The following is a 139,034-nucleotide window of genomic DNA, read 5'->3' on the forward strand; positions in this document are numbered from 1 at the left end:
CTATAGCTTCTCTACATAGCCACAGCCGTACTGCTCACTCTGATCGTCCTTTTCCCACCCGCACTGTGCCTCCTCCCTGAGTTTTCTCTTCCTCCTCCTCCTCCAAGGTTGCCCCTTTCCATCTGACCATGTTCCTTTATCTGAAGACTCAGCCTCCTGTTATCATGTGATCTAGAGCAAGTTACTTAGCCTTATCAGACTCATTTTTCTCAGAAATAATACACAGCTGCCATGGTAGCTGTAAAGACTAGAACTAATGTGCTTAAGGTGCTTAGACAGGGTCTCAAACACAGGCTCTCAGGTCTACATCACAAAAACCAGTGTGAAAGCTGAAACTCAGATTATAATTCCATTGGTGTAAGTGTCTTATAAAAGTGTTCAGGTTAGGGGCTGGGGATATGGCCTAGTGGCAAGAGTGCTTGCCTCGTATACATGAGGCCCTGGGTTCCATTCCCCAGCACCACATATACAGAAAACGGCCAGAAGTGGCGCTGTGGCTCAAGTGGCAGAGTGCTAGCCTTGAGCAAAAGGAAGCCAGGGACAGTGCTCAGGCCCTGAGTCCAAGGCCCAGGACTGGCAAAAAAAAAAAAAAAAAAAAGTGTTCAGGTTAAAATAATTTTATTACCATCAAGTTCACAAAAATGATCCTGCGAATCATCGTGGCGTGCCCAGTCAATGAAGGCCTCTTTGCTCTGGTTACTGTGGGAAAGAGGAGTGAAAACGATACGATTTACATTTGGGATTGAGACTGTCAACAGGGCATTCGAGTGTAATTAAAATAGACAACCTAAGGTCACATCCTTACTAAATAATGGTCCAAGTTCTATTGTTACATGAAGGAATCATATAAAAACTACTAATTTCCAGCCAGGCTCTACTGGGTCACATCTGTAAACTATTCGGGAAGCTGAGATCTGAGGATCACAGTTCAAAGCCAGCCTGGGCAGAAAAGGCCATTGAGACTCTTATCTCCGATTAACCACCAAAAAATCAGAGTGGCACTGTGGCTCAAAGTGGTAGAGCACTAACCTGGAACAAAAAAGCTCTTGCCTTGAGCAAAAGAGCTCAGGGATAGCGCCTCAGCCCTGAGGTCAAGCCCCACTACCGACAAACAATAAACATAATTTCTATTAAGATTTATATTTCTTAACTAAATTGATTAACCCTGGGTGGGTAATTATTTTTACACCTTTAAACACAAAAATCAAGCTTATCTTTTTTCAAATGACTTAGATATTATGTTTATATTCTTCCTGAAGGAGGAATTCAATTGATTTTGAGAATTAAATTGCTTCTATTATTATAGGACCCTAGATAGACAGCAAGAATTGCCTTAAAAAAATAGTACTAGGAACCAAACCCAGGCAGGCATACTACCACTGCACCTCATACGCAGTTCGTGTGTGTGTGTGTGTGTGTGTGTGTGTGTGTGTGTGTGTGTGTGTTACTAGGTTTGAACTCAGAGCCTGGGCATTGTCTTTCAGCTCTACCACTTGAGCCACATCTCTAATTCCAGATTTTTTTTTCCTGGGTGATATACTGGAGATAAGAGTCTCATGGACTTTTCTGCCCAGGCTGGCTTTGAACCACAATCTGAGTAGTGAGGATTACTGGTGGCCTGAGCCACCAGTGCCTGAGTTTGTTTTGATAGTCTCACTTCCTGTCCAGGTGTGTACCTGGACTTCCACCTTTCTACTGTAGTCTCCATGTGGTTGGTTATCAGGATAAGAGGCACTGCCAGCTTCTCTGTTAGGATGGACTCATGGATGGCTGGCCTGGAACTGCAATCTCTACCTCCTGTGTAGCCTCAGGTGAGACCACACCCAACTGCAGGCTGGGAATGTGTCTTGCAAATTTTTCTACCTGGACTGGCCTTGAACCAGTCTTCCTATTCTCAGCCTCCCAAGTAGTTAGGGTTATAGGCATGAGCCATAGGCACATGGCTTCAAACTCAAAATCTCACTGTTCCTTCTTGAGTACTGGGATTATAGGCATGAGCCCCAAACCTGACGAGAACTGCATTTCTGGAGCACAGTCAGGATGAAATACTCATTAAAACTGTGATTCTGTGAACTCCCAATCATATTTACTGGTCACACCAATGTCAATTTCATCATAGAGGACCGCTTACTATCACACTTGACAAAATCTCTGACCAAGATCTCTAACTGGAGGAATTGATAACAACTACATTCATGTGCTCTATATTCAGGCCTTATAGGATGCATGTTATTACTGGGGCCCAAACTCGGGGCCTTGCTCTCATTTGGCTTTTTTGCTCACAGCTCTCACTGTCACTTGAGAGCCCCACCTCCTCTTCTGCCTTCCCCCCCCCTGGTTAACTAGAGATAAAGTCTTGAGGATTTGTCTGCCTCCCCTGGCTTCAAACCTCAATTCTCAGGTCTCGGCCTCCGGAACCAGCTAGAACTAAAAGCATGAGCCACCCATGCCCAGTGTCTAGCTAGGTCTTGTATCTTTATTGATTTGTTTTTGCTGGTTTGAATTCTGGGGCTGGGCGCGGTCCCTGAGCTTTTGTACTTCAGGCTAGCTAGCATTTTACCATTCGAGCCACAGCTCCATTTCTGACACTTTTTTGGTAGTTTATTAGAGATGACAGTCTCAAGGTCTTTTCTGTCCAGGCTGACTTTGAACCGCAATCCTCAGATCTCAGCCTCCTGAGTAGCTAAGATTACAGGTGTGAGCCACAACCACCCAGCTTCATGCCTCTTTTTGTTAAAAAAAAACAAAACAACAAGAATTAGGAAGAATGAAGCCATAAGCCCTGTCATCATGAAATCTTCCAAATCTGTACTTTTCAAACAGATTTACAACTGATGATACATGCTAGAAATAAAAGAACAAATCAGGCAAAGGGGTCAAACTATTACAGAATTTTGGATAAATAACTTAAAAACTGAGTAGTTGAAAATAATGGTTACCAAAATCACAAGAAAAACATTTTTATATAAACTAAGAACATACGTTCTTATACTACTAAAATAAAACTTGCCTTAATGTGCTGTTAACTGCTCCCAGTTTAGTTGCTTGCTCACAATCTTGTAATTCTTTGGTATTGTTTACCACTTTCAAGTACTGCAAAGTAGTTCATAACAAGCAAGTTTAGTAGTATGATCTTTCTCTTCCAGCATCTACTAGCAGAAAATCTGCCAATAATAACTAAATATAGATGATACATCTATTATTAAAAATCCCTTGATATGTTTTTACATGACAAATACCTAACACCTGGCAGCCCTGGCTCTCCTGAATCATATTAACTGCCGACAGGTAGAGAAAACAGCTCACAGGTGATAAAAAAAAAATGTGCTTTCAATTTCAAATAAAAAACTGTATCATTACAACTCTAAGCTTTTTTTTGTTTTGTTTTGTTTTGTTTTTTGGCCAGTCCTGGGCCTTGGACTCAGGGCCTGAGCACCGTCCCTGGCTTCTTCCCGCTCAAGGCTAGCACTCTGCCACTTGAGCCACAGCGCCGCTTCTGGCCATTTTCCATATATGTGGTGCTGGGGAATCGAACCAAGAGCTTCATGTGTAGGAGGCAAGCACTCTTGCCACTAGGCCATATTCCCAGCCCTACAACTCTAAGTTTTACACAAGATAATCATACATGGATTTACTATAGGTACACCTGTGATAAAAGTACATTATACTACTTACTGACAAATACACATGCAGTAAGAATAAAACCAAGTAAAGACAACATAAAGTGGGTGGTGGAAGTAGAATTTGGGAGGCTTTTGGTGGGGGATGTTTGACTCTCTACCTTGATTTGCTATAGATATGAAATAAGAAATACGAGAACGTGGACTGGGAATATGGCCTAGTGGCAAGAGTGCTTGACTCGTATACATGAAGCCCTGGGTTCAATTCCTCAGCACCACATATATAGAAAACAGCCAGAAGTGGCGCTGTGGCTCAAGTGGCAGAGTGCTAGCCTTGAGCAAAGAGAAGCCAGGGACAGGGCTCAGGCCCCGAGTCCAAGCCCAGCACTGGCCAAAAAAAAAAAAAAAACGAGACCATGAGGAGGTAACAAATTGTACAAGAAATGTACTCACTACCTTACATACGAAACTGTAACCACTCTGTACCTCACATTGACAATAAATAATTATTAAAAAATAAAATAAATAATTGAATGTATGGCAAAAAAAAATACGAGAACGTGAGCAGACATAATATACATGCCAGAGAGAGAACTAGAATACGCAGAGCACCACCAGAGGAAGGCAGAAAGAGTGTGTGGCCTGCATGGTGTTCAAACAATTGTGAAACACTAGCAGTAAGCTGTCAGCTGAAAGAAGTATGGGTAGTGGCTCATATGAATAAGAAGGTAATCTTTAATTCAGAAAGCTTAACTCCACTTCAAAGCATTTTGCTTAAAACATTATTGATAATTAGTTTCAGTACACAATAGAATCCTGAATCTAACAGGAAGGCAAGTTCAAACAGAAGGCTAAAAATACTTTTGTGGGCCTGGGAATATGGCCTAGTGGCAAGAGTGCTTGCCTCATATACATGAAGCCCTGGGTTCGATTCCTCAGCACCACATATACAGAAAAACGGCTAGAAGTGGCGCTGTGGCTCAAGTGGCAGAGTGCTAGCCTTGAGCAAAAAGAAGCCAGGGACAGTGCTCAGGCCCTGAGTTTAAGGCCCAGGACTGACAAAAACCACAAACTTTTGTGCTAAAGTATCTCAGCAGGTGATTTGATACTTTTATAGTTACAGTTACAGTTATCTAGGGGTTCCACAAGCCCAAGTCATTTCACAAGAAATTAGGAATACAAATACACCTTTACTTGCTTCAAAACTGAGGGATTTAAAATTTTGAGGCCAAATGTCTATTATCCCAAATAACCATGTTTGGTTTTCTACTGCAAGCACTGTTGGGCATTATAAACAAGTCTGGCTACATAAAGCAGAAGCACTCAAAATTAAAAAGAAGAAGAAGAAGAAGAAGAAGAAGAAGAAGAAGAAGAAGAAGAAGAAGCAGCGACTCACCTTATTAGCATGTCCAGCTTTAATTCCAACTGGAATTTTACTCTAAAAAAAATAACAAAAATACAAAAAGTGATCTAGAGTATTTTAGTAAGGGGCAGGGGGAGATACATTCATTTAAATTGTGTTTTCATAGTGTTAAGGTAAAAGCAAAGAGGTATTTCAATTTGTAGACTTGTATAGAAAACTGGATGACAAATACAGAATCAAAATCAACTCTAAGAAATATCAACAGGATATATATATATCTTTGTTTGTTTGTTTTTTGTATTTTTGGGGGGGGTGGTGGACTGTAGGGCTTTGAACTCAAGGCCTAGGCATTGTCCCTGAGCTTTTACACTCAAGACAAGTGCTCTATGACTTTGAGCCACAGCACCACTTCTAGCTTTCTAGTGGTTAATTGGAAATAAGAGTCTCACAGACTTTCCTGCCTGGGCTGGCTTTGAATGATGATCCCCAAGATCTCAGCCTCCTGAGTAGCTAGGATTACAGGCGTGAGCCACTGGTGCCCAGCTAAGCCTTGCTGCTGCTTGGCCTTTTCCACTCACTGCTGGTACTGTACCACTTGGGCCAGGGCCAGGGCCATAGCCCCACTCTCAGCTTTTTGCTGGTTATTTGGAGATAAAGAGTATCAAGGACATCCTGACCAACCTGACCACTGGTGCTTGGATAGTTTTATGTTTTGTTTTTTTTTTTAACTATTGTTAATGGTAACAAACACAATTAAGTTAAAAAAGAAAAAAGTAAAATAAAGTGTCACAACTAATTACTGTTAAGGGAAAAGAACATAATTATGCTACAGGTCAAAGTCTAAAGGCTGGAAGTACAGCTCAGTAGTGTAAGAGTTCCTGATTTACATGAAAATAAAATCAAATTCTAAAATGAAGCATACTTTTGGAAGCCTATTCTTTAATAAACAGCAACAAGACCACTCTGGTGTTTAGTATAAGCCTTCAATGATCTGGTCTGTAACCACAGAAAGACAGCATATGAATTTGTTGACAAGGCCAAATCTGTTGATATTAGCCTTATATGCAGAGTATGTTTACCTACAAGTCCGAGTGAGGCTGGACGCAGTGGCACATCCCTGTAATCTCATGTACTCAGGAGGAAGAGATAGGAAGATTTCAGTTTGAGACCAGCCTCAACATATGTGTGAGACCCTCTCTAAAAGACTACTAAAAGCAAAAGAACGGAGGGCCTGGCTCAAGTGATAAAGCATGAGGCCCTGAGTTCAGTATCAGTATCATTAAAACAAAAAAAAGTCCAAAAGCAAGCAAGCTCCCCCTTGTTGCTGCATTATACCTCTGGACACGGCTCCACATGGCAGTCTTTTATTGAACAATGGCCATCTTCTGCCCAGAAAGGACATGGTCGCTTCAAATTAACCTTGAGAAAGAACAAATTATTGTGAGGAAAATAGATTCTAATTACAGCGTATCTGCAGGCAGCCCTGCTGTGCACCAGCAACCTGAGAGGGAAAAGCTTCTCATCCTTGTGGGGCCTACCCACTTCTGACTTAAATGACCGTGCCTTTTCATGTAGCTGAAGGAAATACTGATTTTTTTTTTTTAAGTAGATCGTATTGGTCCTCTGGCATGTGAAAAAAGGAGTCACGTTTGCATTCACTGCTCACCTGCTGCATCCCTGTCACTGGACAATCACCTCAGGATGACTTAAGGACCCCAACCCCTTCCTGCACTCTACAGCAGAGCTCTGGGGCAGAGGCCTTGGGCAGGCTGCTCGCTGTGAACCTGGGGAGATAGCTGCTGACTGTGGGAGGCAACTCAGCCTCTCTGCAAGGAAAGAAGGAGCTAGAATATGCCTCTAAGACGACAGCTTCTGAGCTGCTCCCTGGCTTCCACCGCATTCTCTCCAGGGAACAGTATGACTTGACGCTAATTTCCTGGGTACCACTAAAACAGACAGGGAAAAGAGAGTTTAAAGGCATCTGAGTTATCTAGCCTCACTGACTGGAAACATCCGCAGTGTAACAGAGCTGGGGAGAGGGTTTGTCTCTAATGCATCAGCAACAGAGCCAAGGAAAAGGAAGAAACAGAAACATGGCAGAAAAGAAATCCAGATCTACGAAACTCAGCAGACAGCTAATAGGATGACTCTTAGAGACTTGTACAAGAACACATTACAGCTGACATTTCTCCTGAGGCTTCAATTTCCCTTTTGTTCCACACCATTTTCATGGCTTCCTTTCCCTTCTCTAAATTGTCTGTCCCAAGAGTAATCTGTAATTAGCCACTTGCACACCAATCACTGTCTCAGTCTGCTTCCAAGGAACCTAACCTGTGACAACTTGTCTGGCTCCATGAAAAGAAAGACCGAAAACTTACTGTGTTTGTGTGTGTGCATGCATGCGTGCCTGTGCACGTGCTGATCCTCAGGCTTGAACTCAGGGCCTGGATGCCATCCCTAGGCTTCTTTGTGCTCAAGGCTAGCACTCTAATCTGCTTCAGGGTTTTTTTGGTGGTTAATTGGAGTCCCATGGACTTCCCTGTTTGAGCTGGCTTCCAACCTGATCCTCAGATCTCAGCCTCGATTAGCTAGGATTGATTACATGTGTGAGCCACCAGTGCTAGGCTCACTAGCAGTTTTATTAGGATAATAAACCTGTTAACTTGGGGAGAATTAGTATCTTCATGCTACAAAAGACTTGTTTTTATTTGGGTAAACCTACTTTTATGTCTTTCAGGAATGTCTGAAGCCTACCTTCTTTAGGTCTTGCCCATTTCTTTTTCTGGCAGGACTGGGCCCTGAACTCCAGGCTTGGCATGCAGGTGCCCTACCACTTGAGCCAGATCTCCACAGGTTTTGCATTTCCTAATACATTTATTCCTATAGATTGTATATTTCCATTGCTAATGTGAATGGAGGTTTTTTGTTGTTGTTGTTGTTGTTTTTAACCTTTTTTTTTTTCTCTTTTTGGTTGGTTATGGGGCTTGAACCCAGGGCCTGGGCACTGTCCCTGAGCTTTTTCACTCAAGGCTAACACTAATGACTTTGAGCCATAGAGCCACTTCTGGTTTTCTGGTTGCCAATTGAAGATAAGAGTATCAATGGACTTTCCTGCCTGGGCTGGCTTTGAACCACAATGTTCAGATCTCAGCCTCCTGAGTAGCTAGGATTAGAGGCATGAGCCATAGGCCCCCAACCATTTTTTAACTGGTTATTATTTATATTAACAAAAAAACTGATTTTTGCTTTTGCATATAAACTATATAGCCCATATTGTAATGCAGTTTTTTTATTCCACTTCATTTCATTACTGATTCAAGTTTTCAAGCTTTGGCTGTATCACTAATAAATGAGAATTATAGCTAGGAACCAGTGGCTCATATCTGTAATACTACCTACTCTGGAAGGTACGATGTGAGGATTGTGGTTGGAAGCTAGTCTGAGCAGGAAAAAAAAATCCATGAGATTCTTATCTCCCATACAGCACCAAAAAAAAAAATGGAAGTGGCACTATGGCTCAAGTGGTAGAATGCTAGCCTTGAACAAAAAAGCTAAGGGATAGAACCTAGGCCCTGAGTTCAGGTCCCAAGACCAGCAAAAACAAACAAACAAACAAAAAACAGAAAATCGTTTTACTATTCTTTTATAGTTTTTTTTCTGCACTGGATGATATACTCAATGGTAATAAAGATAGCAAGCATACTTGTCTTGGCTTCTGACTTAACTGAGAATGAATACCTCTAGTGGTATCCCACAAATGAGATGCTAGCTACAATGATGTCAGGATTCAAACAACCATGTTAAAAAGGCATTCAACACTCTTACTTCTTAAAAAATAATGGAGGCATATGTTTCATTTGGCCAAACATCTAAAAAGAATGCTCCTTGTACTCTTGGATAAAATCCACTTGATTATGACTTTTTTTTACAGTGTTTTTGAAATTTAGACATTCTTACTTTTACCATCACATTTCACATTCAACTGATCGAAGAAGCTTGCTGCCTTTTATAAACTGTCATTCAACCATTTTCTACTTCTCCCAACTCTAGAGCTCTTTTTTTTTTTTTTTTTTGCCAGTCCTGGAGCTTGGGCTCAGGGCCTGAGCACTGTCCCTGGCTTCTTCTTGCTCTGCCACTTGACCCACAGCGCCACTTCTGGCCATTTTCTGTATATGTGGTGCTGGGGAATCAAACCCAGGGCCTCGTGTATATGAGGCAGGCACTCTTGCCACTAGGCCATATTCCCAGGCCATAGAGCTCTTTTTTTTTTTTTGTACTGGCGATCAAACCCAGGATGTTGCACTTGCTAGGCAAGTGCTTTGCCACTGAGCTACATCCCAGCCCACTCTAGAGCTCTTATCCAAGTCACTACCATTCATTTGGACTATGGCAGTAAGCTTCCTACTGCTTCTGTCTCCTGTTTCAATGCCCTTGTAGTCTATTTTGTGTAAAATCTCTGCAATAGTTTCTTATCCTGCTTAGAATAAAATCCAACTTCCATCTATGGCCAAGAAAGTCCTACTTTTTAAAAAAAGACAGTGTTTGTATATATGAGTGGTTTGTGTAAATCAACACAATGATAGAAATAATGCAAAGGGAAGAATAGAAAATATTCAAAATGTGATACGTAAGTGCAACATGACACGAGCAAAGTGTTTACCGTAACAAAGAAAAGCCACTTTGAACAGCAATGTGATAGGACATCTACCATTTCATCTACCCGTTTCTATATTTAATTTTAAAATGTTTAAATAGATCTGGATACTTTCTGATGCTTTAAATATGGCTCCTATCACATATAACTCCCCCTTTCTCATTCATTCACTTTCCTCCAGCAAAGTCAGCTTTCTCCCGAGTCCTCAAACACAGCAAGCCTAAAGCTTTCGAATCTGCTATTCTGCCACCCTTTTACTGCCATGTTTTCCTAGATCTTGTCTTGGCTTTTTTTTTAAGTCAGGCAGCAGGACTCAACTCAGCATCGGAGGCTCTCGCTCACTGGCTGGCACTCTCCACCAGGTCAAGCTCCTAACCACTTAGCTTTCCTTTTTGCAGTTAGGTCTTTGATCAAATGTAACATTAGGGGCTTGGAGGTATAGCTCAGGCCAGAGAGCACCAGCCAACAAGGGAAAGCAAGCTTCAGCTCTAGTCCAGGTCTCCGACCAAAAAAATTAACATCAGCCTTAGATCACGTCATTACAATACAGCTCTCTACCTCCTTATCCTCTACTCCTACCACTCTGCCTCCTACTTTTTCTCACAGCTTCCTTATAATGATCTAGAAATATATTTTGTTGTTTCTTCAGAACACAAGCTTTGTTTACTACTGTAGCCACTTTACCTAGACTGGAGGCTAACACAAATTCAATAAATATTTGGTGAATAAAGGAACAGACAGTACAAAACAGAAGTTACCATACCAGTTACAGCAACTAATGCCCAGCTTACCCTTTATTTCTTTGTTCACTGAGCATATAAAAATGGATGTGTTCCTTTTATTGTCATTATAAAATGGAGAATACACTGTAAGTGGTTAAATTATTATTTCATTGGTTTTGACAGAACTGAAAGAGTAGCTCTCACCCAACCACGTAGATTTGGGCTGCATGTATCACCTTCTTTTAGAGGAGACAGGGTTTGGTTCTATAGGAAACAATTTAACTGTGTTAACTGGAATGTTTTTTACACTGCACATATAGAAGATGCCTTGAATGTTGGGCAGCCAAAGGCCACATGGTTATTTCTGTCTATTTAACTTTGACTTTTCTTTCTTTTCTTAACAGTCTTCCCATTTCCCTTTGAGAAACAATGACTCTTCTTATAGTCATGTGGCTGGAACTGCCAACCAAGATGTCCTTCCCTCTTTTGGCCAAGGGGTCATATGACTACCTGGAATAATAAAGACTCTCTTCTCCAGAAACTGCAAAAATATGGGGAAAGTAAATGAGATATTTACTTATCCAAAGAACTAGAAAGAAATCACCCAGAGAGAGGCAGTCAGTGGAGCGAGGGCTCCCAGAAAGGTCTGGTATCCAATAGAATCCATACTTCCTCCACCGCACTAGACCCAACCATAAGAAAATGCCACCTACAGAACCACTTCAGTCACACATGCCTGGTATCCAGCCTAATAGGAAGGAGGCATGAAGTAGTGAGAATTATTAGAAGCACTGTCCTATTTGTATGTAAAATGCCTTGATTACAAGTCACTCAACAATTTTAGGAATAAATTCATGGAATCTGTATCTTTTTTTTTTTTTTTTTTGACCAGTCCTGGGCCTTGGACTCTGGGCCTGAGCACTGTCCCTGGCTTCTTTTTTGCTCAAGGCTAGCACTCTGCCACTTGAGCCACAGCGCCGCTTCTGGCCGTTTTCTGTATATGTGGTGCTGGGGAATCGAACCTAGGGCCTCGTGTATCCGAGGCAGGCACTCTTGCCACTAGGCTATCTCCCCAGCCCGGAATCTGTATCTTAACAGTGTGTATAGAGAATAAATATTCTACCTTTTTTTGGTATTCTTAGTGCTGACAAGAAAAGAAATGGGGGTGCTGGGGATATGGCCTAGTGGCAAGAGTGCTTGCCTTGTATACATGAGGCCCTGGGTTCGATTCCCCAGCACCACATATACAGAAAACAGCCAGAAGTGGCGCTGTGGCTCAAGTGGCAGAGTGCTAGCCTTGAGCAAGAAGAAGCCAGGGACAGTGCTCAGGCCCTGAGTCCAAGGCCCAGGACTGGCCAAAAAAGAAAAAAAGAAATGGGTCCCAAAGTTTTAAATTTTCTAACATATTTTCCTGCATCAGATAAAAAATTAAAAATATTTAAGACATAGTCTTTTGGGGCTGGGAATATGGCCTAGTGGCAAGAGTGCTTGCCTCACATACATGAAGCCCTGAGTTCGATTCCCCAGCACCACATATATAGAAAACGGCCAGAAGTGGCGCTGTGGCTCAAGTGGCCTTGAGCAAAAAGAAGCCAGGGACAGTGCTCAGGCCCTGAGTCCAAGCCCAGGACTAGCAAAAAAAAAAAAGACAGTCTTTTATTGTACTCAAAATTAGGATAAAAAGATAGTCATTCTTAATTTGTAGAATAAATTAAAAATGAAAATCTAAGAAATATAAACCAACTGAATCTTGTAAAGCCCCAATGCAGATTTTAAAATAGTGCTCTATAATTTAAAATAATGGTTGATTTTGTCTACGGCCACATTTAAAGACTGCTGCTACCTCTACCTATTGTTGGTATTTTGTAAGGTGTGTGGTAGATGACTGCTGAATTAGGCAGCGATTCTGCAGTATTGCGAGGGTGGGCTGGGCGTTTTACTACATCCTTGGCCTGTGTGCCAGCCCTCTCGGCACAGGGCCACCTCCAAACCCCGGTGGGATGTCCAGTAGGGCAGAACCTATGTTAAAGCAATGCTCAACCTATATTAAAGACTCCTAAGTCCCTGGCATTTTCAGCTTTTGTAACAGGAGGAGTCTCAGCCTCAAAACCAAAACTGAAAGATGAGGAAGTACCCAAACACAGGAAGAGGGTTGAGTCTCAATGTTTACAAAACCGACAGTGGTTCACTGTGATACTTTGGTACTTCAAGTGATATAAAAGTAACATCTGCAGACAACTAAATGAAAATATCTGCTACCAACAGAACTTAAGCATTTTAATCTTACCTTGTAATAACGAAAGTAGTCTCTCTCTTGTAACTTTTTTATTTTGGGGAAGATTTTGTAGGTGTTGAAGTTATCAATGCTGTCAATATCACACAAGCAGTCATCCAGAACGCCAGCCACCTGGAATTGTATAGAAAGCATGAATGTCCCTATGCTTTGACATTAACAAATCTATGTTTTATAAGAAGCTAATAACTCATTCAAATTAGCCAATATTTGCTAATTAAGATTTATAACATCAAAGCAGACACTTCTTTTTTTTTTTGGCCAGTCGTTAGCCTTGAAGTTGGAAACTGAGCACTGTCCCTGATTTTTGTTTAAGGCTAGCACACTACCACTTGAGCCACTTTGGGGGGGGGGGACGAGAGTAACTGATTGGAGATAAGAGTCTCACAGACTCCCCTGCCCCAGCTGGCTTTGAACTGTGATCCTCAGATCTCAGCATTCTGAGTAGCTACGATGACAGACGACGGGTGTGAGCCACCAGCACTCTGCAGACACTTTTTTTTGCAATGATAAAAAGAAAATAATGAAAAAAGATTAGATCTCTATTCTGAAATACAAAACAGCTTGGTAAGTGCTCAGAATGAAAGACAGTGAGCTCTCTTCCTTCCCTTGCCTACACACAGAAAACACAGGAGCCACTGGGATACTCCATCCGCATCTGCCCCGACTAACGCAGGGATCAGGCTGGAATAACAGCAACCCATACCCTTCTTTGTAGAAGTCTCAGGACAGGCACAGCTATGTCCTTCCTGTCACTCCATTCACTCTTAAAAGTTACCTTCTACATATGCTATTACTATCCCCATTGCACGTATAAGAAATTAAGGTTTAGCAAGTTTAAAGTAATATTTCTACAGTAGAAATGGAACTTATTTCCAAACCTATTGAGTGTTAAAATTCTTGTATAAAAATGAATCAAGAGCCCCAAACGTCCATAAAATTCTTCAGGCTAACTTCAATTAAAAATGGGACTTGAGCCTGTCCCTGGTGCTTATGTCTATAATCATAGTAGCTCGGGTGGCTGCCACCAGAAAGATGGCAACTGGAGGCCAGTCTGGGCAGGAAAGTTTGCCAGACTCTTATCTCCAGGGCAACCCACAAAAAGCAGAGCTGGAGTTGTGGGTCAAGTAGTAGAGCTCCAGTCTAAAAAATACAAGGCCCTGAATTCAAACCCCACAGCGCGCACATACACTCACAAAAGGCCTTGATGGGTACAATTTGAATGGATCTTTTAAAAAGCCAACTCTAAAAGTCATCCATGGGACTTTTTTTTTTACATTAAAACAATCTCAGAAATGGAGAAAGGATTATTGGTTGCAGAGTTTAGGAACTGTGGCAGGGATGGGAGCTAGAGTGGAAAATTTTTCTATCAGGTAATCTTTTCCATGCTGCTCTTCTTTCTTATTGTATTCTTCTTGAACCCCAATTTTCTCACTGCATTCTACATGTCTCTCAAGTTCTCTTTAATATTTATTATCCTATTGTCTGTCTCAATTTCCCTCTGAATAATTTACTTGCATCTATCTTCTATTTATTTACTCATTAATTCAACATACTTATTGAGGTCTAACATAAGCCCTGTTTTACCTGCAGGGACTGTACGGTCAGAAGAGACAAACAAAAATCTGTCTTCAAGGAACTTACCTTATCATTGGAGGGGAATGAATGGTCAGAACAGAGGCTGGCAGATGATAAAGTAGGGAGATGGAATAAAAGCTAAGGGATGGAAATAGAGATTGCAGAAGGGGGTATGTGTACTCATTTTAAATGGGGATCTGAAAGGACTCAAGATCTTGAAGGGAATTGAGAAAGAATGCAGATCATCTGGGAGGACATATTCTAATTAAGTATAGTAAGTGCAAAGGCCCTGAGGCAGTAAGTTTTTCCCAACTTTTTTTTTTTGGCCAGTCCTGGGCCTTGGACTCAGGGCCTGAGCACTGTCCCTGGCTTCTTCCCGCTCAAGGCTAGCACTCTGCCACTTGAGCCACAGCGCCGCTTCTGGCCGTTTTCTGTATATGTGGTGCTGGGGAATCGAACCTAGGGCCTCGTGTATCCGAGGCAGGCACTCTTGCCACTAGGCTATATCCCCAGCCAACTTTTTTTTTTTAATAAGGGAATAAGAAGGACTATGCAATGGGCCCAAGAGAATTAAGCCATTGTAAGATTTTACTTTTTACAGAGTCTAGAGTTACTTTCTCACACTAATCGATTCTTCAACTCTCAGACACCAACTTGGAAATCTACAATTCAGTTCTGAAACTCACCATCCTGAATTAGTGCATACCCAACAAGGTAAAGACAAGCCCCACAAGACAGCCCACTTTAGACATTCTTCTCATTGATGGGCAAGAAATTGGGAGGATCCCTAGACTCCCCTTTCCCAGGTTGAGCTTTGTTAGAATCACTTACAGAACTCAGAAAACAACAACAACAACGTCTTACAAAGGACTCAGGAACCAAAGGGAAGAAGCCTATGTGTGTGTGTGTGTGTGTGTGTGTGTGTGTACACACACATATATACATACATATATGTATACATATAGTGCAAGCTACAAATATAGCTTAGTGGTAGATACTTGCATAGCACACATGAAGCCCTGGGTTCAATTCCTCAGTACCACATTGACAGTAAAAGCCAGAAGTGGTGCTGTGGCTCAAGTGGTAGAGTGCTAGCCTTGAGCAAAAGAAGCTCATGAGGGTCTGGGGATATGGCCTAATGGCAAGAGTGCTTGCCTCGTATACATGAAGCCCTGGGTTCGATTCCTCAGCACCACATATATAAAAAACAGCCAGAAGTGGCGCTGTGGCTCAAGTGGCAGAGTACTAGCTTTGAGCAAAAAGAAGCCAGGGACAGTACTCAAGCCCTGAGTTCAAGACCCACAACTGGCCAAAAAAAAAAAAAAATCAACATGTTTTGGGCTGGGGATATGGCCAAGTGGCAAGAGTGCTTGTCTCGTATACATGAGGCCCTGGGTTCAATTCCCCAGCACCACATATATAGAAAATGGCCAGAAATGGTGCTGTGGCTCAAGTGGTAGAGTGCTAGCCTTGAGCAAAAGGAAGCCAAGGACAGTGCTCAGGCCCTGAGTCCAAGGCCCAAGACTAGGGGAAAAAAAAAAAAAAAGAAGCTCATGGGCAGTACCTGAGTTCAAGGCCCAGGACTGGAAAAAAAAATAGGGTGCATATATAGAAGCATATGTATATACATACATATATATATATATATATATAGTGAAAGAGATACTTAGAGCATCCACATTCTCTCCCAGCAAAGTTCCTCTTAATATGCTCACAAACCCAGCAGCTCATTCAATGGTTAGTTGTTGAAGAGTTCAATCTTTTGGTTCTCTTGGTGATCAGACTCGTCTGTATAGGAACATCATTCTAAATCATGGCATGAGGAAACTCAGGTGTGACTTTAAAGAGGTTCATTACAGAAAACACAAGACACAATTATCACTTATCTCTATTAGCATTTAAAGAGCTCTGGGCCAGGAAACAAAGACCAAATGTATTTTTCTACAAAATACTCCTGAGACAGAAAGCCACTAGAAAGTTGCAAACAAAGCATGAAAGGAATATGGAGTACCAGGCAAAAGAGGGTTTCTCCTTACATTGTATGTGGGACAGGGAAATTGTAGCTAAGAAGACAAGTCAGAAAAAGTGACACTTTGCCAGAAACAGAAGAGAATGTGGACAGAGGGAACTCAGAAGAGTACGTACTGGACAGAGGAAACTCAGAAGAGAGTGTACTGGACAGAGGAAACTCAGAAGAGAGTGTGCTGGACAGAGGAAACTCAGAAGAGAGTATGCTGGACAGAGGAAACTTCTAGTGTGAAGGCCTCAGGACAAGAGCAAGAAGGTGGCCAGTTTGGCTAAAGTCCATGCATAAAAGAGAGATTTTGGGAAGAGTTCTGGGAGGAAATATTAAGAATTTGGGTCCTGGTGTTAAAGATGGAGTTATTTACTAGCTATTCAACTGGAGACGATGAAAAAAGTTGGACAACACAGCCATAGGGCTGAGGATTGTAGTCTAGAGAGCTGTGTGCAGGTGTATGGACAGCATTTGAAGTCAAAGCACTAGATTAACGACCAAGATCAGAGCTCAGAAGCACACAGCACATAGCAGAATTCGAGTCACTTCATCTTAGAATGGCATAACTCACGGAGAGATACAGCTTACTGCCTGCCCAGTATCCTGAGTATACAGGGGAAAAGATCAAAATTCATTATGACAAGAGTTTTCTGTGGGAGTATAGCTCTCTCATGAAAGTGGGAAAATTACAAATTGAAGCCCAGCCACTACCAGCGGCTCATGTCTGTAATCCCAGCTACTCAGGAAGCTGCAATCTGACGATCGAGGTTCGAAGTCAACCCAGGTAAGAAAGTCCATGAGACTTTAATCTTCATTTAACCACAAAAAAGCTGGAAGGAGAACTATGGCTCAAATGGTGGAGCATCACCCTTAAGCAAAACAAGCTCAGAGATAGCGCTCATGCCCCAAATTCAAGCCCCAGGACCAGCGCACGCACACATACAAACACAACAAAGTAAAACATGAACCAACCCACAGTAAGCCAGGGATTATTAATACCTAATTCATGGTACTTACTTTGTGGTTTTGTGATTTTTTTTTTTCCCAGTCCTGGGGCTGAACTCAGGGCATGAACACCATCCCTGGCTTTGTTTTGCTCAAGGCTAGCACTTTGCCACTTAAGCCACAGCGCCACTTCTGGCTTTTTTCTACACATGTGGTGCTGAGGAATCAAACCCATGTATGAAAGGCAAGCACTCTATCAATAGGCCATATTCCCAGCCCTTGTGATATTTTTAATTTGTAGTCTTTTACTATTACCTGTTTATTCTTCTTGGATACTTTATTTTGGAATTCATTAGGGCTTGAACTGAAAATAATTCTTCTGAGAGAATGGACATTTACTTTTCTTGGTAAGCCAGGGGATACAAGCCAGAGAACACAATCTGGGACTGCTATAAATCACATTTTCTACTCGAAGTGTATCTTAGCACAAAGTCAGCAGGCAAAGCTGGGTAAGGGCTAGCTCCAGGTTAGAAGCTCTCAAAGGCTTTTTGTTGACCCTGTTCCGGCAAGTTCTTTTTTCAGGGGATTTATTTTTCCTTCATTCTTACATCAAGGATGTCTGTGGAGTCCAGCTGTCTCCCAGTTTCCTAACAGACACAAGTGTTATTTCCCCCCACTGTCAGGCAGCCTTTTCTGGCAGAAGCTCAAAGCCTTCAGGGTTTGGGAGAAACCCTCAAGGTGATAGACTGGTACTGTGAGTCCCAAGTCTTTGGATTTCATTTGGTAGGAGCTCTGTGAATTCTTTGATTCCACGCTACCTCAGAAGGCAGTGAGTACTTCTTCAAATAAACTAGACTGAGATTTCTTTCAAAATGAAAGCTGCTCTAGGCTCTGTGCCTTTAGTTCCTGCTGTTTCACCACACTACAAAGATACATGTGTTTCATCTGTAAGAAAAGAGGCACAAATATGCAAACGAATATCCTTTTATGTGTTCAAAAGTGTTTTCCTACTTTCAATCCAAGAAAAGCGAATTAACTATGTTAAATGATTGACTTCTTATGGATAGAGATGATTTTCAAAAGTGAAAGAACTCAGTTCCTCAGTTTGATTTTCCTGGTCACTCTGCAGAATGCAGAGAAGTCACTATGGTGGATCGTGTATTGAGCAGAAAGGGGCCTGAGTCAGGGCTCCAGTTTAATGTCGTTCACTTTCTCCGCATTTAAGCTCTCTGAACTTCAGTTACCATAGGCCTCACACCTGAGACATGTATCAAATAAAATGAGGTAATGTGTAATTCAGCTTGTTACAGGTTTGAGTACTGTATTAAATATGACCATAGTATACAGTACCACTGAAACAAAAATATAGACATATGTGCTTTTGAAGACTGTTTGGCACAGTGCTACTTGAATATGCATGAAGTACGTTTATCTAACTATGCATATAGTTATTTGATGTATGAAAACCAGATGTACAGGTGCAATTACAGAGCGTTAATTATGCATGATTAGTGGTATAGGAAGAAACCAAAAGCAAAGCTTCTAGATTGGTGGTAATGTATACAACTAATATATACTGTCTACAAAGAGAAAATGAGAAATCTCATTTTAGAAAAAGTAATTCTGCTCATAAACAGCCCAGTATCTAGAAAACAATTCTGCCAAAGACAGCTTGGGGAATTTCTTTCTCCTAAGCCTCAGGTGTCGGCTCAGAATTTCATGGCTTGTCAGTGTTTTCCAAAAGTAAGAGCATTTGCGGCCACTTGCAAGGCTGGCCTAAAAAAAGTGCTGATACCTGGGTAGGGTCCAAGGCCACGCCACCAGTACATCTGCAGGTCTTGGCAAACCTGGCCAGAAAAAAAATCTTCATTTTTAACATGCCTCCCATACTCAAAAGCGTGCGCCCCTGTTATTTATTATTTATGGAATCAAACCATTCGCTTGCTAAGTACTCAAGTTTGGGCACAAAACTAGTATTCAGGCATCCTGGGATTTCACGCCATGCACCGTCAAGAGCACGAGAGAAGCCAACAAGGTCGGAAAGGAAGAAGAAAAGGCGCACACGGCCCGGCGTGTTTCGCGGGGCGGGACGCGCGCAGCGAGCCGTCCGTTTTCCTCCAGCAGCGCGGCCCCGCGCGGCCGGGACGGGTCGCCCGTCCGGGTCGCCCGTTTCCCGGCCTCTGGCTCCGAGCGAGCGGCGCCGCCGGCCCGCAGCAGGTGCACCGGGAGGGCGCGCGGCGCCCGGCGGGCTGCTCAACTTTCCCAGGATCAGGCTGCGGTAAACACCGTTCCGTGAGGCGGACCGGGGCGCGGGGCGATCGGCCGCCCCCCCCCCCCACCGCCGGGTTTCCAGAACCTCCGAGAACGTTCCCCCCGGGCGCGCGCGGGGCTCGGCCCCCCCCCCCGCCCGCTCCCCGCCCCGGTCCACTTGGCGGACGGACGCACGCAGGGCCGGGCGGCGAGGGCAGGCGCGCGGCGCCGGGCGCGGGCAGGGCCGCGGGGTGCGTGGCGCCCGCACAGCCCGCGAGGGCCCCCCGACGCGGCCCGGACCCGCGCACGCCGGGGGCGCGGACGTTTCCCGCACCCGCCCGCGCGGTCGCGCCCTCTCTCCCCGCCCCCCCCCCCCCCAGCCCCGCCGCCCTCCCCGGCGGACCCTCCGCCGGCGCCGCCGCGGCCCCGCGGGCTCCGCACCGAGCCCCGGGCTCACCTGGGCCTCGACGACGCTCGGGAGGCAGCTCAGGGCGAGCAGCAGCTGCGCGGCGGCCGCCGCCGCCCCCCGCCCGGCGCCGGCCCGCGGGCGCCCGCCGCCCATGCTGCCCTCCCCGGCCGCGGCTCGCCGGGCGACGACCCCAGGGGCCAGCGCCCCGCGTCGGAGCGCCTCCCGCAGCCGGGGTCCGTCGGCGCGCCGGCCGGAGGAAGAGGACGCTCTCCCGCGCCCGGCAGCCGCGTCTGAGGCGGCCGCGCCGCGCGCCCCCGCTTCATCCCGAGCGGCCCCGCCCCCGGCAGCCTCGGGCCGGGCCCCGCCCCCTGGCGCGCGGCCTTCTGGGGCTTGTAGTCTCGGCCGCCCCCGCGGCGCCGCGACCCGGCCCGGGGAGAACTACCGTGGCGGGGAGCGCTCCGCCTTCCCGGGGTCGGGCTCCGCGGCGGCCAATGAGGCGGGACCACGCGGGCTCCAAAACACCGGGGAGCGAGCGGCGGGTGGCGCTCGGAGCGCCCGGGCCGGGGCGGGGGGGGGGGGCGGCGCGGGAGGGGGGGGGACGGGAGAGGGGCGGCCGGCCGGCCGAGGCCGCGCCCCCTCCGCCGGCCGTGCGGACCGGCCCGGGGCCTCCGGCGGCCGCGCGTCGGGCCTCGCTCGGGTCCCCGCGCTTCGGGCCGGCCCAGCCGGGCGCGAGGGCTTTGTCTCGGCGCCCCTCCCGATCCCTCCCGCAGCCGCCGGCGCCCGCGGCCCCGGGGGAGCCGGCCGCGCCCCGCCGCCGTGGGGACGCCCGCCCGCCCGCGCCGCGTGCCGGAGGACGTTCCGGTGACCACCCGGGACGCACGCGAGCGAGCGGGCGGGCGAGCGAGCGGGGACGCGGCGGCGGCCACCGGGCGCCAGGTAACTCCCGGAGCGCGCCGGGGGGGCGGGCGCGGAGGTGACACGCGGGCCGGGGAGGGGGGGTGAGGGGTGGGGGTGGGGTGAAGGGTGTGGGGGGGGTCCCCGACCCAGCTCCTCCCGCACACGCGGAGGTGACACGCGGGCCGGGGAGGGGGGGGGTGAGGGGTGGGGGTGGGGTGAAGGGTGTCGGGGGGTCCCCGACCCAGCTCCTCCCGCACACGCGGAGGTGACACGCGGGCCGGGGAGGGGGGGGTGAGGGGTGGGGGTGGGGTGAAGGGTGTGGGGGGGGTCCCCGACCCAGCTCCTCCCGCACACGCGGAGGTGACACGCGGGCCGGGGAGGGGGGGGGTGAGGGGTGGGGGTGGGGTGAAGGGTGTGGGGGGGGGTCCCCGACCCAGCTCCTCCCGCACACGCGGAGGTGACACGCGGGCCGGGGTCCCCGACCCAGCTCCTCCCGCACACTGCTGTGTTGATTGGCTGATGGGTGTCGAGTACCGTCACCGCTCAGCTCACAGGATACCCCTCCCCGAATCTTCCCGAATCCGAGGCGTCGGGACGCCGTCGGTGGCGAGCTGGGAAGTGGCTCCGTTGGAAGGGACTGTTCCCGGAGATTGCAGTCGAAGGAAGCCGGCAGTCTGTCACTAAGACGCTTGCATTTCCAAGGAATCATTAAGCATGTGGTGTGTTTTCCTCTGCAGCTTTCTGACTTGGTTAACTTGTGACTTCTAGGGAAGGAGGACATCATTGATGAATGGCTCCAGATAAAAGTCAAGGTAATGGGGTGGAAATTTAGTAACACCAGTAATTTTCTCTTCTGATAGCAAGCTGAATTGTGATTAATGAACCTGTGAGTAATGGCAATCTGTGTTGTGTTTAAACAACTGTGTTTGTGGACTTTCCTGTGTCCACAACCAACTAGATACAATTATCTTAAAACTGGATTTCTATCTGTGACGGTTAGAAAGGGAATTTTTGCTTAGAAGATCACCTTTCTGAAATTTTCTGGGGATTTTTTTTTTCCTTTTGACAAGTATCAAGCATTAAAGTAATTACAGAACCTGGCTGGCTTATGGCTTTGTATCAGTTATTGTACCTCTAGAATTCCTTGTTTGTCTTCAATATTTACTCAGCTGTGACACACAGTATTTTTACTTAATAGCATTAAAGGTGATATACTTGAGTTGGAAATTATTGCCATTTTCAAAGGCATTTACAAGGTGATATGTGCAATTTGGATAAAACCTTTTATCTAAATAACATTATGGGACTATGCTAAAAGGTAATTTATGATTTGATGGGGAAGCCAAGTAATTAGGAAAACTAGAATTGGTGTTCTGCCAATTTATGCTCCTACTTAACTTCTGTAATACAAAAGCCTGTGTGTGTATGTGTGTGTGTTATTATTAAGGTGTTGTACAGATGGGCTACCATTTCCTAAGTCAGGTAGAGAGTACAATCCTTTTTGGACAAAGTTACCCCATCCTTTGCTTTCTCCCAGTTTCCCCTCCCATCCCTGCCCACAAGTTGCATGGTTCATTTCCCACAGTGTATGCTGAATACCATGACTTAATTTGCTTGAACATTTTTAATAACGAAACAGACCCTTAAAAAAACAAATCTGGGGCTGGAAATGTGGCTTAGTGGTGGAGTGCTCACCCAGCATGCACGAAGCCCTGGGTTTGATTCCCCAGCACCACATATGTGGAAAAAGCCAGAAGTGGCCCTGTGGCTCAAGTGGCAGAGTGCTAGCCTTGAGCAAAAAGAAGCCATGGACAGTGCTCAAGCCCTGAGTTCAAGCCCAAGGACTGGTATAGGTATGTGTATATATATATATATATATATATATATAATGTATATCATATATATCATGATATATATATCATACATTCTGCAGTTCACAAGCATGTTTATATTGGAAAGCTGTGAAATCATGTTTAAACAGTCTTCCTCTTTCATAGCAGTTTCAAGTTTACTGCAAACGGAGTTAGAAAGTACTGAGCCATTCTGTGCCCCCCACGGCCTGTCCACTGTACACATCACTGCCAGAGGGTCCATTTGTTACCGTCATTTAACCAACACTGATGCACCATTAGTAGCCAAAGTGCGTAGTTTACATGAACAGTTCCCTCTTTGTGTTGCACACTCCGCAGTTTTGACAAGTAAGCAATGATGTATGTCTGCGTTTTTCAGAATCATTTAGAAAGCCTCATTGCCTAAAAGCCCCGTGTGCTCTATTTGAAGTTTATGTCACAAACAGAAAAGTCCAAACCAGCTGACATTACTTCTAACCATGTAAATAAAACCAGAATAAAACATCAAATCTATTAGCCCTAAGTGGTTTCTCTTTGTTCTTTCTGCATCATGTAATTTCAAGAGAAAACAACTTGATGATTGTGCACAGTTATCTTATTCAATATTAATGTTCAATCTTTCTGATCTGAGTCAGAGGGAAGACAACCGTGTGTAGCACTGACCACTGAGAGCACATTGGACCTAGTGGCTGCTTTTGCTGAAGGCTATATCCCCACTCCCAATTTATTCATTCTAATGGAATGGTATTTGGAGTCAACAAGTCATGAGGGTAGAATCCTCATTCATGGGACTAGAACCTCACCAAAGGGACTTCCAGTTGCCTGGGTGCCGGTGGCTCACCTCTCGCTACCCAGGAGGCCGAGATCTGAGAAGTGCAGTTCAAAGCCAGTCCAGGCAGGAAAGGCTATGAGACTCATCTCCAATGAACCACCAGAAAACCAGAAGTGGCGCTGTGGCTCATAGTGGCAGAGCACTATCCTGGAACAAAAGATCACAGGGACAGCACCCAGGCCCTGAGTTCAAGCCCACGGCTGGCAGAAACAAAAAGGGGGGAGGAGGGGTACTTCCAAGAGCTCCTTTGCCCCTTCCGCCATGGAAAGGCTGTATTCACCGTGAGAAGACAGTAGCCTGCCCTCACCAGACTTGGTTCAGACATCTGTTAACCTTTCTGTGCCACACCAACGGGAGCCTCACTTGTCTGATTTGTCCTGCCATGTCCTTCGGCGCCTGACACCTGAGAGTAACTCAGTAACTGCTTGTTGAGTGAACAAATAACAGCATGGACTTTCTGCCAAACACTTCCCAACCCCCTGATGCATAAGTGCGGTGTCATCCCCAGCTATAAAAATAACCTCGCGTGCGGTGAGGGGGTGAGGCCCACACGCCCGGCCGCTGCCCGGGACGAGACCCGGTTTGCACGGCTGAGCCAGTGGATCTGAATGGCGAGGGAACTCGGGCATCGGGAGACACTGTGCAAAGTGCTCCCCAGACAGCTGTGTCTCCCTTGGGTCACACTCGAGAAGCAAAATGTGGCAGCACACACTCACACACACACACATCATTAGCCCAGAGCTGATACTCAGTCACATGGGGAGCCGGCACGGGAGCGCTTCCTGTGTGCCTAGCTTTGTGGCAAGCACTTCTGGTGGATCGCGGACTCAGAAGACCCGTGTTCTTTCTGAGCTTTCCGGTACTGTGAAGCCCCGCCACTAGGAATAACCTGCCCGCTGGCGCCCGGGGCTGGCAGAGTGGCAGGGACACCTCGGACGGTCTCCCATCCATGCATTCAAACTTCTCTGCAGTGCGATATAAATAAACGTGGTGGTCATGCCAGGGACATCGTGGGGATGGGGGGACAGTGTCATGCGTGCGTTTCAAAGCCAGAATTCCGAGTCCTGGTGTCCTTCTATGGCAGCAGTGTTTCTCAGCCTCGGCCCTGTCGTCATTTCTGAGCAGAGAGTGCTGGGCTCGCCCTGCCCAGGTCATCGCGCTTCCCAGTTATTCCTGTCACGGAACAGAAGTGCCCTTTGGCCCGTGTTCTCACTAGCGCGCCCACAGACAGTGAGAGACATCACTGGATGTGACAATAGGCAAACCGAACGCCCCCTGGCCAGAGCAGAATCTCTCCTCTGAAGTCCAACGATGACAGCAAACGGTTCACGATATTCACTTGCCGCCCACATTAGCTGCTCTGCTGTTTTGTAGTGTGTGTGTGTGTGTGTGTGTGTGTGTGTGAGAGAGAGAGAGAGAGAGAGAGAGAGAGAGAGAGAGAGAGAGAGTTATAAGAACCTCTCCAGAGAGGGTTTCTCATTCCTGTTTTAGCTCCCTATCTATCACAACTCCCACCCACCGTTGGCAAAACACATGCTCTGTGGAATCAGATACTATTTGAAATTTCTATTTGATCCCACAGGACAAGCACCCATGAACTGGTGTCTTTTGAAGAAAGAGAAAATGAAAAATCCTGGGTCTTTCCGCCTTAGCCGTTAGTGAGTTGGAGGCCCAGGGAGTCTGGGTGGTGTTTCCCTGTGAGGCTCCGGTCCGTGGGGCTCGGCTTCCTGAGAACAGCAGCTCAGCTCAGTGTGTCTTCACCCCTGGGCAGAGAAGAGGGAGAAACTGAAAAATATTTACTTATCAGTCACCATGGCAACACAGAAGCAACGCGGACTTGCCAAACGAGATAAAGTTGTCCACCATCTAGATGCTTAGCATCGTGCAGTTGAGTTGGGGAGTAACTGTTTTGTCCTTATGAAGGGTGAGTATTGCTGGTAAAAATCTGTTTTCTGTCTTTTCTTTGTTGTTGTTGTTTGTTTTTGACTGGGGTTTGAGCTCAGGATCGTGTACTTGGTAGGCTGGCAGTTTATCACTTGAACCACGCCTCCGAGCTCTTTCTGCTTTAGTTATTTTTAAAAAACAGTCTTGTCTTTGTGCCTGGGAGGGCCTCGCGTAGACCACGAGTCTCTTCTTTATCTTTGCGGTGTACCTAAGAAGACAGGTGTGTAACACCGCCCAGCTTTGTATTGGTTGAGATGGGATCTCAGGGGCTTTTTCCCCAGGCTGGCCCAGAACTCTGTCCTAATCTTGGTCCCCAAAGTACCTAGGATTCAGAAGTGTGAGCCCCACTCTTGGCTGTAACCGTCTGTGGCCATTTCTGCCAGGCTCCTTGGTAGAGAGTGACAGAGAGGAAGAGACAAGACTTGTCCGGCTGAGCACAGTCCTGAAGCTCCCGTCACCCTGTGCCCGGGAGGCCTAGAGCACAACTCCAGGTGTGAGAACGAGACATCACCCGGAAGCACTGGCTAATGAGGAGAGGTCGCTGCCCGCCGCTTGCTGCTCTACCTTCTCCAGCTCTCAGCATACAGAGCCACCAAAGGGCCCCCTTGGGTGGTCCCACCCTGCGCTCCAAGCACCGGCGCTTTTCTCTCCCTTTTATTCTCCCTACTTGGTTGTGTTTTGCTAGAGTAAATCCTTGCTAAGGTGTGCCTCTTAGTCGTGAGGCGCCTTAAAATGCCTTTTGTGTGTGGATTTCAAGCCCCTGTGATTTGCATGGCCACCCAGAGGCTGAAGGACCCCTGCTCCCAGCCAGCCAGCCAGCCACCTTCGGCGTCTAAATCTGAACACCCATCCCATCGGTTGGCCCAGCACGTGGGCTGCTGACAGCTCACGCTTTTCTCTGAAACATGGTGTTAGGTGGGAATTATTTTTCATTCTGTAACAAAGGTTTCGGGGTTGCTCATTATTTGCATCAAATGCATTGCCGTTTCCCCAGGACTGTATCTCGGTTGACTTGTCATGGTAATGAACACAGAAAGACTTGATGAACAAACAGTTCTATTTGGGCATAAAGGCACCGCATGGAAAACACAGTGAAAATAATTTGTATGTAATAGCAAGACGCACACTAGGAAAGAACTAGCAGAATCTTGGCGCGTGGATGGTCTGTATATTACAAAGATTAGACATCTATCCGTGACTTAAATGACTGAGTTTGTGCTTGAAATCAAGTTTTCCAATCTCATTGGGGGAGGACGCACATGTTTTTAATTAATTGATGTACGGGGGGGTTACAGTCACATAAATCAGATAAAGAGTACATTTCTTTTTAAACGATGTCACCCCTTCCATTGCTCTCTCCCAGTTAGTTTTCTGATCTCTTTCTCTTCTGAGAACACTTCTCTCTTAAAAAAAATTAATAATAAAAAGTTACCAAAACAAAAGAGACCCTTCCCCAAAAAAATATTTCTTAAGTGTACAGCATAGAAAACAAATGTTTTGGTCATTGAAAACTAATGCAGCTGGGTGGCAGTGGTTCAGGCCTGTCGTCCTAGCTGCTCAGGAGGCTGAAGTGTGAGGATCACAATTCAAAACCAGCCCAGGCAGGAAAGTCTGTGAGACTCTTCTCTCCAATTAAATCACAGAAAAAGCTGGAAGCAGTGCTCTGGTTCAAGTGGTAGAGCACTGGCCTTGAGCAAAAGGAGCTCAGGGACAGCGCCCAGGCCCTGAGATCAAGCCCCAGGACCAAAGAGTTGAGTCAAGGCCAGCTGTGAGCCAAAAATTAAAATTAAATTAAAAAGCTTAGGGACAGTGCCCAAACCTTGAGTTCAAGCCACTAGACCTGCACGCACACATGCACATGCATGTGTGTATGCACACACACACACACACACTCCTCCCATGTTCATACATTGAAGAACTTAATGTAAGATCTGAAACTACCACTGAAAAATACTGGAGAAACACTGAAAGATTTTGGCATAGTCAGTGACTCTCTGAATGGACTTGAGGAGCTCAGGAAATAAGAATCGATAAATGTGATAAATAAAATATATACTATATATATGCTTTACATATAACACATACCTATATATATATATAGGTACAGAACACATCCATAACCTACATATAAATGATCTAAGAAAAATGAACACCAAGGTAATAAGTAGTCCAGGCCATAAGTGGGTACAAGAATTACTTTTTGAAATGAAGCACAAATGGCCAATAGATAGATGAAGAAAAACGTTCAGCTTCTTTAGTCGTCAGGGAAATGCAAATCAAAATGACATTGAGATCCTGTCAGCCCCGGTCAGAAAGGCTGTCCTCAAGAAGCAAACAATGAGATGCCGATGGGAATGCAAATGAGTGTAGCCACTACGGAAATCAGCCAGGTGTGGAATAAGCCAGGTGTGGTACCTCCTGTCGGTAACCCTAGCTACTCAGGATCCTGAGATCAGGAAGATCAGAGTTGTTTTTTTTTTGTTGTTGTTGTTGTTGTTATTGCCAGTCCTGGGCCTTGGACTCCGGGCCTGAGCACTGTCCCTGGCTTCTTTTTGCTCAAGGCTAGCACTCTGCCACTTGAGCCACAGCGCCCCTTCTGGACATTTTCTATATATGTGGTGCTGGGGAATTGAACCCAGGGCTTCATGTATACCAGGCAAGCTCTCTACCACTAGGCCATATTCCCAGCCCAAGATCAGAGTTTTTAAGACCAGCTAGCGCAAAGGACCCTACCTCAGCAGACAAAGCTAGGTATGATAGAGCTCACCTATCTCTCCAACTGTGAGGGGAGGAAGCACAAAGAAAAGACTCACAATGTATACCAGCCTAGGCAAAAATTGAGACACTCTTTCAAAAATAGCCAGAAGACAAAGGGCTGGTGGCCTGGCCCAAGTGACCTAGCACCTGGTCTGAAGTCTGCTTTGCCACCTCGTAATCACAATGCCCACTTCATAATCACATTGTGCAGCTGGGCCCCAGGTGCCGGGTTCCCATGGCGTTCAGCCTGTGGCTCAGTGTCCCACGTGACAACTCTGCTTCAATGCGCTGTCCACAGGAGAACCAATCCATACTGGGTCCAAAGTGCACTGATTACTTATCACCAGGTCAGGGGACATTTGTTCTCTACCAAGTGTTAGTGCTCTGTGTATGTGTGTGTGTGTGTGTGTGCGCGCACGCGCGCACACTAAGAATTGTGACAACATTTTTTTTGTGTGTGCTAGTCCTGGGGCTTGAACTCAGGACCTCGCTGTCCCTGAGCTTCTTTTGCTCAAGGCTAGTGCTCTACCACTTGAGCCACAGCTCCACTTTCAACGTGTGTGTGTGTGTGTGTGTGTGTGTGTGTGTTTCTTTACATATAAGAGTCTTAGACTTTTCCTGCCCAGATCTCGATCTCCTGAGTAACTCGGGTTATAATCAAGAGCCACTGGTGCCTGGCTCCTGGCAAGATTTCAAACATTTAAAAGTCAAATCCTTTGATACTGTTTTCCCCAGCTCCTAATTCATGAAGCAAAGAATTTGTCAACCATGATCCTCAAACTCAGCTTCTCGAGGAGCAAGGGTACAGATAGGAGCCACCAGTGCCCGGGACACTTTTTGGTTTTGGTTTTTACTTCCTTTTGATCCTTTCCTGTCTATATAACCAACCTCTTCCGCTTGGCTCATTGGAACCCTCATTCTACTTCGTGAAACGAAGAGTTACCTGGTTTCAAAATAAAAATTAAAGCCTTCAAATGATTATAATTATGCCCTCTGATGATAGCCTGTTAATTGGGAGCTTCCTTAAAGAAAGCAATAACGTGAAAGGTGACCAAAATAAATCCAGAAATAAAAAAGATTTCAGAGCCTGTCACCCAGGTGTGCTACCAGCTGTCAAAACTGAGATCTGAGGACTGTGGTTCAAATCCAGCCCCAGCAGAAAATTCTATGAGACCTTTCCTGTCTGGGCTGGCAGGAAAAGATTTCCCATTAACTATAAAAAAAAAAAAAGTCAGAGCTGTGGCTCAAGTGATAGAGCACAAGCCTTGAGCAAAAAGAAGCTCAGGGACAGGACCCAAGCATCGAGTTCAAGCCCCAGAACTGGCCAAAAAAAAAAGTCCACCAGGCTTCCAAACACACATGGTCAAGGTCAATGGAGTGGGCAACCTGTCAGCCCAGGGGCCTTCACCAGAGCAAAGGGAAATTCCTGCAGTAATGACTCTACTTGACAGGCTCTGTTACCTGCAGTTATTTATTACTGTAATGGCTAGCGAGTAGGTAATGAAGACAATGGCACCAGGCACTTACATGTCCTAATACCAGCAAGAGCGTTGTTACTGCTAAAATTTTGTGGGTTCCTGACTTAGGAATCATCTAATTCTCTAATAGTATCATGAGAAGGGAATTTAGATGTGAGACAATTTATCTGTACTTGTGGGAGGGTGCTCAATTATGATTAATAAGGCATCTAGGGTCTGGAAACTAGTTTGTATGGCATAATAAAGATATTGCACACTGGGTTAAAGATTTTCCAAGCAGTTGGGAGACTTGTATGCTGAATTATATCTTGATGTAGGCATAAATTGCAATTTATATTTGGTGATGAGATTTCTTGTATTTCCTTTCTCCTGCCTTTGCCAAGTTCACAGGATGGAAAACAACTAGAACAAGCCCGCTGTTTTCCTGATGTAGAGCTATAAAGATTAAGCTTTCTTTACTAGAGAGCTGAGAAAGATAAATCTGGGAAAAAGTTAAAATGACAGGCATGTCTGAAAGATCCTAAATAAGAACTGCTGTCCATTTGTGAAAAGCTCCTTTGTGTAAGGGGCTTATTGTGCAGGCTGGAGGTGACTGAGTCTGCTTCTAGGATCGACAATAAAGTCAATGACTGGAAAAACGTGTTCTATCTTCTCCCCTTGCCTCCAAACATAATCATTTCACAGAATTCCCTCCACTCCCCGCCCCCCACCCCGGAGGTGGCTCCAGCCTCAAAGTTGTGCAAGGTGCTGTCAGCTTGGGTCTCTAGCACTTATATCCCACCTGGACTTCAGAGCTAATCTGCTTCGTGTTGTTGCCAGTACTGGGGCTTGAACTCAAGGTCTCTCACTCTTCCTTGGACTTTTTTTGTTTAAGCTAGTGCTCTACCACTTGAGTCACACTTCCACTATTTTTTTTGGGGGGGGGCTGGTTAATTAGAGATAAGAGTTTTGGGGATTTGTCTGCCTGGACTGGCTTTCAAGCCTGATCTTTAGATCTTAACTTCTTGGGATTAAGGTGTGAGTCATTGGTACCCAGTCAAGGCTAACCTTTTCAGACTCATCAGCTTTTGTGTGTGTGTGTGTGTGTGTGTGTGTGTGTGTGTGTGTGTGTGTGTGTGTGTGCCAGTCCTGGGGCTTGAGCTCTGGGCCTGGGCACTGTCCCTGAGCTTCTGTGACCCCAGGTTAGTGCTCTACCACTTGAGCCACAGCGCCACTTCTGGCTTTTTCCTAAAGCAGTTTATTGGAGATAAGAGTCTCTTGAGCTTTCCTGCCCAGGCTGGCTTTGAACCTCAGTCCTCAGATCTTAGCCTTCTGGATTGCTAGGATGACAGGCATGAGTGTCAGGACTAAAGATTCAATGAGATCATAAGCGTGAGGCTCCAAACCTGCCAAGAAGATACTGAAAATTATTTTTAATTGTATTTATACCGGTAATGTACAAAGGGATTCCAGTTCCGTAAGTTAGGTAATGAGGACGTTTCTTTTGGGACCGTGTCACCTCTCCCCCTCTCTCCATTTTCCCCTCCCCCGCCCACCCACAAGTTGGGCAGTTCATTTTCCACAGCGTCTGGTGAGTACCGCTGCTGCCTTTGTTCACCCTTTGCCCCTCCATTTCTGTGCTCCCCCTTCCCCTTCCCCCAACATAAATGAACGGACAACACAAAAATAAAATAAAAACCTCTTGTTTCCATTTTCTGCTTGGTAGTTCCATTTTCAATAGCACTTTTTTTTTTTTTTGGCCAGTCCTGGGCCTTGAACTCAGGGCCTGAGCACTGTCCCTGGCTTCTTCCCGCTCAAGGCTAGCACTCTGCCACTTGAGCCACAGCACCCCTTCTGGCCGTTTTCCATATATGTGGTGCTGGGGAATCGAACCGAAAGCTTCGTGTGTAGGAGGTAAGCACTCTTGCCACTAGGCCATATCCCCAGTCCCTAGCACTTTTTTTTTTTTAACAGTAAAAAGTGACCACAACACTCGCAGATCATGTCTTCTAATCTTTAGAAGAGGAGGAAAATGCACGGGAGGACTGACTTTCCCTCCTTCTCTTCCCCTCTCCCCTTTCCCCTCTTCCCTTCCTCCTTCTCCTCCCTTTACCCCTCCTCTCCCTCCTCTCCTCCTCCCCGCTCCTCCTCCCCCGCCCCCTCCTCTCCCTCCTCTTCCTCCCCCCTCTCTTCCCATCCCTTCTTCCGCTTCCCCTCTAAAGAGAAGAGGCCATGGAAGAGCAGAGCAAAAAGACAGATGTCTCCAAGACCAGGAAGAGAGATCTCACCAGAAGCCAAGCATGCTGCTACCCTGATCTTCAAGCTTCCAGGAACTGTGGGGACGGGGCCTTTCCGCTGTTCAAGCCTCCCATCACTGGTGCTTGATACAGCAACCTGAGCGGACTACTACAGGAAGCCAGCCTCCTTCAGACCCGAGAGCCCCAAGCTGTATCCCAGGCGTGGACTTCCCGCCCTGCCTCTCTGCAGCAGTCTCTTGTCCTTTGCCAGGTAAGTCACAGACACTAGGAGTGTTGACCTTGAGTGGCATCTCCGTGATCACCAACTGCACATCCTCTCCTTTGAGGAAGGAATGAGAAACTGGCCCCAGGGTGCGGGGGGGGGGGGGAGAGAGAGAGAGTGAGAGAGAGAGAGCAAGAGAGAGCAAGAGAGAGCGCACACATGCAGACACAGGACCAACCCCCCACCCCCGAACTGAAAACATGATTGCTTAGCTGGACAGCACTGATGGTTTCCGGATTTCCCTCCATATAATGTGCGCTCCAATGCCAACTGTGTTTTGTATCGCCTGTGCAGGAAACAAACCCTGGATTAGGTCCGAAGGACTCACACACATGAAAGCCTAGAACACAGGAAGTCAGAAATATCAGGGATCGAGTCTCATATTCTCACTGTTGGGAGGTGTGACCTTTTTGGCACATCAATCAATCTGAGCCTCAGTTTCCCCATCTGCAAAATGACAGAACTACCACATAGGATTCTCTCAGGAAAGTAACCGTGCAACATGACACTCATTGAGTGTGCCTGAATACAGAGGCGTAGCTGATGGCAGCTGTTAATAAAATCGTTTAAGGCCAGGCCACATCACATGAATTTCTTTTTTTTTGGCCAGTCCTGGGGCTTGGACTCTGGGCCTGAGCACTGTCCCTGGCTTCTTCCCGCTCAAGGCTAGCACTCTGCCACTTGAGCCACAGCGCCCCTTCTGGCCGTTTTCCATATATGTGGTGCTGGGGAATCGAACTGAGAGCTTCATGTGTAGGAGGCAAGCGCTCTTGCCACTAGGCCATATTCCCAGCCCCACATGAATTTCTTAACAAAGTTCTGGAGTTGTTTTTTCTCAGGCGGAGCCTCCAGAATCCACTCAGGGGAGCTCTGAGACCAGCTTTTCTAGAATGGACATGCGCACAAGAAGTTAGCCAGATGGACAATGACCTTTGGAACAGAACCTAACCCTCCCGCAGAGGACACATGGGGGAGGGGGGAGGAGAGGAGGCCCACACTGCCAGACCTGTGCAACGGAGCCCTAAAATGTCCCCTTCTCCTCAGCCAGTTCATCAGCCGGCAGCTCCCACCACGCCCCTCCCGGTGAGCTGAGCAGGGAGGCAGATCTGAGCTCTCCCTCCCAGTTTCTCACTTCTTTGTAGGCTGACTGTGCCATAAAACACTTCCTTTTTCTACAACACACGAAAAGGTCAATGGGCGTTTCTAAATGCAAGTCCTCAACAATCACTAGAAGAGAGCCAAGTAATTGGCTAACTTGAAAAAAAGAATTAGATTCCTCCATATGCAGATCCCGCTTCTGATACAGACCAGTAAACTCCGGACAGTGTCTCCTTCCTTGGTACCAGAGATCTGGCTGGGTCGGCGCCTCTGAGGTGTGCTTGCCTTTGTCGCCTCCTACCGGCTCTCGGTGCAATTCCGTCTCCTTGTTCCCCTTCCCCTTCGTTCCTCCCTGAATTCCCTCCAGGAAACCTGGCTAGCTACAGATTAGTTGTTAAAACATGATTAGTAAGAGCCTAAGTCTACTTGCATTGTAGAGGGGCCAAAAACAGTGTGGCAGAAAGAAAAATGCTGTTAAAGGTGTAAGTTCATATTAGAGAAAATTCTCAAATCTACTAACCAGAATTAATTCTGTAAAGCAGCAGGAAGGGGTGGGTGGGGTTAGCCAATTACTACTTCCATTCCCATTTGAATAATTCCTAGCTCGGAAAGTGAGAAGAATGAAGGAATCTTTTGCAAGTACTGTAGGTCACTGTGGGAAGCACCCTGAAAAAGCGAGGAGAGGAAACTGTAGAATTACACTTTAACATAGGTTCTGAGATAATGTGCCTCTGACAGCGACAGCCAAAGAAGCAGAATAGAGAATAGTATATTGTGGCTGTGTTGTTTTGGAGTACTTACTTCCTTTTTAGATCATTTGTGCATATATGCAATCCTACACAGCAATCCACTAGTGTCGATAGATAGATGGGTGCTAGATGGATAGATGGATGATAGATAGATGGACAGATAGATGGATAGATGGATCGATAGGTGATAGATAGATGGATGGATAGATAGATGGATGGATAGATAGGTGATAGATAGTTGCATAGATGATCAATAGATGGATGGATAGATAGATGATAGATGGATAGATAGATGGATAGGTAGATAGATGGATAGGTGATGGATGGATAGATGATAGATAGATGGATAGATAGATGGATAGATGATAGATAGAGGGATAGGTAGATGGATGGATGGATGATAGATAGATGGATAGGTAGATGGATAGATAGATAGATGGATAGATGGATGTATGGATAGATGGATAAATAGATAGACGGATAGATAGATGGTTAGAGAGATGGATGGATAGATGGATAGATGATAAATGGATGGATAAATGAGATAGATGGATAGGTAGATAGATGGATGGATAGATGGATGGATAGATGATAGATAGATGGATAGGTAGATGGATAGATAGATGGATGTATGGATAGATGGATAGATAGATGGTTAGAGAGATAGATGGATGGATAGATGGATCCTCCAGAGATCCCTGCAAAATCTAAGTAGCCTGTCACCTTCCCCTCGTGGACTCAGGGTTCAGAAGTTAAGATACAGCAGGGAAATCGCGTCCCCGCGGCTCCTGCCCCGCATCCCGCGTGGAAGACGCGCGTCTCGGGCGAGGGGGGGTGGAGCGAGGAGACCGAGGGGCCAGAGGGGGGAGAGGGGCGGGCGGGGCGGGCGGGGAGGGCGGGGCGGGGGGGGGGAGGCGGGAGGGCGGGGCGGGGGCGGGAGGGCGGGGAGGGCGGACGGGGAGGGAGGAGCCGCGCGGCCGCCGCCGCCGCCGCCGCCGCCGCGGGGCGCACCGTGCGCCCAGGTCTGGAGCCCCGCGTCGGAGCCGCAGGACGCCGGGCCCCCGGGGTCCCGCTCCCCGCCCGTCCCCGAGGCCGCCCCGCCCGGCTCGCGCGCCCGCCCGCATGGCTTCTCCGGCCGACCCTCTGCGCGCAGGTAAGGAGACCCGGAGCGGGGATCGCGGCCCCGGAGCTCGCCCGGGGCCCGCCGCCGTGACGGGGGTGGGGGCGGGGGGCGGGGGGGACCCCCGCGGGCCCCGGGCGAGCTCCGGGCCCCGGCCTCCCCCCCTCCCCACGCGCGGCCCCTCCGCCCACGCCGCGGCCGGGCCGGGCGGAGCCGTGCGCTTTTGTTCTGCGCCCCCCGCGGTGCCAGGTTGCAACAAGTCCCGCAAAGTGCTGGGTTCCGGGGTCCCCCCACACACACACCCTCGCCCAGGGGCGGCCTCGCGCCCCCCTCCCCGCGCCCTCCCCGCAGGGCCCGGGCCGTCCCGCGCTCCCCAGGCCCCTGGGCCTTGGCTGCCTTCGCCACGGTGCGTGGGGCTCGCACCTGAGGCCCTGCACCCCCTGAGGCCCAGCACCCCCCAGGCCCTGCACCCTCCCTCCGAGGCCCAGCACCCCCCAGGCCCTGCACCCCCCGAGGCCCAGCACCCCCCAGGCCCTGCACCCCCCGAGGCCCTGCATCCTCCGAGGCCCAGCACCCCCCAGGCCCTGCACCCCCCCCAGGCCCTGCACCCCCACAGGCCCTGCACCCCCCGAGGCCCTGCACCCCCCCCCAGGCCCAGTACCCCCCCAGGCCCTGCACCCCCCAGGCCCTGCACCCCCCGAGGCCCTGCACCCCCCCAGGCCCTGCACCCCCCCCCAGGCCCTGCACCCCCGAGGCCCTGCACCCCCCAGGCCCTGCACCCCCCGAGGCCCTGCACCCCCCAGGCCCAGCACCCCCTGAGGCTTCTCTGTAGTTTCACCCGGATCTAAAAATCCTGCTCAGGCTTCATTCACCACCCACCCACAACCAAGAACCCCGGGGAGTGACCTCCAGGAAGACCCCCATGCTTCCCCAGGCGGGGAGCGCTGCCCAGCCCTCTCGCTGGAGTTGGGAACTAAGGGGCCCGCATCTCTCCCGCCTTCCCTCTCTCCACACCCACCGTCCCTGCTGCCCAGGAGCCCAGGCTGCTTGGGCTCCGTTTTGGTGGTAAGGGAGTTAAAGGAGCCCCTGGGGGGAGAGATGTACATGTAAGGTCTGCCTGGGTCCCCCAAATCCTTGGCCCCAGAGAAAGTCGGGGTTGACAACCTACTCAAAAAAATAAATAAATCCTTGAGGGGTCTACGGCTGCTGAGCCCCCTTAGGGGTGACGGAAATAGGGATGAGTGGGGGACGCGGGATCGCAGCCAGGGTCGGCTTGGGCCGCTCCGCCCAACATGAAACAGATGCACCCGCACCTGACCTCTAGGGGCCTGCACGGTCCCCAGGGGTGTGAAGAGAGCAGGGTGGACACCCCACACCCCGATGGTAGACGGGCCCACCTGCCCCTCCCCACCCTTCTGGGTCTGAGCGGAGCCCTCCCCCCACCCCCCCCCCCACCAACAAATCCTGAGCTCAAGGGTGAACCAGGCAGGACCTCCCCAAGTGTGCCCCTCTGCACCAGCCCCTTCTTCCCCCAAAGCTGCTGGAGTGTGGGGGGAAGTGGGGCTCCCTCCTCTCCCCCTCCCCCCTTCCTGTGGCTTAGGACTCCAGGGTGTCTTTGGAACCAGTCATGAAAACAGCTGTGGGTCAAAAAAAAAAATCCTGAAATCCAAGTTCAAAGAGTTGCCTTTAACTCTTGGCTAGGAAGCACAAAGAGCCCCGCTCTCTCAGCCCAGGAGGCTGGGGAAAGCTCCGGAAGCGCTCCCTGCTCCCCTCTGCTGCCTCCGAAACCCAGAGCTGTTTGAACTTCCAGTGGGAAAGTCTCCCAGGAACTGTGGGCTCCTCTGGAAGGGGACAAGGAAGGGGAGCTCTCAGCAGGTTGACCTATGCCCCCAGCCTTGCCGAGGTATTCTGCTACCACCGCGGTGTCCTCATAGATGTCCAGATGAGACGCTCTGGACAAGTACCAGCGAAGGTGCCCGCTCTGCATTCTGTGCCCTCCAAAAGCTCCTCAGACACCGGGCCTCTAGGGCTTCTGGGTTTTTATGAATAGTGTGATTGAAGCGTGGCCAACCATGTAGAAGTGTGATTGGACAAAGACGGTTTGATGTAGCGATGTGATTGGACAAAGAGGGTTCAATGCACAGAGTGATTGGATGAAGAAGGTCGGATGTAGAGATGTGATTGGACAAAGCAGGTCCGTTGCAGAGATGTGATTGGGCAAAGAAAATCTGGCTCAGTTCTCCAGACTGAGGGGACCCTGCAAGGCTGGCAACTCGGATTCTTCCTGCCTGCCTGCCTCCCCGCCCCGGTGCGGCGTTCCTTCAGCACAGGATGCACCAGGACCTTCTGATACAGCGATCTTTGAAGCAAGTTGGTGGCTAGTTCCAAGGCAGACAGACAGGCAGGGCGAGGTGAGGGTTCCCACGGGGTCCCCTGGGGAGGCTGTTGTGAGTCAGAAACAGGGGATTCAACCCAACGCACACGTCCGCACGTGCCGTGGAGAGGCCCGGGGGCCGGGAGCGCGGCTGGACGTGCTTTTACTGCGTGGCTCCCACAGTCGCCCCTCACGGGGTGTGGCGTAAGCACTCTCCATGGGGGCTCTCTTTGACCCCTCACGTTACAGGTGAAGGATATGCGATCGCCAAAACCAAATGACTCTACGGCCCCCAGCCGCTCACCAGCTGGTGTGGGGGGGATCCGAGCTTGGTCGTCATCGCCGTGCGGGGAGACCAGGCAGCTTTGAGAGGGAACCTAGGCCAGATGGGGTATGACAGCCAGGACGGGGCCCCGGTCCCCGCTCGCCCTCGCCGGGCCGTCGGCCTTGCCCTCCCCGGGCATCTAGATAAACCTTCGGGTAAACCTCCTACTTGTGACTCCGTCTCACATAACTGGGGGTGCCCTTCACCCAAAAGCCGCCTTGCACCAGCAACTGTGGGCCCTGAGGGTCGAGTTCCTCCACCTTGACCTCGGCCGGCTACCGGAGTCGGTGCTGGGGACACGCGTGGGCGCCGCCCTGGGCCGGCCTTGCGCGCGCGTGCTTGGCAAGTACAGACGTTGTTCGCGGCCTGCTGCGCTGCGAAGGCTGGGGCCGGCGGGAGGGCCGCAGACGGGGAAAGAAAGTCCCGGAAAGGCCTCTGTCCTAGTTGTAAGCAGAACCCCTTCTCGGGCCTGCCTCGTCTCACGGCTGTGCTTCAGGAGACAGTCAGCCCCCTCGTCCTTCCCTGCTTAGGTTCCATGACCAAAACCAGAGACGCGTGCCACCCCAGCCCTGCTGCCTTCTGCCTGTCCCCCCCATATGCCCGCGCTCCGCCGGCCCGGGCTGCAGGCTGGTGGTCACGCGGGTGGCACTGTTAGGCTGCTCTGAACTCTCCGCGTGGACACCTCCGGGGCCGCACCTGCGGGCCTGCCCAAGGCCTTAGTGTGGACTCCCTGCAGGGCGGGTGGGGTGCAGGTGGGGACCCCCCCCCTTCCACCGGCACCCAGAGTCCCTTCCTTGCTCTGCGCTGCTGCCGCAGTGAGACTCTTCCCTTCCCCACCGTGGCTGCCACTCTCCTCCCTCCTCTCGTTTGCCGTCTCCTCCCTGTCTTGCAGTGAGTCTGTCTTCGGGAGTCCCATCTAGCTGTATGTCAGCGCTAATGAGGAAGGGGGTGAGGGAGAGCAGGAGGGACTTCCTGGGATGCTTCACGGGGGGGCTTTGCTCCCACAGAACAGGAACCAGGATGGGAGAAGCCGGGGAAGAAAAAACTAGAAAGCCGAATGGAGGCCAAGGCCGCCAGGACCCGTCTGACGCACGCGGACTTGACGCTCTCTCCTGGGCAGGCCTGGGCTTTGAGGCTCTCCTGAGCGATGCCGCCCCATTCTTGGGGAGCACTTGTCAGCTCCTCCCCACCCCACCCCAAGCCCACCTGGGCCTCCGTGGGCTCCGGGCCGGCTCTCCGCTGCAAGCCGTGCAATCCATCTTTTCTCTCCTGTGCGTCCGTTTCAGTTCAGCTCTGAGTCTGAGTTCCACTGGAAGGGTGGGAAATCGCCTGGCTGTCAGAATTGGGAACCTGCTCCTCTCCCCCCCCCCCCCCCGGCCTTAGGGCCACAGAAGAAGCAGAGAGGTTCGTGTGGTGTCGGGATGTCTTTTTGAGAGTCCCGGAGAGGGACCGGAGCGCTGCCGTCCCGCTGCCCCAGCCTGGGGACTTCCTGGGCGCTCTGCGGCCGTCTCCGTGCCCCGTGCCAAGCGGGCGTGTCTCTACGGGGACTGGACGCCGCTTCCCGGGGCCCAAGCTGCCCTGCATGTTCTGACGTGTGGTCTGCGTGTCTGTGCTCTGCTAGAGCGCGGCACAGTTTCCATTCTTGGGGTTGCTGGCAAAGGTTCTTTCCATTGGCTGAAATTCTTTCCTTTTCTTTTCTCTTTCCAGATCAGATGGCCAAGGAGCCGGTGGAAGACACAGACCCCAGCACTTTATCCTTCAACACGGTGGGTTCCAGATTGTACTGTGGTGGCCACATGTAGAGCTTGGCTGGCTCGTTCGTTCCTTCCTTCCTCCCTCTCTCCCTCCCTCCCTCCATCCCTCCCCCCTCTTTCTTTCTTCTGGTCATGGGCTCTGTCCCTGAGCGTTTGTTGTTCAAGGCTAGCACTCTTCCGCTTGAGCCACAGCTCCACTTCCAGCGTTTTGAGGTTGATTGGAGATAAGAGTCTCGCAGACTTTCCTGCCCAGGCTGGCTTCAAACCCCAATCCTCACATCTTAGCGGCTGGAGTCGCGAGGATTTCAGGTGTGAGCCACCGGCGGCCAGCTCTGTCCCTGTCCCTGTTACTCGACATTTTCAGTATTGAGTATTTGCAGGAGGATCTGGTACCCAGAGTCGGGATTTTTATGAGATTAGCTTCTGTATCAATCACAGTGTGGCATATGGAGCAATAAATTTCAGATTTCTCTGAACCAAAAAAAAAAATGGTGTTAGATCCTGTTCTTGTTTTGTATATATTAGAATTTTTCCGTTTTTAAGTGTGTGTGTGTGCGTCAGTCCTGGAGCTTGAATTCAGGGCCTGGGCACCGTCCCTGAGCGTTGGTGCTCAAGGATAGAGCTCTACCACTTGAGTCCCAGCTCTGCTTCTGGATCTTCGGTGGTTCATTGGAGCGCAGAGTCTCGCAGGCTTTTCCGCCCGCGCTGGCTTCCAACCTGGATCCTCCGATGCGGGGCAGCCCGCTCTGGTCTTCTGGGTCGTCAGGATTCCAGCTGTGAGCCGCCAGCCCCCAGGAGGGGCCGCTTCCTTTCCCTCCTCCTTCCTGCCGCCTTGTAACTGCTGCTGGTCTGCCTCGCCACCAAGGCCCGCCGACCGCAGGCCGGGAGTGGATGTGTGACTAAGCCAGCGTCTCACCCTCGCTTCCGTGAGCCTCCCGGGAAGGCGGCTCCCCCACTTCCCACCCAGCCCCGTCCCGCTCTGCCCCCTCCTCCACCACCCCCGGTGCTTTAGGCTGCTGGTCCTTCGCGCCTGCCACCCCTCCACCCTCTGGCTCTTGTCCTCCCTGCAGCTGGCCTCTGCGGTGAGCTTGCCCCTCCCCCGCCCCCACCCCCACCCCCAGGCCGGACACCAGCTCAAGCTGGTGACCTGCACTGGGTCCTGCCCGCGTGCTTGTCCAGGTCTTTCCACAGCTGAACACTGTGTTGAATCTGGGGGTGCTGTAGATAGGGTCCTGTCGAGGAAACGGGCAACGGGTGCAGGGGAAACCAGTATGTGACCCCCACGGGGCTCCCCTGGCCCTGCGCTCTGGGGATGGGGTGAGGCGAGGAGCTGATGTCGTCTTGGGCAGAGCTTCTCGACTTTCTGGTTCTGTGTGGTTGCCTCTGGCTTGTTTATCGCTGCTGGGAAGGGGAGGCGGCTCCACCTCCTGAAACGTGACCATCCAGCTCCCCGGCACCCCCGGCAGCTGGAGAGCTCCTCGATCGCACCTTTATGTGCTTCTCTCCTCTTCCGGGAAGGCATACGGGGTGTGTGTGTGTGTGTGTGTGTGTGTGTGTGTGTGTGTGTGTGTGTCAGGACAGGAGTGGGCACATGCGCAGTCTCCTCGTGGAAGTCTTCACACTCGCCTGTCCTGTTTAATCTGAGCCTGATATCAACAAATTGAACATAGGTGACTGGCTGTAAGAACTGTGTGTGTGTGCGTGTGCGCGTGTGTGCTCGCGCACGTGCGTGTATCTGCACATGCATATGTGCTGGCGCACACATACGCTGGTGCTCTGGCTTGAGCTCAGGGCTGGTGCTCTATTGCTTGAGAGCCATGCCTCCAGTTGCAGCCGCAATCTGAGCTCTTGGTGGCAGGTTGACTCTCAATGAGGTGTGAGCATCGACGTGTGAGCATAATTAGTAACTGATTCTTCGGTCTTTGTGCCGTGGATAACACGGTTGTGTCCTAGCTTGGAATTCAAACCCAATTGTGAGCAGTGCCCGGAACACATGTCCATTGACTGACACCGAAATGCAGAGGAGAAATGGCTCCACCCATAACCGCACATAGACCGGAGCCCCTCGGTGCCGGCTGCGGGGACTAGGCAGGAAAACTAACCTTGCCCGACAGAGAGGAAGTGTGGTTGAGTGGTCAGAGCTCAGGGGTGTAGAAGAAGCCCTTCTCTGTTTGATGTTCCAACATTTGCTTCTTGGCTGCCTGGATTTCATTTCTACAAACAGAGAGTGAAAACAACCAGTAGGTCAGGCCTGTTGATCATGCCATGAAAACCTTCCAAGGTTTTAACCGGAAATTATGACTTACCCTGCACAAAGCTTTTGTTATGCTTTGATCTTCTGACGTTTAAAACTAACCCTTCTCTTTCATTGGTTCCTACAGTCAGACAAGTACCCCATTCAAGACACTGGACTCCCGAAAGGTACGTACGGTAATATACCTACTTGGATTTGTGATTACTGTCTTGAACCATGCACTAATGAAAGCAATTTTTCGCTACTTAAGATTGTAAAACGGAAACACGCTAGTGCTTAGCTAATAGCATGATGCACAGCGTGTCTAATTTTGTTAAAATGTATAATTGGGAGCTAAGCCCCAGTAGCGACTCAGAAGCCCGGATCTGAAAATTGTGGTTCGAAGCCAGCAAATCTGTGAGACTCTTACCTGCAGTTAACCACCCCCAAAAAGCCAGAAGTAGCCAGAAGTGGCTCAAGCGGTAGAGCGCCAGCCTTGGTCAGAAGGCCGGTGGCAGCGCCCGAGGGCTTCGCCTGGCCCTGGGCACCATCCGGGCTATGACTGCAGGCCCAGGCTGACAAAGAGTCCCATCCGGGAAGGCTGGGCGGCCACCGCCGTCCCTGGGGAGTTAGTTAGCTCGAGCAGTTGGCTGATCCTATCCTTGACCGTGGGGGGGGAGGGGGGCGTCTGCCCCTCGCACCAGGGGTTTGGCTGACCTTCCTGGCTCTGGGGATGGGAAAGGATCCTGCCGCAGGGCTGAGAGGACGGACCTGCTCGGAGCTCCGGGCGAGCACAGCCGAAACCACACACAGCGGCAGGTGTGTCCCCAGGGGGACGGGGCACGGAGACCTCGCAGGAACAGAGCAGAAGGTCAGGGGCTGTGGGAGGCGGGCTTTGCAGACGCCCCTTTCATGTCCCCATGAAGAAGAGCTTGGCGGGTGCGATCAATTCCTCCATGGGCCAGCACGGCCTGCAACCCACTGAGCACGGGAAGAAGCGTGCGTGGTCCCCGGGAGCCAGGCAGGCTGTGGAGCGGACTTTGCCTTAAGAGAAATGCTGAGGAGGGACCTTTTTTTTACTTCTGCCAGTCCTGGGCCTTGAACTCAGGGCCTGAGCATAGTCCCTGAGCTTCTTTTTGCTCAAGGCTAGCACTCTGCCACGTGAGCCACAGCGCCACGTCCAGCTTTTTCTGTATATGTGGTGCTGAGGACTCGAACCCAGGGCTTCATGCATGCTAGGTGAGCACTCTACCACTCAGCCACATCCCCTAGCCCTGAGAAGGGAATTTGCACTTAGGTAATTCAACCCCTACCAGTTTATCAGGTGTCAAGGTGATACCTGGCCTTAACTTTAGTCTTAACACCAGGATGAGTTCTTTCCAGTCAAGTTGTGTGTTTTTTTCCCTAGCTGAGGAATGTGATACGATAACTTCGAACTGCCCACCCAGCTCCGATGACCCACATCAGGTAAGAATAATTTCAGTGGCTTGCCGCCCCCTTCGGTACGCAGTAAGCCACCTAGGTCTTTTTTTTTTTTTTTTAAAGAATGATCTCATACAGTGCTTTAGAAATAAAGAATGGTCAGATAGGATGGCACACACCTGTAATCTTGGGCTGTATGGGGAAACTATCTCAGAGTAAACAAATAGCAGAACTTAGAGATAACAACACAACTGAGTTATCTCAGCAAGGTAGCATCTCTTCTGTCACTCTGAATTCTCTGGTCTGCTCCCAAGGCAAACGAACGAACGTGGCTCCAGGCACTGACTGCAAAAGCACAGCCGGGCAAACCACCCAAGATGCGTGCTATGCGGGTGGCTGCGACTCTCCTACAGTGCTCGCCCTGCCTTCCCTCTAGAGGCCAGAGCCCCATGCCGTCCCACGATGCTCGGGACTGACCCAGGCAGGGCCTTAGCTGCTGCTGTTTAGGGAATGGGACTGGGGCCTGGAGGCCTGGCGCGATGAGCTGGGCCTGTGTCCCCTGCCCTTCGCGGCTCAGGAGGTTAGACTCAGTGTGGAGCCTTCCCGAGGCCGAGAGACTGCAAGCATTTCCCAGCCTCTAGAGCTCTGAGCTAGATCGCCCTCCCTCCCTCCCTCCCTCCCTCCCTCCCTCCCTCCCTCCTTCCTTCTTCCTTTTCCCCCTGGTTTGTTTGTTTTGGTGTGCATGTGCCAGTAATGGGGCTTGAGCTCTGGGCTTTGCACTCTTATCGCTCACGGATGGCACTCTACCACTAGGCCTCCGGTTCCAGCTTTTTGCTTGTTAATTGCATTTCAGAGTCTCACAAATTCGTCTGCCCAGGCTGACTTTGAACTGTGATCCTCAGCTCTCAGCCTCCCGGGTGGCTAGGATTCTAGGTGTGAGGCACCAGACATCAGCTTCGGTGTTTCTTTTTGGATTCTCCAGACATTAGAAAACAGACTTCAGAGCTGAAGGGGTCCCTAGAAGCCTGCTGTCCAGCCCCTCAGTACAGAGGAGGGAGCCCAAGACAGTCCATGAGAGCAGGGGTGTAAACCTGGGCTTTGTCCAGCGCCACCCCACTCCCCATGGTCCCCCCCCTAGTGGGTATACCAGCTGGCAGAATAGAAGCGCATGCTACCAGAACCGCATCGGCCCACGGAGGGCTGGCTGCTCCTGAGAGGCAGACTCCCGGGCAGCAGACCCGAAGCCCCGTGGGCCCACGGTGGCAGGGCCCGGGTGGGCGGGCGGGCCGGCTCCTGCCCGAGTCAGCCCCAGCCGTCAGGCCCCTGCCTGCCCCTCTGGCTGTGCAGCGATCCTTTCAAGCTCTGACAAGACCTGCCTCCTCTGAGGGGGAGTCCCGCGGTGCCCGCCGCGCGCTCCAGAGCCCTCGCGGCGAAACCCTAGCCTTCCCCTGCACCCCGCGCCCCGTGGGGCGGCGTCATTTCAGCCTCCCTGCCCTCCTCAGCCGCCCACACCGTTCTTTCCCACGCCAGCCCACGAAGGGCTCGAGATGCCGCTGGCCCGCCACACTTGTGGGGGAGCAGGAAGGGATCTCCAGGGGTCGGCTACCCTGGGGGGGGGGTCAGACGTTCTGAGCCGTGAACATGGCTTGGTCTGGCCTCCTCCTCCTCCTCCTCCTCTTGTTTCTTTGTCTTCTCCTCTTCCTTCCCTCCTCCCCTCCCCCCGCCCCAAGCAGGCTATGCTACAATGGACACCCGTAGTCACTACACCTTAAAACACACACAAGCCATGCCAGGCAGACTTAGGGCCCTTAAGACCAAGAGAAATTCTCTGTCGGTCTTTTGATAAACCCGGACAGTGTTCCCCCAAACCGATGATGATCTGATTCCAGCTCCCACTGATAGTTCCTCAGGATGTCTGCCCTCTCCTGCCCCTCTTCTCCCCTCCCCCCTCATTTCCCTTCTCCCCTTCCCTCTCCTCCACCCCCCCCCCACTCATTTTTTTCTCTCTTTGTGAGTGTGCATTGAACTCAGGGCCTTGCGCTTGCTGGGCCGGCATCCACCGCGGTAGCCATGCCTGCAGCCCCTTTGCGGTGCTTATTTTGATAAGGTCTCACCAGGTGACCAGCTGGGCTGTACTCCTCCTATTTATGCTTCCCTGGGTGTGTCAGGTGTGAGCCCTGCTTTGTAAGGACTAGACCAGCACACACACACACACACACACACACACACACACAGAGGAATAAACCATCCAAAAGTTTAGATAGTACTTCACCTCAGTAAAACGTTTCCTCCATGAACACGTGGCCCCAAGTAGCCAGCCTCCAGTCCCTGAGAAGTGTGCACCACGGGGAAAATGACAGCCCCAGCGACTCGTGAGCACACTTCCTCTACACCCAGCCTGGCTTCTGCCACCCCTACCCCCTTCACGCACAGCCTGGCATGGGTGTGAATGAAGCAGATAGGAGCCGAGACCCCGCCCTTCGGGACTAGCTGCTTCCCCACGGTCTGCCTGTGTTCGCATGCAGAAACCGTAGCCTCCCGCCCAGGGCTCCGCGGGGCTTCTGAACAACAGCCAACCCTCCTCCCGCACAAAGGGAAAGCCCGTCTATCTTTCATCTTGGAGAGCATGGCAGAGGTGTGGAATTACACCCGAGGCTGCCCCCTCCTCCAGCTGCAGAGGGGGCCGGCCTGCCTCGCAACGGGGCGCAAAACTCGTGGGTTTGTCCTCAGCCTCGCAAAACGCCACAGCGTTCATTTCCAAGTCTGTCCTCCCGTATTTAGGATTCCTTTCATCCTCAGTGCAGAGACTCCTGACCCCCGAGGTCTCGCCTGGACCTCGGCCCTGCTTTGTGCTGGCTTTATTCTGCCTGTGCCTTTTAATTTTAGTTTTGGTCGGTCGTGGGGCTTGAACTCAGGGTCTAGACACTGTCCCTGAGATTTCTTTTTGCTCAAGGCTAACGCTAGCCTAAGGATAGCGCTCTATAGCGCCACTTCCAGTTTTCTGGTAGGGAACTGGAGGTGAGAGTCTCCCAGACTTTCCTGCCTGGGTTGGCTTTGAACCGCCATCCTCAGATCTCAGCCTCCTGAGTAGCTAGGGCTGCAGGTGTGAGCCACCAATGCTGGGTGTCGCCTGTGCCTTTTTAACAGGAGTCCCGGGATAGCAATGCTGTGCACACACCTTTGTTTCACTACTGGATAATAAGGTTGAGGTGGCAGGTCTTTTTGTCTGTGTTCCAGGCCGTAGAACATTCTCTTACACTGAAGAAGCACTCAGTGAAGTCAGTTTCTCAAACATACTTCCAAATAAGTGGGCAAGGTGTCCATTTTTACTGTATGTGTGCTATACGTCAATAGAATGTTAGTGCAAGCCAGGTGCTCGTGGCTTCCGCCTATAATCCTAGCTACCTGGGAAGCTGAGATCTGAGGGTCAAGGTTTGAAGCCAGCCCAGGCAGAAAAATCCAAGAGACTCTTCTTCTCCAGTCAGCCAGCAAGAAGCCAGATGTAGAGCTGTGGCTCAAGTGGTAGAATGCTAGCCTTGATTAAAAAAAAAATAAAGTTCAGGGGAAGTGCCCAGGTACCGAGTTCAAGCCCCAGGACTAATACATACCAACCCCCCCCCCCAAAGAAAACAAAGAATCCAGCCGTCCTTGAGCAAAAAAGCCAAGTGAGAGAACAGGGCCCTGAGTTTAAGACCCAGTACTGGCACACACAAAAGAAGTGAAAACAAATAGTTACTGTTATTGTAACATAGTAATTTATTACAAAGAGTTGGTTGTTGTTTTTAAAGACAGAGTCAGTGGGAAGTTCACAGTATAATATTAACGTCTAGGTGTGGTTAACTAATAGATGTTCTGGGTCAGTTTTGGGAATTGTCACCACTAAAGGCTACTTGAATTTCACAGGCCCAGGTAAAGGCGTTAAATGATGTAGATTCCTGCTAGGTGAGCCCTAATTACCATTGCACCCTGGCATTTGAAATCCTCTCTTGGAAGCGATTTACTAAAATATGTTCTTCAATCAGAGAGGTCAAACCTTCGCGTTGATTACTCCCCCCCCCCCCGAAAGCTAGCTAAATAACTCACCTGGATGGGTGGTCCCCCAAATGTGTAAGTCAGGAGGGTGAGGGGCTCCTGGTGATCTAGGCTGCCGCCACCAGGAGGCAGTGGCGATCAGACTTTGGTCTTCAGGGTGACTGGACGTGGCTTTGGGTCCTGCATTCACCAACTTCCTTGTGTGTGTCAGCATTCTGGGCAGACACTGGCTTTGGAATGTGAGAAATCAGGTCAGATATGTCCTGTGAGACACTTTTGTTTGCTTGTTTTTAGTAGAGGACCTGCGAACTTTCTGCCTAGGCTGCTCTCAAAACTCAGTCCTCCAGCACCCTGCCTCCTGGCTAGACTGCAGCCATGAATCACTGTGCCCAGCTTCACTTTTGTTGTTGTGGTTTCATACTTTCTTTTTTTCTTTATTGGTTCTGAGAATCGAACCCAGGACCTCAAGCTTACTAGGTGAGCACTTGAGCCTTGGGTTTTTCTGAGACCGTCTCGCTTGGGTAGCCACAGCTGGTCTCAAAACACCTGCCTCAGCCTGCCAAGCGCTGAGAGTACAGGTGTGCGCCTGGCTTTGTAACCGAGTTTTTTACTTAGGGGGAAACCTCATGTTTTAGCAGGGACCACAAATACCACAAAACCTGTCAACGTCTGGCGTTCGTGCCTCTCGATACGACCTGCAGTTCCTGTTCTGTTTCTAAGGCCCGGGTTTCCAGTTCACTGAGCAGAACTGACTGTGCCGATGGTAGCACACGCAGGCCTGCCCGGTCCTGCTGGAAGCCTGCAGGTGTGCCGAGGCCGGCTGCGAATGGAGACCCCCGCTCGGGGCTTCTACACGTGAGAGGCTCGATGGAGGCCTTCCTGTCCTCCACAGGCCCCCTGTGGCCTGTAGCTGTCACACACACACGCGCGCACACACACAGATCTTTTTCTTTCTTACACACACCCGTACTTAGAGAGAAAATGGAAAAAAAAGTTCAAGTTTCAAGTTCAAGCAAATGGGAAGGAGTTACGTGTCGTCCACAAGCTGGTTTGGTTGATCCAGTGACGTCAAGGAAGAGGACTCAAACCAGAGCAGGGATTTGATTGCTTGGATTCCTCGGGGAGGGACTCTCCTGCGCGGGGAAAGCAGGAGATTAGACTGTGCTTAGGTGAGGGTACACACCCCTCCCCGGGGGATCCCAGGGCTCTGAACTCACACGGAGGAGAACGCCTTCCTAGATTAAAGGATGACTGCGTAAGATTGTGTAAAACACGCTTTCACCGTGGAGTTAGCACATCCCTGTGTCTGGAGGTACTGGGCTTGAACTTGGGACTTCATGGTCTCACGTTTTTTTTTCTTTCTATCAACGGTGGCGCTCTACCACTTGAACCCCAGCTCCACTTCCGCCTTTTTGCTGGTTAACTAGAGAGTCTCATGGGCTTTTCTGTCCAGTCTGGCTTTGAACTGGGATCCTCAGATCTCAGCCTCCCGAGTAGCTAGGACGACAGGCGGGAGTCACCAGGGCCGGGCTTCATCTGCTGTTTCACACAGCACACTGATGTGCTCCACGAATGCATCTGGGGTGTCCCCCCGCGGCCGGCGCCGTTCCCTGCACGGGGACAGTGATGACACCGCCACTCCCCCGTGGTCGGGATTTTAATTCTTCTCTTTGGTTGCTATCATAAAGGTGACGTACAGCGGGGTCACAGTCACACGAGTCCAGTCATGAATGCATTTGTGGGCCATGTCACCCCCTTCCGTCGCCCTGGCTCTCTCGCTGCGGTCGTGATTTTCATGAGGGTCGCGTTCTGCTTTCTAGGGAGAAGAAAACGGCTTTGCAGACAGCACCGCAGAAGCCCTTTCAGGTAAGGCGACCAACCGGGAAGCTCCGGGGGCCGCGGGGATGGCTGCACGGTGAACCCGAGTTGAGATGTGTTCATCATGCGCACGTGTGTGTGTGTGTGTGTGTGTGTGTGTGTGTGTGTGCGAGTGTGTGTTTTCTGGGAAGCAGCGATCGAGTACGGGTCACCTGAGCACAGAGCTTGCTTGGTGACCCTGCGTCCTCTTTGCCTCGTCTGGGGACGGCGCAGGGACTCGGCGTGTGGTGCGCCTCCTTCCTCCGGTCCCGTGACCGCGTGGAGCCCCGTCCCTCGTGGCCCGCTCCCCAGCTCTGCGTGGGTCACAGGCGCGGGGCTGGAAGCAGCTCCGTGGATGCGCCGGGGAATCCTCGGGTCGTCCTGGCGGACGGCATGGCCCTCTGCATGCTGAGGTCTCCTCCTCCTCCTCCTCCTCTTCCTCCTCCTCCTCCTCCCTCCTCCTTCTCCTCCTCCTCCCTCCTCCTCCTCCTCCCTCCTCCTCCTCTTCCTCCTCCTCTTCCTCCTCCTCCTCTTCCTCCTCCTCTTCTTCCCTCCTCCTCCTTCTTCCTCCTCCTCCTCCTCTTCCTCCTCCTCCACCTCTTCCTCCTCCTCCTCCTCCTCCTTCTCCTCCTCTTCCTCCTCCTCCTCCTCCCTCCTCCTCCTCTTCCTCCTCCTCCTCTTCCTCCTCCTCCTCCTCCCTCCTCCTCCTCCTCCCTCCTCCTCCTCTTCCTCCTCCTCTTCCTCCTCCTCCTCCTCTTCCTTCTCCTCCTCCTCCTCTTCCTCCTCCTCCTCCTCCTCTTCCTCCTCCTCCTCCTCTTCCTCCTCCTCCTCTTCCTCCTCCTTCTCCTCCTCTTCCTCCTCCTCCTCCTCCTCCTCCTCCTCCTCTTCCTCCTCCTCCTCCTCTTCCTCCTCCTCCTCCTCTTCCTTCTCCTCCTCCTCCTCTTCCTCCTCCTCCTCCTCTTCCTCCTCCTCCTCCTCCTCTTCCTCCTCCTCTTCTTCCTCCTCCTTCTCCTCCTCTTCCTCCTCCTCCTCCTCCCTCCTCCTCCTCTTCCTCCTCCTCCTCCTCTTCCTCCTCCTCCTCTTCCTCCTCCTCCTCCTCCTCCTTCTCCTCCTCTTCCTCCTCTTCCGCCTCCTCCCTCCTCCCCTCCTCCTCTTTTTCTCCTCCTCCCTCCTGCTTTCTTATTATTATTTCTCCTCCTCCTCCTCCTCCCTCCTCCTCCTCTTTCTCCCATGCAGTCTTGAATTGAAACCCTTTATACAATACCAGATAGCGTTTATAAAGTGCCAGGGTCTGACCGTGTGGTTCGGGCTCTGGGCTCAAGCAGTCCTTCTGCCTCAGCCACTGAAGCAGTGGAGGCTAAAGCCGGGCCAAATCTCCACCCTAGGTGCACCCCAGGACTTGCAGCCTCCCCCACTGCTCTGGAGGTGTCTTAGAAGTCCTGGGGCAGCTGCTGAAAATAACCCCATGCATGCCCGGACCCCAGATTAATTAGCTACGCATGTTGACGGGAGGGGCCAGACACGGGACACAGCGAGCCCGCCCCCCCCCCCCCCCGGGGTGGTGGTGAAGGTGGGTGTTCCACCCCACGAGCAGAGTGGAGAGGCAGCTTTCCCACGGCCTTCCCGTCACCGGCTTGCACCTGCTCGGCCCAGGCGTTCACGGGGCCTCTCCTTAACCCTCGGCTCCCCGTGCTCAGCACGCCACGCCTGCACAAGCGGCACGGGGCACGGGGCCCGAGGGCCGTGGGTCCCGGCTCCAGGGCAGCGCGCGTCGGGCACCTTTCCCCTGCCCTCCGCTTGCTGAGTCGATCTCCAACCTATCTGTGGTTTTAGGGCATTTTTGACACTCTTTGTCCTGTGTGCGTGTGTGCGCACGCGTGTGCACAGGCACAAGCATGCACGCCAGGGTCTTGAACTCAGAGCCTCTGGCTCTCCCTTAGCTTTGTTGTTGTTGCTCAGGGCTGTCTCTCCGCCCCTTGAGCCACACCTCCACTTCTGGGTTGTTTCTGGTTAATTAGAAATGACTCTCGAGGACTTTCCCGCCCAAGGCTGGCTTGGAACCACCATCCTCAGATCTCAGCCTCCGAAGTAGCTGCCGGGTCTGAGCCGCCATGCCTGGCTCTTGTTTTGAAGCGTGCATACCGCACGGGCATTCCAGTTTTGTTTTATTGCAGTACTAAGGTTTGACCTTGGGGCTTTCTGTTTGCTAGGCAAATGCGTGAACATTGGAGCCCCACCCCTAGCCCTTTCTTTTGCTTTATTTTTCCAAGTAGAGTTTTACACGGTGCCCAGATTGGTCTGCGTGACCAGGACTCCCTCCGCTCTTCCTGTATCGCCAGTGCAGCGGGCATGACCTCCACGCGTGGATCTTTATTGGTTGATGGGGAATGAACTCCTGCCCTCTGCTGGCTTCTAACGGTCACCTCTGCCTCCCAGGCAGCTAGGATGAAAGGCTCGAGGCGCTGTGTCCAGCCAGGTTTCATGAAGAGCTTTTAAGGAGTCATGTGACCCGTGATCCCCCACCACACTGAGTTTGGTGTGAAAATCTTGTGGGTCAAAGGGAATGTGGCTCAGTGCCTAACCTGCAAGGTCCCGAGTTCAAGCACGCCTCCCCCCCCCCCGCCCCCCCCCCGCCCCCGTGACTTGCGTGTCCCCTTCCTTCCTGCAGGGGACAGCCAGGACCCGCCGTGTCCGGAAGACTGTTCCTGCTCCTCGTGTTCCCTGCGCGCCCCCACCATTAGCGACTTGCTGGACGACCAGGACTTACTGGACGTGATCAGGATCAAGCTGGACCCGTGCCACCCCGCCGTGAAGAACTGGAGGAACTTCGCCAGCCGGTGGGGCATGTCCTACGACGAGCTGTGCTTCCTGGAGCAGAGGCCGCAGAGCCCCACGCTGGGCTTCCTGTTCCGCCACAGCCAGAGGACCGTGGCGCAGCTGCTGGAGCTGTGCCAGCTCTACCACAGGGCCGACGTGGAGAAGGTGCTGCGCCGGTGGGTGGCCGAGGAGTGGCCCCGGCGGGGGCGGGCCGATCGCCCCGCCCGAGTCTAGACCGCCCCGCCCGCCCGCGGGAGTGCCTCAGCCCGCGGGGCGTGGAGGGGCGGCTCCTGCGGGGTGGCGGGGGCTTGCTTTTGCACATCTGTTTGAAGACCTGGGATTGGGAAAGAGTCTTTCCTAGGCTTGACCTGGGGGCCAAAGCCCAGCACTGGGACGGGGCCAGGCTGTGATAACAATAAAGCCAAGCTCTCCTTCCGCGCCGCCGAGGATCCCCGTGAGGCCCCAGCCCCCGGCGACTCGGCCGCCCGCCCGCCCCGTCCTCCTTGCTCGTTCTAAAGTCTGCTCATTCACCAGATCCCGGGTATGTGGCGATGTTCCACGCAGAATGCAGATGCCATCTTTTTGCTGGATGGTACTAGGTAGGGTTTGAACCTGAGGCCTCTTGTTTGCCAGTGAGGGGCTCTGCTGCTGAAGCCGTACCTTTAGCCCTGTCTTTTGGTGCTAGTCCTGGGGTTTGAACTCAGGGCCTGGGTGCTGTCCCTGAGCTTTTTTTGCCACTTGAGCCACAGTGCCCTTTCTCTCTCTCTCTGTGTGCATGCTTGGAAATAAGAGTCTCATGGACTTTTCTGGTCTTCCTGGTTTGGCTTTCAACTGTGATCCTCAGATCTCAGCCTCCTAAATGGTTAACATGAGCCACTGGTGCCCAGCGAGAACCCTTGTCTTTAAATTCAGGAGTAAGAGGAAACTCTGCCACCATTTAGCACCGCTCCTCTCTCCAGCTGGTGTCATGGTGTGTGTGTGTGGGGGGGGGTGTTTTGGGGTTTGAATTCAAGGCCTCATGCATAGGCAGACACTCTTCTGCTGAACCACACTTCCCGCCTTTTTTTTTGGGGGGGGGCTTTCTGGTTATTTTTGATAGGATGTTATCTTTTTCCATGGGCCTGTGCCCAGACCTTGGTCCTCCTATTTTCAGCTTCTCCATCCAACGTCTTCTGTTGAGATGGAGTCTCAACAAACTCACAGTTCACTCACACTCTGCCTTTGGTGAAATGTAGGTTGACTTTGATCTGTGTTACATTATAAAAGACCAAGCAATAATTCTCCACTGAAACGTAATTATAAATACAAGTATAAGTAATAACATCAAACAGTTGTTTAATATTATTAACTTATAACTACCGTCACTTGAACACACATACTTTGCCAAGGCAAGAGTAGAGGGGCTGGGAATATGGCCTAGTGGCAAGAGCGCTTGCCTCCTACACATGAAGCTCTCGGTTCGATTCCCCAGCACCACATATATGGAAAACGGCCAGAAGGGGCGTTGTGGCTCAAGTGGCAGAGTGCTAGCCTTGAGCGGGAAGAAGCCAGGGACGGTGCTCAGGCCCGGAGTCCAAGGCCCAGGACTGGCCAAAAAAAAGAGTGGAAAGGAAATTACTTTATGAATAATAGCTTGAATAACTGTTGAAAGTTAAGTCCTTTATTAGTGCTTGAGTTGTTACTGCATCCAAGGGGTCCACATTCAAGTAGACCACACAGTAAACTTTAGCAGCTTGAGGTGAGCTGGCTTTGCTGTTAGAGTGATGAAATAAATCTCTTTGGCTAAGGTCCAGGAAATACTTTCTTTAAACAAACTCCCATCTGTAATTCTCCGTGACCAGCTTCTATAGGATATGCATATTATTTAATTGTAATAGCCAAGATACACAAAGATATGAAAGGGGGACTGGGAATATGGCCTAGTGGCAAGAGTGCTTGCCTCCTACACATGAGGCTCTCGGTTCGATTCCCCAGCACCACATATATGGAAAACGGCCAAAAGGGGCGCTGTGGCTCAGGTGGCAGAGTGCTAGCCTCGAGCGGGAAGAAGCCAGGGACAGTGCTCAGGCCCTGAGTCCAAGGCCCAGGACTGGCCAAAAAAAAAAAAAAAAAAAAAGATATGAAGGGCAGATAAAGCTACATTGAGCTTTATACACCACACACACACACACACACACACGACACACACACACACACACTCAGCGACCCAGATGGGAGGTGAGAGACAAAAGCTATGTGTTTTTTAAAATATAGTTTTCAGTAGTTAGCACTCCCATTGTGCTAGAATTTCAGGTAACTAGAAAGATCCAGGTGCTGGTGGCTCGTACCTGTAATCTTAACTACTTGGGAGGCTGAGATCTGAGGATCAAGGTTCTAAGCTAGCAGACAAGTCTGTGAGACTTATCTCTAATTAACCAGCAAAAAAACTGGAAGTGGAGCTGTGGCTCAAAATAGAACACCAGTTTTGAGGGAAAAGCTAAGGGACTCCAGGTGAGGAGTTCAAGCCCCAGTACTGGCACGTGCACACACACACACACACACACACACACACACACCCTTTCCCTAGTCCAAGTTAGATGTGCCCTTGGTAGCTAGCAGCCAAATTCTATTCAGGTTCGTGGTAGTTTTATTTTCAACTTCCATTTATGAAAAAAAGTCCCTTTACACAGCACTCAACAGGAAACATCTAACAGATCTTGTTTTACCTGTTTCTGGCAAAGTCAACTTTGCTCTGGAGCAAGAAACTGGAGATGAGGTTGTGCTCCAAGTTAACACTTAGATATTTGATTAGGAAGATTTCGTGTGTGTGTGTGTGTGTGTGTGTGTGTGTGTGTGTGTATCCACTGGGGGATTTCCAGAGAGCAGGCACCGTGCCAGCCCGTCCTCTAGCAGGCTGCAGCGCGGGCCCTCCTGGGGCTCCCCAAGCCACTGTGGCAGGGCCTCTGGGGCCTAGAAGCGCTGCGGCCAGCGGCACTGGCCTACTCGGCCTGTTTGTACTCCATCATGGCTAGGAACGAGGCGGGTTTGGAAATGTGTATGTGCACGTGTGTGAGTGAATGCTCCACCACGCAGTGATGTTTCGATGTCTGCGACCCCGCTGAGGGAGCCCTCAGAGGCGAACCTCCAAGTGGCTGCGGGACGCGTCTGTGGTCAGAGGTGCCTCGTGGGGCCGGGTCAAAGTGCAGGCTCTGTGCTGAGCCGGTGGTGACTCGGGAAGTGGGGGTGGACTGAGAAGGCTGCTGGCTGTCAGGATGGACTCCCGAGAGTCACTGGGAAGCTTCTGAAGGACAGCACGGTGACGGAGACAGGCTGCTGCAGAACATCTGGAGGGCCGGGCCTGCCTGTGCCCCGCTGCAGAACATCTGGAGGGCCGGGCCTGCCTGTGCCCCGCTGCAGAACATCTGGAGGGCCGGGCCTGCCTGTGCCCCGCTGCAGAACATCTGGAGGGCCGGGCCTGCCTGTACTCGGCACAGTCCCCCGGGGCCCCCAGAGTTGCTGGGGGACCAGAGGCCTCCCCGTGTGGCTAGAGTCCGAAGTGTGGCAGTCCCATTGCTCCCCCGCCCCCCACTGGGGCTGCTCTCTTTCCTCAACCTTTGAGGAGACACACAAAATGCTATGTTGGGGCGGGACTGACCTTTGGCTGCCACAGGTCCTCAGCGGTGACCCTGTGTTGTAAACAGAGGACGAGAGGGCACCAAGAGCTTTGCCCGTCACTAAGGTTCCTTTCTTTTGTGACAAACCACAGTTCTAGAAGGTGATCTGTCATACCTGAAGAAACCAGACTTGGGACCCGAGTCTGCGGAAGCTAAACACAGCAGGGCTGGAGGGGGAAGGAGGTGAGTGCTCCCCGAAAGGGGAGCCGCCGCGAGGGTTTAGGTCTTGGTGAATTTCTGGGGACTCTGCCTGAGTTAAGGCCTAGGTCGTCTGGTTTGCTCACGGGAGCAAGCAGGCGCTGCGGGTGTGTGCCCGGAGCTCCCACGCCTGCAACGATGGGTGTGTGTGTGGGGGGGATTCTTGTCTTAATGGGGTCGCGATGGTAGGCCCCGTGACCCGGCCTCACAGCACCGGGTAACCCCGTTCCGGGCATACCTGCTCTGCATCCCCAGGTCATCGGGGCGGGGGCGGGCGTCCGCTCCGGCCGGGCCGGGCCGGGCAGGGCGCCGGGTGGGTCACGCCTGTCATCCGAGCGACTCGCGTGGCCGGGATGTGAGGGCCGCGGCTCGCAGACGGCCACGCGTCCTCACGCCGTCGATAACCCCGCGTCCGAGACGGCGCGGGGTGTCAATCCAACTCAGGGAACGGGCCGGGCCGGGCCGGGGGGCGGCGGCGGGCCATCCCTCCGCCCCGGGCCCCCGGTGCTCACCGGGATCGGCACCTGTAGCGCCATTTATACGAGGGGGTCGGGGGGGGGGGGGGGGGCGACGCTGAACGCCGGGCTCCGCCACCGCGCACGCGCGCCGGGAGTGGGCGTGGCCTGGCCCCCGGCGGAGCGCGCGCACGGCGGCCGCGGCAGAGCGGCGGCGGCTCGGCCCGGGCGAGTGCGTGCGTGGCGCCGGGAGTGGGCGTGGCCTGACCCCCGCCCCGCCCCCGGCGGAGCGCGCGCACGGCGGCCGCGGCAGAGCGGCGGCGGCTCGGCCCGGGTGAGTGAGTGCGTGACGCCGGGGCAGGGCGGAGGTCAGGTGGCCGCGGGCCGCCCGGGCCGGGGACAGCGGGGGCACCGGGCCGTCTGGGAGCCCGAGACGGGCGGGGCCGCGGCCGCGGGTCCTCGAGGCGCCGCGCCCCGTGGGGAAGGGCGTCCGGAACCGGCCGCGGGCCGCGCGTGTGGCCGCCGCGGCTGTGCCCGTGTCTCCCCTCCCTCCCCCCCCCACCCCGGCGGGGCGGACGCCGCTGTGGCGGCCCCGGCTCTCCGTGGAGCGCCGCGGAGCGCCCGCTGCCGAACGCGGGAGAACGGCCCCCGAGCCCTCGTGACGGGACCCCGCGCGGCGGCCGCGCGAGTCGGCTTCGCTCGCGGGCTTCCGGCCCAGCCCGGGTCACCTAGGCAACCGAGGGGCGGGGCTCCAGTCCAGCCCCGCCCCGGGCACACTCCCCCACACCGCGACGCGAAGGCCTGCGCCAGTGACGTCACGCGCCCGAGTCCCGCCCCCAGGGGGACCTTTAAAGGGGCCGTCCTCGGTGGAGGACCGCGGTTCTGGAGGAGGAGAGTCCCCCCCTCGCCCTGCTTCTGCCCTCGTGCCCGTGCCCTAGGTTCACGGAGCGGATGTGAGAGGTTCTCAGGCGTTGACTCACACGTGTGTGAGTTGGTGACACAGGCCGGGTGCATCCCTTCCCCCCTCCGTTAGGATATAAAGCGGTAGCTTTGCCGTACAGCGTGACGGAATTTGCGGGAAGTAAAACTGGGAAGTTCCGGTTCCGTTTCTCTCTTCGTTCTGCCTAGAAGTTACCAAATGTTCCCTAGAGCTATGAACCGTGGTGGCTCATGAGAACGTTTATCTCCAAACACATGGCTGGGGCTGGGGCTCCGTGGTAGAGTGCTTGCCTAGCATGCACGCAGCCCACACGTGAAGCTCAGCCCAGGCCCTGAGTTCAAGCCCCTAGACTGGCAAAAAATAAAATAAAAAAGCTGCCAGGCACTGGTGTCTGCTGCCTGTAACTCTAGATTCCCTGAGATGGAGAATTGGAGTTCAAGGCCAGCTGGGGCAGGAAAGTCCATGAGATTTCTTTTTTCTTTTTTAAATTTAATTTATTTATTAATTGAACACAAATTTTTTGACAAGGTGTTGTGCAAAAAGGGTACAGTTACATAGTAGGGCAGTGTGTACATTTCTTGTGATATCTTACGCCCTGTTTTTCTATCCCTTCTCTAGGTCAGGTAGACATATATACAATATACAATGTATCAAGAACATATACAGTAGCCATGTGGCCACGCCCAAGAAAGTTCGCCTAGGGCTTTAAATGTAATGTCGATATTAGACCATATATCAACAGTAGTCTTATATGAATCTTATATGAACGTACATACATAGCTTTTGAGCTATTGTGTTCCCGAGAGGTCAATTTTTGACCTTTATATGTTGAGTAGTTGTTTGGTTTTAGTTACCTACTGTTGGGTCGCTGCCCCAATCCTGTGGGGAATACTATTTGACAAGCAGTTTTTGGTTTCACAGACTTGGTCTCTACTGTCTCTCCGTCTCCCTTTGTTAACAGTCATAGATCAGGGAGATCATGCCCCTTTGTTTTCTGTGTTCTAGGCTTGTCTCGCTCAACATTATTTGTTCGTGTTCTGACCATTTCCCTGTGAATAACAATATTTCACCATTCCTAATCACTATGTAGTATTCCATTGTGTATAAGTACCATATTTTTGGATCCATTATGAGATTTCTATCTCTAATTATCAACCCAAAAGCCCCAAGTGGAGCTGTGGCTCAAGTTGTAGAACACCTGCCTAGAGTGAAAAGGTCAAGAACAGCTGCCAGGTCTTGAGTTCAAACCCCATGATCACACACACACACACACACACACCCTTTAGCAACACATAAAACTGTATTTTAAAAGTATTCAAAGGATTGGGTTCTCTTCTCTGATTTACTTAAGTTTGAAGAGTAAGAATAATTTCTTTTATAAACAGTACATAGTGATTACTGTTAAATGTTTCAACTCACTAAGCCTTCAGAACAAGCTTGTTTATGAGTACTCTTGTTATTCTTGTTTTAACAAACAGGAAAAGCCAAATCAAAACACAGGTTGTTGGTGGGTTTTTTGTTATTTTTGTTTTGTTTTGTTTGTCCTGGGGCTTGAACTCAGGGCTTGAGCACTGTCCCTGATCTTCTTTTGCTCAAGGCTAGCACTCTGCCACTTGAGCCACAGCACCACTTCCAGCCTTTTCTGTTTATATAGTACTGAGGAATCAAACCCACGGCTTCATGCATGCTAGGCAAGCACTCTACCACTAAGCCACATTCCCAGCCCCCGTAACTTATAATTTAATACAAAAATACACTGAGTTCAAGCCCCAGGACCGGCAAAAAAGGAAAAAACAAAAACACTGTGTAGCCAGACACTAGTAGATCATGCCTATAATCCTAGCTATTCAGGAAGCTGAGGTTTGAATATCATGGTTTGAAGCCAGCCAGGGCAGGAAAGTCTGTGAAACTTTTATCTCTAGTTAATCACAGAAAAAGCCAGAAGTGGAGCTGTGGCTCAAGTGGTAGAGCACCAGCCGTGGACAGAGGAAAAAACAAAGCAAGAGTATGAGACTGTGAGTTTTAGCTACACACATAAATATGGAGCAAACTAAGGCATGCTTGTTTTTCTTTCCCCCACTTTGATAGGACAAGTACCTCAGTGTCACTCTGGGTCCCCTTTAAGTGAGACGAGGTGAACATTTTATATACAGAAGAGAGACTCCAGTCGACAAAACCAACAGTAGTTGGAAAGGAACGATGCTGTCTTTAAAGAACTTACAAAACACCGTCTACAACCCGGTGAGCAAGTTTTGCGAATTCCTCTTTTCCAGCTGGCGGGACTACGAGAATCCAGTGGGGTGGAAATGGCGCCTGGGGAGCAGGGCAAGAACAGAACGGGTTTAGTGAGGCAAGGACCCTGCCGTGGGACGGGGCAGGGACCGTGGTGGCGGAGCCAGAGGTGCAGCCCCTGTCCTCCAGCAGAGGAACAGGCCTCCGTGACACCCGGGCGGTGGGAACAGCGGCACAAAAGAACACGGGAGGACAAGAAGGGCCAAAGTCCTCTGTGTGGGATCAGACCAGAAAGTACAGTGCTAAAGGACTATGGCTTTCTTACTGAGCAAAGGCTTTCTTTCCTCCTCTTCTCTTTCCTTTCTTTGTAGTTAAACATTTACAGTATCCAGTGCTATATTACCCCAAAGTTAGGCTCCCGTTTGTAGTTCTTTGGTCCTCCCAGTATTCAAATGATTTAAAAAAAAAATTCATTGCAAAGAAATCGGGTAAACTCCACTGTGTGAAGTTAATCAGTCAGGGTATCTCACAAGCTAGATACAATAACCGTTTGAGGGCTGGGGATATGGCCTAGTGGCTAGAGTGCTTGCCTCGTATACATGAGGCCCTAGGTTCGATTCCCCAGCACCACATATACAGAAAATGGCCAGAAGTGGCGCTGTGGCTCAAGTGGCAGAGTGCTAGCCTTGAGCAAGAAGAAGCCAGGGACAATGCTCAGGCCCTGAGTCCAAGCCCCAGGACAGGCCAAAAAAAAAAAATAAAAAAAAAAAAAAAAAAAAATAACCGTTTGAGGGGTTGGAGGTGTGGCTTAGCTGGTTGAGCGCTAGCTAGTGAGGGAAAGCATCAATACCGAGTTTGAGTCCCAGTCTCATACCTAAAAGAGACAAAAAAAAAAAAAAGTTTTATTGCATCATGGTTATTGAAACAAGGAGGAAGTGAGACATAAGACAGTCACTTTAATGTTTATTTCATTAACGTTTTTAAATATTTACTGCACCTAACTTGTCCCTGTTACTCCTCTTAGAAAGGGAAAGTAAATATTGTATCTCATTTGTGTTTTTTTTTTTTTTTTTTGGCCAGTCCTGGGCTTGGACTCAGGGCCTGAGCACTGTCCCTGGCTTCTTTTTGCTCAAGGCTAGCACTCTGCCACTTGAGCCACAGCACCACTTCTGGCCATTTTCTGTATATGTGGTGCTGGGGAATTGAACCCAGGGCCTCATGTATACGAGACAAGCACTCTTGCCACTAGGCCATATCCCCAGCCCTTGTGTTTTGTTTTTCTTATTTAGTATTTTTTTTTTTTTGGCCAGTCCTGGGCCTTGGACTCAGGGCCTGAGCACTGTCCCTGGCTTCTTTCGCTCAAGGCTAGCACTCTGCCACTTGAGCCACAGCGCCACCTCTGGCCATTTTCTATATATGTGGTGCTGGGGAATCGAACCCAGGGCTTCGTGTATATGAGTCAAGCACTCTTGCCACTAGGCCATATTCCCAGCCCTTAGTATGTTTTTTTTGACTAGTTCCGTTGATAGGGTTCTAAGACTTGAAAATGTCAGGCTTACTTTTCTTGCTATTCAAATTGGTAGAATTTAATCACTGGTGGCTCATGGTTGTAATCCTAACTACTCAGAAGGATTGCAGTTCTAAGTCAGCCTGGGAAAGAAAGTCCACGAGACTGATTTCCATCAAAAAGCTGGAAGTGGAGCTGTGGCACTGTGGCTCACGTGGTAGAGTGCGAGCTGTGAGTAAAAAGGCTGAGAGACAGTGCCCAGGCCCAGAGTTCAAGCCCCAATACTGGAAAAAAATGAGCATATAATTTGGAAGATAATATCTTCATACCAGAAATGCTGTCAACATTCTGCGTATTTTGTGATCTGTGTATTTTGGTTTTTTATAGTTCCTTTTTGTTGTAGTGGTTTGAGCTTGAACTCAGGGCCTGAACTCTTCACCTCAAGGCTAGCACTGTACAATTTCGAATCACAGGTCCACTTCCAGTTTTCTGGTGGTTACTTGGAGATGAGCCGCAGACACTTTCCTGCCTGGACTGGCTTTCTACCGCGATCCTCAGATCTCAGCCTCCTGCGTAGCCAGGATGACAGGCGCGAGCCCCCATTGCCTGGCTTACAGTTCCTTTCTGTTTCTTCAGTATTAGAGTTTGAACTCAGGGCTTTGTGCTTGCTAGACAGGGACTCTATTGCGGAGCCACGCCTGCAGCCCTTTGTAGGCCTGGTGGTTTACCGGGGCCCTGCTGCCTGTCTAGGCAAATGCTGGGTCCACGGCGCTCCTGTTTCTTTGCTTCCTACAGTAGCAGACACGAGAAGCGTCTACCACGATGGCCAGTTTCTTCTGTTGAGAGAGAGTCTTGTGGATTTTCTGTCCAGGCTGGCTTCAAACCGTGATCCTCCCAACCTCAGCCTTCCTAATAGTGGCAATCTCTGATGTGATTTAGAAATTAAATAAACCACTTGTTAACATAAATCCCAGGTGGAACTGAAAGGTGGTTCCTTCCAGAGCTCTGCTGTGGTGGCTCCGCCTCCCCCCCCCCCCTTTTTTCCTTTCCCCCTGTGCGGGGCTTCCTGAGGCTGCCCAAGTATCCTTGACCCGCCAGCAGGGAGCCGTGCTGATGGGATCTGCCCCAGGGGGAGGGTATTCTGGAGCAAAACCACAAGAGGCCGGATGATGTGGCTGCCTCTGGCCCGGCGTGCGGCTGGGCCTCTTGGCTGCACTGAGGACCGTGTCTCGGTGGCTGCTTCTTGTCGGGGCTGAGGGCTCTGGTGGACAGTGTTGTTCGTACCCTGTTCTCGTCGAGGCCTTGTGTTTTTGAGGGGGCTCCAGATAGGCAGGAGCGTCCTCTTTCTGACAGCCAAGCAGCATCCCATGTCACTTGGTCCTCGTCACCTCTCGCCTGGTGTCTGGCCTCTGTCCTGCGTGCGGCAGGCATCTCATAAGTCGTCATTGGTGGCGTCCCAGTGGCTCTCAGGAGGCTGAGATCTGAGGGTCTCAGTGTAAAGCCAGCCCAGGCAGGAAAAGTCTGTGAGCCTCTTAGCTCCAATGAAGAGCAAAAAGCTGTAAGTGGAGCTGTGGCTCAAGTGGTAGCCTTGGGTGCTGGCCTCGAGCAAAAGTGTTAGAGACAGCGCCCAGGCCTTGAGTTCAAGCCCCAGACCCGGAGCCGCAGCCACGAGGCCCAGTTGTAGCCAGCGGACTGGGTGGAAGCGGAGAAGGGCAAGGCCTGACCGGGAACCGGTGGTGGCTCCTGACCCCGAGGGCAAGCGAGACCTTACCAAGGCGGGACCACGGGGGGACCACGCGGGCCCTGGGCCAGACTGCGCCAGGCTGGTGCGGCCCCTCGGCCTCCGATGCCCACAGCCCGTGTGGCTGACCTGCAGACTGGCGGGAAAGCATTCCAGCAAGCTCTGTAATGGAATGTCAGAATTAGCAGATGAAAGGACAATTTGATGTCTTCCCCCCGAAAACCCCACTCAGCCAGATAAGTCCTATGGCTACTGTTTGCCTTTTTTATTTTCCCAAAGAACTCAGAGTGATTTGCACGCAGTGTTCTAGGCCGGTTGTTCCTTGTAACTTGAAAAACAATTGTTCTTTCCAATGCTTGGACTGGAGCCCAGAGCGCTGGAGATGCTGGGCGGTGCTGCTCCTGTGCGGGCTCTGGGCGGTGCTGCTCCTGTGCGGGCTCTGGGCGGTGCTGCTCCTGTGCGGGCTCTGGGCGGTGCTGTTCCTGTGCGGGCTCCTCCCGTCCCCTATTGCTGTGTGAGTAGCGAAGATGACTTTGAGCGTGCTGGATTCTGAGCACGTTTATGTGTGGCCTTTAAAGCATAAACATAATCTTGGCCAGGTACCAGTAGCTCATGCCTGTAATCCCAGCCACTCAGGAGGCTGTGGCCTGCAGCAGTCTGAAAGCAGGAGGGCTCCCAAGACTCTCATCTCCAACTAACCAACAAAAAGCCAGAACTGGAGGTGTGGTGCAAGAAGCAGAGCACCAGCCTGCATTGAAAAGGCTAAAGGGCAGCACGAGGCTCGGAGTTCATGCCCAGTGGCAGCGCATGGGCGTGTGCGCACACGTACACACGCGCACACACACGCACGCACACACGCGCATAGTCTTCATCAGTCTTTGAGTTCTGTTGTAATTGCTTTGGAATTTTATGTCAACCTACATTTGTCCAACTTTTTTTCTTCCTAGACAATCCCCTATGTTGGCACCATTTCTGAGCAGTTGAGACCTGGGTCTCTGGTTGTGGTCCGTGGGCATGTTCCTAGTGACGCCGACAGGTAAGGTCGTCGTGCGGGATGGAGAAACAGTCTTGCTGGTGGCAGCGTAGCCACGGCCACCATGGTAGAGAGGCCATCTTGCTGTGCGGAAGCTGGTGTAGTACACAGCAGCCCTGCCAGCGTCCGGGTGTGGGGAGATGGGGTGTGGCCCAGCCAGGGTCAGGGTCGGGGTGTGGGGAGATGGGGTGCGGCCCAGCCAGGGTCAGGGTCGGGGTGTGGGGAGACGGGGTGCAGCCCAGCCAGCGTCGGGGCTGGGGTGTGGGGAGACGGGGCCGAGCCAGTGAGGAACCGTTAGTGGAGTTGGTGGGAGTTTGATTCCTTGGCTGCAAGTGTGATTCTGATGTGTAGAGTTGAGTTTGCGGGTTCCAGAGCCTCGTGCAGCCGGGCACCGTGGCTCACGCCTGTCATCCCAGCCACTCAGGAGCCTGAGATCTGAGCGATGCTCTTGGAGGCCAGGCCAGGCCAGTCTGAGACTTTTCTCCAGTTAGCCGCAGGAGGCCAGAGGTCAGCTGCGGCTTCCGTGCTGGACCGCTAGCCTGGCGCAGCGGAGTGAGGGGCAGCGCCTGGCCCTGAGGCACAGCATGGAAACTTGCTGTCAGATGACGGAGGGCTTCAGCGCGGCCTCCCGTCGCCCGCCGCTCTCTTGCTGGGAGTCGGTGGCCTTCCCGCGTTGTCCCGGCTCTGGGCCGGGCTGCGGGAAGCTGGCTGAAGGGAGGGGACGACCTCAGAGGCTCCCCCCGCTCCTGCCTCGGGCCCCGCCGTCCCGAGGGGACACGTGCTCTGCCTCACCACCCTCCGGCTCCACGTCGAGTTGCGTGGCCGGGTGCGGGCTTGCACATGGGGTGCGTGAGGACCAGTGCTGGCTTCTTTCCAGTACTTTCCCTGGCTCTTCACATTCACTCATGAGCGCAGCCTCTCCTCCGGAAGGCCCACCGAGGCACCCCGCCCTCTAAGCCCAGCGGGTGCCGGGCCCCCCAGCCCCCCGCTCCCGGCCGAGTTCCCACGGCCCCCGTCCTCAGATTCCAGGTGGACCTGCAGATCGGCAGCAGCGTGAAGCCCCGGGCCGACGTGGCCTTCCACCTCAACCCTCGCTTCAAAAGAGCCGGCTGCATCGTGTGCAACACTCTGAGCCAGGAGAAGTGGGGGTGGGAGGAGATCACCTACGACACCCCCTTCCAGAGGGAGAAGTCCTTCGAGATCGTCATCATGGTGCTGAAGGACAAGTTTCAGGTGGGCTGTGCCGGGCCCGGGGCCGCAGGCCCACTCGCTCGTACCGCAGCCGAGCTCGGCCCGGGGCCTCTGTCCCGGTTGTCACAGGCCACAGGCTGTTTGTGACCCCCCTTCCTAGGGCATCTGGCTTGGGGGGCCGGGCTCATCATGGGGATGGGGGTGATGGCAAAGGGGAGGGTGGAGGGGAGGATAGGCTGGTGGCCCACAGTGCTTTGTTCAGGTCCCCACTAGAGGGCGCTGTGCGCTCCCGAGGGGGTCGCCGTGCTGCCGCCCCGGCCTCCTGAGGCGCCCGTGGCGGGGCTTCCCCCATCCCGGTGGGGTCGCGCGGTGCGGGGCTCCCCTGCCCCCCTCAGCGTCCTGTACGCCGGGCCTGGGCGAGGGGCTTGCGCTCGGCCTCCCGCCTCACCTGGTGGTTCGCTCCCGGCTAGCCTTCCTCACGGGAGCCACACCCCCACAGCATGAGCGTCTCACGGACTTCCCTGCCTGGGCTGGCTCCGAACCGCGCCCCTCAGAGCTCAGCCTCCTGAGTAGCGAGGGTGGCAGGTGTGAGCCCCCAGTGCCTGTCCCCACGGCAACAGGAGTTCGGATCCTAAGTTCCGCGTTCCCTGTGCCCCTGCAGGTGGCCGTGAATGGGAAGCACACCCTGCTCTACGCGCACAGGGTCAGCCCCGAGGGCATAGACACGCTGGGCATCTACGGCAAGGTGAACGTCCACTCGGTTGGCTTCAGCTTCAGCACGGTGAGCGCGCTTCCCTGCCGACCTGGCGTCCTGAGCGGCGAGGACAGCGATGGCCGCGCCCCGAGTTCCCGGCAGCGAGCACGGCGGCCGTGGCCTGTGGGATCTCAGAGGGCATCTGGCTCCAACAAAATGGAGCCCCTCCGGGCTGAGGGGTGCACTTCCTGTGCTCGGGGGTCATGGGGGTCATGGAGGGGCCCTTCAGGCTTCCTGGCCCCGACTAGCTTGCTCTCGTGAACAGCTGGCAACCTCGGCAGCGGTGCCGGCCGCCCAGGCTCGTGGTCACGGACCCTTCTCGGTGCATTTCACAGCTGTGGCTCTGCCTGTCCAGCGCCCCAACCACCTGGTGTGTTAACAATTGTGTCTTCAAAAGGTAGTCGGTGGGTGTTGCACACTAACCTGTATTTCCTTTTCTGCAGGATTTACAAAATACCCAAGCATCAATCCTGGGACTATCAGAGATAAACACAGAAAATGTAAGGATTAAATTTCTTAATAGAAAAAATAGTAACAGCTGCCATTTTAACTCATTTTCTGCATAGGATGTAGGATGTTTCTGCCTATGTTAGTCCTGTTATATTAAAGTAAATCCTTGCTAAAACTTAAAAAAAAATAGGCCTGGAAATGTGGCTTTAGCGGTAGAGAGCTTGCCTAGCGTGCATGAAGCCCCGGGTTCGGTTCCTCAGCACCACATACACAGGAAAAGCTGGAAGTGGCGCTGCGGTTCAAGTGGCAGAGTGCTCGCCTTGAGCCAAAGCAGCTCAGGGACAGTGCCCAGGCCCTGAGTTCAAGCCCAGGACTGGCAAAAAAAAAAAAAAAAGAGAAAAAAGTCTTAATGTTAAAAAATGTTCCTTGGTGTTGCTGGTGGGTGTTTTCTTTTAGTCGGAGGCCAAGCTGAAGCAGTGCCGGAAGCTCGTGCCGGGCTCGTGCCGGGCTGCTGACCCTGGGCGGCCTGGGCTTTCTGCTAGCCCAGCAGAGAGATTTGCAGTGTCACCCAGCCCCCGCCACGGTGGCGCGTGTCGCCCGGGCTGGGGGGAAGGACGACAGGCGTGAGCGCCTCCACCCGCCGTCCAGCTCTCGTAAGCGTGCTCTTCCTTTCTCTCCCAATAGGTGGAGAAGGCCGGCAGCTCACCCTTTGTAAGTATCGGCGTCCGCTGTTCCGCGCGGTCTTTCTGTCAGTCGTCTAGAAAGTGGGCAGCTCAGCCGTAGCGGCAGCCCCATCCCCCTCCCGTGTGGCCTGTTTCTCTGCAGCCTAGTAATAGAGGAGACATTTCCAAAATCGTCCCCACCACTGTCTACTCCAAGAGCAGAGACTCGACCGCGAGCCACACCAGGACTCGCACCCAAGTCCTTCCTACCAACTATTTGTCAAAGGTTTGAAGGGCCGGCCATGTTGTCCACTGAGTCAGGGACGAGCGGAGCGTGGCCCCCGCCCGCCCCTCGAGGAAGCAGAGCAGCCCCTGAGCCGCGGCGTCCCCCGCGTGTGTCCCGCTGGCGTGGGCCCGGGGGCGCCGAGCGGGGAGGCCCCTCGCCAGGGCTCCCCGCTGGCCAGGGCGCTCCCAGGGCAGCGGCCAGGCCTCGCGGGAGGCCCCGCCACGGGCGCCGCCCTGAGCCCGGCTTCTTTACAGAGCCTGCCCTTCAGAGCCAGGCTGCACTCCCCGCTGGGCCTCGGGCGGACCATCGTCGTCAAGGGAGAAGTGAACGCCAACGCCAGAGGGTGAGCGCCGCCAGCCGCAGGGCCGCCCGCACCCTGTGGCGGGCCTGGGCGGGGCAGCGGGGCAGCGCCCAGTGTGAACTGGCCTTGAAGGTGTACGGAGGGCGGGCTGCACTTGGACTCTGCCAGCGGTGTGGGGGCCTGCTGGCCACGCCCCTCGGCCACCCGAGCCCCCGGGGCTCAGCGCCCTCCCTCCTGCCTGCCTGACTGCGTCTCCCCTTCTCCTGGAAGCTTTCATGTGGATCTGGTGGCCGGAAAATCCAAGGACATCGCCCTGCACTTGAACCCGCGTCTGCACGCGAAGGCGCTGGTGAGGAATTCCTTCCTGCAGGGGGCCTGGGGCGAGGAGGAGCGGACCATCACCTGCTTCCCCTTCAGTCCCGGCATGTACTTTGAGGTAAGTGGTCAGGCGAGTGCGCGCAGCGCGGGGGCTGTGGGGACCCCCTGGGGAATGCAGGGGCCACACGTGCGCACTGGAGGCGCGCGGCAGGAAGCTGGTCTCGGGGTTGAATGGACCAGTGGCACGGGAAGCCACAGCCCGACAGCCCCGGACTGCGAGCTTGGGTGTGGAAGGGTCCCCCAGGCACACGTGCTGGTCTGGGGCGAGTGGCCTAGGCTCTGGGGAAACAGGCCCAGCGGGGGTGGCCGGGAGGGCCACGGGAGAACGTGCCATGTACCACGGGAACTGCGAAGCCGTCAGGATCCCCAGGACCACCCACTGCAGGGAGGGCAGCGCCCCGTGCCCCCAGCCCCCCGGGAAAGCACAGCCGGCGCCCCCTCTTCCAGATGATCATTTACTGCGACGCCAAGGAGTTCAAGGTGGCGGTGAACGGGGTGCACAGCGTGGAGTTCCGGCACCGGCTGCAGGACCTGGGCAGCGTGGACTTGCTCGAGGTGGACGGCGACGTGCAGCTGCTGGAGGTGCGCAGCTGGTAGCCACTGCTGCCCCCCGAAATACACGCGGCCTCGGTGACCCCGGCCTGTCCACACGCCCGAGTCCTCGCGTTTGTTGTTGAGCCCTGGGAGGGTCAGGCCCCCCTGGAGTCCCCTGCCGCCCCCACCCCGCCGCCAGCCGAGGCCCGCGGCCACGCGCCTGCTCTGCAGCCGTGCTCGCCAACGGGCGTGGGCCCGCGCGTGTGCCGGGGGCTGGGGCAGCAGCGGGGGGCTGGGCTTCCCCCCGGGCAGGTGCGGTGCACACTCTTCGCACCCCTCCAGGTGAAGCGGGGTGAAGTACTGAACAGTGAGGACCCCAACCCCTCCTGCACCACGCGGCCCCATCCCTCGCCAGATCCCGTGGCCGCAGCTCAAGCGTAACTAACGCCTCCCGTAAGCTTCGCGATGGCGAATGCCGCGACATCAGAGCATAGCAAAGAAGGCGAAACCAAACCCACCCCGAGGACACCCCAAAGCACGCGGGGGTAACGGCAGCCACCTCGAGGGCTGCGCGCCGGGCCGTGGCGAGCTCGGGCGGGCCAGGTGGATTCGGTCAGTAGGAACCGGGCCCCCGCAGGGCGAGGCGAGGCAGGGCAGCACCGAGGCAGCGCCGCTGAGCAGGTGGCTGAGGCCACGTCTTGTTCTCACGCAGGCGCCGTCAGGCCTGTGCTGACACGGCGCACAGCTGCGTTCCTGTCAGCTTTCTATTATGTAGAATCTTGACAGGTCACATCTCGTTCAAGATTTCAAAGGCTTGGACGCGGGGCAGAACGGTCTAAACCAGCAGTTGGATTAAATTACTGCATCAAATTCTGCCGGGGTTCAGGAGTGTTTTCTTAACAGACTTGGATATTGTTTGCACCCCATATATTAAATACCATAACCAATCCTCTCTTCAACATTACTGTGTTGAAAGTGCTGTCCTTTAACTCACTTCATGTTGATTTGTTATGCTCTCGTGCCAAACTCGATACGGTGGCGGTGGGGATGGAAGTTGGAGGGAGCAAGGAGGCTGCCGCGCAGAGGCCCTGGCGACCTCCCCTTCATGGAAACATCGAGGGTCTGACTGAGATGCTGGGAACCAAAGGCACTTACGTAGGACAACACAAAAGCCCGCTCACCGTTCCCTGCCAGTCTGGAAGAGTTCCTTGTCATCTGTTGTACAGGGAGCAAGCTTCATTCTTTGGTAGAATGAGCACGCAGTTAAGAGCTACACGCTGGGCTTGGCGGCCCATGTCTAATTCTAGGAAGAGGCTGAGATCTGAGGATCACAGTTCGAAGCCAGCCCCAGCAGGACTGAGACTCTTCCGCCCTGAGTTAGAGCCCAAGGATCAGCACGCATGCACACACGCACAGGTTCGAGAACTTACTAAGAAACCATACTGAGACATTCTCAGAGAGGGACAAGTGTTTCTAGGACGCTTTCTAAGCTGGAGTGGCCGTTTGCTGGCAGTTCCGCACCATATTTCTACTCACTGAGCTGAAAGGCTTCCAGACTCCACGCTCACACTAGTCTGCAGTGCCTGCTTCAAGTTCAGCCTTCACTTTGTAACAGCGCACTCAAGATGAGCCGCTTATTGAGGCCGCAGGGCCCCCCCTACACCCTCCGTGTGGTTCTGGGCCAGCCCCGATCACATGACTGGCCAGGGGTGGGGTTCACAGGCAGTGGCTTGACTCCTGGACCTCCCACCCCAGAAAAATAGAGGCTGGTCCTAGAGCTCCCCCCCCCCCCCCAGGTGACTTCAGTCACTAATCCCTGCAGTTGGATGCTGAAAGGCTGTTTTGTTGGGCAGAGGGCGACAGTGGCGGAATGAGCCCCCCGCAGGCCCAGCGCGACTGGGCGTGAGGATGTCACCCCTCCCTGGCCCTGGGTGTGGTCCGTAACGCGCGGCAGACTGGCTTATAAAAAGATAGCATGTCTTAATGACTCGTGACCAACTGTACAAAGGCAGCGCTCCAGAGGGAAGTTACAAGGGATGTGCGGTGAGTGCCGAAAGCAACCCGCATCACCCCCGGGGCCGCCACCCCGGGACCGGCTGGCGGGCGAGCGCCGGGCTCAGAAGTAGCTCTGCAGCGGCTCCCCCAGCGTGGCCTCCAGCTGCTGGACGGTCTTCTGGCACTGGCGTTCCACTTCTTCACACTCATCTGAGAGGGAGAACCAGGGTGAGCCGCGGGCCCCGCATTCGTCCTCCCTCCCGCCGTGGCCTGCTGACCCTGAGCACGGGGCAGATCGTCCCACAGCCCTTCGGAGGGGGAGGGCACTGTGAGCCCGGACAGCGTGCCTCTGCCACCCTCCCGCGTAGCGGGAGGGGCTGCGAGTGCACCCGAGTGCGTGCCGGCGTGGCACAGCGCTGCTGCTCCAACCAGCAACGCAATCACGGGCTCACGAGCACTGCGATCAAATGACTCAGTCCTTCCGGGCCTCCTGTGGACTGAACGCCCCACGCGAGGCCCGGCGCCAGCGAGCACGGGGCCTGCAGCCATCGCTGCCCGCATCCTCCGTGACTGCGGGGACCGCAACCCCAGCTGCGGGCGGGGCTGGAAGAGGGCCCTGCTCCTCACACGAGACCCGTGCGGCGGCCTCGCTGGGGGGGGGGGGGGGGGGGGCGTTGCGCACCCACGATTTTACACCGGTCCCTAACAGCTTGGGCATTACCTTCCATCAATTCCGCTAGGAAGGGAATGGACTCGGGCAGCAGCACGATGTAATTCTCCTTGAGCTTCTCAGCCAGCGCCACCACAGCAAGCAAGGCGGCAAACCTCACCTGTAGGAGTAGAAGGGGTGCTTTTACTTAGTACGCGCTCATGCTCCCCGTCTTAGGGCCTGAGCCAGTTGCAGACAAGCTCTCTCTGCTAGACGCCATTTCATGCGCTTATTAATCTACTTGTTACTCCATGACACAGAACACCAGCTTGACCACCTGTGACCATCTGGACAAAACACAAAACACTTTCTCAAACGACACTGCCACTCCCCCAGCTCCTTCAGTGAATATTTTTATCCTGGCACTTTCCTTAATTAAAATCAAAACAATAAAGTCCTGTGTTGCTGCCTACGCCTTTAATCCGTTATTCAGGAGGCTGAGATCTGAGGATCAGTTTGAAGCCAGCCCGGGGAAAAAAGCTGCCACGAGACGATCAGCTAACCACTCAAAAGCGAAGCGGAGCCGTGGCCACCATGGTGTGCGAGCCTTGAGCAAAGCTCGGGCCAGCGCGCCGGCCCTGACCGGCTCAAGCCCCCCCGACTCCCCCCAATAAATGCCCTGCGTGAACTTAAACGTGCCGCCCGCTCTGGCAGCACTGGATAAAGCGCACGGGGAGGGCACAGCGCGGTCCCCGCCGGGGCAGCCACCGTCAGCACCAAAGGAAGGCGCGTGCGTGCCACTGTCGCCACGTCCTGGCTTGGGAGGTGAGGGTTCCTCAATGTTGTGTAAGTGACAGAATTCTAAGATAAACTCAACGCACTGGCATATCAGACTGGGATTTCAGACTTGAGAGTCCATCAGCACAGCGCCATTGCGTCCACTGCTAACGAACGTCACAATCACGTGAGGAACGGCAATGCACCGCTAAAACCACTACAAGAGCGGACTCCATCCTCTCCCTACAAGAGCTGACTCCATCCTCTCCCTACAAGAGCTGACTCCATCCTCTCCCCACAAGAGCTGACTCCATCCTCTCCCCACAAGAGCTGACTCCATCCTCTCCCTACAAGACCTGACTCCATCCTCTTCCCACAAGAGCTGACTCCATCCTCTCCCCTACAAGAGCTGACTCCATCCTCTCCCCACAAGACCTGACTCCATCCTCTCCCCTACAAGAGCTGACTCCATCCTCTCCCCACAAGACCTGACTCCATCCTCTCCCCACAAGACCTGACTCCATCCTCTCCCCACAAGAGCTGACTCCATCCTCTCCCGCCGCCGCAGTGACAGCCGGGTTCACTGTGTACAAAGCCGCGCAGCGGCGCAGGCAGCGCTCCGTGGACACGCCCGCCCGCCTCGGGCACAGCGGCATTTAAGGGGAGGGCACTCCGACACAAGCAATGAATGCTTTTGTTACTCATGGGATCTAGAAAGTGCTTTAACACGGGTGTGTGTATGGGGGAACAACTGCTACTGTTCGTAAATTAGCCAGGAAGGAAAAAGAAGAAACGCCGTGGCTCAAGATTCCACGACACATGGTGGCAGACTTGGCCACAGACACCAGAGGCGGCGCGCTTTCCGCTAGGGACGAGGCGGCTGTCGGGGCACGCGGGGCGCCCGCCCCCCTTGCCCCACCTTGGGCGAGGAGTCTCGCGTCTTGAGCAGGATCTGGTAGTTCAGGGGCTTCCACAGGGAGTCGTCCGCCATGGCCACGGAGAACTGGGCGATGCAGGGGATGAGGTGCTCCGTGACCCGCTGCTGGAAGCGCTCCTCCCCGCCAAGCCTGTTCTCCAGCTGTGAAGAGCGACGCGGACGCGCAGGCTGAGCCTCTCCCGCGTCACAAAACACACGCCCGCCGCGCCCGCCTCCCAGCCGCTCAGGAAGCCGAGGCCCGAGGGTCGGGGTTCAAAGGCAGCCCAGGCTTCCCGGAAAGTGCAGGGACTCCCATTGCCAGGGAAACACCAGAAAACCGGAAGTGGCGCTGTGGCTCAGGGGTCGAGCGCTAGCTTTGAGCACAGAGTTGCTTAGGGACAGCGCCCAGGCCCCGAGTTCAAGCCCATGGGCAACAAAAAGCAAAGAAAACCGTACTTGGCGTGTAGGTAGCATTTCCCTGTCTTTCATGGCAGCAGGCCCTTGTGGGGCTAGAGCCCCGTGTCAGGCCCTCCCCTCTAGAAGGTTCTGGGGCAGCTGTGCCCGGAGACACGCACGGCAAGGCTGATAGTTAACATCTTAAATCGGTAATGCGGCCCGAAGACCTTATGCCTCCCCGATGGGAAGTGAACCCCGATGGGAAGGCGCTAGGTCCGCGAACAACGTATTCCAAGGTAAAAACGTCACAGAGGGACACGCACGCGGCCGCGGGCGGAGGCGCCGCACCTGGTCGACGAGCGGCCGCATGAGCGCCTGGGCGCGCTCCGCGCTCAGGAAGCGCTGGGTGTCGTGCAGGAAGATCCGGTGCAGGCAGCTCAGCACGGCCCGCAGCAGCTCGCAGCACTTCTCAGGGTCGCGCTCCGAGTCGAAGAACGCTTCGTCTGTGCGGGGAGAGGGGGGCGCCCATGCCGTCTCCGCCCGGCCCCGGGGGGACAGGGACGCCCTCCTGAGTCACAAGACGCCCCAGAAATCCTAACAGGACGGCAGATCACGAAACCTCGGGGGAGGTTCCGCCTGGGCCCTGGCGCTCGGTCTCCCTGGTTCCCAGCACAGCACAGCGCCCCCTTTCTTCCCGAGGTGGCGCATGCGTACTGCCCATTAAGCTAGCCCCCAGCTCCGTGTCTGGCAGGGAATGCAGGGTCTCGCACGCCCCGCTGGGTCAGGCGCGGAGGAGGGCGGGCCGACGGCAGGGGCTACCGACCTGTTTTGGAGATGTTCACCTGGTTCAAGGTGTCTGCGAAGGGCTTCACCAGGTGCCCCGCAAACAGCGTGAACAGGCCTTTCAGTCTGTCGGCGATGCGGTCGGCCACGTTGAAGAACGTCAGCAGCCGGTCCCTCGGGGCGTCCTCGGATTTGGCCCAGTCGAACAGCTGGGACCACAGAACAGGCCTGGTGTCTCACGCGCTGAAGCGTGGCCCCGCCACCCACCCGAGCGGCGGCGCCGGGGGAGGGGCTCACCTTGAAGAAGAGGGGTCTGAAGGTGGCCTCCGACAGCTTCACCACCATGGCCACGAGGCAGGCGATGATGTGGCCCTCCGCCTCCCCGACCTCCTCCAGGTCGCTCTGCGCACGCGGGAGGGAGGGGGCGAGGGTGAGCCTGCGTGGGCTCTCCGCCCGCTCCCGCCGGGGACTGGGGGCCGGGGAGCGGCTCACCTCGGCGTGCTGCGCCCGGAAGTCCAGGGCCTCCAGGAAGAAGGCGGTGAGCTGAGGCTGGTGCGACAGGAGCTCCTCCTTCTTGAGCACCCCGATGTGCTCCTGCAGGACGCTCATGAACGGGCCCAGGTGCTTCTGCGTACACACACACACACACACACACACACACACACACACGCTGTGCCGGCGCCCGCCCTGGCGGCTGCAAGCGTCCCCCCCCGCCCCCCGCACGCGCGTGCGCTCACCTGCCAGGCCCGCCGCATGTCCTTGTGCGTCCTGCTCATGGCCGGCAGGAGGACGCGGGGCGCCAGCCTGGTGGCCAGCGTCGTCTTCAGGGCCGCGAGCCGGACGCTGGCCTGGGAGGCGGAGCCCATCTCTCGCGTGACCGTCTCCAGGCGAATCACCTAGGGGACACGACAGCGGCGGGAGTCGCGGGTGCGCGTGGACAGCCACGCTGGTGGGCAGGCGCCGTGGGGCCTCGCAGCCCTCTCTCCACAGCTCCAGACAGAAGCGGCAGCGCCGGCACGGAGGCGCATGCGTAACCCCCCACTTGACACGGAGGCGGGAGGGAGCGTTCCGGGCCAGCGGGGCCCGGTCGGCAGGAGCCCACGTCCAAGCCAAGCCGCGAAGGAGCGCGCGGACGGGCCGCTCGAGGAGCGAAGCATCGGCGGCACGGGGATACGGCCGCGCGGAGCCGTGGGGGCACGAGTCGTGTGCACACCCGCTTCCACACTCACAGGCAGCTCTGCCTGCCCAGCTGCACAGACCTCGCAGGAAGAGCAAGGGCAGTGACAGCCCAGCGCGGCGATGGCGGAGCGCGGTGCGACGCGACCCCCCGTCCGTCCCGTCCGTCCCGCCCGTCCCGCCCTCCCCGGCTCACCTGGCGCAGCAGCTCTTCCAGGTAGGGGCTGATGAAGTGCGGCAGCGTCTCCACCACCCTGTGCAGCGCGGCCAGCGCGCTCAGCAGGCACACCTCGCTGTGCCCGGGCCCGCCCGTGCTCTTCACGGCCGCCAGCAGCGACGGCATGAGGCTGCGGCGAAGAGCACGCGCGTTAGGGGGGCAGGGGGTCCCCGGCGCGGCGCGGGGAGTGGCGAGCGCCCCGCGTCCGGCGGCTACCTGGGAAGCTGCGGGATGGCCAGCGCGTCCAGGGTGGCCGTGAGCTCGGCCACGCACAGCAGGGCGCTCCCCAGCACGTTCCGGTCCTCGTCCCGCTCCGGAGCGACGAGCGCCACCGCGGCGCGCAGCACCGGCTCGAAGGGCTCCGGGTGCTCGGCCCCGAAGTTCTTGCAGAGCAGCTTGAGGGTGTAGAGCGCCGTCTGCCGGTTGATCGCCTGCTCTTCCCCCGCCTCCCTCCTCTTGTGCTGCACGATGGCCAGAAGGACTGGAAGGAGCTTGAGGAAGCGGTGGACCTGAGGGGGACCGGCAGCACCTGAGCTCCAGCCGCACCACTGTCCAGTCCCCGCCGACACGACCAGACAGACGTCAACGAGGCCGCGAGCCCCTTCCTGCCCCCGCTCCGGCCCCATCCGCCGCGCTCCAGCGGGACCCTCCGGGAGGCCCCGTGCGGCCCCATCCAGCAAGGGCTCCGGACAGGGAGGCGCCGGGTCCGCCGCCGCCGCCACTCACCGTCCTCCCCGGCCAGGACGCGTTGTGCTGCAGCTTGTTATTCAGAAGATCCAGCGCCTTCCGACGAACGGAGGGCAGCGGATTGCCCAGCAGCCCCTTGAGCACAGCGATGAAGGTCTCTGTGGGGAGCAGGGCATTGACCTGTGGGCCACATTCAGCAGTCAGCACAAAGGTCGGCTCCAGTTAACATACATCATTTCCTTTTGGGACAGAGTCTCACGACGCAGCCTCAGCCTCCCGCGTGCCGGGATTACAGGTGGGCAGCACTGTGCCTGGGTCGAGGGGCCTGCGATGTTCATCCACACTTTCCTATGCAACTAGTACCATGCCTGCTCAGATACTCCTCACTGAAGAGAAACACAACCCAAAAAGCCACCCCGAGGCTGAGAGCAAGCGAGCTGCTCCGGGCCCCGTGCTTATAAAATTAACCCTGTCAGACGTGAACGGTGACCCTAGCATCAAGGCAAGGACTAATCATGCACACGTAACATTTCTACTTTATTCTGCTCCAAAGAAGTGGAGCACTGTACGTTACATGACTAAATATTAAGAACATCAGACTGATGAAGCACATATTTCCTTGCAAATTTTTTCCCAGACAAGTTTTATTTCCACCCATTGAGATTCTCTTCAAGAAAATTTGAGCCTTGCTAATTAAGACAAGGTATGGCTAAATTTAAGGTAAAATTTAAAGCTAAATAATTTTGCAAGGAGATTAAAGACCAATGACAAAACACAGTAATTAAAAAATGAGAGCTGGGCACTGGTGGCTCACAACTATCCTACAGCTACTCAGGAGGCTGAGATCTGAGGGGCACGGTTCAAAGCCAGCCCAGGCAATTCAAGTCCAGGAGAGTCTTACTAATTAACCACCAAAAAGTGAAAGTAGAGCTGTGGCTCAAGTAGTAGAGTATAAGCCTTGAGAACAACAAGCTCGGGGACAGCGCCCAGACCTGAGTTCAAACCCCAGGCCCCCAGGAAGAAGCGGGCACGCACCTTATCCAGCATGTCGTACGCTTTGCTAAGGAGCGCGCGCCAGAACTTGGCGGTGAGTTTGTCGGCGTTCTTTTCCACGGACTGCGCTACGGTGTTGATGTAGCTGAGCACCGTTTCTAGCAACCTACGAACGGACACACACAAATGGCAGGGACGGCATTAAAGCGGCTGTGGCCTGGGTGGCGCCCACAAACAGCAAGGCAGTCTACCCATTCTGGACCAAATGGTCTCAGGAGTCGCGTGGAGGACGGGAGAAAGGCCATAAGCAAGTTTGGGGCCGCTGTCCACCGGGGCCCCCTCTGGTGCTCAGGCTGCCCGCTGGGCCACGCTTCCACAGGGCGGCCCTGCTCCAGGGAAATGACACTGAAGCACTCAGGACAAAGGCCAGACGCACAGACTGCAGTTCAAATGGCTCCAAGCCAACCCCACCCGCAGGGAGCCCGCAGAGCCACCCGCTGGGTGCCTGCGCTGGGCGCTGAGTGAGTCTTCCTGCTCCCGCTAAGGGTGGAACCACCTCCAAAAGAAAAGCACAAGCGAGTGGGCGTACCTCTGCTCAAGGCCTTTGAAGATCTGCGGGCCCCCACTTTCGACCACCTACGTGTGACAGAAGGCAGCGTTAGCACAAGAGGGATGGTGGCCAGCGCTTGTGGCCCACCCGGCCAACGTGGCTCCCACCCGCACCCGCGCCCGCCCCGGCTGCCTGACGCGGTCCATTCTCTGGCGGATCGGACTCGGAGAAACACAGCGCACGAACAACCTTCACTTGCGCACTCAAATCTTATGAAATGAGGCCTTTGTTAGTTCAAAAGAAGTGGACGAGCTCCTTTGTGTCAAATTGTCTTTTGTGCCCTTTGATATATCTTGGAAGTTTCCTTATTCAGTTAGTATAAATGTTAGGGTTTTTTGCTCAAGTTTTTCTACTTCTTAATGTTAATGTTTCATTTTTCCATTGGTAATAATGGGGTTTGAACTCAGGGCCATGAGTTTTCACTTCTTTTGCTCAAGGCTGGGGGCTCTACCCCTTGAGCCACAGCGCCACTTCTGGCCATTTTCTGTATATGTGGTGCTGAGGAATCAAACCCAGGGCCTCATGGATAGGAGGCAAGCACTCTTGCCACTAGGCCATATTCCCAGCCCATCATAAGTCTATTTTTGATAAGATAAATAGCACTAAAGCGTGCTGTATAGGACCGACTCCTACATGCCTTCCCTCCTCCACAGTCCTGACTTCTGAAAGTCAACGCGTCCTGCTTGTAGCTGGCATCAGGATCGGCGTGCTCTCGCTAGGCTAGCCCCTTCTTTAGACAGTGCTTGAGATGTGCTGCAAGTCTACGCGTTTCACTCCTGGCCAGAGGATGTGGCGGGTGACACAGGACACGTGCTGGTTCTAGTTTTGAGCCACCATGAATAATGCTTACAGGCAGCTCACAGATGACTGCGGTGCACAGATGTGCATATTTGTGCTGGCGATTTACTTCCGAAAACCAAAGTTGCCAGTGAGAGGGCCATACGATCAACCTGGGTGCATCAGGCCAAATGGCTTTCCATGGCAAAGTGCATTTCCATTTTTTTCTGTCATCTTTAATGACAGGCCTCCTATTTCCGTAAGTTTAAATTACAGATCTTTAAGCAAAAACAAGATCACCTTATCATAGAAACATTTAAGGAAGACTTCACCTTCTTAAGGAAATTTTTGGAAGCTAGGAGCTGGGCCATGAAAGACACCGACAAAAACTTAAAATGCCGCAGCTGCTTGCTCGTGTGAGTGTCCACACTGAAGACCTGTAGCGTGTCTTCTTCGACTTCAGTCTTAACGGAGCCTGTCTTGAGGGTGTTCTCTGAAAAACAGCAACAAAACCTCACTGATCCTCAGCACCAGCCTTCAGGCACGCATGCTGAGGGGAGGCAACCTCCGACAGAAGCCGCCCAGCCAGAGCTCTGCTGCGGCCCGGGCACCTTTCCTTTCCCTGTAAACATATTCGCTGGAATGTAACGGGAAGCGGAGAGCCAGCTTCCTGTGATGTGACACAGTTCTTCCTGGACACCGTGTGTGACACTCCACTGTCAACACAAGCGCAAGGCATGGAATACAAGGTAGCATGTGAAAACTACATCTTAGCTTGTGAAGGGCGCAGGGAAGAACACAATCATATGCACAAATTAAGAACGATTTGTTTACTCAGAAAGACACACCATGGGCTGGGGATATAGCCTAGTGGCAAGAGTGCCTGCCTCGGATACACGAGGCCCTAGGTTCGATTCCCCAGCACCACATATACAGAAAACGGCCGGAGGCGGCGCTGTGGCTCAAGTGGCAGAGTGCTAGCCTTGAGCGGGAAGAAGCCAGGGACAGTGCTCAGGCCCTGAGTCCAAGGCCCAGGACTGGCCAAAAAAAAAAAAAAAAGACACACCAGGCCCGATCACTGCAAGTCCTTCTTTCTCCCGAGCCCCCAGATCCACCATTCGGAGCGCCAGATGGGCACTTACCTTCTTTTTCCTCTGGTAACCTCACCAGGTACTGGAGGATGTTCATCAAGCTTTGCAGCTGATGCGGGACACCGAATTCACAGCACACTGAAATCCAGAACTCAGTGTCTGCCTCCAAAACAGCATCCTGCAAACAGAGAGGGGAAGATGGCGGAATGCGCCCTCGGGTGTACAAAACAGAGACCTCAGCCCTGCAGTTGGAATTCACTTTCCCCCAGTCGCCGCCTTTAGCCCATGCATGAGAAACCCCATACATGTGGCCCTGTGTGTTACGGGAAACGTGCGTGGCGCCTCCCGCCGTCCTCCCCCGCCCGCCCGGCGAGCTGACCTTTTCCCCGCAGGCGGCCGCCAGCACCGTCTTCGTGACGTACTGCTCGAAGAGCAAGGCGAGCAGCACCCAGAGGAACTTGTCCGCCCCGAGCGTGTCCACCAGCTGGACCAGGATGGGCAGGCGCCGGTGCTCGGGAACGTGCGGCAGCGCGTCCACGAACACGCTGATGATCTTCACCGCGATCCCTTCCACGTTCCTCGTGACTTCCTTGGAGTCTCCGTGGTCAGACTGGAGGAGAGCGGAACAGGCCTCCAGTGAGCGGACGGTGCCTGCAGCGTGCCCCAGGTCACGCTCAGCAAGCACGTGGCCGAGGGGACACTGAGTGTGAGCAGGGACAGAAGAGGCCAAGGTGACAACCCAGGGCACTCTGGACCAGTTAGTGCTCCATGACAGGCAGAGTGAACCACTGAGTAACCGCTGGCCTGAGAAGCCACGCCCTGCTCCGTTCCTGCGGTCCATCCAGCTGCCCAGCGCATCCTCCATGTGCGCAGGCCTCTCTTCCTGCCACCAGCAGTGCTCCCACACCACTGTGCAGGCCCCATGCTCCTTTCCTGCCTCTCTCCTAAGGGACTCTCTCTCTCCCACTCTCGAGTAGTCCCCAGCCTCCGGCACACAGCTTAATGAGTACACCGCTTTTCTTAGGCGTATGTATGCCCGACACTCGCCAACTCGGTAGACATAGCAAACACCAACTCCAATGTCACGATTACAAGAGGCGAGGGAATGTTCATTCCACAGTGGCCAGGAGCCTGGGGAGGCACGCTCACAAGCAGTGTGAGAGAATCCCAGCGGATATAACTACACCTCTCCTCTCCTTCCACACTTCCCTGACGACTCTCAGTATGTTTTGGTGAATGTTTTGAAAATCCAAGTGTTAAATAAAGCTGATGTGGATTCCGAGTCCCATCCACATGACCAGAAGGCGCTTCTGTTGTTACGCCCTCGCAGCACACCATAACCGGAGGGGACATATTTATTTGTAAAGTTGGAAATCACAGTATTTCTAAGAACCCCGTTAACCTCACTATTCTTGAGGCTAGGAGGCACAAGTACGTAGGCACTTTAGGAAGTGCGGAAGTGCCACTGACGTGCAAACCACAGAAGTGAAGAACCAGTAATAAACTCAGACAGCTTACCTGAATAAGCGCTGGAATGACCATCTTCACCGTCTTGCTAATCACTTGAAAGCTGTAAGAATCATCTAAGCGCATAACATTGGCTCCCATGAAAGTAAAAATAGACATGATGTTGTGTAGAACTTTATCCTAAAATAAAAAGCACATTCTTGGTATCAATTTGTTTCAAATACACCAATTACCAATGATTAATAACAAATCACCAATAAAATAAAGAGTATCTTGCTTTAAAAACAGGCTAGAAGTCTGGTTAGCACTTGGGAGTTAGGAGTACATGTTAGGTTCAGTCCTCTGCACTGGCAAAAATAAAATCACTCAATCGATGGAAATGGGCTAGACCATTTGAAAAGTCTCCAAAGAAAATATGCAAATGGCCGAAGCATATAAAATCATGAAAAACATGTAAGTCTACCAAGAGATAGTCAGCAACGTTTTAGTAATTAAGGACTCAACCAAAATGGCAAGCAAGATGCCCCTTGTCACTTGCTCGGATCACTGTAATAAAGACAGTAAAAGGGACTAGAGGATCTGGAGAAGCCGGAAGGCTTCCACACCCGGTGCAGGAAGATGGCGGAGCTCGCGCTGGTCCAGCCACAAAGAGGCAGAGAGCCCCAGCGCTGCCGGGAGCCTGCCCGATAAATTCTCTGAGGGCTTCTTGGATTTTTTGCAATGCTGAGGACGAAACCCAGGGTCTTGCACAAGCGGGAAAGTGCTCTAGCACAGAGCGCGACCCCAACCCCATGGAGCCTCAAGAACTGGTATCAGCTGTACCAATGCACGCTAGGCAAGGACAGTGTTACACGTGAGCACTTACTGGGAATATTCCGGCAGCAGTGCCCAAGAGTAAAAGGGCTTGGTGGTGCGTCTGCGGCATCTCGGAGAGGCGGATGCACTGGACTATCAACTCAACGTTGAACTTCTCCGGGTCCACGATATCTACGGGGTGAGAGCCAAGAGTCAGCTGCACAGTCCACGCCCGGCAGACAGCGGCCACGCCCAGCAAGCGCACCTTTAGGGATCCTGCCCCCGTCGGGGGACAGCTTCTGGCAGATGTTGAGCAGACAGCTAAGAATTAGCTGCTTGGTGTACTCCATGTTCCCCTGCTCCGGTGACATGGGCTCCAAGCACCTGCAGGATGCACGAAGATGGAGGACGGCAAAACGGTCACGTGAATGTGCAAAGAGTGCACAGGCAACAGGGGCTCACTAACACACTCAAACCACTAACAAGTGCAAGTCTAATGACGCAGGCTAGGGTCTCCAGATAAGATGTAAGATTCTGAACTCGTTTTTCTCATGCGGATAACTCCTCTTCATGGTCCTTCCCATAATACTATTTGCAATCTTACAGGAAAACAGCACCACTTCTGGCTTTTTCTATATATGTGGTGCTGAGGAATCGAACCCAAGGCTTCATGTATACGAGGCGAGCCCTTTACTACCAGGCCATATTCCCAGCCCTAATTAAATTCTTATTCTGTCTCAGATTCAAGCTGAGTGCCGTTACCTTGACAGCAAGTTGAAAAGACTTGGTATGAGTGTCTGGGGGCTTTTGAGCTTCTTCTTGTGCTGCAGTAGCTCGAGGATGAGCGTTACTCTCTGCCAGTATGAAGCTCCAACTTCCTGAACGGAGTCTACATCCTGTGATTTTCTGGGCAACAGAGGAGAGGAAAGGCTGAGACGTAGAGCAATCAGTGTCTCGGGGAAACTGTGGTATCAGATGCACGGCGCCAATGTGACGGCATCCAGCATCACAATGGCTTCCCGATATCCGAGGCCGAGTCAAGCCTGTGCTCGCAACAGCCACAGCTCTTACTTCTGCTGCATCTTCTGCCGTCTTGTTTGCTGGACGGTGCCCAAGGATTTGGCTTTATCTGGTGGCTCCAGCTCTATTCTGATTTGTTCAGAGTTAACGGAAATCTGAAATTTGAAGGGAGAATGGCTGATGTACATCGTGACCAAAAGAGACACAAAGAAGGCACTGTATCTTCTCCTGGGTCCTGCAGCCACTCTAGAACAAGCCGAAGACAAAGGCCATCACTGCTGTACAGCTCCAGCTCGCCGGCCCAGGGGGAAGAAGATGAGGGTTCTGGCCAACACTTTCCTTTGCAGAGAGTCCCTTTCCGACTCATCTTAATTCAAGCAGCACTGAATCGCCTCCCCACGACACTCAAAGCCTGTTCACTATGTGTTATCTTTGGTTGTAGTTTTCACCAATTTTTTTTTTAAATACGAAGACTGAACGCAAACTTTATCCCATAAAGAGTTTCCTGCTGGGCAGTGGTGGCTCACGCCTGTAATCCTAGCTGCTCGGGAGGCTGAGATCTGAGGATCACATTTCAAAGCCAGCCTGGGCAGGAAAGGGGGGCAGGAAAGTCTGAGGACCATGTCTTTCAGTCACGGACCTTTGTTTTAAACTTATGACCTGCTTCTCCATAAGTGGTGAAAGTGGACCTTTTAAAGGGCACTGCAGGACAGTTAAGCACAATAATTGAGAAGAGACTAAACTAACCAATGACATGAAGTTTGCAACTCACCCCTTTAAAGACACTGCTCACAGTCTGAGCACAGTAGGTGTTGTTACAGTTCACCAGGAGGTCAAACAACACGCACAGCAGTTTTTGCTGGACCTTTCCATCTGATACAGCTGAGAAGAAAGGCTTTGTAATCTGGAGGGCAGAAGAAAAGCAGGTGAACTCAGAAACAAGTTTGAGCTCTAGAGACTCAAAACAACACCGTTTCCTCTTACAATATAAAACTGCTTCCCACTTTATTTTCTCATGAGAATGCAATTCTTTATGACCTCTGTACTCAGCTTTCTTGTACAATAGTTGAAATGGATCATGTGCCTTTAAAACAGATCTAGTTCATTAAGAACTTAACAGCTAAGCGAGCAATGGTGGTTCCTGCCTGCAATCCTAGCTACTTACTTTGAAGCCAGCCTGGACAGATTAAACCCAAGAGACTCTTCAATTAACCACCAAAGCGACTACAGTAGAGATGTCCTGAATCCAAGCCTCAGTAACAGCCCGAGCAAGCATGTGCACGCACACACCAGCTTCCATTACAAATGCCGTAAGGCCTGAAGGAGCTGTGCGTCTGAAGAAAGCCACCGACCTTCTGGAGGGCTGTGATCTGAACGGTTGGCACTCCTGGGTGGAGCTCCTTTGTTGTGTGCACAGCTTTTACAAACGTATCCAAGCTCTTGGGGTCCTTGTGTAACAGCGACACGGAGTGCTCATTGTATTTCCCCAGCGCCAGATGCAGAGCGGTGGCCTCGTCCTTCAGGACAGCCATGGGGTCCTTCTCAACCTTCTCCAGCAAGCGGTCCACCAAAGGCAGCAACTGGGAAAGCGCCATCTACGATTGGGAGGCTCGTTAGTAATGGTGCTTAGCAAGCTGGTGTTCTGCTGACTCTGCAGAGACATCCTGTTCAAGACTGGAGGAGGAATAAGCCCCCGTGATGACATGTGGCTCTAACTCTCGTGACAGCGATGGCGCCTTCCTTCTCTCTCTCCAATACATCTCCCCGGACGCCCACAGTGCTCAACAGTTCAGACAGCAGCTGGAAGCCCATCTGAGCAGTCCTCAACACTCAAGAACTAAATGACTTTACAAATAGTTTACCATCTACTAAAACACTGCATTTTCCTGGTTCCAGTTTGGAAAATGGACACAAACCAAGAGCCGTTCCAGTAGATTTTTTAAAACAAAATCAAGCTGATGACTAGGCAGGGATAGCACACTTGTTTTTTAAAATGTAAGAAACTCAAGAAAGGTTTCTGGTTTGCAGCATCACTTCCCCACCGCCCACTTCTTCCTCCCGGATGATGAGGACGGTGCCGGTGCTGAGCGCACAGGCGTGGCGCGTGCGGTGCCCTCGGTTACACGCACCTCACTGTTGACGTCCTGAAGGACTTGCAGCAAATCTTTTGCAACATACGATGGGCATTCATATACACAGTAAAGCAGGGTCTTCAGAGTTTCCGACAGCTTTTGATGAGATTTCTGTTTCTTTTCTCTCTGTAGTTCATCAAATAAAGTAGCCAGATCCTAGAATCCCAGAAAGAAAGCTGTAACAAAGGGCTCATGAATGGCCAAGGCCAAATGTCGTGGATATAGGAGAGTCTTCCCACACAATGTCACGTCCTCACACCTTTTCATTCTCTACCAAGTTCCAATTGGACAGACATCAACCCCCAAGAGCGAGCTTCCCAGAAGCTGGCCATTGGCCATGGTCTTTTGTTGTCTAAGGGGAGGACAACGGAATTGAGAGAAGGGACTGCAGCCATTAGAGATGGAGCAAAGGCAGCTTCTGACATCAGTTTCTAAGTTCAGCCACAGCCTGTCGGAGCCCTGTAAGGTCAGTGTTCATGGGTCCAGCCAGCCAGGCAGACCTGTGCAGTTTACCTGAACCACATAGGCGGGATCAGAGGTGATCTCCTCTGCTTTGGGAACCAGGTGATCGATGAGCAGCTGAAACGGCCCTGCTAGTCCGCTGAGGGCCTGGAGACACTGAAGGGCCGCGCGCCTCACTTCTTTTATGGGGCTGCCCAGGTTTACAAGCAGAGACACCACCACTGAAACCAAAGGGAGGAGTACGTCACCGTTAATGAAGCTTGCACAGTAGCACAGGGACACGGCAAACCGTCCACTCCCAACAAGGAGGTGCAGCTCAGTGGCAGAGTTTGATCCTCAACACCACAAAAAATACTAAAACTCAAACTCCCTTTCTGAAGACTTCTACTGCCCAATCATTTGCTAGTCCGGAGAAATGTTGGTCATCTATTTTCTGTTACGTTCCTTCACCAACACACAGAGCATGGTTCAACTATGGTTCCCAACGTGTACCTAAACTGTATGTTTTTGGCAGTTGGAAAACGCTCATTTCTAACCCGGGACGTTACTGGTACTGGTAAAGTTACATGGCTGCAGAACGAGGCAGTGACGCACTCCCAGACCCATCCCTGGGCACCTGCACACGAAAGTGCCCACTTGTGTATCAGCAGGACATGGATCGAAGAATATCGTCATTCCCTTCCCTGTCACAACTTTGGGAATGACAACAAAATCTAGAACCTCTTCCAGTTTCCCAGAGACGCAGTCATTCCGGGCTGAGGCCCACTGGCGCCCCATCTTCAGCCCCCGGCGCCCATCTGGCGGCCATGTCCCCCATCCATCAGCAGCCCAGGAAGTCACCACACTCAACAACATCACACTTGTCAACTTTATCCGACTGCAAAGCTGACATTACACTGCATACGATAGCGCGCGTTTATGTTGAACTGAAACCTCTTTGGATAATGCCAATGAATCATATAAATTTAAGTTTTTTCCAGGTATCTCATTAGAAAGCAAAGGAAGGCTTTGTGAACGCGCAGCCTGTTCATCACTGAACTGTGTCGGGATCTGGCTTCTGGAATAACTAGCTGCCGGAATGCAGAAGGGAAGAGCTGCCTATGAGAAGCGCACACACTCATTTTTCCACAACCCTGTCTAGAGAGAACACGGGACCGCTGCGTCCCCTACCTGGTGACGAGGCGGAGGCCAGCTGCTGCCTGCACTGTGTGGTCTGAGCGGCGAGCAAGGCGGAGCCCACATAGAGGGCCTGCGTGCGCAGTGCGGGCTTCACGGGGCAGCGCAGGGGGTCGGCGAGGCTGGAGGGATAGGTCCACAGGAGGGACAAGAACCTGAACAGCTGCAGGGCGTCTCCCAGGTGCACCTAAGAAGAAAGTGTACTGGGATTTTTAACAGTTAGGAAGGATGTCAACCAAGGCTGAGAAAAAGAAGCCTCACCCTAACCGTGACCTTACAAGCACCGAACCGAAAGACAAGAACACTAAGTCGAAACCGAGATGAGCCTGGTTCGGAGGCTTAAGAAAGTGCTTTAGCCAAGTGCTGGTGGCTCTGTTGTCCTAGCTATTCAGGAGGCTGAGGTCAGAGATTCATGGTTTGAAGCCAGTTGGGGCAAGATAGTTCACGGAAAAGCGGAAGTGGAGCTGTGGCTCAAAGTGGTATGTGCTAGGTTTGAGTGAAAAAGGTCAGGGACAGCGCCCAGGCCCTGTGTTGTATCAGCAACTTGGGAGGTCGAGACAGGAGGATAGCAGTTCCAGGTTAGCCCAAGGAAAGACAAGAGACCACATGAAAAAACCAAAAGCAAATGACTGGGTGTGAGGTTCAAGTGGTCTAGGGTTTGCCTCCTAAAGCTCAAGTCCTGGCCAATAGTGTCAAAAATAAAAACAGACTGGGCTGTGACGTGCAGCCCCGCGTCGGTAGTAAGGCAGCGTGCAGGGTGAGGGCGGCCCCGTGGGGCTGTCTCGGCACGCCCTCCTCCCAACCCAGAACGGAGAGGAGCTGCAGATGCCGTGCGGATGGGGGAAGGCCGGGCAGGGGGCTGCGTACCTGCAGGAAAAGCTTCATCAGCACTCTGAAATGAAGGGCCTCGGCGCCCCGGAGGACCAGCTCAAAAAGCCCCAGGAGCAGGTGCAGGTAGTGCCTCCCGGCCTCGTCCAGCCGCTCGGGGTTCCACCACCGGGCCTCTGCGGAACACGGGAGGAGCCGTCAGACCCCGGCCCTGGGCGGCGTTCCACGCTCAGAGGGCACAAGGGGAGATGCGGTTACCTTTAGAAAAAGACTTAGGAGCCTTCACGGCAAAAATGAAAACTTTCAGGGAAAAGACCAGCAACACCGAGTCCTCCACAGCGATGCTGCGGGTGCTGGCCAGCTGCTCCACGTAATGGGTCCACAGCTCCTCCGGCAAGCCTCGGTCCAACATCAGCTCCAGGTGCCACTCGGGGGGGATTTCCTGCAACGGCAAAGCAAGCAGTACGGAGAGGGCCCAGGAGCCAGGCTCTGCAGGCGGACCCCCCCACCCCATGCCGGAGGTCATCTGGGTGCGAAGCCAACCATCCTGAGCCAAGACACAGGCTGGAGGAGAGACCTTTATACGACAGGGGGTCTGGCTGTCCTCTTCACAATAAAAACCACACATCAAATTAAAAGTGGCTTCATTTTATCTATGTTTCACCTGAAAACACGATCCTGAGAAGCAAACTATTCATATGAATTCTATCCAATAGAAGGTAGGGATGGGCTGGGAACGTGGCTTAGTGGTAGGGCTGGCCTCGCATGCACGAAGCCCTGGGTTCCACCCACCCTGCACTCCTTACCACAGCAGTAATGACGCTCTCCAACTTCTTTATCTTCTTCTGCAACAAGCCGAAGGCTCTCATTGCAAATGGAAAGTGAGTTTCTTTGGCAAATGAGCAGCAAGAGACGAGCACAAACACAGTCACGTGGAAGGCCACTTTCTGCTTCACACTAACCGATTCCTTTTCAGCAGCACTGATTAATTCCTCCACCTTGGAAAAAACCAAACACACCCCGTAACTGGTAGCTCCTGACTTTCTTAAGATGGCCTCTTCTATCTCAGGCCTACATGGGCACTGCCCTTTTCACAGAGTGCTGTGACAACTACAAAGCCTTTGAGAAAATAGTCCCCGTTTCTAATTATACAAGTATTTTCAGGGCTGGAAATGTGGCTCAACTGGTAGAGCACCCGCCTAGCAAGCCCAAGGCTCTGAGTTCAAGTACCATTACTGGTGCACACACAAGTTAAAGTATTTCAGGAAGTTATAATGTACCTAAGTGCATTTGACGACAGGTTAGTGCATTTCAATCACATACCTAACACCATTTACGAAAGGAAGGTACGCTGACCAAGATGCACTGTGCTCACAAACTGAGATGTTGAATTGAGGTGTGGGTATAACTATAGAGATAAAATTTTAAGAATTCGTAAAATAAGTTCCTCTTTTTGTTGGTAGTATGACTTGAAATCAGGGACTGGGCACTGTCCCTGAGCTCTTTTGCTCAAGGCCAAGTGCTTTACCACTTTGAGCCACAGAATTGTGCAGATTCATACTAAACGTTTTACTTGCTTAAAGAAAGACAGTATTTTAAGAACGCAAAACAACAACAACAACAAAAACCCAAACCCCAGACGATGAGGAAAAGAGCAGACTGTGGTGGAAGCAAGGCTGGGGGGGGGGGGGGGGGACACAGAGGCGGGGACGCGGGGGCGCGGACAGCACCCTACCATCCTCAACATCAGTGCGCGGTCGCCAGAGTTTATATTGCAGGCCAACAACCACATCAGCTTCTGGTTTGCTATCCCAATTCGTTTTCCTGGTTTTGTGACTTTCATCACATTCTCAAGCGCTGTAGAGAATGGTGAAGAGAGACCTTACGTCACTGACAACCACAAAGGAACTGTGTGCAGTGTAAAGTACATAAAAACCTCACTATTTCTCTTCAGAGGTTTATAATTTTTCTTTTTATCTAATTCTGACTTTAAGTCGGCTTCTTTTTCATGGTATACCTTTTATCTTTACAAAAATTAAGAACCTTGCTGATATATAATAAACACAAGTTCAAGTAGCAAAGATGTCTCATTTTAAATGTGCAAGTGCTGTTTACTTTTTCTAAAAAAGGTGATTTTCTTATCTTCCTTCCACCCTTTGGACAGAATTTCTTACCTTCCTTCCACCCTTTTAAGATGGGGTGCAGAGAGCAAATTCCCGATTTGGACAAATGTATAGCAATTTTGGTCTCCGCAGACTCCCAGTCCTCATCAGTAATGAGCATGAATGGCAGCAAGCGCACAACCACTTGGTTCGCCAGCTCCTGGTTTCCGCTCAGGATCTCTTCTTTAACCAACATGTCTGCCGCTATCTCAAGTACCCTGTACCTAAAAGATACACACACATTTGCTCGAGAGGCACAGGAGTCATCAATCTGGCAAAAATTCATCATCACATCCTTTCGTCTCGCTCTCCATCTGAGTTGGGAACAACAACACGAAGACGGAAATCCAGCCCAATCACAGTGAGTAGGACAACAGCTTTGTCCTGTCTTTTCTTTCTTTTTCTAAGAGCTCACTAGGTTAGCTGCAACGTAACATAGTGGGTCTCAACCCTACTAATTAAAATGTTAACTGGGGGCTGGGGATATAGCCTAGTGGCAAGAGTGCTTGCCTCGGATACACGAGGCCCTAGGTTCGATTCCCCAGCACCACATATACAGAAAATGGCCAGAAGCGGCGCTGTGGCTCAAGTGGCAGAGTGCTAGCCTTGAGCGGGAAGAAGCCAGGGACAGCGCTCAGGCCCTGAGTCCAAGGCCCAGGACTGGCCAAAAAAAAAAAAAAAAGTTAACTGGCTCATTCTATGTGATTGAATCGATATGACAGATAGCATATGCTCTTCTAAGAAGCTTTATTACTTTCCTCACAAAAAAAGTTAAGTGCACAAAAATGAAACAGCTACAACTACCCAAACACTACAGAAGGTATCAAGCGCCTTGGCACTCACTGTCTGGCATATTTGTATTTTTTTAGCTATAAGTGATAATTATTCCAAATAGATACACGTTCTCATGCTAAGTCCCCAAACTTAGTATTACATCTTAGATTATACACATCTGCATTTCACTTTTAAAATCCAAGCACAGAAATAGCATGCGAACATAAGTAAATCCAAATTAATTAGTTTTCAAAAGAGTACAGCAGTACAATCTGTCCCTACAGGATCAGATATGACCCAAAGGTCACAAAACCAAATTATTGCTTAGAAAAGAAAGAGAACATAAACTTGACTAGAACTCTAACTCAGAAGAGCAAGACGAGAGGAGAGGATGAATGCACACACACCATTGGCTGCTCTTCGAGAGCTCTGCTCTTTGAAAGACACTCAGAAGATGTGACACAGTCTCTTCTGCACTGAAGTGTTGTTGAAAAATCTAGAGAGAAAATAATTCATGAGTAAATATTGATCTGCCTCATATTCATATGGTATCTCTAAATGAATCTGACAAAGTAATCATAAAGTATTTTCCCCAAGAATCCTAGTGAAGGTCTGGCAATATGGCCTAGTGGTAAAGTGCTCACCTCGTATACATGAAGCCATGGGTTCGATTCCTCAGCCCCACATATATAGAAAAAGCCGGGAGTGGCGCTGTGGCTCAAGTGGCAGTGTTAGCCTTGCGCAAAAAGAAGCCAGGGACAGTGCTCAGGCCCTGAGTCCACGCCTTAGGACTGGCAACAAAAACAAAACAAAGAATCCCAGTGAAGTTTATGAGATCATTTTCTCAAAAGTGGCATTCGTGACACAATTCTCTATAGTCCAGTATATTTCTACTGATGAAAATCTCGTTTTGTTTTTTTGCTAGTCCTGGGGTGTGAACTCAGGGCCTGAGCACTGTCCCTGGCTTCTTCTTGCTCAAGGCTAGCACTCTGCCACTTGAGCCACAGCGCCACTTCTGGCCTTTTCTGTGTATGTGGTGTTGAGGAATCGAACCCCAGGGCTTCACGTAAATGAGGAGAGCACTTTACCACTAGGCCACATTCCCAACCCTGATGAAAATCTCTTAAAAGCAATGTGAGTTTCTTTTTTTGAAGAATTTCCTTACATATCAAATTGTATAGTTCCCCTAACCCATTTGTTCTCAATTATTTCTAAACATATTCTTGCCTTGAGCACAGCACATGAGAAGGGCAAGAAAATATTTATAAATATCCACGTCCATAAACAACAAACTCACTCACCTGGAAAGCATCCACGGCGGACAACACAACATCCACACTGTCATCATCAAGGCGGGCCAGGATCGCGTCTTTAACGAAAGATTCGTCCACGCCCTCCTGAGCAACAGAGACAGTGACTTCAGCTGCGCTGCAGACTCCTGCCACCCAGGCCCCAAAGGCGATACATTTTGTGAATGGCTGGCCAAAATTCTAGTATGGCCACAGGGCCTGATAGGCCTTCTGAGGAGACTGTCACTTGGTATGAACTGTCCGTTTCCATTGAAAATATGCAACATAGCCAGGTCCAGTACAGTTTTTTGAATAGAGAAGCCCATCTTGCTTAAAGAGAGAGCCCAGACACTTGAATGGACAGGCTGCACCTTACCCCAGGCAAGTCCCTTAGACCTTTCTGGGACCTCGCTGCCCTCCGCTGTAGGCAAGGCAAGGCAAACACTCCAATTCCTTCCCCAAAGGCTGGAGAGGCCTGAAACCTGTAGCACAGTGTGCTGCGTGCACCTCATACAATCGGCCCTAGCAAACAAGGACTGCTCTCGTCTAGCTTGGTACAAGAAAATGCACCGACAGTCCACCAGAAACTGTCTATTCTTTTTTAAATTACTAAGCAAACAAAAAGAAAAGTAGGCATATACTTGTTCATTACAACAACAACGAAATAAGACTGACTCAATGTGAATATATACATATCTGTACATGGTCAGGTAAACATGAGTCTAGAACTACAGGTCACCCTGCAGGCCGACAAGAGTAACTACAGTCACAAGTCTCAGGTGGCGAGTCCGCATACTCTGTGTCCCCAGCGAACCGCTGGGACTGCAGGGAGCAATAAATGAGGAAAAGGACAAGAATAGTTTTAGGAAGTTTCTGGAACACACTAGAGTCTTCCAATCCTTGCATCTGTCATCCAGCCATGCTGTGAGAGAAGTGTAACTCTGCCACAGCAGGTGGAAATGTGCCTCATGCACACCTCTCCACTTTCACCACTTCAACCCATCGCAGATTCATTTCTCTTGAAACACAGAAGATACAAAAATATTCGTAAGATCCAACAAGGCAAATATTGAAAAACCTTTTAAGCCAGTACAATTGCACTTATCTCTATAATTATACAATGTAGATTTCTTGGTGTTAACTGTGTTTTTTTTTAACTTGTGGCCTGGGCGCTGTCCCGCTGAGCTCTTACTCAAGGCTAGTACTCCCACTTTGAGCCACAGTGCCACTTCCAATTTCCTGGTGGTTAGTTGGAGATAAGAGTCTCAGGGACTTTCCTGCTCGGGCTGGCTTTGAATTATGATCCTCAGATCTCAGTCTCCTGAGTAGCTAGGATTACAGGCGTGAGCCACTAACGCCCAGTGTAATTTTCTTATTTTAGAATTCCACTGCTCTTCCTAAGGGGGGGAAAAAATCCCGACTAACAGATAAGTGACACAAACCTTTGAAGTTTTTATGATATTTTTCAGATGATTAACAGCTAGGAGTCTCACGGGAGCAAGTGGATGACAGAGGCTAAGCATCAACGATGTATCAGAATCTGCCAAAATCTGTGGGTTCAACATGATTACCAAATGATTTCACTCATCACGAGTGGCGCATCACTCAAATAAAAATGACAGACATCACCCCGGACTGCCCAACCAAAACTTAAAGGAACTACACAAATGAAGGTACACTGAGCTGTATGTATTTGTATGTGTACACTCTATAGGTTAGGTTGCACTTTTTATGGATATCTACTCATAAGTGAAAAGTTCCTGAGACAAATCACTAAAGTAGCACCTCACTGAAGAGAAAATGTAACTCGGTAAATAGTACAACAAAAACACACTCGAATTAGCAACAATTAGGTTCACTCATTAAATCAGATGAACAGGGGAGTCTACCCATCAACCTAAGATTTGGAAATGCAACATGACTGAAGACGAAAAGATCAGTTACAGAGAGAAAATGAAATCAAGCATACTTCTCTTCGTCACATCAGCTAGTTATGAGAACTTCTGCATAAAGGTCTAACTTCTAGGACACTGACCTAGTGCTGATTCACCAGACAGTTTCAAAGTGTTACCACGATCATCACGTGTTCTAATAGCTAGGTAGAAGTGTCCCACGTGGTGAGGGTCCTGCGTGCCCAGGAGGCTGCTCTCCATGGCCATCAATCAATATCACACAGGGCATCCCAGACAACGCTCGCCTGACATAAGCTCTATGTCCACACTTATTTCAATTTTTTTCTTTTTGTTCCAGTCCTGGGGCTTGAACTCAGGACCTGAGCACTGTCCTTGGCTCCTATTTGCTCAAGGCAAGCATTCTACCACTTAAGCCACAGCGCAATTTCCAGCTTTTTCTATATATGTGGTGCTGAGGAATTGAACCCAGGGATTCATACTTACGAGGCGAGCACTTTACCACTAGGCCATATTCCCAGCCCCTTATTTCAATTTTTTATTTATTTCTTTTTTTTCGGTTGGTCACAGGGCTTGAACTCTGGGCCTGGGCACTGTCCCTGAACTCTTCAACTCAGGAGGGCTAGTGCTCTTACCACTTGAGCCACCATGCCACTTCTCACACTTATTTCTGGCAACTAGACAAACTGTCAAGTCTCTGAGATGTCCAGAGGCGAGGAACAAAGGCAATTTCCATCTAGAGCTCTTCAAATGACCACACACATTTTCTATTTCCTGTCTCTGTTCCTGGAGAACAACATACCTGATACTTCCCTCCACTTGTAGAAAGAGAAATAAATTGGTGAAAAAGCTCCTGCTTCTTCAGACCTGTAATTTCTTTTAGGTGGTCCTCTAGTACAGCATCTAATGTTTGCGGGTACCTGGGAGGAAATTAAGAGTTCATTCAATACTGCTTAATAAAGCTATTAGCCATACATACACATACGCACGCATGCATGCACGCAACTTACTTGCTCTCTAAGAGTCTGATAAGTGGAAGAAACTGCTCATTTAGCAAAGATACTTTTTGAGGATCAATTTCTTCCTGTGAACAATATGAAATATACTCTTCAAAAAGAAGACTGCAAAAGAAAGCAGAAAATGTCAGGAAACGTGAGTTTCTATTCACTGAGTCCCTACTATATTGTAGTACTTTACAAATACTACTTCTAATTATTATACTACTACCACTCTGAGGTTGAAGTTACACCTGCTTTTCTTTTCCTTGTCCTTTTTTCTTGGTGTGCTGGTCCTCAGAGCATGGGCACTTTCCGTGACCTTTTTTTGTTCATGACTAGCACTCTACCGCTTGAGTAACAGCTCCACCCCACCTTCTTTTTTTGGTGGTTAACTGGAGGTAAGAGTCCATGGACTTTCCTTCCTGGACAAACTTCAAATCTTGATCTTCAGATCACAGCCTTCTGAGTAGTTAGGATTACAGGTGTGAGCCAACAGTGCCCGGTTATACCTCTTACTTTACTAAAACTATGGCATTAGACCTCTTTTAATTTATCCAATTTGCCTGAGGTTCAATTACACAGCAATGAAAGTTAACCCTTAATGAGCCCTGAATGCCAGAGAAAAGCAGAATCGTACATTACATTTTACCCCATTCTGAGTACCAGGGCTAAACGAAGCCTTCATGCACATAACCCCATTTGATCCTCATCCCAACTCTGAGCAGGGGGCATGGATACTGCCCACTGCAGGAAGGCCTGAGGCTGTTTATTAACAAAACACTTCTAACAGTACTAAATACTTCTAAATTGTATTTGGCAATAGCCTAGATTCAGCTGAACTATGATCTTCCCATTTTCTTCAGTAAGTTTTAAGAGGAGGCAGGAAAAGTGATTTACTTTTTATGCTGTCAAAATTACTGAATACCCATATTTAACAGACTGCCATAAAGCAATATATTATATATATGTTATATATATAATACACATAAAGAAGAGATACTAGAAAACTAACCAACTCTGAAATGCAAACGGGACCATAAAGAATGTTAAAAACAATAGCTTACTTAGCCAGCAAACGGTCTAAGCTGTTCCTCAGGGGTAGTTTGGTAAGTATGTCTTCTAAGAGCCTCTGGTACATCTGACCATCTGTCTCTTCAGTTTCTTCTCCTTAACATAAAACAAATTAAACTTGAGCTGGGGAAAACTTTTCTGTATGCTCACACTACTGCAATACTTAGAGCAGAAGATCTTTTTAGGAACAACGTAAGTACATTTACACTGAATTTTCTGAAATGCAAGTTTTAAATCAAGGTTTGGCAACAGGCTGATATCCATCCATCTACTTGGGGCAGGGTCTTGCTATGTAGCCCAGGCTGACCCCAAACTCACAATCCTGTCTCTGCCTCCTGAGAGCTGGGGTTACAGGCACCCTGCTAGGTTTTGCATTCCTAAGGAGTCTTAAGTTGAGATTCTTTTGTGGCAGTTGGAAGGCACACTTACTGCAAATGTGTCCTTAAAGATAACTAAATACGTAAATGGGCAAGAGGTTTATATGGTAATATACTTTAATTCCATAGTTGCTTCTCCTTTGAAATGCAGAGATTATTTCAGAAAAACAGAATTCTGAGAAATTACTCAAAACAACAGGATCTCTCTTCAACCAATGGACTCTCTACTCCTAGTATTTTTCAATCGAGACCAACAGACAAGTCACACCATAATACTAGACAGCAGAAATTTAAAATAACTTTCAGTTACCAGCCGGGCTGTGGTCTGGGTCCCAAGGGTACAGAGCACGCACCTGTAATGTGGTGGACGGCGGAGAGGACCAGATGGGGGAGCATGTAGCGCAGGAGAGGACTGACGTCGTATGTTTCGGACATGTCCTGAAGCATGGTGACGAGGTTGGGAACACGGCACAAGGGAGGGAAAGGCCTTTGGGAAGACAAGAACATGCGGTGTCCGCGGTTAGACAGGGGGAACGGGACACAACACACGACAGAAAAGCAGCCTGTCACTTGTCCTCAAGGTGACGCCCTTCACCAGACTGTTCCATTTCTCCACTCAGTGATACATACTTTTTCCCAAGGGTTTCGGGCTTCTGTCTCTGCAGGAGGATGATCAAGCAACCTAACCCATCTCTGACCAAGGAGGGAACGCTGGTTAGTGTTCTGATGATCTGCGAAGCCAGTGAGTTTACAAAGGTGTCTTCCATGATCACTTTCACAGAAATCTGACAGATGATCATATACGTGGCAGCTCTGTAATCTGGCAAAGATGACTTCAACCCCTAGATTTTTTTTTTAAAAAAAAAACATAAGGAAAAGGACAAAGTGTGGAGATTACTTTCTTCTCCTTCAACTGCTATTTTACTATGACAGATCAGAAATGTCAACATCTATGGCAAATGTTTACCCCGCTTTAACCATTTGACAATGCATACGGGGAAGGAAACATCGGTGGTGACCCACAAACAGGTGCAGAACTGATTTTTGTGTGTCAGGAAGGAAATTTCTAGACAGGTCATAAGTTAGGATGACTAAAACCTAATGTGCAGTCAGTCAGTCACTCTTCAGAATCACAAGATGACTGACTGCGCTGGCCCCACAGGGATGGCGGAGTCTCTGGAGCAGAGAGAGGGGTGCCCTGCACTGCCCCACACAGCCGACCACCACCACAAGCTCTGCTTCACATGCGCACAAGGCGGCTGATGGAAGATGGCAACCAGCGAAAAGCACAGCTTCCACGGGCGTCCAGGAAGGAAGCCGCGCAGGGCAAAGGAGGAGACGCTGAGCAGCAGAAGCCAGCGTAAGAACAGGTAATTATGCAGCCAGTGTGGAATGAAGCTGCCGTGTCCTCTATGTGTCAGAAATGACCGCTTTAAATAGATCTGGGAGACAGCGCCAGAAGCACAGGGCCAATGTGAGTAGAGACATAATTAGGGCATGAAAAAGTCCTAATTTTCACTTGAAGATTAAATCTTATTAGCCACTAGAAATAAGCTGTCAAAGTGAAAATGTTTATTGCTAAGCCAAATTTCCCAAAGAAAATTCCTTTCAATACAAAGCAAACGACTAGATGCGGCGCAGGCAGGACCAACCTTCTGCACATAGGGGAACAGCTTGGCGACTATGTTGTCCGACACGTCCTCAGCGGCCAACAGGGCGGCCACGATGGTGGAGGCGTAGAAAGACAGGAGCACGCGCAGCCGCGCAGAGCTTCCGGGGCGCTCGGAGAAAGCCTGGATGGGGAACAACCAAGACAACGCGCAGGCAGCTTCGCAAGACCCCGGCCAGCACAGATGCCTCGCGCTCGCAACCTCAGCTAAGGAGACAATCTGCAACGGTAACCTCTCTCTGCATCACCTTGGTAATAATGACAATTTTTTTTTTTTTTTTTTTGGCCAGTCCTGGGCCTTGGACTCAGGGCCTGAGCACTGTCCCTGGCTTCTTCCCGCTCAAGGCTAGCACTCCGCCACTTGAGCCACAGCACCGCTTCTGGCCGTTTTCTGTATATGTGGTGCTGGGGAATCGAACCTAGGGCCTCGTGTATCCGAGGCAGGCACTCTTGCCACTAGGCTATATCCCCAGCCCGACAATTTTTTTTTTAAAGAGAAAGAAACAATATTCCTGACTGTCACAGGGGCAGACTGCACCTCTGAGAGAAGATGGATTCCCAAACTGCTTGTGCACTACAAAAAGAATCCCTCCAACATTCCCCCTTGCTGGGGAAGGCTCGAGTCTGCGCTCCTCATTTGCAGGTGATCACTTCAAGGGATCGCCCTCACGAAAGGATGCAGGACTCACCTTCACGGACTTGGTCACCAGACTACAAATCAAATCCATGAAGCCAAGGTCTTTGTAGCAATGGGTGACCAATGTTCCTCGAGCCAGGGGCACTCCGGATTGCTGGGGTGGGCAGAAAAAACAAGCTGTGAAGGACACCCGTCACCATTCCATTCAAGCACCTACCCTAGTGACATCTTCATACGGTGTCTGTTCCTAAGTATAAAATACAATCTCCCAGCCGGCAGAGGTGACTAGATTAATGCAGAAAAATGGCCCCACTCTAGAAAGTCAAGAGAGAGAGAAGGTGATAGTGGAGGGATTGAGGAATGCTAATGTTTTTGTTTCAGCCAATCCTGGGGCTCGAACTCTGGGCCTGGGCTCAGTCCGAACTTCTTTTGCTCAAGGCTGACACTCTACCACTTGAGGCACAGCTCCACTTCAGTTTTCTGGTGGTTAGTTGGAGATAAAGAGTCTCATGGACTTTCTTGCCAGGGATGGCTTTGAATTATGATCCTCAGATCTTAACCTCCTGAGTAGCTAGGATTATAGGGTGAGCCACCAGCACTTGCTTCTCTCCGTTTGTTTTAACCTCATCAGTTTCGAAACTTAAAATGCCAAACGGCACAGTACTATGAAAACACCCTGGCACTTAGCATCAGATCAAAATTCATATCCCAGCTCTATAAACTTAGGTCATGTGAACTATCTAGCAAGTAAGTAACTTAGCCATTCACGCTTATCTTCACTGGTAAAGAACTTTATGAGACCTTGAGATAATACAATGTGAAATGTCTGATTCGAAGTCAGGCATCAGGTAAATGCTAGATTATGTTACTAATAGCAGCAGCAACTAGAAGATGGAAAATGAAAGTGATTTGGAATTATTTGATTAATGCCCCTAAGCACTAGGACTTTATGTCTCCCAAACCATATCCCTTAAATCAAAATCTGTCACTATTATGTACATATGTCCTTCAGAAGAAGTCCTACCTTAACTGGAAACAACCAGAACCATTTGTGCTTTGGGTTATCAATTTTTAGGAGCTGTATCACCCGTACAAATATTTTTGTCTCGTGGTACGGCAGAACGCAGGCAATGAGACTATCTTGATTGTAAAGGTGAATATGGAACCTGGGAGGAAAAAGCAAATAATTCAAATGGACTCAGGAGACCTGCAGGTGCACATTCCCTGACATGTTCAAATTCTGTATCCGTGAGACAAAAACCACCTGACATGAACAAAGCCACCTGGTCAGTCATAACCATAACCATAAGCAAGGAACAGAGTCATAAGGTAGAAGCCCCTGGCTTTACACCCACATCTACTCGGTGCCGCCTGGCCATTCTGAAGCATGGATCTTTGAATACTCAGTTCCACAGCTTATACTCCATTCACTTCCCTTCCTGGTTGCTTCTGCAGTTCTGTCAGCTACCTGTGAATCAGCCATTCCAGACACTTCTGCGCTGGCTTCAGCAGGAAGTAGGGGGACAGGTGGATGAGAAATAAGGAAATGTTTTCATCCAGCTGCTTGTTCACGGCTTTGGTCTGGACGCTGCGCTCCAGGGTTTTTGCCAGCTGGCTGAACAGAGGCGCTTCAAACTGCTCGAAGGCAGGGTCGATCCCCAGCAGCTCCTCCAAGCCCGTGCAGCCTGGGGAAAGACTCCAGTCCACACTCCTTTCCCAAACATACTTACCCTATTCTCTCGCTTGCTCTTTCTTTCCTTCTGCCAGTACTGGGGGTTGGACTGAGGGCCACACGCTCTTGCTTAGCTTTTTCCTACCCCAAGGCTGGCACTCTACCACTTGCGCCACAGCTGCACTTCTGGCTTTTGTTCTGTTTGTTTCCTTGGAGATAAAACTCACTTCTGCCTGAGCTGGCTTTGAATTTGGGGCACCTCAGCCCTCAGGCTCCGGACCTAGAGGGGCTGCAGGAGTGAGGCACGGGCACCCAGCTTCCTATTCCGTTCCTACCGTGAGGGTGGAGCTCTTAGCACGCACAACTCTGGCTTTCAACAGAGTTGGTAAACCCCATCTCATGGGGAGAACCGGGAGTCCCTCCCCGGCTTTCCTCCCGGGAGGCCCCCACTCCACCCCACCGCCACCCCAGCCACGGCTCGGCCCCCCTGGCCTCTGCCCCCTCGGCGACTCCAGGCACCGAGCCCGGGGCCCCGTTATTCCCCTTCCCGCCCCGGCACACAGCCACAGGCGGGCCGCCCCCCCCCCCACCCGGCTCGGGGGCGAGTTACCGAGGGCGAAGGCGGTGTCCCGGTCGATGGCGGCCGCTTCCTTGGGGTCGAAGAGCAGGGAGGCGGCCTCGCGCCGGGACAGGAGGCTGGGGTCGGTCTGGGGCAGCGCCAGGCGCCGCAGCTGCTGCGCCAGGGACGTCATGGTGCTCGCCGCGGGGAGCTGGGGGGCCGGGAGGGGACGCGCGGGCGCGTGGGGAGCGGGCTCCGGGCCACGGCCCCCGCGGCTCGCCTCAGCCCCGCCGGGCCCGGCTCGCCCCCTCGGCCCGCCGCCCCTCCGCGGCCCGGGGCGCCTCCTCACCTTCCCTGGAGCGCGGGGTGTGGGCCGGACACCCAAGTCAGCCGTTCAAAGGAGCCCCGACGTGGGGCCCGGCAGCCCAGCTCCGGCCCGGAAACCCCAAGCACGTGGCCCAGGACGCGCCGGCCCGGGCGCTACGGCGAGCGAGGAGGCACAAGCAGGTGGGACGCGCGCGGCGGAAGCCCCGCCCACCGCGGCGGAAGCCCCGCCCACCGCGGCGGAAGCCGCGCTTTCCCGGCGGCAGCCCCGCCTCCCTGGCGGCCCCGCCTTCCCCGCGGTGGCCACGCCTCCCCGCTGGCCCCGCCCACCGGCCCGGGTAAACTCCCGCGGCCCTGGGGCGGGTTGTGTTGACGGATCCAAATGTCCGTGTAAGAGCGCCTGCCTGGCGTCGGTGCGGAGGAATCGAACCCAGGGCTTCATGGGTACGAAGCAAGCGCTCTGCCGCCAGGCCACATTCCCAGAATGACAGTAATGTGGTCACACTAAGTTACCCAGAAACGTCAGGACGTTTGTGGACATTTTGCACATACATATGTGTGTATATATATATATATGTCCATCTATATGGACTATCAGTGATATAAGGCATGCATCATTAGCCAACTTAAAAAAAAATCTACATTTTGGCCAAATGCTCACAAAACATTTGACAAAATGATGTCGTTGTTGTGAGTCTCAGGACCGGGGTAGTGTCTTGTCACCAAAAATTACTGCTGTCTGTTATTTTGAAAGGTGCTGTTGGAGAAGTAGGAGCTGGAGCCCGAGGAGGCAGGTGCCTGGTACACCCGAAACTACCTGCGGTAGGCACCAAAGCATCTGCTCACTGTGAGTGCTCAGTCCAAAGCAGACCAGGTGGGCTGGGGATATAGCCTAGCGGCAAGAGTGCCTGCCTCGGATACACGAGGCCCTAGGTTCGATTCCCCAGCACCACATATACAGAAAACGGCCAGAAGTGGCGCTGTGGCTCAAGTGGCAGAGTGCTAGCCTTGAGCGGGAAGAAGCCAGAGACAGTGCTTAGGCCCTGAGTCCAAGGCCCAGGACTGGCAAAAAAAAAAAAACAAAAACAAAGCAGACCAGGTGCCTTGGGGCTGGGGCGGGGGGGGGGGGGGGGCAAGTTTCAAGTTTTTAAACGTAAAAATTATATGCGATTGTCTAAAATTACGTGCCATGAAATGAAATAAAATGACTTCGGTGTGTCATTTAATATCCAAGAATTTTAAAAATGTTTAGCTATCCTTAGTGAGAATCATTCAGTTCTTCCCCATGTCTTCTCTCACCTTCACAGATTAATATAAATACTTGAGCTGGGTGGGCACCCATAGCTCATGCCTGTAAGTCCTAGCTATTCAGGAGTTTGAGATCGAAGGATGGTGATTCAAAGCCAGCCCAGGCAAGAAAGTTCAGGAGACTATGATCTCTAGTGAAATACTAAAAGGCTAGAAGTGGAGCCTGTGACTCAAGTGATAGCTCACTAGCCATGAAGGCAAATGCTCAGAGACAGAGCCCAAGCCCTGAGTTCAAGCCCAAGGACCAGCACACAGACATAACATAAAGTGTAATGTAGGGCTAGGAATATGGCCTAGTGGCAAGAGTGCTTGCCTCGTATACATGAAGCCCTGGGTTTGATTCCTCAGCACCACATATATAGAAAAAGCCAGAAGGGGCGCTGTGGCTCAAGTGGCAGAGTGCTAGCCTTGAGCAAAAAGAAGCCAGGGACAGTGCTCAGGCCCTGAGTTCAAGCCCCAGGACTGGCAAAAAAAAAAAAAAAGAAGTGTAATGTATTCATTCTCCCTGCTGTAAAAATTACTTGTCTAGGGGGCTGGGGATATAGCCTAGTGGCAAGAGTGCCTGCCTCGGATACACGAGGCCCTAGGTTCGATTCCCCAGCACCACATATACAGAAAATGGCCAGAAGCGGCGCTGTGGCTCAAGTGGCAGAGTGCTAGCCTTGAGCAAAAAGAAGCCAGGGACAGTGCTCAGGCCCTGAGTCCAAGCCACAGGACTGGCCAAAAAAAAAAAAAAATTACTTGTCTATAATCTATCTCTCTTTATAAAGCTAAATACACACAAATATAAACTTAATTAGAAAAATGTTAAAATAGTAAAATACATTATTTCTTGTTATTTAATTGTCATAGTTAATATTTAGTGATGCTATTTAAAGTGGTAGTGTTTCAGAGAACATAGGGGCATGGTTTCCATGATATATGACTGTTAGGGGAGGGAGGAGGACAGTAGAGACCAGGTCTGCAAAACAACAAACTTCTTTTCAAATGGTATTCCCACAGGTTTGGGTCAGCCACTTTACATTATGTATCTAAAACCAAACAACTACTAAACATAAAAAGGTCTAGAATAAACCTATCAGTGGATCACAATAGCTCAACAGCTAAGTACACATGATAATATAAGACGAGGATAAGCAAAAACAACTCCAAGAGAAGGACACGGGAGGATTCTACTGTTGACACCATCTTTAAAGTTCTAGGTGAATTTCCTGTGGCGTGCCCTATATGGTTACTGTATATGATTTTGGTACACTGGATATTGTATATATGCCTACCTGATCTAGGGAAGGGAAAGAAAAACAAGGGTTTAAGATATCACAAGAAATGTATGCACTGCCTTATTACATGTAACTGTACCCCCTTTGCATAACAGCTTGTCAATAAAATTTAATTTTAAAAATAAAGTGGTAGTGTTTACTCCTGACAAAGATACACTTTAATCATATTTTCATTTATTTCTAATTATATTAGAATGTTCTATACCCCTTTCAGAAGCAGGTTGGAAATAGGCATCCAGAACTCAAAATATATTTACACTCATTAAATTACTAATTCCACGTCTGGAAGTCATTAATAACCAACATCCCACAACACCTTATTGTGTGGAATAGAAGAAAATACAATGTGTAATTAAGCATCTAGTTAATATATTTAAATATTTAAAAAATTACAGCTTGATAATTTGAAGCAAAACAAATGTATCCATGTATACTAAGGATTTCTTTTTTTGTTTTCTTATTTATTGTCAAAGTGATGTACAGAGAGGTTACAGTTTCATATGTTAGTGATTTCTTCTTCGTCTTCTTTTTTTTTTTTTTGGTCTTGGAGGGGAAAAAAAAGGTAAAAGACTCAAACTTAGTACCTGACGCTTTTGCTCATTGGCTAGAGCTCTACCAGCTAAGCCACACATCCACCCTACATACCAATGATTTCCTATATTGTTTCCATTCTAAATCAGAAGCCACTATTTAAACCTTCCACATAGTTGACATTTTTCCCATAAATAACTTCATAGAAATAACTCGCTGGAGACAATGGGCCAGTAACTATGTAGCTAGCATGGCATGCTTGGCTGTAAGGCTTAGTGCTGTTTCTGGTATAAGTATGAAGAGAGAAAACATCAGGCCATATGTTTTTGGACAGTGGCTTGGCACCAGGTATTCAAATTAAAAATCCATGTGGTCTTCAACTCAGCAGTTTCACCTTTAGAAAACAATCTTAAAGAATTTGAAGGTATATGCATGTTAGTTTATATTTTTACCAGTCCTGTGGCTTGAACTTCGGGCCTGAGCACTGTCCCTGGCTTCTTTTTGCTCAAGGCTACCACTTGAGCCACAGTGCCACTTCTGGGTTTTTCTGTGTATGTGGTGCTGAAGAATGGAACCCAGGGCTTCATGCATTCTAGGCAAGCACTCTACCGCTAAGCCATGTTTCCATCCCCCAGCTATTATCTATTATATGGAAGGTAAAAAGGGGATCCATCCCATTAAACACTGCAACATTGGGCAGTTGAAATCATTTGGGTGGTTGAAGGTTGGAAGGATGATCATATAAGATCTGAGGATCTTGGTTCAAACCCACTCTAGCAAGAAAGTCTGTGAGACTCTTTAATTCCAATTAGCCGTCAGAAAACCAGAAGTGGTGCTGTGACTCAAAGTGGTTGACCTAGCCTTGGGCAAAAAGAGCTTAGGGGTAGCAGCTAGGCCCCAAGTTCAAGCCCCACAACTAACAAAAAAAAAAAAAAAAAAAAAAAGAAAGGAAAGAAGAAGAGAGAGAGGCAGAGACAGAGAGATTGGCTCTCTACTGCTTGAGCCATGCCTCCACTTCCAGCTTTCTTTTCTGGTTAATTGGCAATAAGAATGTCACAGGCTTTTGTGTCTGGGCTAGCTTCCAACAACAATCCTTAGATCTCTGCCTCTGGAGTCGCTAGGATTGCAGCCCATGGCTTGGTTGGAATTTTTTAAAACTTAAATGATTTATAACTGCACACGTGTTTTATGAACCAACCAGAAAAGAAGGTATTAAGCAAAAAGCTAATGGTAACTGAGCAGTTAACCTTGGTGGAATGCAGACATTGCCTTAGTGCTTGCCGGCTTCCAAGCTTCAACCCCCGCAGACCTGTAAATCTAAATGGAAGAATGAGGGCTGACGCCAGCAGCACACATCAATCAAATAACTTTCCCCTGCTAGATTTTCCGCTGCTTGGTCATCATCTTTCCTTTCCCCCCCCGAGGCTCACTGGAAGTTTGGTTAGCATTATCACCGTGTCTACAGATCCAGAACTGAGCCAGGAGGAAGATTTGGCTAAGATGGCTTTCATCGGGGCACTTCACGCCCTGTTCCTTGACCTTGCCAAATGCAGGGTTTTTTATTTTTTGCTGGTGATGGGGCTTAAACTCTGGACTTAGGCACTGTCCCTAAGTGTCTTTAGCTCAAGGCACACTTGAGCCACAGTGCCACTTCCGGTTCTTTCTGAATAGCGTATCGGAGATACGAGTCTCACAGACTTTCTTCCTCAGGCTGGCTTGGAACTGAGATCCTCAGATCTCAGCCTCCTGAGTAGCTAAGATTACAGACCTGAGCCACCTGTACCCAGCTCAAATGCTGGATTTTGCCAAGGCCGATCTTTTGGGTTGAAACACTGAGATTTTAGCTTTGATTTATGATATGTGATATTGAAGGATTAACTTTTTTCCTTTCGTGTGTGTGTGTGTGTGTGTGTGTGTGTGTGTGTGTGTGGTCCTGGGTGCTTTCCCCGAGCTTTTTTACCCAAGGCTGGTGCTCTACCCCTTGAGCCACAGCTCCACTTGCAACTTTTTGGTGGTTAACTGGAGCTAAAGGTCTCGCCGATTTTCCTGCCTGGGCTGGCTTTGAAGCTGGGTCCTCAGATCTCAGCCTCCTGAGTAGCCATGGGGTTACAGAGTGAGCCCCTGGTGCCTGGCTGATTTGTTTTTGTTTTTAGTGCTGTTTTTCTCTTTCTCTTCCTTGTTTGGGTTAGTATGGTGGAATGTGGCAACTTCTATGTGTGGACGGCGCTGGCAGCTCACTCCCCTGCCCACGCAGCGCCGTCGTGGCCGGTTGACCTCCCCGCGCTCTCTCCCACCCAGGCGTTGTGATTGTGCACAAGGCTGGGGAAAGCGATGGTGCCCTCCGCAGTTGTGTGAGCCCCGGCCTGGCCTCCTCGGTCGCGGTCCAGTGCAGCCCTTCCTTTTCCAGCTTCTGCGCAATTCGGTCCGCGCTGCTCGTCCTGGTAGAGCGTGAGAAGCAACAGTGGCTGTCAACTCTGGTCAAAGTACCAAGAGGGAAAATGTCACGCCATGTGCTTTTTGGACAGTGGCTCGGCACCATGTGTGCAAGTTTAAAATCCATGTGGCCTTTGCCTTTAGAAAACAATCTGAAGGAATTCTAAGGCCTGCACGCGCATCCGTACTCACCCACACACAGTGTGCAAGCCGAGGGACTTCCAGACGGAAAGCCCCAGGGCTCTCCATGTATCACCACCCCCTGAGTGCCGGGGAATAAATTGAGCTTTCCATGTGCCAGACATACAAGACCAGTGGGAGAGAATATTCTGATACTCTGCTGATCTTAACAAGCCCTGAGTTACAACTCTCCTCCCTAGGTACACCCAAGGCCGGCTTGGCGTCCGAGCCTCACCATCCCAAATTAGTATAGGCCTACAGATCACTAGAGGTCACTGACCTGGAGGGCATTACCCTCCTTCCGCCTCGGTGACTCCTCTCCTATTTCCCTCTTCCTTCCTCTCCCAATGGCAGCCAACGCTTGCCTCTGACTGGCCACTGTTTGGGTCACACAAGAGATCCACTTCCCCCTCAGGACCTTTGCACTGGCTGTTCCAGCCTCCTGAGATGCTGCTCCTCCTGCCACATCTGCTCATGTCTTCTCTAAGTTGCTCTGCACCCTCTTATCTTCGTAAATGTTCCTTGTGCTCAGGATTGGCTAAGTCTCTCCTTCCTTTCTGAACCCATCCAGAACTGACAAGCCGCTGTCGCTGTGTGGACCTTCTCTCCTTTCCTTTGTCACTTTGGATGTACCAAACGTCTGATTGGTTTAGCTTCTTTACTTTTTGTTGGTGGTGGTGGTCCTGGTGGTAGTCCTGGGGCTTGAACTCAGGGCCTGGCTGCTGCCTCTGGACTTTATTTGCTCAAGGATAATGCTGTACCATCTGAGCCGCAGCTCTACTTCCGGCTTCGTGGTGGTTAATTGGAGAGAAGAATCTCACAGACTTCCCTGCCTGGGCTGGCTTCGAACCGCGATCCGCAGACCTCAGCGTCCTGTGTAGCTAGGATTTCCTTTCTGTCGCTGCATCTGTTTATCGGGGTTGAGGTCTGCTTGTTTCTTTGGCCACCTCCGTGTGCTTGGAACGGTGGCTGGAGCGTGTGAGGCGCTGCGAAATGACTGCTTGGATCCATTACCTTGGCATGAGCAGCTCATTTTCCACAGCGTGACTTCTTCCACACGGGGGGGGGGGTGCACCTTGCCAGCCACGGGCGGTCCAGGTGACTCACACGCTTTTTCTGTCTCAGTGCTCTGTGGCTGGAGGAACCTGACCCCAGGTGACGAAGACAGAAGGAAATAGGACATGGCCGGCCCCGAGCACGGAGCCCTGCATCCCGAAAGTTCATTTGTAAGTCAATTGTTTGGACACCACCTGCATCTATTTTCAGAACACCACCGGGCACTGCTAGTTAACTACAGAGGAGTCAGAGGGGATAGAAGGGGCCAGAACCCAAAACTAGACGTGGCCTGGGAAAGGGCTGGCCCCAGAAGGACAGGAACAGGTGCCCTGGACACGGGGCGCCCTGTGTGGCGGGCAGGAGACGGCGTCCTGAAGGGGAGGCCTCGCCAGTGGGCCGCGTCCGACAGCCCAGAGCAAAGAGGGCGGCCCACGGCACGCCGACTTGTCTCGTGAGGCAGGAGGAGGGAGCGTTCGGAGCTACGTTCACGTCAAAGAAAAACACCAGTGTGATACACAGACAGAGCAGAAGAAAAGACTTGTAATTCTGATATCTGAAAAACAACTCGTATCCACCGTATTTAGAGAACTGCCTCAAACAAGCAAATAAACCAAACAAGGACATTTCCCCCAAAGGGAAAATGCGTGAAACGCCTGAGCAGTCACTTTCAACAAGTCAATAAATATCTAGCTGGGTGCCTTACACCTGTCATCCTCGCTACTCAGGAGGCTGCGGTCCTAGGAGCGTGGTTCAAAGCCAGCCGGGAAAGGAACCACCAGAAAGCTGGAAGTGAAGCTATGGCTCAAGTTGCAGAGTGCTATGAGTGCCGTGAGTGAAAAAGCTCAGGATAGTACCCGGGCCGAGTTTAAGCACACACACACACACACACACACACACACGGATGCCCACGGAAGCATTATTTAGAACAGCTGGACCTGGAGCCCATCCAGATGTTGACCGCAGGAAGATGGCCCTCATCTGGGAGCAGCCGCACAGTGCAGTGCTTCTCAGCAGTGAGGATGAGCATGCCCTCACCACCCACGGGAATGGGGGCCGAACCACAGAGCCATAAACCGAAGGCAGATGCAAGAGAACACAGCAGGGAGGCTGGGAATGTGGCTTAGTGGCAAGAGTGCTCGCCTCGCATACATGAAGCCCTGGGTTCGATTCCTCAGCACCACATATGTGGAAAATGGCCAGAAGTGGCGCTGTGGCTCAAGTGGCAGAGTGCTAGCCTTGAGCAAAAGGAAGCCAGGGACGGTGCTCAGGCCCTGATCCCAAGCCCCAGGGGAAAAAAAAAAACAAAAAGAGAACACAGCAGGGCGGCCTTATTTGGGGCCGTATCCCTCCCGGATTGACTAAGTGCAGTCAGGAATAAAGGAGTAGACAATCAAAGGAACGTTCACAAGGATTTGAAGTGCTCAGGTGCACGGCTCAGCGGCTGCGAAAGCGCCGTCGGTCCCGCGTTCTTATCGCTGCAGGAACTTCCCTGCCTCTCTTTTGGGGGATTATCCGCTGCCCCAAAGCAAGGTCAGCGTGAATGTGCCCTGCTAAAGTGACAGGATGAAAAGCGGGGATCTGCGGAAGGAGGACAGGTCTCCCGCAAACGCGAGCTGGCAGCGTGGGGAAAAGCCAAGCCCGCACTCGCTGCCTTTGAGACAGAGAACAGGAAGTGAGGTCTGCGAGCAGCACACGGCAGTCAGGTGCGGACAGCCAAGTAGCCTCGTCTATAGGGGCTTTGTGTGTGTGCTTGTCCCGGGGCTCGAACTCGGGGCCTGGGTGCTGGTGCTGAGCTTTTGTGCTCAAGGCTAGCCCGCTACCACCGAAGCCGTAACTTCGCCTCTGGTTTTCTGGCGGCTCGTTGGAGACGAGAGTCTCACGGCCTTTCCTTCCCCAGCTGGTGGAGAGCCACGATCCCCAGATCTCAGCCCCCGAGGAGCTGGGTGCCGGGCGCGCATCTCCGCGTGGTTTCTCGCCTACTCACGTGGTCCCCCCTGAGCCCCGAAGGTCGAAGGCCCACGGTGGGACCCTTGTCAGCGCTGCCTGCCCTGCCAGGTGCGCAATGAGCCTGACAAGGCTTGCCAAAACGCGTCCGTCTCCAGTGCACGCACTTGTGTCTCGTAGGGCACGCTTCCCTGCCGGCCTCACGCCACGTTGCTTGTGACAGGCTGGCTGGAAGGGCGCAGGGGCTGGAAGGGCGCGGTGGGCAGAGGTCCTCGCAGCCGGCCCTGTGGGCCCCCACGGGGCATCCGCGGCCAGCGTTCCCTGAGGTCCCCGCCTCGTCCAGGCGGCCCTGGCCCCCGCCCGTCCCCTCCGAGGGCCTCTGGAGTCTCATTTCAGCCGTGAGGTCACGCAGGCCCGGGGAGAGCCGCCCGTGGAGATCGTGTGACCGGCACCCCTGTGGCCCCGGGCCGCCCCACGCGTCACGTGCCGGGCCTGTGACTCAGCCAGGGCTTTGCCCACGGCAGACCGCGAGCCACAGAAAGCGCGAACGCAGCGGTTTCGTGGCGGTGAGTGACGAGTTTGGCCGGCAGCCCCGACGGCAGCCCCGTCCCCGACGGCCGGCCCCCCGGTGAGAGGAGGGGCGACGGACGCTGCTCTTCCACCCAGGAACCTGTCACTTGGGTTCTCTGCCTGTTCAGTCCCAGATCCAGCCCCGTCCAGCGGGAGACACAGAAATAGAAGCTGAAGGAGCAGGAAAGAAGGCGATGGAAGAGAATCCTCTTTAAGTGCTCTTGGACTTTCTGGAATTTCCTATCTGGCTAATCCTTGGGATCATCTAAAATAAGTTCTGGCTGCCTCGTGTGGTCCTGTGGTGTTCTGGGTCTTGGACCCCCCTCCTGGCTTAGACACCCTGCTTGCGGGTGGGCGCGGGCTGGGGGCCCCCGCAGCTGCTCAGGAGCGGGGGAGGGACAAGTGCCAGTGAACGCTAAACACAGAGAGGCTCAGCCCCAGCCCCAAGTGCTAAATTGAAGTCGAATAAAACTTTTCTCGAACCACAGAGAGCAGTGATTTTTTTTTTTCCTAAGCAGAGTAGAAGTTAGGAGGGATCTCACACCAAAGGGCTGGGGAAAGAGATACGCAGACACAGTTTTAAAAAAAGTCCCCCAGAGCTGGGACTGTGGTTGAGCGGTCGAGCGCTCGCCTAGCATGCATGAAGCCCTGGGTTCCGTTCCTCAGTACCACACAATCAGAAACAGCTGGAAATGGCGTTGTGGCTCAAGAGGTAGAGGGCTTGTCTTGAGCAAAAAGCTCAAGGACAGTGCTCAGGCCCTGAGTTCAGTCCTCAGGACTGGCAACAAAACAAAACAAAAACAAAGAAAAGAAAGCAATGCAGAAGAGGAAGAATAAGAAGGGAAGGAAAGGGGGAAAGAGGCTACTACAACCTCAGAAATACAGCATCTAACATGAATATCGTATCTCACTGTGTTTGTTGTTTTAGGAATCGAACCTGGGGCCTTACACATGTGAAATAAGCAGTCTACCACAGAGCTTGCCTCTCACCCAGGAAACTATATTTTAAACGTAATTAGTAAAATGCGATGATGTGCTGACTGCTGGTGGCTCACACCTGTAGGCCCAGCTACTCAAGAGTCTGAGATCTGAGGACTGTGGTTCAAAGCTAGCCCAGGCAGGAAAATCTGTGAGACTCTTATCTCCAATTAACCACCAGAAAACCAGAAATGGGGGGGCTGGGGATATGGCCTAGTGGCAAGAGTGCTTGCCTCGTATACATGAGGCCCTGGGTTCGATTCCCCAGCACCACATATACAGAAAACAGCACCACATATACAGAAAACAGCCAGAAGGGGCGCTGTGGCTCAAGTGGCAGAGTGCTAGCCTTGAGCACAACGAAGCCAGGGACAGTGCTCAGGCCCTGAGTCCAAGGCCCAGGACTGGCCAAAAAAAAAAAAAGAAAAAGAAAACCAGAAATGGCACTATGGCTCAACGTGGTAGAGCACTAGCCTTGAGCAAAAAGAGCTCAGGGACAGCACCCAACCCCTGAGTTCAAGCCCCACTACCACCAAAAAAAGAAAAAAAAAAGGATGATGTGTTATGTGTTATGAATATGTATCCTGGTTAGCATGAAATTAATGTATATAATTTACTGGATTATTTGATATCTGTTTGCTTAGGAAATAAATGTTATGTGTATCTAATGACACCTATTAAATTAGTAGTAACTTTCCTGTGTTTATGGAGCTAGTAAAAACTCAATCATTGAGGCAGCCCTTGAGGCTTTTATGGGAGAGAGACTGCACATCTGATATTTGTGGGTGGTTAATTGGAGATAAGAGTCTCACCGACTTTCTTACCTGGGCTGGCTTCCAACGGCCATCTTTAGATCTCAGCCTCCTGAGTCGCTAGGATTACATGAGCCACATGCAGTACGTAGGTTTCATCCAATGGTCAAGAGCTTTCCCTTCCCTTCCCTCCCCTCCCCTCCCCTCCCCCTCCTCCCCTCCCCTCCCCTTCCCTCCCCTTTTCTTTCCCCTTTCCCCTTTCCTCCCTGCTTTCCCTCCTGAGTCCTGTTCTAGTGGAACTGTCTGTTTGCCTCCCAGTCCTCCAGTCTCGCTCTGAGATTCAGGGAGTCTTTGTCCTCTTCGGTGCCGAGTGCAGAAACGGAGCACCGGGCCTGCCCCCGCCGCCTCTTCCAGCGCGAGGGACAGGGCCCTTGGCCGAGCGTCAGCTCCGCGTCCTCAGGTGCTGCCGCCTCCTCCGTGAGCAGAAGGAACGGCAGCCCTCGGGCCCCTGCTCCAGGCTGCTCTGAGGAGCGGGAGATCCGAGCCTAAGTTTCTCTGGGGAAGTCTACATGAGCACACGGTCGCCTTGTCTGGGAACATCTCGTGGTTCTGCACAATCTTCACTGGACGTGAGTGGAAGCACCCTCTGCTCGGGGAGCCCCTCTGGTGACCCTCGACTATCCTCTGAGAACTCAGCCCCGATAAAACGTGAATGCAGCCCGTGGCTGGCGCGGTCTCCTGCAGCACACGTAGACGGAGGATTTGTGCTTTCCCAGGCTTTTGACACAGGTACAGAGCTCTCTGGAGCCCAGCGCCCTGCCAGCTCTGACGGAGAGGAACTCAAGCCCCAGCGGTGCGCCAGGGAGGAAATCCCATCCTAAAAAAAGACACGGATGCCCAGTTTGTCAGAGAGTATCCGTGGCCTTGACGCGCTCCTGTCAGCCCGGCCCCGAGGCGGGAGGCCCCTGTGCTTTCAAGCCGGGGGCTCGGGGCTAGGATGTCCTGGGGCAGGCTGCCAGCAGCAAGGGCAGCTCGTGCTCCACACACTGGGAGTGGAGAGCGAACCCCCCTCCACCCGCAACAGGGATCAAAGGTCTACCCCTCCATCGCTTCCACCCGGGACTGAAGGAACACTCTGCAAGCAAGGTGCTCACGTGCAGTAGGAATGGCTCCTTTAGAGTCGCTGCCGGTGGCTCGCACCAGTAATCCCAGTTACTCAGGAGGCTGAGATCCGAGGATCAAGGTTTGAAGCCAGCCTGGGCAGAAGTTGGTGGGAATCTTATCTTCAGTGAGCCAGCAAAAAGTTTACAGTAGGGGCTGGGGATATGGCCTAATGGCAAGAGTGCTTGCCTCGTATACATGAGGCCCTGGGTTCGATTCCCCAGCACCACATATAACAGAAAATGGCCAGAAGTGACGCTGTGGCTCAAGTGGCAGGGTGCTAGCCTTGAGCAAAAAGAAGCCAGGGACAGTGCTCAGGCCCTGAGTTCAAGCCCCAGGACTGGCCAAAAAAAAAAAAGTTTACAGTAGAGGTTTGGCTCAAGTGGTGAAGCACAAGCCTTGAGGGAAAAAGCCAAGAGAAAGCACAAAGCCGTAAGTTCAAGCCCTAGTACTGGAACACAGAACACTCACATATGTGTGCGTGCGTGTGCATGCAGGTGTGCACGTGTGCACGCACACACACAAGGTAAGGGCATTTTTGATTCACTCAACGTTCACTTGACAAACCTGAACTACAAACAGAACCAGCGACCTAGTTTATGGCGCTCCGAGCGCAAAACGGAAATGCAAAGCCCTTTGTTAAAATCAAAAAAATGAAGCATTTTGGGGAAGGGAGAGGCGGAGCGTCACTTCAGCGGCAGACTGTCTATGCGTGGTGGCCTGAGTGCCGTCGGAGACAAACAGAAAATGGAGAAAGAAAAGAAGGAGGAAGGAAGGAAGGAAGGGAAGAAGGAAGAGAGGGAGGGGAGGAGGGAGGCAGGGAGAGGAAGGGAAGGAGTTAGGAAAGAGGAAGGAGGGAAGGAAGGAAGGGAGGGAGGGAGGGAGGGAGGGACAGGAGGGCTGGCTCTTGCTCTTCCCTCTCCTGGTCTCTGGCCATCACGTGGGGCCTGGAATCCCAGCTCAGCTCCTCTTTCCCGGCAGAAGGCACTGGACGGTCTATTTTGTTTCTTAATGACTCTCATCCACCCTTCCCCCACCCACGTAATGCCAGCTCATCCCCCACTTTTAGAGATGAGGAACCCACCAGGCCACAAGTGTTCAAGGAATCGACAAGTGGAACTGGGATTTAAGCCCAGAGCCCCCCAATCCCCTCTCCACGGCCCTCAGGTCACGGGAGACACAACAGGTGGGCCCAGCCCCCTTCCAGCCCCAGAGCCCAGCGGCCAGGCCCGGCTGGCCCAGGAAGGGAGCCCTCCGCGGGGGGGGGGGGGGGGGGGCCGTGTCCGGGAGGCCGGCGAGGCCCAGCGCGTGCAGGCGTGCGGGGCGGGGGGGGGGGGGGGTTCCGTCCTGGGCTGAGTGGAGCTGGAAGCAGCCTGTCGCCCCCCCCCCCCCCCCCCCCGGCGATTCGCCCTCCAGGCTCAGGCCCGGCCCTCGCATTCCTGTCGCCAGGGCACTTTGGAGGCCTTGGCCGCGGCTTATCATTTTTTCCATTCTTAGGCCAGGGCTATTTGTGGTTTCTCCACCTGTCGCCCTGTGCGTGAGGCTGAGAGCAGCCTCGTGAATAGCAGAACACCAGCAGCCCGCCGCGGAGAGCGCCCGGCTTTCTTTGAATACTCATCTTAGGAGCCCCCCCCACCCCCCGGGGTGGGGGTGTGGGGGGGCTTCCGGGAGGCGCTGCCTTGCTTTGGGTTCAGTTAGATCCAAACTGGCAGTTCCTCCTGGGGCCTGCCTCGTTCCCATGTCTTCCCAAATGTCACTCCCAGAAGCCGGGCACTGGTGGCTCATGCCTGAACACCTTCCCTACCTGGGAAGCCGCAAATGGGAGAGTCGCAATCGGACACGAGGCGTGAGGACAGGCAAAGGCTAGGTGACCTGTGTGGACTCATCTAGGAAAATATTCAAGGTAGTGTCACATTTAAGACAATCATGCCTATCCTTTATTCCCACTGAAGTCTTATAAACATAGTATTTCGGCGTGAATACGCATGGAGAATCTCTCAAAGGGTTCACAAGTCTCAGCTCACACGGGTTGGCTGTAGAGTTCGGGAGTTGTGCGTTTGTTATACACAAATTGCCGTACCTCCACGCACAATGAACGCCAACCCACCCGCGCTTCCTCGCTTTTCAAAGGGGTTCTGAGCGTAGAAGCAAGTCAAGCAAATGGCAAACGTCATCAGTGGAAAAGCAAAGGTGGTTCCTACACGAATGGGTTGTGGAAGTGCCAGAGATTTCCTGTGGTTGTATATGTCAGTTCTCAAGAATAAGTAACAATAATTGGATTGAATCATATCTTTCGTTATTTTACCCACGTTGCTTTTTGGTTCTGTGAAGAAAAAAAAACAAAAAAGAAAAGACCTACGTTTTTTTAATGGACTGGCAAATTCAATGGAAGTCGTGGTAGGCGGGTGAAAACTAAAATCGCATTAATGGAGGTGATGTTCAATTGCTGATGTGCATTGTTCTCTCTGGAAGGAACACAGCTGGAACAATAAACATTAGCGCTTATTATAAATGTATCATGTTCACTGTAAAAAAAAAGTACAAATTGTATAAAGTAAATGGTGGAAATTACGCCCTCTTTCTGTTAGTTTCCTGTGGTTGGTTGGACAATCTGGAAGGATTTTTTGTTATTTTCCAAATTCAAACATTTTGTGGATGGATAGTGTTTGGAAAACAGAGGAGGACGGAAAAGGAATAGTCCGGACTCGATCCTCAACAGGCAGGGACTGTTTATTGAGGAACAAACAGCCAGGGCACAGACCTTCTCATGGATTTGGAGGTTGTGGGACGGGGTGCATTTGGGACCAGGCTAAGAAGGGGTCTGATCAAGGAGGCAGAGGTTTTTGAAAGTGCTACTAGGTCTAGGAAGTTGGTGGCTTTTCCTTGGCCCACAATGGATTGTTTAGAGCTGGCTTGGGTAAATTGCTCTGCTTACATCTCAAAGCAGGTTCACACATACCTGGGGTTTTGCTTGGTGTCTGTACGGCCTGGGGCCGACAGGATGGGGGTCAACTCTACAGATACAATGTGTTGTTTCTAAGCCCGGGACATCTGAATTTAAAGATGTCCCCTAGAGCCCTTAATTCCCTCCCCCCCCCCGGACATTTGTCACATTGGAAGTAGATTTAAAAAGCAGAATTTGCAGGTGCGCCATCACACCTGTAATCCTAGCGACTCAGGAGGCTGAGAACTGAGGATCTAAAGATCCCGGCTGGAAGCCAGCCTCATCAGAAAAGCCCCCCAAAACTTCCATCTCCAATTAGCTGGCAAGAAAAGCCGGAAGTAGAGTCGTGGCTCAAGCAGAAGAGCGTCCGCCCGGCATGAGAAAGTCAAGCAAGGGTGCGAGGCCTGAGCTCACGCTCTACTGCCGGCACAAAGAAACGGACAGAGCGGACAAAAAGGAACAACACTGTGCCTGCCACCGTCTGGCGCCTTGGGGGCAAGGACAGGAAGATGGAGCGTCTCTCAGCAGAAGCTGGAGTAAATTCACCTCGGCCAAGTCACTGGGAGAGGTCCAGAGCGTGGGGGTGGGTTGTGGGGGGGTGGACAAGCTCCTCCCCTGGATGCCCACCGGGCCAGGCGCCTCGAGCCATGCACGGGCTCCTCCCCGACCTGACAATGACCTTGAGAGGGCCAGGCGGGGATGATGGAGATGGGCCACACCACACCACAGCTGTGTCCGTACCCAGCCCCTCCTCGGTGTAAGCCCACAGCTCACCTGCGAACCCGCAAGCTGGGCGGAAGGGCCCACAGCCCATCGCCTCTTCCCACCGCGTTCCCGGGGACACGACAGCAATCTCCTCCCTTGGCCCTTTGCCACCACACTACGTGGATTAATTCAGTGAATTGCGGTGGTTGCGTGGACATGAATCCCCAGAGCGCAGGGCCTCGGGCTATGCTGAGACTAGATCGCACTCTGTAGCTCTGAAACGTCCCGAAAGTTGCTCATACATATCAACACATCCTGAAGCGATGTTCTCTGAAGAAGAAACGATTGATTGACAATAGACATCATTCTCCAAATAATCAATAGTCCCTAAAATTAAGGGAGTTTTTTTTTTATTTTTTAAAGGAAGTGGTAGAAGTTGGAGGTGACAGTGCCGCGGAAAGCTGGAAAGGAGGCGGAGGAGACCCCAAGGCTGGGGAGAGGGGGGCCTGCCCCCAGGAAGTTGGTCTTAAGAAGTCCTCCAGTTCCTCAGCACTGAGGGCTCTGAGTCAGGTTCCCAGTGTTTACCACCAGGCACCAAGTTCCCCACAGTATGGCTAAAGTAGCAGAGTGTTTGCCTCATGAGCAGAAGACCCTGACTTTAAGTTCCAGTACTGTCCAAAAAAATAAATAAATGTGGACATCTTCTCGCAGGTGGTATATTTGAAAGGGACTGTCCTTTTAAATGCATCTGAGGAAGGCTCTACAGCGTGCGGGATCAAGTCCTTGTCTTCAGGGAGGGCACAATGTAGGGATGGGGGTGACCACGTACAGGTGATCGCCCTTTTGAGAACGAATAGGTTAGCGGGCTGTGGAACCGGGAGGTGACTCACTTCTGGCTGGGGGGAGAGGGCCCTTCCCGGCTCCACACGGGGGCGGGGGGGCGGGCGGGGGGGGGCAGACCGTCGAACTTCGGGCAGGGCCGCCAACTGTGGACACCGAGCCGGTCCCAACTGCTCAGATCACGGAGAAATGCGGTTCGTCCTCGGCCTGAAAGGAACCGTTGGGTATTTAAGAGGGGCCACCTGTCCGGTTCCAGTACAGCGTGCACACACACCTGCGGGACGGCCAGGGCGGGCAGGAGAAGGGGCGCCCCTGGCACCCCCAAACTGCAGTTCTCAGGAGGCTGAGATCCGAGGACGCAGGTTCAAAGCCAGCCCAGGCTGGGCGCCCCTGGGGCGCAGCCGCAGCGCAGGGGCGCCGGGACCCAGGTCCCACCCGAGAGGGCGTGGCGTGAGCGCGTTGGGGGCGTGGCCTCGGCAAGTCCGGCGCGCCGGGGGCGTGGCGTGAGCGCATTGGGGGCGTGGCCCTCGCGGATCCGGGCGCGCCGGGGGCGTGGCGTGAGCGCATTGGGGGCGCGGCCTCGGCAAAGTCCGGCGCGCCGGGGGCGTGGTGTGAGCGCATTGGGGGCGTGGCCCGCGAGGATCCGGGCGCGCCGGGGGCGTGGCGTGAGCGCATTGGGGGCGTGGCCCGCGAGGATCCGGGCGCGCCGGGGGCGTGGCGTGAGCGCATTGGGGGCGCGGCCTCGGCGGGTCCCGGCGCGCCGGGGGCGTGGCCCGCGCGGAGCCGGGCGCGCCGGGGGCGTGGCCTCGGCGGGTCCCGGCGCGCCGGGGGCGTGGCCCGCGCGGAGCCGGTCGTGTCGGGGCGCGCCGGGGGCGGGTCGGGGGCGTGGCCTCGGCGCCCCGGGGCGTGGCCGGCGGCACGTGACGCGCCGCGGGGGTTCTTAAGCGGCGCGCGCGGCTCGGGCGTTGAGCTGGAGCTTCTCCGAGCCCCAGCGCCCCCGCCGGTCCCCCCTCCCGAGCAGCAGCAGCCCGCGAAGGTCACCCGCCCGCCCGCCCGCCGCGCGCCGCCCGCCGCCCGCCCGCGCCCCGCCGCAGCCCCCCACGGCCACCCGGCACCATGAACCAGATCGAGCCCGGCGTGCAGTACAACTATGTGTACGACGAGGACGAGTACATGATCCAGGAGGAGGAGTGGGACCGCGACCTGCTCCTCGACCCGGCCTGGGAGAAGCAGCAGCGGAAGGTCAGCCGGCGCGCCGCGGGTTCGCGCCCGGCCCCGCCGCGGGGCGCACGCGGGGCACGGGCGGGGGGGGGGCGGCGCGCCTGGCGGAGGCCGCGCGTGGGCAGCACAGTCCCCGGGGGGGGGGGGAGCGGAGCGCGAGGGGTGCCTGGCTGTTTCCGACGGCCCCCTGCGCCGGGCCGCGGTCTGGGGGTGCCCTCCCCCGGCGGCCCCCCCTCCGGCGTCCTCCCCCCCTCCCCGGGCCCCCTGGAGGCCGTGACCTTGGCGGCCGGGCCGGGCCGGGCTCCCCAACTCGCACGAGGCGCCCCGGAGGGAGGCGTCCGCGGCCGCCCATCAGTGGGTTCCCGTGCTGGGGGGGGGGGCGGGGGAGGACCGAGCCCACCCGACAGCCCCCGACCCAGTGGCCGTCACCCCCACGCCCTATTAATAGCCCCTGGAGGTCAGGCCCGAGGGGGGCGCCCGGCCCCGAGCCCCACCCCTCCTGGGTGGGTGGTCAGGCGGGAGGGGCCGAGGGACAAGCCAGCCCCAGCTTGGGGTGCCCAGGGTCATGGCAGGAGCGGGGGGGGGGGCGGAGTTCCCCCCCCTCTGGGCGTGGGGCGCCCCGGGTGGAGGGCGGGAGAGCCAGGTGACAGCATGGAGTGGACTCCATGTCGGCGCCCATAAACCCCGCCATACCCCGCGCCTAGCCCCCCGGCAGAGGCCAGGAGGAGCCAGGCCTTGTTATTTCCAGAATCATCCATCCACCAAAGCCCTGCTTCTCTCCGTTTTCAAAGTTATCCCCAAGCGGCCATCCAGAGGAGGCGCCAGTTCAGAAAGAACTTGCTGAATGCGCTAGGACGTCTTGATCAGCGGCGCCCTTCTCCACGTTCCCGCCCAGTCCCCCAAGCACTTTTTTACTTTTTAACATCTATTTCTCTGGTCTCCCTTTTCAATTACAGTACTGGGATTTGAACTTAGGACTTCATGATTGCTGGGATATACCATTTGAGCCTCTAAGCCACCCCAAACCTTCTAAAAAGGGATTGTTAGGAAATGCATGTCCTGGGAATTTCCCTGTGTCACTTGGATGTGTTTATGCATAGTATACCCAGTATGCAAGAAGTTAAGAAGTGACTAACTTTCAGCATTGAATATATTGCTGCCTTCTCAAAAAAATTTCGCAGCGAGTGTGGTTATTGTTTCTTTTCATGAATTTAAGGAAGAAACTTCAAGTGCAATGTCTTTACTCAAAAAAAAAAAAAAAAAGAAATCTTTTTCTTCTTGTGAGGAACAGTGAAATTGTTCAGGAGTAAGGCAGGTAGATGGCCTATTGTTTTTAGAATGTTTGATCCCAGAGGTTTCTGCTGATTTTTAAAAAAGTAGTTTAATAGTGGGCAGAGACAGTGTCAGTTTTCCAAGGCTACGTTCATATGGGGGTATTTGTTGCTGTATTTATTGCATTTATGTTTGGATGTAGTGGTTTTGTTGTAATGGTTTCTAGGTTTGGAATCCCCACGTAGTTACATTGTTATGGCCCTATATAGGGCTTGAAGTGTGTTATTTTAGAAAACAGACATATTCCCTTGACTCCAGTTCAGGAACAACAGCTGTAAGGTTTGAAGTGAGAGCTCTTGTTTTTCTTTAGATTGGGTGTTGTAGATACTGGTCGTTGGTGGGGGCGGGGGTGGGGGGCAGTTTCATGTGGCCACAGACCTCATCAGATCAGAGAGCGTGCTCTTTCCACTTTTGGTATGGAACCTGCTCCCTTCGGTGGAGTCCTGGGGAAGCTTGAGGTCAGAGCCGCCTGGGCCGGGCCTCTATTTATGTCCGATGAGGCACTGCTGGACGGGGCGCGGAGGAGATGCCATTGTTTCTATTGTGGGCCACCTTCCCCGCTCTTGCCATTTCAGTGATATGCCGGGCATGCGGTCTGTCAACAGATGCTGGTGGCACTGGATGACGTGGCGAGAGCTCTAATGGGTGCAGTGCCTAATTTTACCCGCAGTGGAGAGGCCCGGGGACTGTGGTAATCCTTGCACCCCCCTCCCCTGTGGGGGGGGGGAGCGGCTCTGCCAAGGGCCTTGGGAGGAATAAAGGGAGTGCTTTTCACGAAAGGTCACCCCCATGTGGGGCTTAGAGTGTGCAGGCCAGGCCGAGGGCCCCCCTTCCCCGCCCTGCCCAGCCCCGCACGTTTCTGTCCATACTTCATGGGGATGGAGAATGGCCCGCGGGGAGATCTTCAGTCCTGTATGTGGACAGCGGAGTCAGAACGAGGACCAGGCTGATGATGCCTGGAGTTAGAACTGTTCCCAGTCAGGACACAGCGTGGGGACAGCGGAGTCCACGGAGCTCTGGCGTTTCTCCAGGAGGCTCAGAACCGAGCCTGACCCCCACCCCCAGGGAGGCCTGGTGGGGACCGCAGCGCTGGGTGCCCTGTCTCCCTCTCAAGCACAGAGCGCTGGCCTGGGGGGGGGCACCCTGTGTTCCTCTCCCTCGAGGATCCTTGTGTCCTTCCTTGGCATGTGGCCCCATGACCATAAACTTCCCTGTGGAACTAACAGCTCTGCTGCTATCCGCTCCATTGCTTCTTTTTGTTTGCCATGCGCCGGTACGGGTACTTGAACTCAGGGCCTGGGCACTCAGGGCTGCTAGCACTGTTACCACCGGGATCCACAGCGTCACTTCCGTGTCTTCTCCATTTGCACACGTGGGTGCGGGAGCAGCGGCCCAAGGGGTGGGGGTTCCCCTGAGAACGCAGGGCCCGGCACCCTGCCCCGCTCTCGTCCTGGGGACAGCTCTGGGGACAGCGCCTGTGTGAGTGTCCTCCTGGAGCGAGGAAGGGCACTCATTGTGTGGGCAAGTAACAAGCTGGAGGAATTCCTCAGATTCCCAGTCGTCCATGTCCCTGCCCCCCCCCCCTCCCCACCTGGTGAATCTTGGCCCAGCTCAACACTTCAGTCCCAATCTTTAGTCTCCATTTGTTTATCTTGAGACCAGAGATAAAATTCAGCTTCTCTTACTTCGGAGGGTTCTTTTCCCCCGGTCCTCAGGATCGAATGGCTAAAGTGTTTGCTGTTGAAGGGTTTTACTTGCTGTAAGGTGACCTGTGAGTGGTCAATTATTATCTTTGTGTAACAGTGTCTGTTATTTTTAGTAAGTAGTCCCATAGTCATGAGCTCACACTTGGCCTTGGCTGGGGACAGGGCTTGGGCCTTCGTGACTCTGAGGTACTTTTTGTTTTCCTGGTGGTGGTATTTTACCACAGCTACTTGGTTTTGAGCAGTACTGGGATTTGCACTCAGAGCCTTGGCTTCAAAGCCAGGGTGCTCCCACTTACTTGAGCCTGACTTTAACCAGTCTTTTTTGTGTGCCGATACTGGGGCTTGAACTCAGGGCATAGGTGCCGTCCCTGAGGCGTCCTCAAGGCTAGTGCTCTACCCCTTGAACCACAGCTCTACTTGGGGCTTTTTTGTTGTTTAAGTGGAGATAAGAGTCTCAGGGACTTTCCTGCCTGGGCTGTCTTTGAACTATGATCCTCAGATCTCAGCCTCCCTGACTTTAGCTACTTTAAGTGCATACATTCAGTGGGGTTATATTGCAACAACAGTCACCAGTATCCACTTGGAGAGCTTGCTTGTCATTCCATTCTATATTTGCCTTCCATTCCTTCCTCCTCTGATGTACTTATTAAGATGTACATAGTGAAACATACAGAACTTAAAAAAGAAAATTAAAGGCCGGGTGCTGATCTGAAGAACCAAGTGTCTAGAAGGTCGAGTAAGGAGAATCGTCGTGGCTGAGGAATGAGTTTACCAGGGTCACTGGACTAATGACTGTTTGGCTGGGTGTGCAGCCCAGCTGCACCAACAAGATGGCCTTACACACCGCATCCCTTGGGCCCCCCTCCCCCCTCCCCAGGAGATGGGGGAAGCACATTCAGAGCAGAGGCGGAAAGTAAGTCAGCCCCAGGTCCCCTAAAACAGCTTTGTATCCTTGGATCGTCTGCCACTCGTGATGTGTTGGCGGAGTAGGGAGAGCAAGAGGCTTCTGGAAGCTGAAGACGCAGAGTCCGGTAGCGAGGAAAGGTTGGAGCGACAGGCCCACTGGGCGCCGGCCCCCTGGTTGGTGCGGGACGAGCCCTGCGCTTGCACTAGTTTGGAGGAAGGGCTGGAGTGAAAGGCAGGGCCTGGCCTGGGCCTGAGGAACCCTGGGCTCCCCCTGGGACGCTCCCGGGTGGGGGGTTCTGAGGTACAGTCACCTCTTGTCTCTCTGTATCCTGTTGTGGGGGGGCAAAGGCTGTGTCCTGGGGCCTCGCCCGGGCCTGCCCTGCCAGCCAGATTCACCAAGTAAGAGACGTGAGTAGGAGGAAGACTGGAAGCCTCGGCCAGGAGCTCTAATGAAGGCAGCCTGGGAAAGCTGTCAGCGAGCCCCGTGCGCGCGCCCCTGCAGCTGGAGACACCCACGGGCGAGGCGCAGGCTGGCGGGGGCGCCCGCCTCGCGGGGGGGCGGGGGGAGAGTGGGGACAGGAGCGGGGCTCCGATGGAGGACAGTCAGAACGGTGCCACGTTTCCCTGGGAACAGGAACGATGCTTCCAGAAAGAACAGAAGCAGAGCGGCTGGGGTGGGGGGAGGAGAGGAAGCTGGCTCAGTGCTAGGGTAGACCGTTTCAGAGGGAGGAAACGTCCCAAGTGCCCGGATCTGGCCTTGCTAGAGGAATTGGAGGCACGCTCTGTGTACGACACACACACGCACACACTCCAGGCCGGGTGTGTCACTTACACCCGCCAGTTTTCTCGATTGGAAACTAGGTGGTTTTTTTACCTGCAGTATTGAGGAGCCACCCAAACATGAACACAAGCTATTTGTGAACGAGTGGTTGTGAACGAATGATTGTTCGTTTCTTCGTTCATCTGACAATCAGTCACGATGGTCCCTTAAGGGTTGGGGAGGCCAGGCTCCTGGGCTTTGAGGGAGCTTGTAGCCTAGAGAAACGCAGGTAGGAGAAAGTCTGGGGTGTCACTGAGCCCCGATCTATGGGGTTCCCTGTCAGGAAGTGTGCAAACATGATCCTATGCACCCCAACAGAGGCCGAGGAGTAGCCCTCAAAGAGGCCCCTCTCCTGCACTGTGGCCCCGCAGTGCCCAACTCCCCGGTCCCCTGGACGCGCCCCTCCTCTGCTCCTCCCCAAGGCCTTCCTGCGTCCCGCGTTCCTGGCCCAGCTCAGGCCTTCCTCTTCTGCCGCCCTTCCTGGGGATCGTACTTGTGATGCTGGCAAGAATGATCTAGAAAAGACACAAGCCCGGTTGGCTACCTCCTTCTTTCTTCCTTTGGGAGAAGGTTCGGGCTGGGATTCCGGGGTGTGAGGCCAGCCTGTGTCCTGCCCAGTGTTCCCTCCCCTAGGGGCCTCTGTGGGTGCCATCCATAGCCCCGCACCCCTCTGCTGCCCAATCCCCAGCCCTCCCTCCTCATCACGGGGGCGCGGCCTCTGCCCCCCCCAAAGCCCCATTGTTCCCCCTTTGGCCGTCAGATCACGCGCACAATTGGTCAGATGGCAGGAGAAATTATGAATCATCTTTTAAAAAAAGTAATGCAATTAGTTTTTTTTAATTAAAAGACAAGTTTTTTTTATAGTTTCTGTAACTCCTTGAGCTATAAATGTGTTAATTCCGACTTCATTTATTGCATACCGCTTTTTAAATTTTTTTTTTAAAATTCTCAAATCTCCAAAGCAATAGAGTACTCGCTCTGCTGGAGTCTTGTTTCAAGCTGGGCCCTTGGAGAGAAGCTGCTCATGTGTTTCCAAACTCGGAACTCAAGAATTTTTAGAATTGGAAAAAAAAATAACCCATGCAGACTCATTTACATATGGTAACATGTGTCAGCAATCCTTATTCAGAAAGTTCTAGTAACCTCAGTTTGATTTGAAAGGACCCCGTTTACAGCAAATTCCAAATCCCTTTGGAATTCAGAAAAGCGCACATTTAAGTTTCTGTCTGGGTCATAGAGACCGCAGTAATGGTGCGCACATGCTTCACAGCGTGGGGCTGGGAAATGGAAAGCGGACGCCGGGAAGGGTGCCGAGGCAGAACCAGCACAGGCCACGGTCCCACGGGCCACGGCCCCACAGGCCACGACCCCACGGGCCCCACAGGCCACGGCCCCACAGGCCACGACCCCACAGGCCCCACAGGCCACGGGCCACGGGCCCAACAGGCCACGGGCCCACGGGCCACGGTCCCGCGGACCACGGCCCCACAGGCCACGGTCGGTTGTGCGAGGCCTACCACGGAGTCAGCCCGGCTGTGGTCTGCCCGGTGCCCTGGGCTGTTGCTGGGAAGAGAACGCCATGGCATCTCTACAGATGGCGCACTCCTGAGGTCCCGTGTCCGCCAGGACTTCCTCATCAGGAGGCCTGCCACTTGGGCGGAGCCTGCCTTTTTTTATTTCTATTTTTTTGCCAGTCCTGGGGCTCCACAGTGCCACTTCTGGCCGTTTTCTGTATATGTGGTGCTGGGGAATTGAACCCAGGGCTTCATGTATACGAGGTAAGCACTCTTTGCCACTAGGCCATATCCCCAGCCCCAGGAGCCTGCCTTTTTTTTTTTTTTTTTGGCCAGTCCTGGGCCTTGGACTCAGGGCCTGAGCACTGTCCCTGGCTTCTTCCCGCTCAAGGCTAGCACTCTGCCACTTGAGCCACAGCGCCGCTTCTGGCCGTTTTCTGTATATGTGGTGCTGGGGAATCGAACCTAGGGCCTCGTGTATCCGAGGCAGGCACTCTTGCCACTAGGCTATATCCCCAGCCCAGGAGCCTGCCTTTTTAGCACCAGCGCACTTGCTAGCTTTCGTGAATGAGACCTGCACGGAGAAGGAGGTGGATGCGAGGTGGTTTGGGGGCGACTGGGCATGGCGTTTAATAATTTGTCACGATGATGGGTTTTGTACCAAAGGTTGAAGGAGGGAGTACTGCAAATTAAGAAGTCCTGTCTTTGAGAGTTGTGGGGAGTCCTTGGGTTCCTTCCTGAAGGCCCCCTAAGATGTGAGCGCAGCGATTACTGAGAAGGTCGGTGGGAGCCTGGCTCTTTACCAGGGTTTTCGATATATTCCGTATGTGTTAGGTAGAGCCGTGTGAGAGGATCGGCGTTGGCCAGCTTGGATTCAGAGCCGGGGTGCTGTCCCTGAGCGTTTGCATTCACGGCTAGCGTTCTGGCTTTTTTCTTTTCTTTTTTAGTAGTTAGAGATCTGACAGGCCTTCCTTCCTGGCCGGCTTTGAACCCCACTCCTCCCCCCTCTGCCTCTCCAGTAGCTGTAATTCCAGGTGTGCCACACTGCTATCCAGCGCTCCCTTGGCCTTTTCGGTTGGGTTCTTCAGGGGAAGGCTCTTTGCCATGAGCAGCAACAATTTAAGGAATCCCAACGAGACAGTGAAGTGGTATTTTTATGAATAATTTTTTGCCAATCTGTTTTAAAAAGGTGTGTGTGGGAAGGGATTTTGGCCTAGCGCTCGTGGTATTCCACACTTTCCGCAGAACGAAGCAGAGGAGCAGCTGGTACTGAGCAAGAGTGCTGCCCGGCCCTGTTTAAACCGTGTATGCGATTCGACCCGGCCCTGTTTAAACCGTGTATGCGATGCGATCGCTGCAGTAGTCAAGAAAGCCGGGCTTGCCTGTCTTCCTTTGGGAAGGCGGAGCTGGAGGATGCTTCCAGGATTTTGCCTACACGGTGATGATACCGTTCTGTCTTACAGTTGGAACTTTCTAGAAGACTAGCGATGCTGACTCTTTGATTGCAGGTTGTGGGTGTGTCGTGGTAGAGCTGGATTTCACGGAGGGCCTCCGGAGCCCCGGGCCGGGCTTCTAGCCGCTGCGTTCACTGTGCTTTCGGGACTCTGCCGAGCCGGGCGTCCCTTGTGCCTGGGAGCATTTACTATCTCGGCTGGTGCGCCGCGGGTATCAGCTAAGAATGAAGTCTCTGAATCCACAGGCAGGCAGGGAACATAGTGACTTCAAGAACAGCTCTCGCCAGCACTTGGTCCAGCAGCGCGGAGTGGGAGGAAAGGAGCCCAGGAAGAGCCAGGCAGCCTTCGGAGCTTTAGAAAAGACACCAGCACGGAGCCCAGAAGTCCTCTAGATCGAGGCCAGCGCTGCCCCCAGGAAGCGTCAGTGCCGTGAGGTGGAAGCCATGGGAGAGGACTAGTTCAGCTCCTGGGGCTGCAGACTCGTCTCAGAAGCAGGCCCTGAACACGGCCGGCTGGGGGAGGCGCGGGGGCTCTGCGTGGGGGACTCGGGCCGTGACCATGAGGCCGGTGTCTGAGGAAGCCGCATCTGATGCTGGGACATCTTTGCTTCCTCCGCCACCCCCGGGGTGCAGCCGGAGGTCGGAGCGGAGCGGCCATGGACGGCTTCTTCTACAGGAAGGGTTATTTTTAGGGCCTGTTGAGCTCTGGAGAATTTTACCCACAGAGCCGGGCGAGAAGGAGCCACGAGGCCCCGTGAGCTTGGGCAGGCCGCTCCCTGTCAGACCCCTACTCTCGCGAGGGAAACGGGGTGTGTGGTCACTGCAGTGTCCTGACACCTTGTGTCCGGCTCCGCTCAGGACAGTCCCGGTGGTGGCTCTTGTCCCAGAGGCTTATAAGTGGCGTCTCCTTTGCCTCTCAGAAGTGGCCCGGTTCAGGGCACACGCTGTGGCCGCCCGGTCCCAAGGAGGCGCCCAGGCCCCACGAGGAAGGTCAATAATGCTGGCCCCAGCCACCCTGCCCACCTCTGGATTTCTGGTAGTTAATTGGAGCCCAGGCTGCCTTTGAACCTCGATCCTCAGATCTCAGCTTCCTGAGTTGCTAGGAATATAGGTGTGAACCGCCGCTGCCTGGCCAGATTTTATATTTTTATATACTTTCCTGAACTGTTTACCCCACAAGATTGTGTGTGTGTGTGTGCGCGCGTGCACACGCTGATTTGAACTCAGGGCCTCGCGCCTCGCTCTCTTGGTTCACTTTTCCCCTCAAGGCTGGTGCTGGGCCACACGTAGGCCACACTTCCGCTTCCGGTTTTATTTCGTGGGGAAGCTGGAGATGAGTCTCATCGCCTTTTCTGCCCAGGCTGCCTTTGATTCGCAGCCCTCTAGCTGGGATTCTGGAGCCCTAGGCTCTGTCCGCAGGTAGGGTGGAGCCCGGGGCCTCTCCCCTGTGCTGTCCCCAGCCCCCAGCCTTGCTGTGTAGCCCAGATCGTCCCCAAACTGTCCATCCCCCCCCCCCCCCGCCTCCCAAGCACCCGCCTTGCAGGCACACCCAGCTCCTTAAATACCTCTTCAAAATAGAGTTAAGAAATGATTACATAAAGATCAATTACACGTTCTTTGTTGAACAGACAGGTAAGAAAAAGAATTTAAGTTCACTGCCGAGAGGAAACTGGAATCACGGGGGCGCGTGCCGGACTGCTTGAGGCTGCGTCCGGACCTCCATTCCTGCGTCCAGACAGAGCCAGCAGCTGGGGCGGGGGAGGGTGTCCGGGGATGTTGGGACTGTTCCTGGGACTCCTCTCCTGGGGGGGACTGGCAGCGGGGAGGGGACCCCCCAGCCTGGAGTCGGGGGCTCTGGATGCCCAGCTTTCCCGCCATCCCTCTGTATGGTAATCGGAGCCCCCAGATGTGGGGGGCGAGCGGCGGAAGTGCCTGGCGGAGCCTGGGACGGCCGCACGGAGAAAGGCGGGGTCGTGGGGCGCCGCCCCCTCCCAAGAGGGCGCCCGCACCCCTCTGTGGAGGCAGCCCTCCGTGTGGGTCCCTGAAAACAGTAACAGCAGGGGGAACTCGAGCTGAAGAATATTTACTTTGCTGTGTGTGTGGCACAAGCTGCTTCCCCAGGTGCCGGGTGGGCTGATGGGCGACACACGGGCGTGCGTTTGTGTAAGCTCAAGCCCACCCGCAGGAGAGGAAGGGGCGACCCGCAGCGCGCGCTGCCCTCGCCCAGTGCCCAGCGACCGGCGTGTCCCCCTGCTCCGAGGGAGCAAGCTGTTGGGGGAGGGGAGGGATCGATTGTGCAGTGCCAGCGTTGGGGGAGGCGGGCGTGGCCGCACAGATCACCCAGCCAGGGGCCCCCCATGGCTGGACACTCGTGTCTTCCACGCCGTCCTCGGAGCTCCCCGTGCCCGGGATAGCGTTTCACTTACTCGCGTGAAAACTAGCGGTGCCTTCCACTCACCCGGACAGCAAGCCCGCGCTCCACGCGTGGACGGAGCGGCCTGGCCGGTCGGGGGCCCACGCGTGGCTCGACTTGCAGAGCCCGGAGAAGGGGCTCGGAGGGGCGGCCGTGGACGGGGCCCCGCTTCCCGTGGGGGCGCAGCCGCCGCCTCCCCAGCCCACAGCTGCGCTTTCGTTCTGGCCTTGTGGAGGGTTTTGGGGGGCGCACTGCGCGTGTGAGAGAGGCCGTGCCGTGTCCGGGCTCGGTCTGGCTTCGTGGACAAGCCCGAGGACCCCGTCTGTGGCTGAGAGTTTCTGATGAGAGCCGGGTGGGGTGCGGCTGCCGTCCAAGTGCCAGAGACCCGTCTTGAACCTGCCAGCTCCCAGCGTCACCGAGAGCCGGATTCTATTTTTGGACCTCCTCCCCAACGAGGTTGCCTGTTACTTTTGCAAGGTATTATTCTTCTTTCTTTCTGGCAAGCGTACAGTGTCTTAACAGTGAAGGGTTCTGTAGCTCTCATTTTGACACGACAGTCACAATTCTTTAAAACCTAGAACTTGAACAGACACACATTTTTGGTGTCTTGCTCTTTATTTTTTCAGCTAATCAGATAGAATCTGATTCCTATCCCATAGGATCTTGCCTAGAAAGTAAGACAATTAAGGTAGTGTGTGTGTGTGTGTGTGTGTGTGTGTGTGTGTTCGTTCTAGGACTTCAACTCAGGGCCTGGGTGCTTTTCCTGAGCTTTTTTTTTTTTTGCTCAAGGCTAGCACTCTACCACTTGCACCACAGCTCCACTTCCAGCGTTTTGGGGTTCTTTGAACATAGGAGTCTGGGGAACTTTTCTACCCAGGCTGGCCTGGAGCCTCGATCCTCAGGCCTCAGCCAAGTAGCTTGGATTCAGGCCTGAACCACCAGCTCCCAGCTACACAACCTTTACAAATTTTGAACTTTTTCTTTTTTCTTTTTTGGTCGGTCCTGGGGCTTGAACTCTGGGCCTGGGAGCTATCCCTGAGCTCTTCAGATCAAAGCTAGTGCTCTACCAGTTGAGCCACGGTGCCACTTTCCAAATGAGAGACCTTTCCACATCTCCCGTTGCTCTGAAGAAACATCCTGCAAACTTTGCTAAGCAACAGTGTGTTTATCCTTTATCGGAGGCAGCCTGTTTCCGGTACTTAGACAAGCTTCAGTCGTGACTACAGGTTGTCTTCCATTTTCCAGAGCAATCTTGCCTTACCTGAGCCGGCCTGCAGAGACGTCACTGTCCTAAGTTTAAAGCACGAAGCACCCCCAGTTTCTTTTGAGCATCATTGACATTTACGTTTACAAAATGTTTCCGATCTCTTATAAATCTATCATGCCTCCTGGAAGACAGGTTCAATGAGGTACATGGAGGAGCTCCTTAGGGGAAGTCGCGTAGGAAAGCAAGCTGAAGGCCCCTGCCAGCAACTTAGCGGGTCATAGCCGGGCTGCGGGCTGGCAGGCGTCTGTGCTCCGGGATGGAGGCTGGGGATGGAGACAGAGTGGAGATTTTGGGGTGCGGGGTATTTATGCCCACAATGGAGCAGGATGCCTGATTATATGTTATTTGAACATCAAGAGTCCAGATGGGCTTACCAATATTCTTGTAACTGGCAGTAGCACGTGCAGGCTCCTACGGGTTACCTACACGTATGCACCCTCTGGATAGATTCTTAAGAGGATTGGTACTAAACACACCTGAAGTGTGGTATAAGCAGTACAGTGGAATACTGTGTAGCTATAGTAAAGGAACGCTCTCTACTGATGTGGAATGATCTTCAAGTCACATTTTTTTTTAAAGTCGGTTAAAAAGGAAGAAGATGTAAAACAATGTGTTCTCTTGTGATTTGTGTTAAAGATTCCTAGAAACACAAATGAAAGGCCGAGTGGTCTGTGTGTGTGTGTGTGCATAGGTCATCGGAGGTTGCATGGGAGTTCAGTAGCTTTGACAAGGCTCTGGGTGGCAGAGACTGAGGGCTGGAGGGGGGGTGGGGGGGACCCACTTATCCTTTATGCCCCACTTGAATTTTGAAGCAAAGAGATGTATCCAAAAGGTAAGTCCAGACTATGGATTAACACGGAGCCAGCCGTATTCTTACAGTGATCTTGCCTTCGCCAAACAACGGTCCTTTATCAGAGCAGGGGTGACCATTACAGTTTGGCCACGGGGACTTTTCTGTAGCTACCCGGGCTCAGGCAGAGGCCCCGAGCATTGGAAAGGGCCTCACTTTTTAAAGTAGTTTCATTTTAATTTAACTTTCAATAGCCTCTCGTAGCTAGGCGCTGCCACACTGATGGCTATGGGTGTAGAATTTCCCCTGTTTGAACCTAAAGGAAGTTCACGTGTTTTAGAAATAATTACAGTACTGGCTGTTAGGAAAAAGTTATTGAAACCCCAGAAAATACGTGCCTTTTTTTTTTTTTTTTGCCCTTGAACTTAATGCTATCACATACTTCTTGAAATGAGGGACTGGTAAGTTTGAGAATCTTCTTTGTTACACCAGGAAAATTTTTTTTTTTTTTTTTTTTTTTGGCCAGTCCTGGGCCTTGGACTCAGGGCCTGAGCACTGTCCCTGGCTTCTTCCCGCTCAAGGCTAGCACTCTACCACCTGAGCCACAGCACCGCTTCTGGCCGTTTTTTCTGTATATGTGGTGCTGGGGAATCGAACCTAGGGCCTCGTGTATCCGAGGCAGGCACTCTTGCCACTAGGCTATATCCCCAGCCCAGGAAAATTGTTTTTATGGACACTTGGTCCTTTTTAAGTTTTTAATTTTTCAGACAGTGTCTCTTGGTGTAGGTAAGGCCAGCCTTGAACTTTCTATGCAGCGCACGCTAGCCGCAAATGGAGGTTGCTCTCCCAAGTTTTCTTGCCATTCTTCCTAGCTCTACCTCCCGAGTGCCTGAGTGCTGAGATTATAGGCATGCGCTCCAGTACCCGGCCACTTGGCCACTTTCTTGTCTTAGATTTTGAGAGGTTGGCTTTGTCATCTTGGACTCAAACCCTGTCTGTGTGTCCCTTGCCTGTCCCCCAGACCCCAAGGTAACGTGCCAGTCACTTTGTTCCTGGGCCCAGCAGCTGTTGTAAGACAAGGAGGCAGTTTCCAATCTTAGCTAGCAGCTGCCAGAAGCATTTCCAATCTGGCGTTGGCAGGAAGTAGTGCACAAGTGGACGCCGGTTAGGACGAGCGTGAGAAACCCACAGAAGGGCTTTGGGTGCCGCTCATGCAGATTGTCCGTCGAGGTTTGTGTGTTGATGGCGGCCGGCCAGGCCATCGGGAGCCGGGCTGTCTCTGGTCACACTTAGACTCCAGGATCTAGCTCCGTGCCTGGAATAAGCTAGTAGGAAGCTATTATTATTATTATCGTTTTTAAGTGATTAATTACACTGCACATTTAATTTAGTTAAGAGTAGAAATCTGTTGCTCACGGGAGATGAACTCGCAGTTGGTAATTAGTGGCGGTGAGTCCCTCCTCTCCCTCCCCTCCTCTCTGCTACGGGCACAAAGTCGCCCACCCTCTCTCCTCTAAGGAGACAGTACTTATGCATCCGTTCTGCAAGCAAGCTCATGTTTTTGGTTGAGTGCAGGAAATCAAGCCCATCTTAGCGTCGTCTCTTTGCTTCGAGCAGCTCTTTAGAAGGCGAAGGTCGCAGTGTCTCCAAGTCGCAACCAAAGTGGATGTCTTTGTCTTTTGGTGCCAGTAGTGGGACTTGAACTCAGGGCTCTCCGTTGGCTTTTTTCGCTCAAGGTTGATGCTCTGTCCCTTGCGCCACACTTCCACGCGTGGCCTCAGGGTCTCATGGGCTTCCCCGCCTGGGCGGCCTCCGCTCTCGGCCTCCCAAGTGGCAAGGGCGACAGGCGTGAGCCCCAGGTGCCCGGCGCGGTGCCAGGATCTGGTGTGGGTCTCCGGTGTCCTGGCGGGCCGCTGTGCTTCCCTGGGAGGAAGGGGCGAGGGCGGCTGAGCAGCGCCTCTTCTCCCCGCAGACCTTCACGGCCTGGTGTAACTCCCACCTGCGGAAGGCCGGCACCCAGATCGAGAACATCGAGGAGGACTTCCGCAACGGCCTGAAGCTCATGCTGCTGCTGGAGGTCATCTCAGGTGGGCCTGCCCGTCCTCCCCCCACGAGGGAGGAAGGTGGGGGCCCCATGAGTCCCCCCTCGAACCAGGACCTAACTCCGCTAAGCCCAGGTTTATTAAGATAACATTGCTATCCGACCCCCCTCCTGCTCCCTGTGCCTCCCCACCCCGGCGATGCGCTCGAAGCCTTGGGGCGACCGTCCCCCCCCAGGATTGTCCCGCCCCCGCCCCCCCCCCCCAGGGTTAGCGTCTGGATTCTCCTCCTGCAGGCGAAAGGCTGTCCAAACCCGACCGGGGCAAGATGCGCTTCCACAAGATCGCCAACGTCAACAAGGCGCTGGACTACATCGCCAGCAAGGGGGTGAAGCTGGTGTCCATCGGGGCGGAAGGTGAGGGTCCCCCGGGCCGCCGGCCACGCCCACCATCTTCCCTCCACCCTGGGCTGCCCCCACCGCCCCCTGCTGGGCACGGGGCCCGCGCCGCCGGTGCTTGCAGGGCGTCACCGGTGCCCCCCGGCCAGTGACCGGAGCCAGGGCGCACGCACACCATCCTGGAAAGCTTCACTAGAACGAAGTTCTTGAAGTGGGGGTGGTGTGGGGGATCCCCAGGAGCGGGGACTCCTCCCCCACGGGAGGGGGCGCCGGGAAGGATCTGGGACCTGAGGAGACCCCGTTCTGTTTCGTTATTTACAACCTTGCCTCATGTCGACCTAAGGCTACAAGTCGGGCAGATGTGGGCTCCGGACGCACTCAGAACTCAGTTCGGCTGGACGCTGGCCCTCGAGGCAGAGCCCCCGGGGGGTGGGGTGGGGGGTGCGGGCGGAGGCTGATGGGGCGGTCTGTCCCCTGCAGAAATTGTCGACGGCAATGTGAAGATGACCCTGGGCATGATCTGGACCATCATCCTTCGCTTCGCCATTCAGGACATATCCGTGGAAGGTAAAGGACACGGGGGGGGGGGGGGTTCTGGCGGGGGGGGGGCGGGGGGCGTGGTGTCATGTGGACGTTGAAATCGGGGCCAGGCGCCTCCACGGTGTGAGGCTGCGGGACACGCGCTGTGGAAGGCTTCGTGTGTGGGCAGGGAAGCCCGCGGCACCGTTTTGGGTCGCGGCTCTGGGGTCCTTCTGGAAAGAAGAGCACATCCGCAGAGCAGCGTGAGCATCCAGCCGGCCGCTCAGGAGGCCGAGACCTGACGACTGCAGTTTGACGCCAGCCCAGACAGGAAAGTCTGTGAGACTCAACTCCAATTACCACCCCCCCAAAAAAAAAGCCGAACTTGGAGATGTGACTAAAGTGGTAGAGCATTAGAGCAGAGGCACGGGTGCTTGTACACACACACACACACACACACACACACACACACACACGCTCAGGGACAGCGCTCAGGCTGAGTTCAAGCTTGACCCAGGACTGGCGTGTGCGCGTACACACACAACACACATGCACACACGTACATTTATCGAGTTACTTTACCCAGTAAGTTCATAACTATGACAGAGTTCATCGAAGTTTTCTTCCCTCTACTCAGGACACTGAGACCTGAGGATGAAGGTTCAAAGCCAGCCTCGGCAGGAAAGTCTGTGAGACTCATCTCGAATTCACCAGCAAAAAGCTAGAAGAGGGGGCATGACTCAAGTGGTAGAGCTCTGAGCGAAAAACCCAAGCAAGGGCACAGAGAGAGCCCTTACCTAACTCACGGCCGAGCCTGTTCTTTGTGGTGGTCTTAGTTATTCACCAACCCCCAAGCAGGAATAACTAGCCCTTTGCCTACTGCGTGCTGGGTGACAGAAAGCCTGGCACCTTCGTGCCCTTAGGGAGGTTCGAATTCACACACACAATTCCAATTTTAGCACCAGAGACCCATTTATGTCAGCCAAAAAGCCAACCAAGACAGAATGACATTAAAACATTAATTGAGGCTCAGGAATGACAGCCAGCTTGAATTAATAAGTAGTCTGAATTAAAGTTTCTGTATTTTCTTTTTTTTTTTTTTGTCAGTCGTGGGCTTGAACTTGGGGCCTGAGCTCTTTTGCACAGGCCACTACTCTATCACAATGTGACTTCCGGTTTTCTGGTGGTTAATTGGGGATAAGAGTCTCACGGACTTTCCTGCCTAGGCTGGCTTTGAACCACGATCCTCAGATCTCAGCCTCTGCGTAGCTAGGATCACAGGTTTGAGCCACCAGCGCTGGGCTATAATGTCATTTTACTAAAGTGCATTTCCTTATGTTAATGGAAACACAAAGAGTTTCTACTTCATTTAAAAAACAGTTATTTGGTGGCTGGGAAGGTGTCTTAGTGCTAGAGTGGTTGTGTAGCATGCAAGGAGCCCTGGGTTTGATTCCTCAGTACCACATAAACAAAAATTAAAAGGAAAACCCCCCAGTAATTTGTGGTCTGCTCATTCTAAATTTGAATAAAGTTGAACCCGCTTTAAAGAACAAATACTTTTTATGTGTGCGTGCCGGACCTGGGGCTTGAACTCAGGGCCTGGGTGCTGTCCTTGTTCTTTGGCTCAAAGCTAGTGCTCTACCACTGGAGCCACAGCTCCACTTCTGATTTTCTGGTGGTTCATTGGAGATAAAGACTCTCACAGATCTTTCTGCCCTGGTGGGCTTCAAACCCCGATCCTTAGTTCTCAGCCTCTGGAGTTGCTGGGATTACAGATGTGAGTCACCGGTGCCCGGCTCTATTATTCTCATTTTAAAGATGGAAAGTTACTACTCATCCTGAAGTCTGGCTTTAGTTGTTTTTGTTTTGCTTTGTGTTTAATGCCGTAACTAACCTGCAGCGGCTTTTCACTGTCCTTTTGAAATTCCTTACACGTTACCAGGTGTTTGTTTCTGGAAGCCAGCCTCTGGTAGCTTGAGCCCATAATCCTAGCTGCTCAGGAAACTGACATCTGAGATCCAAAGCCAGCCTGGCAGGCAAATGGGAGAGCCTCTGATCTTCAAATACCCAGCAAAAAGCTGGAAGTGGAGGTGTGGCTCAGATGGTAGAGCACCTGTTTGAGCCACGCAGTCAGCGCCAGCCTGAAGACCCTGGGTTCTAAGCCCCAGTGACGTTCGCCCCTGGGACCGGGGTCCTGGCTCTTCGGTGCTTGTGGGGAGGGTGCTGTGTGGATGAGGTGCCCGAGGCGTGCTTCGAAAGCAGGTGGGAGTCGAGTGAGCTAGGAAGACACTTTTCTTGCCTGTCCTTGCAGAAACATCTGCCAAAGAAGGTCTGCTGCTGTGGTGTCAGCGGAAGACGGCGCCCTACAGGAACGTGAACATCCAGAACTTCCACACCAGGCAAGCGCTGGGCACCGGGGCCCTGCCCCCTCCCCTCCGCCTCCCCCTCCCCGCCAGCTCCACAGACCCCCAGACACACACACCCGAGCCATCAGCCGGGCTCTGCTGGGTCCTGAGAAGTAGGGGAATCCCACTGGAGAGCGACAGGGGACAGGCAAAGAAATCCAGAGCCCAGAGGGCTGAGAGCGGCTGGGCCTCTCCAAGGCCAATGGCGGCGCTCCCGGGCCGGCCCACAGTCACCCGCTCGCTGTGCGTCCACTGCCCCAGGCCGGTGCGAGTGTTCCGCATTCCCAGGGGGCCCCTTGCGCCCAGCCCGGCCACCGAGCTGTCCCCAGCGAGCTCCGAGCCCAGCATGGCGTCTGTGCCCCGGGCGGGGTGGGGGTGGGGACCTCCAAACCCACCCTGCCTGGGAGGGGGGCAAGGCGTGGGGATTGGTAGTGGGTGCAGGGAGAAGTGGGGTGCTTCAGCGGTCCCTGGACCGTGTCTCCCCGGGGGTGGGGGGGCCCCATCCACTGTGTTCTCCCCATTCACCGCGGGCCTCTGCTCCTCGTTTGTGAAGCTGGAAAGATGGCCTGGGCCTCTGCGCCCTCATCCACCGACACCGGCCAGACCTCATCGACTACTCCAAGCTCAACAAGGTCACTGTGGGGCCTCGGCATGCGGGGCGTCCCTCCCCTCCCCCCCCATCCAGCAAGCACATCAGCACCACCCCCACCCCCAGGCCGGCCCAGGGAGTCCTCCTGCCTCCTGCCGGCGAGGGGGTGCAGGGGGAGGGGAGGACCAAACCCCATGCCTCCCCTCTGTGCCTGCCCCAAGTGCACTTGGTGGTGATGATTTGGCTTTACCTCCGAAGAAGGCTGTGTGTATTTACCTGCAATGCTTTGTACTCCTGGGCTGGGGATGCGGCTTAGTGGTAGAGTGCTCGCCTAGCGTGCATGAAGCCCTGGGTTCCATTCCTCAGCACCACACACACAGAAAAAGCCGGAAGTGGCACTGTGGCTCAGTAGAGTGGTAGAGAGCTAGCCTTGAGCAAAAAGAAGCCAGGGACAGTGCTCAGGCCCCGAGTTCAAGCCCCAGGACTGACCCCCCCAAAAAAGCCCAAACATATTTTGTACTCCTGGATTGTTACTATCAGCAGCGAAGCCTCTGTCTTCCAGTGAGTAGAGGCATAGGTACTCCAAGCCTGGGCCGGGGCGTGGCTCAATGGCAGGGCACCTGCCTCGAAAGTTCGAGGTCCTGAGTTCAAGCCCCGGACAGTACTGGCAACTACTATAGGCCTTTAAAACCTTTAAAAATTCTCTTTCCCTTTCTGAGGGATTTTTAGTTCCAGCCATATTGAGAATTTAGAATTCAAACTTAACTGCCTTGATTTTAGTCCTTCAGGAGGCTGAGATCTGAGGATCAAAGCATGAAGCCAGCCTGGAGAAGAACATCTCTGAAACTCTTATATCTAATTAACCACCCAAAGAGGCCAGAAGTGGAGCTGCGGCTCAGCTAGCCAGATGTCATCCTTGAGTGGGATAGGTTAAGGGTCAGCACCCAGGCCCCGAGTTCAAACCCCAGTATGGGCACAAAAGCAAAAACAAAAGACCCCCAAAGGGGAATTGCCTTAACTTGTCTCTCACGGAGCAGACCAGGACCATCGTGACACTTCAGTACTGACACGAAACGGTGGTTGCCACCTTAGACGTTGGACAGCTTTTGTTTTGTTCTTTTTTCTTCTCCTTCCGAAAACTGAGCTTTGGAAAGTTTGAGTCTTCCCTTTAATTCTGAAGGTTAACGTGCCCGAGTCTCGAAACTCGTTATTTCAACCCGTTCCCTGCACGGAGCGCGAAAGTGTGGGTAGACACAGGAGCCAGAGAGAGCCCTATCGGGTGGGTGGTCCGTGGTCCCCGGGGATTCGGGGTGGCAGCCCGGCCCGCCTCCCCCAGAGCCCCCGCCGCCGGGTGCTGGTGTGCTTAGCTGGGTGTTGCACGCGTGTGTTGTGCGGGGTGTGGAAGCCGGGCTGCCGCACGCTGCCCTCCCCGGCGGGGCGTGGGCGGTCGGGGGGGGGGGGGGAGTAGTTTGGCTGCCCCTACTTTCTTGTTTTGTTTCCTTGCCCACCCCCACCCTGATTGTCCTCATTGATCTTCAGAACAGGTAAAATTACCTTAAAGGGGAAGACAACGCCCTGTCGTAGAAAGCACTTTCCCCAGCTCCTCAGTACACACGTTGTTTCCCTACCTGCAGTCATCATGAAATGCCTTACGCACACGCTCACGCCTGTCATCCTGGCCACTCAGGAGGCTGAGCTCTGAGCATCCGGATGGGAACCCAGCCTGCACTGGGTGAGTCTGTGAGACTCGGACCCCCAGTTAACCACCGCACGCTGAAGGAGAGATTTGGCTCAAGTGCTAGAGCCACCGTCCTTGAGCAAAATGCCAATGCCCGGGTCCTGAGATCAAGCCCCGTAATATCACACACGCACACGCACATGCGCACGCACACACGCGCACGCATGCACGCACGGTCCTGAGATCAAGGAGGCGGTGCTGGCGTCTTCCCGGAGCATGGTGGAGACGCTTTCTGTTTTCCTGGAGGAAGCCATCGTGGCTTTCTAGCCGGCCCTTCCCAAGGACTCCACTGCGTGAAGATGACCCGGGGCCTCGCCAAGCACCCCTTTGAAACCGCACACGAGGGGCGTCCTGGGGTGGACGTCGCTTTTCAGTCTGGGTTTTTATTCTTAGCCTCGTCCATTGCAGATTTATAACAGTATTTCAGTCATCTCCGCTTCTGGTTAGTCGTGTGATATAAATTGGTAACCTATGCCTGCCACCGGTTTTATAAAGGAAGATGAACGAATCCCCAGGAGCAAGTTGCTTCAAACGTGAAGGTTCCCCAGTGGGGACAGGGGTTTGGCTTGTTGTCGCCCCCCTGAGGCATCTTTAGTGAACTGCACCTGCCACCCGTCCCCTTCATGGCCTCTCCCGCTGACCTTTCTCC

At 52.8% G+C, this 139,034-nt stretch overlaps 5 protein-coding genes across 7 annotated transcripts in view; 3 read left to right on the top strand and 2 right to left on the bottom strand.

Moving 5' to 3' along the window:
* The window catches only part of Ero1b (endoplasmic reticulum oxidoreductase 1 beta), a 31,978-nt gene extending 11,969 nt beyond the window's left edge, over window positions 1-20,009 (bottom strand). Inside the window, exons 1-6 of the mRNA XM_048367546.1 lie at window positions 19,900-20,009; window positions 12,647-12,766; window positions 6,319-6,402; window positions 5,017-5,058; window positions 3,011-3,093; window positions 626-699 (exon numbers count right to left, since the gene is read on the bottom strand). Coding sequence (XP_048223503.1) covers window positions 626-699; window positions 3,011-3,093; window positions 5,017-5,058; window positions 6,319-6,402; window positions 12,647-12,766; window positions 19,900-20,004 — 508 coding nt within the window. The 5' untranslated portion in view covers window positions 20,005-20,009. The remainder of the gene's footprint in view (window positions 1-625; window positions 700-3,010; window positions 3,094-5,016; window positions 5,059-6,318; window positions 6,403-12,646; window positions 12,767-19,899) is intronic.
* Window positions 20,010-35,012: 15,003 nt separating this feature from the next.
* Window positions 35,013-52,123, top strand: Edaradd (EDAR associated death domain). Its single transcript, XM_048368000.1, has 6 exons — window positions 35,013-35,108; window positions 39,482-39,540; window positions 41,910-41,949; window positions 43,170-43,228; window positions 49,036-49,081; window positions 51,741-52,123. Exons 1-6 carry the CDS (start codon window positions 35,078-35,080, stop codon window positions 52,121-52,123), a joined length of 618 nt encoding a protein of 205 aa, XP_048223957.1. The 5' UTR covers window positions 35,013-35,077.
* A 4,363-nt stretch (window positions 52,124-56,486) lies between these two features.
* On the top strand, window positions 56,487-69,196 carry Lgals8 (galectin 8). 2 transcript variants are annotated; one of them, XM_048367519.1, is made up of 11 exons: window positions 56,487-56,529; window positions 59,224-59,376; window positions 63,563-63,651; window positions 64,671-64,881; window positions 65,501-65,620; window positions 66,037-66,093; window positions 66,728-66,754; window positions 66,869-66,991; window positions 67,246-67,334; window positions 67,563-67,728; window positions 68,118-69,196. In XM_048367519.1, exons 2-11 carry the CDS (start codon window positions 59,335-59,337, stop codon window positions 68,265-68,267), a joined length of 1,074 nt encoding a protein of 357 aa, XP_048223476.1. In that variant the 5' UTR covers window positions 56,487-56,529; window positions 59,224-59,334; the 3' UTR covers window positions 68,268-69,196. The 2 variants fall into 2 exon arrangements, with proteins under 2 accessions (XP_048223476.1, XP_048223477.1); XM_048367520.1 differs by lacking the exons at window positions 56,487-56,529; window positions 66,869-66,991 and having other exon boundaries at window positions 68,118-69,195.
* A 990-nt stretch (window positions 69,197-70,186) lies between these two features.
* Heatr1 (HEAT repeat containing 1) lies at window positions 70,187-100,722 on the bottom strand. 2 transcript variants are annotated; one of them, XM_048367518.1, is made up of 45 exons: window positions 100,619-100,722; window positions 100,321-100,480; window positions 99,507-99,723; window positions 99,063-99,204; window positions 98,091-98,192; window positions 97,385-97,525; window positions 96,363-96,574; window positions 96,086-96,219; window positions 95,349-95,451; window positions 94,297-94,407; window positions 94,089-94,206; window positions 92,819-92,926; window positions 91,389-91,484; window positions 90,495-90,583; window positions 89,326-89,537; window positions 88,887-89,008; window positions 87,958-88,149; window positions 87,410-87,593; window positions 87,191-87,327; window positions 86,318-86,510; window positions 85,199-85,368; window positions 84,683-84,841; window positions 83,906-84,148; window positions 83,326-83,457; window positions 82,605-82,708; window positions 82,296-82,439; window positions 81,799-81,917; window positions 81,604-81,725; window positions 80,790-80,918; window positions 79,651-79,881; window positions 79,323-79,449; window positions 78,513-78,673; window positions 77,383-77,429; window positions 76,836-76,959; window positions 75,840-75,980; window positions 75,330-75,622; window positions 75,093-75,243; window positions 74,458-74,616; window positions 74,213-74,347; window positions 74,018-74,122; window positions 73,761-73,929; window positions 73,286-73,440; window positions 72,545-72,703; window positions 70,921-71,029; window positions 70,187-70,409 (listed from the first exon to the last, which is right to left on the bottom strand). In XM_048367518.1, the coding sequence occupies exons 2-45, from the start codon at window positions 100,460-100,462 to the stop codon at window positions 70,321-70,323; spliced, it is 6,432 nt and encodes a 2,143-aa protein (XP_048223475.1). In that variant the 5' UTR covers window positions 100,463-100,480; window positions 100,619-100,722; the 3' UTR covers window positions 70,187-70,320. The 2 variants fall into 2 exon arrangements, with proteins under 2 accessions (XP_048223475.1, XP_048223474.1); XM_048367517.1 differs by lacking the exon at window positions 100,619-100,722 and having other exon boundaries at window positions 100,321-100,539.
* Window positions 100,723-118,286: 17,564 nt separating this feature from the next.
* The window catches only part of Actn2 (actinin alpha 2), a 42,532-nt gene continuing 21,784 nt past the window's right edge, over window positions 118,287-139,034 (top strand). The window contains exons 1-6 of the mRNA XM_048367773.1: window positions 118,287-118,517; window positions 132,670-132,784; window positions 133,033-133,152; window positions 133,615-133,701; window positions 135,965-136,052; window positions 136,612-136,690. Coding sequence (XP_048223730.1) covers window positions 118,392-118,517; window positions 132,670-132,784; window positions 133,033-133,152; window positions 133,615-133,701; window positions 135,965-136,052; window positions 136,612-136,690 — 615 coding nt within the window. The 5' untranslated portion in view covers window positions 118,287-118,391. The remainder of the gene's footprint in view (window positions 118,518-132,669; window positions 132,785-133,032; window positions 133,153-133,614; window positions 133,702-135,964; window positions 136,053-136,611; window positions 136,691-139,034) is intronic.

This window comes from Perognathus longimembris, chromosome 18 (assembly GCF_023159225.1).
Source record: "Perognathus longimembris pacificus isolate PPM17 chromosome 18, ASM2315922v1, whole genome shotgun sequence".
In the NCBI taxonomy this organism is placed as follows: Eukaryota; Metazoa; Chordata; class Mammalia; order Rodentia; family Heteromyidae; genus Perognathus; species Perognathus longimembris.

Bases quoted from the DNA above. Each gene is read 5' to 3' on its own strand.
- Edaradd (XM_048368000.1), top strand. From the start codon at position 35,078: ATGGCTTCTCCGGCCGACCCTCTGCGCGCAG. The intron at 35,109-39,481 runs GTAAGGAGACCC...TTCTCTTTCCAG, and splicing joins GGCCGACCCTCTGCGCGCAG to ATCAGATGGCCAAGGAGCCG. The intron at 49,082-51,740 runs GTAAGGCGACCA...TCCTTCCTGCAG, and splicing joins CACCGCAGAAGCCCTTTCAG to GGGACAGCCAGGACCCGCCG.
- Lgals8 (XM_048367519.1), top strand. From the start codon at position 59,335: ATGCTGTCTTTAAAGAACTTACAAAACACCGTCTACAACCCG. The intron at 59,377-63,562 runs GTGAGCAAGTTT...TTTTCTTCCTAG, and splicing joins AAAACACCGTCTACAACCCG to ACAATCCCCTATGTTGGCAC. The intron at 64,882-65,500 runs GTGGGCTGTGCC...GTGCCCCTGCAG, and splicing joins TGCTGAAGGACAAGTTTCAG to GTGGCCGTGAATGGGAAGCA.
- Heatr1 (XM_048367518.1), bottom strand. From the start codon at position 100,462: ATGACGTCCCTGGCGCAGCAGCTGCGGCGCCTGGCGCTGCCCCAGACC. The intron at 88,150-88,886 runs GTAGGGTGCTGT...GTTTTTTCCAAG, and splicing joins GCGCACTGATGTTGAGGATG to GTGGAGGAATTAATCAGTGC. The intron at 73,930-74,017 runs GTGAGCCCCTCC...CTGTGGTCCCAG, and splicing joins TCAGACCCCTCTTCTTCAAG to CTGTTCGACTGGGCCAAATC.